The sequence below is a fragment of the Emys orbicularis genome, chromosome 2 (genome assembly GCF_028017835.1).
Source record: "Emys orbicularis isolate rEmyOrb1 chromosome 2, rEmyOrb1.hap1, whole genome shotgun sequence".
Classification (NCBI taxonomy): domain Eukaryota; kingdom Metazoa; phylum Chordata; order Testudines; family Emydidae; genus Emys; species Emys orbicularis.
This window is the reverse complement of record NC_088684.1, coordinates 214,593,886-214,738,064: the sequence shown is the minus strand read 5'-3', so window position 1 is coordinate 214,738,064 and position 144,179 is coordinate 214,593,886. Positions and strand designations below refer to the sequence as shown.

Below are 144,179 nucleotides of genomic sequence, written 5' to 3'. Positions count from 1 at the left end.
GCCAGGAGGAGGAAAACTTGGATGAGGATGTGGAGGGGGAGGGGAACCCAGAGGCAGAGGATGACTTGGAAGTCAGAGATGCATGCAGCCAGGAGCTCTTTTCTACCCCAGAGGAGTCTAGCCAGTCACAGCAATCGGCTCTTGGCAAAGCGCAAACAGGAGAGGAGGCCCCTGGTAAGTGGATCTGATTTTGGGAATTGCTGAAGCGAGTTGTTGGGACCAGGAGGGTTGCAGAAAGCAGGCTTGTCTCCCACCGCATGCCTAGTTGAGCGGTGGAACAGGGTGTTGATTGACTCCCTCACTTCACGGGAATCTCCCTCAGAGATCTCCAGGAAACTCTCATGGAGATACGGGGCAATCCACTGCCACAGGTTCCTCAGCAGAGCTGCTTTGTTTTTTGCCCCATTAACTGTAACTTTCCCGCGCCACTGTGTCATCACAGGGTGGGGGTGGCGGAACCATTGCTGCACACAAGCAAGCCACACAGGGGCTAGGGCAGAAGCTGCAGGCTTGGAGAAGACCCTCCCTTAATTCCCTGCTCACTCTCAGCAGCGAGATATCTTCCATAATGATCACATCCTGTGGAAAGTGTGGGGACAGGAATGATCATCCCAGAGAGCCATGTGCCCAGTGTACAGCAGGGTCTGGGAAGAGTGATTTACCCTGTCCCAGTGGCTACTCACCATTTTGGGTGTCTTGTGGCTCATGTGTGCTTGCCTGGGGTCAGCCAGTTAGTGACAGGTGTGTGAGTACTGGCTGTGTTTTAAAGCAATGAAATAGTGTTGTCTGTGTTGCAAACAATACTGCTTCTGTAAAATGTTCATAGAGATGACCTTGGGAGCCCAGCCTCCTTCTTTGTTATCGGCAGCTGAACAGCTGCGCAGAATTAGAAAGTGGCCAAGAAGAACTAAGGAGGACTTTCTCCTTGAGGTTATGATGCAGTCCGCCGCCAAGAAACAGGAATTGAAGGAGTGTCGGGACAGCGAGAAGAGAGACCGAAAGGAGAATGCGGCACGCCAGAATGAAGCCATGGAGTGGCTCTTTAAAGGTTATGAAGGACCAAGCAGCCACGCTTCAGGCGATACTAGCTCTTTAAACTGAGCAACTCCGCGCCCGCCCTCCCCTGCAGCCGCTGTCACAAAACTCTTTCCCATGCACCCCCCAGACACCGCCAACAGACTCTTATCAACCTCCTGGCTCCAGACTGTACCCAAGGCATTCCACTCCTCCCCACTCACAGTCCAGCACTGTGGAGTTCCAGTACCCACTGCACTCAACACCCATCCCTCTGCATTTTGGCCCTGCTGAAGTACAGTACCCACTGCATTGTACTCCAAAGGAGAAGGTTGGATATGATCCCTGGACATACACAAATCTTTAGCCATTCTGGGACCCCTCCTCCTCCTGGGACCTTCCCTTCCCCCATCCCGCTCCCTGCTGATGGTTTTTTTTGTTTGACTCTCTCCTCTGGTTGTTGTCTTTTAATAAAATAATTGCGTTGGTTTGAAAGCAATCTTTATTCCATTAATTGAAAGCAAAAAGAGCCCTGCAAAGCAACAGACAATTATGTTAAACCCACATATTGCATCACGTGCACCAATCACCCCCTAGCATTACAAGCACTGCACTCCCAACAAATATTAGTGACTTTCAGCTTCAAATTGCTGCTTCAAGGCATCCCTGATCCTTATGGCCCTGCGCTGTGCCCCTCTAATAGCCCTGTTCTCTGGCTGTTCAAACTCAGCCTCCAGACGCTGAGCCTCTGCGGTCCAGCCCTGAGTGAAGCTTTCACACTTCCCTTCACAAATATTATGGAGCTACAGCATGAGGCTATAAGCATATGAATATTGTGATCGGCCAGGTCCAGTTTCCCACAGAGGCAGCGCCAGCAGGCTTTTAAACAGCTAAATGCACACTCCACAGTCATTCTGCACTTGCTCAGCCTGTTGTTGAACCGCTCCTTGCTGCTGTCAAGTATGGCTTCATAAGCCACGGCATTAAGGGGGAAGCGGGGTCTCCCAGGATCACAATGGGCATTTTGTCTTCCCCTATGGTGATCTTCTGGTCCGTGAAGAAAGTCCCTGCTTGCAGCTTCCTGAACAGGCCAGTGTTCCGAAAGATGCGTGCATCATGCACCTTTCCCAACCAGCCCGTGTTAATGTCTGTGAAACACCCACGGTGATCCACAAGCGCCTGGAGAACCACTGAGAAATACCCCTTCTGATTAATGTACTCGGTGGCTAAGTGGTCTGGTGCCAGAATTGGAACGTGCGTGTCATCTATCACCCCTCCGCAGTTAGGGAAGCCCACTTGTGCAAAGCCATCTACAATGTCATGCACGTTGCCCAGAGTCACAGTGTTTCAGAGCAGGATGCAATTAATGGCCCTACACACTTCTGTCAACAGGAGTCCAACGGTAGACTTTCCGACTCCAAACTGATTAGTGACCGATCGGTAGCAGTCTGGAGTAGCCAGCTTCGACAGTGCAATCGCCACTTCTCCAACGGCAGGGCAGCTCTCATTCTCATGTCCTTGCGCCGCAGGGCTGGGGCGAGCTCATCACACAGTCCCATGAATGTGACTTTCCTTATCCAAAAGTTCTGCAGCCACTGCTCGTCATCCCAGACGTGCATGATGATGTGATCCCACCACTCAGTGCTTGTTTCCCGAGCCCAAACGCGGCATTCAACTGTGGTCAACACCTCTGTGAATGCCACAAGCAGCTAGTACGCGTGGCGAGATCAATGTCACACTCCTCTTGCCTTTGTAGTTTAAGGAATAACTCCACTGCCACTCGTGACATGTTGATCAGAGCGAGCAGCATACTGAGGCAGCCCGAAGAGGCAGGGCGCGCAGTACACAAACCGTTGAAAGATGGCGCCAAATGCGGATGGAAGCAGAGGGATTGCTGGGATGCGAAGCAATACATCACGGGTCACTGGGACAGGACCCAGGATGTCCCAATACCCCCTCCGCCTTCCCACAAGTCTTAGAGGCAGAGGAGGAAGAGATGCTCTGTGGGATAGCTGCCCAGAGTGCACCGCTCTGAATACCGCTGCAAGTGCCTCAAGTGTGAACACGCTATTGCGCAGGCAGCTGACAGTGTGAACACACAACAGCGGTTTCCCTTCAGCGCTCTCTGATCGGCACTGTAACTGCCAGCGCTGTAACTCTGCCAGTGTAGACATGCCCTTACAAAATTTTAAATTCCTTGTTTAAAACTTCTCTGCTGATTAATGGTCGTTTAACACCCGCCTGGGTATGGATCACCTCCTTTGTTGTCACTGGAGAACTAGCAATGGGCGACTCCCAAATTTACAACATATTTCAACAATAACATACAGCAAAATCTCATAACTTTATATACACTAATGATATACATAATTTGACAGAACAATGGGTTTCAGCAGACCATGACCTTTCCTATGATATCTTGCATGGCATGCTTTGTATGAAATATCACAACCATCTATGAAGGATGAATAAAGGGGTTACAGGGTGCTACTCTGAGTTATGGTGTGTCACAGCAGTGCTGTCAGATGAAAACTGCCAGATTTCTGTAATGCAATTTGTGAGATCTCTGTAGAACTTCATAGACATTTTGCCAAGGATTTCAGATTCTGCCTGTTTCAGATTTATGAGCTGTGGCCAGATGCTGGGGAGTGTGCAAATGTTCATTCCCTTTATTAATCACCAAGCAGATTTTTAAAACTGGAGAATGACCAAAAAAGCTGCAGAAACTAAGAATCTCCTCCCATTTTTAACAGTTCAATTACAAAAACATTGCTTACCCAATTGTGACTATTTTGCCAGATCTGAGCCTGATATGATTTAAAACAGCAGTTAAAAATCCCTGGAAAAGATATTGGCTTTAAAATGTAAATCCCAAAGACCCTTAGCAAGACTGGCACTGCCGGATGCCAGTATAATGATAGCCTTATGTTTGCATATGGGCTCTAGATGCTTCAGACTTGTAAAAGTCAGTTCGAGCATAAACTGATAATAAGGAAGAGGTTTTGTTATTTCCTGAGAAAGGTACTGTACAAAGGTGGGGATATGAGGCCAAATTCATCCTTAATGTAACTCCACTGAAATCAATGGCATTATATCCAGGATTTATTTGGTTCCCTGAGTTTGTTGCCAGCAGCCCTTAAGCAAATATGTACCATAAATTATTAGAAATAGGCACTTTGTGAAGTGCTGTGTTTAAAAATGACACAAAGCTGGAATTTTCATCTACAGGATGGAAAAATATTCCAATATATCTGATTATATAAATCTTAGTCTCCCTTTAGGGGTTTATCGTCATTCTCACTAATGTTGGGTTGAGCAGGCCAAGGTTTACTTTTCCTCAGATCTTCCTTCCATTTTATCCAAGCCCCCAGAGTTCAGAAGGAGCAGGGTCTAGCCTTGGGCCCTGCAAACCTCAGCGCTCCAGGCCCTGCCTGATGTGGTAGAAGTGGAAACTTGAAGGAGGATCTCACCTAGGGTTGCCATCCCTGAGGTACAAAAAAAAGGGACATCTGGGATGATCCTGAGGCCATAAAACTGGACCGTGCACGCCGTGTAGTGAGCACCCTGACAGATTTCCCAGGACAGCTATCTCAAAAAAGGGATGATCCTGGGAAAACATGGATAGGTAGCGACCCTAATCACATCTTTCTTGAAAACAAATCATACTTGTAAAAAGTTTACAACTCTTTTCTTGGCAAAAATAGCACTACAATTGTAAACCAATATTAACACATCACTAAGGTTCAATGGAACAAAGAGCTGGGATCCACTTCTGAAGCAGGCGGCTTGGGAGAAACTAAAAATACACATGTACACACCCTGCACACACAGACTTTGTCAGTTTAGTGTGTCTCCCAAAGAACCCTGGGCCTTGGTCAAACCCTCTCCAGTCCTAGAGCCAGTGCTCTGCATGGTGGTGTGATCATGGTGTGTGCATTAGTTGGTGAGGAGAGGTAAAAATTTGCTTTGAAGGCCTATCCAAAAATGCTAAGGTTGGGCCGTGTGTGTCATATAAAAGGTTCTGGTCTGGCCCCATCTCTAATCCTCATCAATTCTGCTAAGGTCTAGATTGTGATTTGAACAAACTCACCCAGCCAAGGGAGTAAAACTGCCATTATAGTCCAGCTTGGTTTCCCTGTACCTTATATGGGCATGAACAGGCCTGTACATTCACCTTACCTCCTCACTGGAGCAGGCAGCAGGAAGCGTGGGGGTGGGCTGAACCTTGGTTCCACCCTCCTCCCCCACTCAGTGGCCAGTGCACAGAGTCAGTGTAGCAGGGTGGGGTACTACAGTACATGCTGCTACTGGCCAACGGTAAATCACTATCCTCCCACCCATCTCCCCAGGGTCAAGGAAGGAGCAGGAATGGAATTTGATCTCTGGTTTACGATGCCTTGTGAGGCTTTGTTGGGTGGTGCGATTTATGCACAATCCCTCACTCTGGGTTGTGCCTAAAGTCAGGAATCTAGTCTGAAGTTATTTGCGTTTAAAATATGGTTTACTCCTCCCAGCTCAGCTCTTGTTATTTCATCCTATGATGAAGTCATAGTCATAGTACTTTGTGATAGTGAAACATTTGCATGGAAACAAACTGGGATATGACTTCAGTGCAAGGCCAAGGAGGAGTAGCCAGGCTGTGAGGATCATAGAAATGGAGGGTTAGAATTTAGGGACCTCAAGAGGTCACCTAGATCATGCCCCCACCCTGAGGCAGGATGAAAGCCTTTATTCAAACATGGGTGCTCCCAATACTAAGGGCAACTCAGACAAATACAAGGATATTTATTTCCCTGTTCTTTTTATCCAGATTTGTACTAGTGCACAAGTCCTCCTATTAAACACTTTTTACAAAAGTGTCTGGGACAAATTTAGGTGCTTAAATTTAGGCACCTGAGTTGACTCTTATCCATGGACTTAGATCTTTCACTTTAGGCATCTTTCACTTTCTCTAAGGGCCTGATCTTGCAAACACTGAAATACACGAGTGATTGTAGTCTTTTGCGTAATGTCATTGCGTCAGCTATCGGGCTGTGTTTCAGTCAACAGGACTGCTTGTGTAAGTAAATGTAGGTAGATTTTAAAAGGCTGCTGGTTATATTTTTAAACTAGAGAAGGGGTATTGCTGTTAGAAGAAAATGGGTATTAACATATGCAGCTGGAAGCTGAGTTGCTCTATGATTTGACCACACTGGGCCACTCAGAGTTTCCACAGGGCGGAGGTGAAAGCAGTGGTTTCTCTGAGGGGATTAGCAGAGTAGACTCAAGCATCTGGCCCAGATAGCAGTGTACGCTGTGTTTCCTTTCTTTAAACTTAAACTTGTGAAAGATCTAAAACCAAATTGAAAGGCTCCTTTCTAGCAGGACAGTGCTTGTTCCTGTGGGAAGAAGAGACCAGCAGCATTTGCAGCATGAACAAAGAATCATTTGGTTTGGAACTTTTCACCTCTGCTATGTCATTTAATTCACTGCCTGGATAGGATCACCATTGATTTTGTTTTGCCTAAGGGGGAGGGTCCCAGAGCCCAGGCTCCAGCCCGAGCCTGAACATCTACACTGCAGTTTGCAACCCCAGCCCATCAGCTGGCCTAGGCCAGCCACAGGTGTTTAATTGATGTGTAGACATATCCAGAGCTATGTGTCTAGTCTAGCTTTGAATATCTCCAGTCATGGTAATACCAAAGCCTCTTTCACAACGTGTGGGATCTCAGGAAAACTGGGAGCAAAAGAAAATTCTAAGGGGCCATTTTGGAGTGGACAGTTCTCTTTTGGGACTGGAGTTCTGCTTAAGGTGTTCTCACTGAAGAGATTTATCAAATTCTTGAATGGTCCAGCTACTTCTGCTCTATCCACCTAGTCTATTTAGGGGGAAGGTTTCTTAAGCCTATTAACATGATGAAATTAGTGAAACCCTTGGTTCAGAAACTGTTGCAAGACTCTGTTCCCTTCTCTCAGGCCCTCCTAGCTCCTTTCTGAGCTTTGAGGATTTTTCATCTCTATTCCCCTCGCCTTTTGTTGTGGTGACCATCTTGGCCAAGCAAGCCAGGAGGTTGCTCCAACTGGATCATATTAACACTACTCTTGAACTGGCCAGAAAGTTCACTGCCGGTACAACGTTCACTCCCCTCAGGCAACCTCTATTGGGCTGAGAACTGAACCCAGAATTCCTCTGTGATAGTGAATTCTACTAACCCACAGGGCAGGTCTGGGAGAGTGTATTTAAACAAAATAGAAACTGTTGCAGGGAATATTGTTTGCAGAATTTCACAGCAGCTATCCCTACACAGCTTTGCGAAGTCAGTTCTCTACAAATTGCAGCACTGCTTTCATTCAGCTCCAGAATGGAACTTTCTAATTGTGCTAGGATATTTGGGGATGAGGACAGATGTAGGAGTAAGCTAAAACCATCACAAATTTTTCACCATGTGATTCAACATTCCCTTGATGAAAAGCTACCATAGTGATGAATATAGAATGAGCAGCAGAATAGAAGAGAATAGCTAAGAGGTAAATACTGCTTGCCTTATCACATACCTTGTCCCATTAACTTCAAGTGTATTTGGAAATTAATTTGGCACAGATCTTAAGATGGCATGTACTCAAAACAATCATCAGCAGCAAGATCAGTGTCTTTTGGGGAGTGAAAGTTTTACTTTTGGGATTTAAGATTGAGAGCCAAATAGATTATGAGGAAATACGTAGATGAATGAGCATTAAACAAATTAGTTACATCTTGTAAATTGGGATCAATTTATGTATGTTCTTGCAAACTACTGGAAAGCAGTACACGGTGAAAAGGTAAATACAAAAAAATTAAACATTTGAAAGGAAAAGTAAATACAACAGGTAGGTAAGAATATAGGGCTAAATCTTGCTTGTCTGACTTAAGTGAGTAGTCCTTGTGACTTAAATGCAGCCCATAGTGTAAAACTGTGGAACAAATAGTGCTCAGAAATGAAACTATACACCCCTCACTTAGTTTCTTCCCCTTTCCGCACGAAAGGATCTAAAATTAGAGCAAATGCAAGCTCCTTCCCAGAAAATCAGTGACCAGGCACCTTCAAGAATTAATTACTGTTGTCTTTCTGACACATTGCTACACGGGAATCTTTAGATCTCTTAGATCCGTCCCTCAGGGGGGCAGAAATATTATGGTATAGAAATAGTTACTTTCAGCTTACGACAAACAAAAGATAGAATCTGTCACTTAGCACAAATCATTGCTCTTTCTGTTTCGTTTGGTTTTTAAATTATTGGAGTGATATAGCATTTACTTCCCCAGAAACTTTGGGAAATTTCTTTTTAGCAATGATCTTACATCTGGAGGTTGATTTATAACTGGGCCTGTGAGAACTCCCCACCTCCAAGGAAGCAGTCATCTTACTGTATGTCCTTCTCTGCCACTGCTGACCTTTATCCAGCTATGTTAGACACATTTCCTTCCTATTCCAAAGGATACAATCAGCTGTATGAAGAACAATACATGCTTAGACAACATGGAAGACATCTTAAAAGAACCCAAGACTCTTAGCTGTAAAGCTACAAGGACTGTGTTTATGCTAAATAAGCACAAACATATGCCTTAACTGTAAGCTCCTTGGAGCAGGGACAGAGACCTTATTCTCTCTGTGAGATTTGGTTCTGGGTCACTACTATCTTGCCCCTACTGAACAAATCCTTAACCTCAACCCAGCATCTCCTTCACTTTCACTTGGGAAGGGATATAATTATTTTTATTTGCCATATATTATTCAGTCATTAGATATCTCTCTGGGTTGTAGAGATTTACAGATAGAATGTGGTCCTGATAAACAAGGGAGACAAAGCTGGAACTCAAGCTGCATGGAAGCCTTTGTGTTTTTAGTTTATACATCTCTACCTCGATATAACGCGACCCGATATAACACGAATTCAGATATAACACGGTAAAGCAGTGCTCCGTTGGCGGGGCTGCGCACTCCGGTGGATCAAAGCAAGTTCAATATAACACGGTTTCACCTATAACGCGGTAAGATTTTTTGGCTCCTGAGGACAGCGTTATATCGAGTGTGACAGACCCAGACCAGTGGGGTACAGGAGTCTGGTAGAGGGCAAATATACTGGTCACTGGATGAGTAGTTTTCTGTTCCCTGAGTGACCAGAGCAGGGGCTGCACTAGAATAATCAGGAACCTGCTAGAACCAGTTAAGGCAGGCAGGCTAATTAGGACACCTGGAGCCAATTAAGAAGCTGCTAGAATCAATTAAGGAAGGCTAATCAGGGCACCTGGGTTTTAAAAGGAGCTCACTTCAGTTTGTGGTGCGAGTGTGAGGAGCTGGGAGCAAGAGGCGCAAGGAGCTGAGAGTGAGAGGGTGTGCTGCTGGAGGACTGAGGAGCACAAGCGTTATCAGACACCAGGAGGAAGGTCCTGTGGTGAGAATAAGGAAGGTGTTTGGAGGAGGCCATGGGGAAGTAGCCCAGGGAGTTGTAGCTGTCATGCAGCTGTTACAGGAGGCACTATAGACAGATGCAGTCCACAGGGCCCTGGGCTGGAACCCGGAGTAGAGGGTGGGCCCGGGTTCCCCCCTAACCTCCCAATTGACCTGGACTGTGAGTTCTTCCAGAGGGGAAGGTCTCTGGGCTGTTCCCCAACCCACATGGTGAATCTCTGAGGCAAGAAAATCCGCCAATAAGCGCAGGACCCTCCAAGATAGAGGAAGAACTTTGTCACATGAGGTAGAGGTGTATTTGCTTTCTGTATATCATGACAAGTGATACTGAATATAGGAATGGAAGGCCCCACAGCCATTGTCATAGAAATCAAGACGGGGGACATTTTCTCTTACTCCTCGTGTTATCTTGTCTTGATGTCTCTCTCTAAATATGATCTTTTGAAGAAAATTTTTGCTGACTTAATTTGTGTTTATTTCTGTGGACACCGTTCACCAGCTTCATATACTGGAAAGCATTATGTTCAACTATGGAGCTATAGACAAACGTTTAATAATACAGGGATCATTTCATTCACAGCCAAAATGCAACTATCTGTGGGGTAGAGTGAGGTAGGTCTTTAAGCGAACACAACAACACTATCCAAAATAATGGGACTAGAAATAAACAAGAATTGTGAATTCAATTGAAGCTGCAGAAAGAATTTTAGGTGGGGAAAAAAGTTATTGCCCGAATTGGAATTTTGTTAGGATGCCCTTACTCTTGCAAGAAGTGTCCTAGGGTTTCTCACACATGGTCAGGATGTTAGTTTATAGACGGTAGGTAAAATTTTCAAAGACCTTTCTTCAAAAGTGGCTAAGGCACTTAGGAGCTAAGGCACTTTCAAAAAAGGGACAAAGGCTCCTAAGTCACTTAAGTGACTGTAAAAGTTTTACCCACTGGCTCTACACCAGGGGTAGTCAATTATTTTTTGTGAAGGTCCAAATTTCTTGGTGAAGGTAGAGTCAAGGTCCAGACTCCAGCGAAAACAAAAACCAACAATAATGAAAAGTAGTAAATAAAGATTTTGGGGGCCATTCAAAAGCGTCTGGTGGTCCAGATTTGGCCCGCGGTCCATCTATTGACTACCCCTGTTCTACACACATAACACTGCCTAGTATGGTACTGGGAGCTTAGTTTCACTACTGACTCAGAGGGAAAAGTGCCACCTATTGAATCACCAACAATAATTACTACAGCATCCTGGATCTCCCATCTAGGTATGGACCAGTGGCTCCCACATTTCTTGTGAGATCTGTAGAGAGCATAGCCCAAGATGACATAACTAAAAACACTTTTAAAAAGTCCCCTCTTCCCTTCACGCTTATTGCTTCAAAAGAGCAAGAAATGTTTCCCCATTACCACAGCAACAGCCTGCAACTTGAAATCATTTCCTCACTACAAAGAATTAAACCACTATCACTTAAAGTGCAGTGGAAATCTACACAGGGAAAAAAATAGTACTCCAAAACAGAGAAGGCTTTAGAGTGTTAGGGGAAATGTTACATTTCAACCCTCAGTGAACAAATGTGACCCTTTCCTAATAAGGAATCTGAGGAATTTCCTTGGTTTCCTCAAGGACATCTGAGCCCTCTTTCATAGAAGCAGCAGCTGCCAGCAAGGCAAACTGAAAGGAGTACCTCAGCATAACATGTTCCCCTTTCTCTTAAAAAAAAAAAAAAAAAAAAGGATCAGCAAGTGAGTGTGCATGTTCATAGGAAAAAACCACATATGTGCACACACCCTTTCCAAATGTAATCTGACAAACTCAATCACGTATTTGTAACTGGAAAATAACCCTAATAACTACAACATATACAAGCAAACTACATAACCCTCACTAGTCTTTCACACTACCACTAGTTCTTAGAAAACACAGCAACGTGGATAAGACACAACGAGGTGGCACTCCCAGTGTGGTGGTGTGGCAAATAGGGCTAAGGTGATCCTTGGCTGCATAAACAGGGGAGCAGGAAGGTGATTTTCTCTCTGTATACGGCATTGGGGAGACCGCTACCAAAATGCTGCATACAGTTCTGGTGTCCACGTTTTAAAAAGGAGGGTGAAAAACTGGAGATGGTGAAAAAAAGAGCCACAAAAATAATTTACGGCTGGAGAAAATGTCTTCCCTGGAGAGCCTTAAAGAGCTCAATCTATTTAGCGTATCAAAAAGACTGAGAGGTGACAATTACAGTGTGTGAGTAACTTAAAGGGGAGAAAATACTGAGTACTAAAGGGCTCTTTAATCTAGCGGAAAGAGGCATAACAAGAACCAATGGCTAGAAGCTGAAGCTAGTCAAGTTCAAATTAGGCACACGTGTTTAACACCGAGGATGATTAATTACTGGATCACACTATCAAGGAAAGTGGTGGGTTCTCCATCTCTTGATGTCTCGATATCAAGACTGGATGTCTCTCTGGAAGTTATGGTTTAGCCAGGCAAGTTATTGAGCTCAATACAGGGGTAACTAGTTGAATTTTAATAACCTGTGATATACAGGACAGACTAGATGATGGTCCTTTCTGGTCTTAAATGTTAAGAATTAAACTCTCTGGATGGATACAAGGGCTCATTTTTAGCTTTGACATCAGTACAGCTTTAAGTGCTGCAGGCACAGTTTTGCACCTGCAAATAACTGTGTTACACAGAATTGCAGGTGCGAATAACAGCTAGACATCTAGCTGTGAAGGAGCTTTTCCAAAATGCCTGAGGAATTTAGGAGCACAATTGATTTAGATGCTTTTGCAAATCTCCCTTTATTTGGTTTGTGCACACAAACAGGTCTAATTGCTTGTGTCTGTACCCACAATTCACTACAGCTGCAAGGATTTTTGGTAATTAGCTATGGCCACAATTGTTTGGGCCTGCAAAAAACACCCCACCGAACCAGGCCATCACAGAAAATCAGTCCCCCAAAGTCAATCCTTGTAATAAATAAAAGCCACAAGAATACTTTACACTTACATATCAGCCTTGCACCAAGGGCCATATGCCGCAAGTGCTCTGAAATACCCAGGCACTATGTTTTAGTGGGGAAACAATGAACTACTTTAAATCTAATAATAAACTAAAAATAACACTTTAAAATATATTTCCAGGATCAAAGCTGGGTATGTAGGTTGCAGAAGTGAACAGATCCCTCCAATCTAGAGATAACAGACACTGTCGCTGAGAAAGAAATTGGGGAGAGAGAAAAAACCACACGCCCATGCAAGGAGAATATCTAGGACCCTGTGGCTTTGTAAAGGGCCTTAAATAGGTGTGTAATTTGTGCTAACTTTAAGGCTGCTTTACACTGGCTGGGTGATGTAATGTGGCCTTAGTGTAAATGAAAATCAGGCCCTAAAAGTGTTTGAAGCATTACATTTCCTTAAAGAAACAAGCCTGGCCCTGTTCTGAAGAGGAGGAGGGGAGGGATGCTTTCCCTCTCTTTTCCTCTGACTCCTCAAGGGGCTGGAGCAGCCAGCCACTTTGTTTACAAGGCAAAGCAAGCGGAGGAGGGAGGGAAAGAGCCTTTGAAAGCAGCAGCTCTTGATGCCTTTGCAGAGGAGCAGGAGATGAGCAAGAGGATGGATGGCAGGAAAGAAAGAGAGATTCAAACCAGGCACATTCGGAGATTCTGCTGGGCGCTGGGCCATTTAAAAAGACACTGCCAAGGTTTGGAGGCCACACATTAGACCTACCTTAAATAGGTTCCAAGAATGCATTGAAATGTTTCTAGTTGCCACCCCTCTCTCCCCCCCCCACACCCGGGGCCTCCGCATTCCTCTGGGAGGCCTGACACGTCCTCCCACGTTTGCTCCGGTTTAACCCGCTGAGACACTACAGCAGAGGCTGCTTAGGACTATTCTTTATCCTAGGCCTCGTCTACAGTTGGGGATTTTAGCCACCAGTGTAGCTGCACCAGTGCAAACTCTCTAGAGTTGATGTAGTTGTGCAACTGTGACCAGCTACACAAGGAGAGCTTTCAGCAATAGCTAAAATCCTCACTGCAGACAGGGCTTAGGTTTCCATCAGCTGCCTATCTGAACGCTTCCATCTGGGGAACGGGGCTTTGGCTGGCAAACCCCACAGGTCCTTGGGGATGCACCAGAGGCACAGACACTTCACCCCTGCCTTGGCTTTGAGGCTCTCTCCTCACCTTCAGCTACTGCTGCCCTGGAACTCCCCTTTTAAGAGGTGGGGCTGGCACCACAGCTTGCAAGGGGCACACGACAGGTAATGCAGCCTATAGTCAGCCTTCCATGACAGTGGGGCAGTGCCGTGGAGGGGGCTGACCCCCCTTCCTGAGGAGAGAGGACAAATCTGCACATAGCACTTGTGGGGATTATTCTTTCCCCTCCCCCCACAAACTGCAGACAGAAATGGGTCCTACCAAATGCGGCTTTGTCTTTTCCCTCTGTTTTTGTAGTAAAGTTCACTGAGTGTAACTTAGAGAGAGAAAAAATGTTCCACCAAAGTCCAGCTAAAACCATCACAGCTGGAGAGACATCCCTGCTTTGGAATACAAATCATACAGCCCAATGAAAAGCTTCACTCACACACAGTCTGGTAAAGGTTTGTTTGTTTTTTTTAATTACCTCGCCCTTTATAGTTATAACGCACCACAACAGTGGCTCTCTGGCTCACACAGTGCTATGTAAATAAAGCTCACAGCACCATTCAAGTATTATGTATCAGGGGGGTAGCCGTGTTAGTCTGGATCTGTAAAAAGCAACAAAGAGTCCTGTGGCACCTTATAGACTAACAGATGTATTGGAGCATAAGCTTTCGTGGGTGAATACCCACTTCGTCAGACACATGTGGTGGAAATTTCCAGAGGCAGGTATAAATATGCAGGCAAGAATCAGTCTAGAGATAACGAGGTTAGTTCAATCAGGGAGGATGAGGCCCTCTTCTAGCAGTTGAGATGTGAACACCAAGGGAGGAGAAACTGCTTTTGTAGTTGGCTAGCCATTCACAGTCTTTGTTTAATCCTGAGCTGATGGTGTCAAATTTGCAAATGAACTGAAGCTCAGCAGTTTCTCTTTGAAGTCTGGTCCTGAAGTTTTTTTGCTGTAGGATGGCTACCTTTAAATCTGCTATTGTGTATCCAGGGAGGTTGAAGTGTTCTCCTACAGGTTTTTGTATATTGCCATTCCTAATATCTGGCTTGTGTCCATTTATCCTTTTATGTAGGGACTGTCCAGTTTGGCCGATGTACATAGCAGAGGGGCATTGCTGGCACATGATGGCGTATATAACATTGGTGGACGTGCAGGTGAATGAACCAGTGATGTTGTAGCTGATCTGGTTAGGTCCTGTGATGGGGTCGCTGGTGTAGATATGTGGGCAGAGTTGGCATCGAGGTTTGTTGCATGGATTGGTTCCTGAGTTAGTTACTATGGTGCAGTGTGTGGTTGCTGGTGAGAATATGCTTAAGGTTGGCGGGTTGTCTGTGGGCGAGGACTGGCCTGCCTCCCAAGGTCTGTGAAAGCGAGGGATCATTGTCCAAGATGGGTTGTAGATCACTGACGATGTGTTGGAGAGGTTTAAGCTGAGGACTGTAGGAGATGGCCAGTGGAGTTCTGTTCAGGACTGGCTCCAGGGTTTTTGCTGCCCCAAGCGGCGGAAAAAAAAAAAAAAAAGCCGCGATCGCAATTGCGATCGGCGGCACTCCAGCGGCAGCTCCACCGCGCCACTTTCTTCTTCAGCAGGAATTCGGGGCAGGTGCTTCCCTCCGAGAGGGACCCACCGCCGAATTGCCGCGGAACAGCCCGACATGCTGCCCCTTCCCCTTGGCCGCCCCAAGCACCTGCTTGCTGGGCTGGTGCCTGGAGCCGGCCCTGGTTCTGTTGGTTTCTTTCTTGGGCTTGTCTTGCAGCAGGAGGCTTCTGGGTACACATCTGGCTCTGTTGATTTGTTTCCTTATTTCCTCGTGCGGGTATCGTAGTTTTGAGAATGCTTGGTGAAGATCTTGTAGGTGTATCAAGTATCATGTATCCCTATTACAGAGAGGTAAAGTGAGGCACAGATTGGGTAAGTGGCTTGCCTCAGGCCCCACAGCAAATCAGTGGGGGAGACAGGGCAAGGGAACAATCTCAGGGATCCCAGCCACTAGATCACACAGCTGCTTAATTGTGATATGGGGCAAATTCTGTTGTGTTCAGTAAACTGTAGAGCCTGGTGCTGTGTGCTTCCCCGTGGGAGGCCGGGTGATAAGTGCCAAGCAAGAAGCTTCTCTGGCTTTCCTGCCTTTCCTCAGCAGACACATTGTTTGATTTTCTCTTTCTGGTCTATGTACATACCATCTGTGGCATTTGGCGTGGTTCTGATCTCACATCCATGTAAGTCTAAACTCTTGCTCTCGGTTACTCCAGATGTCCACGAGTGTAACTCAGTTGGTGACAGTTGCATTTTTCTTGATTTACACCAACCTGAATGAATAGTGAATCAGGCTCAATATTTTCTCTTTTCTGTTAAAAAGATCCTGTTTTTCAGGAGAATAAATCTGGAAAATTTGCCAACTCCCCTCCGCCCCCTTTGCATTAATAAATACAGTGTTGTGATCTGCTTAAACTCTGTACATGGCTCTTCGTATTCCTAGTTTGAAAGAACTCTGTAGGTCATGTGACATCCTGTCATTAATCAATGGACTAATTCAACATAGTGGACTTATAGTGGACATGACAGATGTGGCTAACACATCCACCCGTCCTTTCACTGTATGTTCTAGAAGGCTCTTGCTGACCAACAGATGTTTTTTAAATGCTCTTTCACGTGGGAAAGTTGCAAAGCAAACATTTTGATTGCACCCTTGATATTTTATATGACCACATGGCTCTCCAGGGATGACACATACTCAAGAAAAATATTTCTAAAAAGCTTTCTAAGTTTTGACAATACTTGTTGGCTGCTCAACACCAGGAATATAACTACAGTTTCTGAAAAGTACATCTTGCAGCAATCAGTAAGATTCTCTAACGCTGCTGCTGGATATTTTAAGCTAATCACCTTTTTTTTTGTCACAGAAAATTTAATTTCCTGTTGAAGGCCTGTTCTTTTAGCCTTACCCTCAAAACAAACCCAGAATGCCCAATGCCAGTAATGTGTCATATTGCTTTATTACGTTGCTCTCTTTTCTGGCCTCATTATTTGTGCCGTGTGTTTATAGTTGCAGATTCCGGCACTGTCTCGTTTATAGTTGTCATGATTATACAATATGTAACTTTGGGTACTGTTGGCATGAAGCATAATTAGCAGAGATCAGCTGCAATTGCAGGGTCTGATTCCCCATTGCTCTGAACCTCGTGCAGTCATTTACATCAGTGAAAAGTAGGTGTAGAACTCTACTAATACTAACTCAGAATGGCAGCATTTTACACCCATTTTGGACTGGTGTAAATGACTACACCAGATACAGCGAAATGGAGATTCAGGTCCTTAGATCTGGATTTGACCATCCTCCTGCACCAAAGCACAGGGGTGTTTGGATCCAGTGGCTTGGTTGGAGTTTATTTCTAATAATTAATAGCGTGCAAAGCCTGATTTCGAGTAAATGTGTAGATGCACAATTTAGCACGTGCCCTTGCTTTGGATACACACTATTAGATGCATGCATGCAAATGGAAGATTCACACATGGCAAAGTGTCCAACTCACCGTGTGTGCAAAACAGGGACTTGCACACACACACATCTAGTAGTGCATGCACAATAGAGGTAGGCGTTTGGATGTATGTAAATGCCTGCCTGCAAGTGTACTGAAGAGTAGGCCTTTAAAGTAAAAAAAACCTGGAGAATTCTTTGCACCAAGAAAGGCTGAGAATGAGTTTGGGTGATCACAGCTGGAAAGAACATACTGATTAAATTGATTACAGCTAAGCGTTTTCCATTCATGTGCTGTTGTGATGCGCGAGAGATCAAGCTGCCTACAATGGCCTGCAGATCAGTAGAACATGCAAAGGAGTCTCATGGCTGCCCATTACTACAGGCTACTTTTGATGAGGTCATTATGAACGTCTCTATGGCAGATTTAGGCTATATTCAATTTAAAACAAATACAAAAATCCAAGAGATTTTCAAAAACTTCAGCTTTTCACTCCATCCAGTACTTAATTGTCAATGCTAAGGATGTGGAAGAACAATTCTGTCACCGACTTGCTGTGTCTTTTTCCACAAGTCACTTATGCCCACACTGTCAAAAGCATCCACTAAATGGTGCTGAACTTGAGATATACAAGGTCAGATTTTCAGAATCCCTGAAGAAACTCAATTCCAGAGGGAGTGAACGGGTCCTCTGGGTGCTGGGTATCCAAAACTGAGGCACCAAAAATCAGTAGACACTAGAAAATATTGGCCTCAATTTCTCTGCGTCTTAGATTCCATATCTGTAAAATGTTAGCTCACCTCAGAGGAGAATTGCAAGATAAAATTTTTGCATTCCTTTGGGACTCCTTGGACAGAGAGGCTAGTGAAGTGCTTGGTTATACAATACTAGAAAGTCACTTTCCAAAACATTCTAAAAGGAAAAACATCAACATGAAGGTCAGAGGATGAGTCCAACTCTCTCTTTCACATTTGACACACGCAGGCAAAATTCTCTTCTCTGGTCTGCACTGTGGATCATAACTGATATTCTGCTCTCCTTACACATGTGTAATTCCAGTTCTGCTCTCACTGTCGTACACAGCAGAACATGTTTTTTGAGTTCCTCTGCATTTGGTGGATCAACTGGGAGCAGGGGCTGGTCCCCAAGTTTCTTCTGAGGGTGCCTGCCAAACCCGGCTGCCTGACCAAAAAATGTGGTGGTAGGTCCATGGGTATTCCTGTGAAGAGGGATGATCAGACCCTGAGCTAACAAAGGGCCGATGAGCTAATGGGAGGGTGCATCTGCCTTCTATGGGTTCTCGTTTTGTTTCAATACCACCATTGGCCAACACTTCTGCTACAGTACAGACCTTTGATATAAAATTAGGTATGGCCATTAGTTGGAGGCACCAAAGAGAGCAGGAGAAAAAGCATCTATCCTGAAAATCTGCGCGTAAAACTCAAAATAGGTAAAAATAAAATTAAGGGTGTTGACTCCCTTCTATAGGTTACCTAAAATAGACATATAAAATGACATGTGATTTTTTCCAGTCTCCAACCAACTAGAAACAGCCCTAGTGTAAAATACAATGAAGCTTTCACTAAAGCACTATACATTGCAAATCTCTCTACGAATGAACAATTGGCAAAGTGCTACTTAACATTCTTTCCAGTTCATGTTGATTGCAAAAGGTTTAGAGAAAGACCACAGCCTTCTGGGAGGCTTTACACTGAAAAGAGGAGACACAAAGGCTTACACTTTATGAGCTTCATTATGGGCAGAATTCCTCCTATGGGGAGGAACCCCCCTTCCCCAGTTCTTTATAAAGGCAAATAAAAAATGGTGTTAGGCAGGTGTTTTGGTTCTGAGGCATTGTTTAAAAAGCTAATAAACAAGAGTTAACTGCATTTGCTTTTCAATCAGATTTCCTTTTTGGAGTCAGCTGAGGGGCCTGGAAAAATAAGCGCTTTCTCAAGAGTGTTCTAGCATAGATTTTTGTTTGAAGTATGTCTGAGACATGTTTATAGAATAGTGTTAGTGCACGACCTAGGCTGTAACAGCATTCGCTAACATGGTTTTAAAACCATGTTGCCTCATCCACATGTTAAAACCAAGTATTCGAATCCCTTGATCATGCTAGCCAGACAGCCATGTTTAGTAAGTATGCTTAAACATTATTTAATCTATCTATGGGTTTTATACAGCCGCCCATAACTGCAGTATCTGAGCACCTTCCACGTGACATCAACAGCAAAGGCCCTGGTGGACTTAATGGAATCTCTGATACTTCTCCCTTTTTGGGGTAAAAACTCAACTTGGGGTAGGGGTTGGGGGGGCATATTGGGGATTTTAGGTATAAGGAGGTGTCAATGTTTAACTTTTTTTAAACTCAAAAGTTAACTTTAGAAACATAGGAACTGCCCGATGGGATCAGACCATGGTCCATCTTGACCTGTATCAGCTGACAGTGACCAGCTGCAGATACTTCAGAGGAAGGGGCAAGAAACATTGTTACGGATAATTTACCCATAGGGGAAATTTCTTCCTACCCCCTCAGTTAGAAGTTGTCTTATACCTTTAATCATCAGGGATTAGGTGTAGGTATACTTAATCCTGCCTAAGTGCAGGTGAATGGACTAGATGACTTCTTGAGGGCCCTTCCAGCCCTACATTTCTGATTGTATTACTTTCAAACTTTTGTTTTCAATCCTTAGTAAAGTAACTCTTTATCCATATAAATGTCCAGAATTTTTTAATTCCACTTAATTCTTGACCTCAGTGATATTTTGGGGCAATGAGTTCCACTGTCTAATTTTACACTGATAAAAACATTGCATAAAACAGTTTTAAAATTTGCTGTCTTCTAATGTCACTGCATGTCCACTTGTTCTTGTACAGGTTTCTCATTAAGCAGTAGGATACTGAAAATTTTCCTTGCAGTGTCACTTTTCTATTTGATTGTTATGGACTGTACTGGGTGTCTCTCTCACTGGGTACAGCTAGTCTCCCAATAACTTTCTCTTGTTCATCACTTGCATGGAATAATGATAGGGATACCATATCCATTTAAGTATGTATGACTAGCATAATGCCATTCACATGATCCACCACTGAGAAGAATAGATTTCAAAATCTCATACTATTTAAGATTGTAAGCTTTGGGGCAGGGACTGCCTGTTTTGTACAGAGCCTAGACCAATGGGGCTCAGTTGGGGTATCTATTTGCTACTGTAAAACAAATCATTTATAAAGAAATGTAGAAGATGTGGATTAGGAAAGGCTAATAAATAAATAAATACCCACACAGAGTTATTTTAGACAAGTAAGATACCACTTGGCAGTCTGTGTTGTCAATATCAGTCCAGTCTAGGCATATTAATATAGAAACAAACTTGTGATACACAACTGTTATAAGACAAATAAAATGATGGTGGTTAGAAGCATGTTAACTTTATGAAAAGTTTCAACAGCTGTCATAGGCTAAACCCAAAACACCTCAGTTGACAGCCGTACAGCTTTCAAATACACACTCAATATGGGATTAGGCTATGTCAAGCTTTCCACATCTTCATCTCTCCCCCGCTTATTTTTGCAGAACTGTATTCTATCGAGACCACACTAGAAACCAAGTTGTGAGTCACTGTAAACATGCAGCCGTGACTTGACGTATTTCTTGCACAATTGGCTATAATGATTTTTTTTTTTTTAAGATAGAGGAAAAAATTGTTCCTTATTATATGTGTATGCATTGCAACGTGAAATATACAATTCACTTCTTCATCCTGGAAGAGCAAATACACTCCTGTGCTAACAGCAATAAATACTGTTGTCTGCTGCTGAAACTGGCCGTTACTGCAGCCCTCGTTAAAAGGCACACAGATTTGTTGATCTTATTGCATTTTTCTTCCTCCTAGTAAATGAGGAGGGTTTCTATTTACAGAATCATAACACCTCCCACATCCATGAAAAACTCTTCAAAACTGTTGCCTAAGGATTTTGTAAATGTTTACACAGAAAAAGCAAGACAGTGCTGTGAGTTCCAAATGATAGTTTAAAAGACTTCTTTATTAGTCCTTATAGGGGCATCTGAGTTTTAAGAATTTATAACAACATGTATATCAGACAGCCACTGGAATTAAACTGGTTTTAATTTTCAGCTGATGCCTATCTTTGATTGCCTGGCTAGATACATTTCTTTATGGCTAGGATTTTTAAAGAATTACATTACAAAGAGCAGATTTTCATTGTAAATATGCCAACTGTACCAAATTCCCTTGGTGTTTCTCTGTTGAAAAGGACTGTTGAAAGAGAAAGCATAGATCAGTATGGTCCAGTGGGCAGGGCAAGTGGCTGGGAACTAGGAGAGTTAGTTTCTGGAATTTAAAAATCAGAGACCCGAATCCTGTTTGCTAAGGTTGGAACTAGTGTGGGATTCTAACTGGATCTATCTGGGTTCTAGTCGCTTGGGTGACTGACTAGGTAACGAACTTGTTTATGACTACTAAACAGGATGATTTTTCTGGTTTCTTTTCAATTTAGGAGACAGACTGTCTGATTGATGAGTTGGCTCCAGGGTTAACAGACCTTTTTAGATGGCTAGCTGATTTTTTTGGCTGGCTTCCTAGCTGCAAAGAGACCCCCTGCGTGGCTGGTTTAAAAGGCCACTTGATTCACTGCCTGTAAAGAACAAAGGTCATCGTACAGTAAACCCTGTAATTTTCTTTAAGAAAACCATTCCAAATGACTGCAGTGCAGACTTGAGGATTCAAATTCCCTCTCTTCCTTTTGTTAAACAGTGTAAACATTTCCTTGTGCATATAACAGTGACGTATTGTACCAAAAAAATGGCTGCACTGGTGCATGAGAATTACTCTGTATTTTATGAAACAATCTCATTGACTTCAGATTCCCCTACGAACACAATTGTTTATTTGCACATAATGAAATCCACCGAAAAAACAAGAGTTGCCATTTGGGTTCTCATGTGAGAGCTCACCTTGAACCAAGAAAGGATGCTATGTTTGCCTTCACCAGCCCTGCATTACTAGTATCTCAGTAATTCTTTTGTACAATGCGTCTGGCGTGCTCGGAAATGTGCTATCTGGTGAAAACAAATTCTATTCAGAAGAAACTTTCGGTAGTTTGTAAAATCTGAAGAAGATAAATGTAAGGTGATGGAAAGCAAGCAAAAAGGACACAGATTAAACCAGAATGTATGTAAAGTGTTTTTTTATATTCTTAATTTGTCTGTCAAACATGTCTGGAGTGCACTGTCAGAGCTGTGTAAGGAAACATCCATCCTGATGGCCTTCACCAGGGGTTCTCAACCTTTTTCTTTTTGAGGCTCCCCCCAAACATGCTATAAAAACTCCACTGGTTTTCTGCTTATAAAAACCAGGGCCTGCGGTAGGGGGGAGCAAGCAGGGCATTTGCCTGCGGCCCCATGCCAGAGGGCCCCCCCACAAAACTAAGTTGCTGAGGCTTTGGCTTCAGCCCCCGGTGGCGGGGCACAGGGCCCCAGGCTTCAGCCCCACACAGTGGGACTTCAGCTTTCTGCGCTGTGCCCCATTGAGTCTAACACTGGCCCTGCTTGGCAGAACCCCTGAAACCTGTTTGAGGCCCCCTACGGGGCTCTGGACCCCTGGTTGAGAACCACTGGCCTACACTACCTTACCCACAATCCAGTGCTAATTGATTCCTATAAGCACTCAATTGCACCAAAAATGTGAATAAGGAATAATGCTATTTCATATTAGCGAACCCAAATGTGATCTCTATCTAGGAAGCAGAGGTGACTGGTGACATATTATGGTTCTTTGAACGTGTTGTGGAGCAAGTACTCACTACAGTAGTTTGGCTCTTTAATCACATTTACCAAAAACACTGATAGAAACAAAGTCAATTTCCTAGTAAGATACATTCTAGAGATTGGCCCAGATACCCATGAACTTTAGGACACTTGAATACTGATGCAGACATTGTAGGTTGGGCCCATCTCTAATGCCCTCTTAACTACAGTTTCAGATATTTCTCCCAAATATCTTTTTCTTTTGCCCGCTTTTCCTTACACTGTTGCCTCCTGTAGCATCCTTGCTCAGCCTGACAATATGGTGAAGTAGCTTCCTTCACTGATCAAATAGGAAACCCCAATACCTTGGCTTTTCTTTATGTTTAAATGAAGACTGACTTGACAAGGATCAGCAGCAATACAGTTTTAGCCAATAAAGATTTTTCCTTTTTCTTCATTGTGAAATAGATTTAAATAAGCATAATTGGTATTTTTAATGGGCTTCATTTTGAAGCATTCCATCAGCCACACACAGGCTAGCAGCCTTAGACAACACATATTCCCATTATTCTTGCACTAGGAAGTTGATGAGGGCAGTTCTTGGAGACAGAAAGGCCTTTTTGATAGGACGTCCCTGGAGGTGTTTGATTCCCAGCTCACTTTGAAGAATTAGTTCATGGACTTCCTCAGCATTCCGGGCTACTTGGCTAGGCATACTGACTTTGCCACAAGCTTTGTTATTGATCTGGAAAACAGAGACATGACAGCAAGAAAGGACTGAAGTTACTAACTTGACCCAAAGGACTTCATATCTACACTCCAATCCACCCAGTTACACCTGTAGGAAACAATGATATCAAACCTTCTCTCTTTTTCTTTATTGACTAGAAAGAAAAAACAAATAACCCCCTAGGTACCATATAGAAGGAGAGTGACTCTGATTCACAGTATATGCTCATGGAAACTTGAAAGAATGGCAATGTGAAGTTCTCCTTTTTGAAGGCTTCTAGTGTCAGCAGAATATACAACAATATATTAAATGTTTGAGAATTGCACAAACTGAACAAGGAGACAGCAAATCTAACTGTTTGGCAGATGGAAATTTTTGACAGTCTGCTTTAGGCTTTTGCTTTGTCTTTTAAAGTACTTGAATGATAAACCACAGAGATTAAACCACAACATTAGTTTAAAACAAAACTTGTGACAGAGTAGATACCTCCGAAAGAGATTAATCACAAACTATTTTTAAAAAATGACATCCGTTTATTAACAAGATGAGTATCCATAAAGCTAACAGCAACTGCTAGGAACACATCCCCTAAGAAGGTAATGTTTTCATTTGTTTGGCTGCTTTACAAAGCAACTTCTGTACTGGCTTCCTAGCAGCATGGCAAAAATCACACACTACAGCAGAATAACATCTACCTAGAGATTTATTTAAAATTATAAAAGGCACCTCTGGGGATGCCTTTCACCCTTTCATCACTGCAGATCATTTCAGCCAATAAAATAGATAAAGGAAGGAGAGTGGACATCCCTACTGAGCTCCTCCTCCCAATTTAAAACCAAGAGATTCATGACCACAAAAGCTGTCAGATTTGTATGTAACATTTTAATATAATTAATGAAATCAACCCCAATCCTAAATTATATCAAGTAAGGTTTTTAGATATTTTTATTCAGTTTAACCAAATTACTTCCCTGTAGGAATGTGGAAGGCCACTGTAGGTGGTGCAGATCTTTGTCCTTTGGATCAAAAAGTAACATTTTCCATGGAGTTTGGACAGGAGCTTGCGTGAAACCTTCTCTGGCCACTGCATTTTATCAAGGATATTAGTATACAGTACAGATACTACAAACCAGGAGGAGGGGGAGAGGTGGGTCCCAGGTTTTGTAAAAGGAAATGATCTGTGCGATTCTTAATGACAGAAGTGGGGGATACTTACTGTAACTGGAGGTTCTTCGAAATGTGTGGTCTCTATCTGTATTCCACACCTGGGTACGCATGCGCACCATATGCCTGAGTCCAGAAATTCTTCAAAGTAGTATCCGTTGGCCCACACATATGTACAGTAAAAAGCAACAGAGAGTCCTGTGGCACCTTTAAGACTAACAGACGTATTGGAGTATAAGCTTTCGTGGGTGAATGCCCACTTCGTCGACATGCATCTGACGAAGTGGGCATTCACCCACGAAAGCTTATGCTCCAATACATCGGTTAGTCTTAAAGGTACCACAGGACTCTCTGTTGCTTTTTACAGATCCAGACTAACACGGCTACCCCTCTGATACTTGACACATGTACAGTAGTTCTCCTTGTGCTCCTGACTGAGGATATAGGAGGTAGTGTGGGTCAACACCTCTCCAGTTCCTCTTCTCACCGCAAATCCAACAAGATCTAGGGGATGGAGGGCAGGTAGTCGAATACAGATAGGGACCATAAATCTCAAAGAATCTCAACGTTACAGTAAGTAATCTCCACTTTTTCTTTGAGTACTGGTCCCTATGTGTATTCCACATGTGGGTGATTTGCAAGCAGTGTTCAGATTGAAGGTGGGTGTGAGGAAGCGGGTATCAAAGATGCTTGCAATACTGCTGATCATACAACTGCATCCGCAACTGAAACATGAACTACAGCGTAGTGTGTTGCGAACATGTTGACAAAACTTCAGGTGGCCATCCTGCAGAGGTCCTGCAGCAGGACATCAGATAAGGATGCTGTGGAGGCAGCTTGTGCTTGTGTGGCGTGAGCTGTGCCACCCCAGGAGGAAGAAGTTTTGTCATCTTGTAACACTCTAAGATGTATCCCGAAACCCACTTAGAAACCCTCTGGGAGGATATGGCTTGCCCACACAATCTCTCTGCTATGGTGATAAACAGTCTCAGTGATTTCCTAAAGGGTTTGGTTCTTTGCAGGTAGAACACCAGGGCATGCTGAACATCCAGGGAGTGAAGTCTCTTGTCTTCAGAGGAAGCATGGGGTTTTGGAAAAAATATAGTTAAGTGTATCATTTGATTGATATGGAACTCAAACAATCTTGGGAAGAAATATGGGGTATAGATGGAGAAAAACCTTTTCTTTGTGAAACATTGTATAAGGAGGATCTGCCATGATGGCTCTGAACTCGCTGACCCTCCTGGCCGAAGTGATAGTCATTAAGAATGCCACCTTCATGGATAGGTGGGTCATGGCATGCTGCCATAGGATGGATCTGTGAGTGTCAAGAGGACAAGGTTAAGGTCCCGTTGAGGTGTAAGTTTAAGGCCTGGTGCAAAAGAGCAGACCTTTCATAAGTCAGACTGTAGCAGGGTGAGTAAAGATGGAGCATCCTTCCACCAGAGGAGGAAGGCACTTATTGCTGGTAGGTGTACTCGCAGTGAGTGAGACCTGAAGTCTTCAGGGACAGGAGATAGTCTAGGACAATCGGGATGCTTAAGGTGTCTGTAGAGTGTTGGTGGAGTTGTGCCCAGGTTGAAAAGCATCTCCATTTGGCCACATAGTAGGTTCTAGTAAAGTTCTTTCTGCTTTGGTTAAGGAACTTCTGAATGGGGAATGAGCATGAGCGTTCTATTTTCAATGCCCATCCAAACACCAGGCTGTGAGGTGGAGTGAGTCTGGATTAGGATGCTTGATTTCCACCTCCCCATCCTGTGTTAGGAGATCTGGGAATGGGGCGGATCCTGTTTGGTGGGTGGACAGACATTGTTAGAAGTTCTGTGAAAGCAGAACTGCCTGGGCCAGTAGGATGCTAGGAGAAAGATGTTGGCTCTGTCTCGACATATCTTCCCCATGATTTGTGAAAGCAGGAAAATGGGAGGAAAGGCATATCTGAGGCCGTTCGTCCAAGACAGTACAAGAGCCTCACCTGGGGAGCCACGTCCCATGGCTCCTCTGGAACAATACAGCAGGGACTTTCAGTGCATGTGGGACGCAAAGAGGTCCCGTAGCGGAGTACCACACTGTGTGAACATCTTTGGCCGAGGGGGGGAGGAAAAGGGGCGCTCAGGCCTCTGGCTGGCCTGGGGCTCCTCTGGCCAAGGGGGTGCTCGGGACTCCTTCAGGTGGGGATGGGGGGAGGTTGGGGGCTCTGGCCATGGGGGTGGGGGGCACGTGGGACGCGTGGGCAAAAGGGGCGGAGTCGATTCTAGCCACCCCGAAGGGGGGCTCCACTCACTGCCCATGTGCCTCACCTAGACAGTATAGGCACTGTTGATGTTCATCACTGATGGAGACGGAGCGAGGGCAGGAGAAACAATTCTTGAATCCTGGGACTCTGGGCGCATAGTCCCAGAGCTGGGGAGGGGTTGCCCAGCTGGGGAAAAGATATATCCTAGGCTAACTATAACTTTAACTACTAACTACTAAGCTAAAATATATAACTATTTACAAATATTGTCTTTCTTTGCAGGTTATACAACCTACTGAAGGAGGACATGATTCTGACACGGGCCATGTGGCGGTAAGAAGGAACTGGAGAGGCGTCGACCCGCACTGCCTCGTATACCTTTGGTCAGGAGCATGAGGAGAACTACTTCACATGTGCGACCAAGCCAATGAACACTGCTTTGAAGAATTTCCAAACTCAGGTGCATGGTGCACATACTTACCCATCTGCGACATACACATAGGGACCAGCACCCGAAGAATAAGAAGAACAACACACATTCATATCTCTATTTCAGATTTTATGGGTCATAAAAACCTGTCTACACATGCCTACTTTGTTAAATACGTAATCAGAGAATTCACTCCCATTAACAAAATTACTAGAAACGACATACCATGGGTAGTGTAAAGATGCTCATTCTGTAACATAACATCCTTTTAAATAGAGAGATCCAATGATTATATTATTGTATAATGTGCTCTAAACAAAAGCTCACTGTTGTAATGATTATTGTATTGTCTCTTATTTACATGACAAAGATTTATAAACCTGTTGACACTTTCTAAATAAAGACGAAGTTAAAAAGAACACAACCCAACTCCGTCTATACATTAGACCTTACTCTAATTCCTTATATGAAGCACCCCATTAGATTTCAGCCATACGCTACAACATTTTATTGTAGCTTTTATGAAAAAATATGCAAAAGCTGTTCATCAGACTATTTCTTTTTGACAGGGGGCTGCAGAAATGCTCCATTGATGAAACATTCCAAAGAAAAAGTATAATGTCAAAATTAGTAGAGTGCTGAAAAAAACACAGGGAGACTGGATGGCTCATGAGATTCCTAATAAGATATAAAGCCTTTTACCACTAGGTCAACAGTTCAATCTATCCCAGGTTAGCAGTGGCTGATGAGATGGTAACATCTGATGCTGTTCACTGTCCTATGCAAAATGGGTTAGCAAGTCTCAGTGTCATTTCCAGTGGGCAGATGTCCACAGTGCAAAAACTATCACAACCCGCATACTTGGTGCCAGTCTTGGCAGAGAAGCCACAGGACTGAATGAATATGATAAATGGATTATCTTTTCACTCCTACAAGTGGTCCCTCCAGTCAGGGCAGAGAAACATGGGCAAACTTGCACTGCAGCTGCCAACGTTGTCAGTCCTGACCTGCCACATCCTTGCTATTTGTGGCCGGGGCAGAGCTTACAAATTATGCCAAACTGCAGTGTGGTTTTGTGATGTCACCAAATATTTACAAAATGGTTTTCTTCACCACCTGATGTGAAAGGCTTGTGTATTAACTCTGTTATTAAAATACAATCTTCAGAACATCCACCACCTTTACAAGCACTCTAGTCACATTTTAATTTTTTTTTAAAAAAAGTTACATCGGATTGTCAGCCATACCCTTGTCAACTACTATGATTAGTCACCTTTCTCTAGCCTTCAATGGGATAATATAGATTCATAGATTCTAGGACTGGAAGGGACCTCGAGAGGTCATCGAGTCCAGTCCCCTGCCCGCATGGCAGGACCAAATACTGTCTAGACCATCCCTGATAGACATTTATCTAACCTACTCTTAAATATCTCCAGAGATGGAGATTCCACAACCTCCCTAGGCAATTTATTCCAGTGTTTAACCACCCTGACAGTTAGGAACTTTTTCCTAATGTCCAACCTAGACCTCCCTTGCTGCAGTTTAAGCCCATTGCTTCTTGTTCTATCCTTAGAGGCTAAGGTGAACAAGTTTTCTCCCTCCTCCTTATGACACCCTTTTAGATATAGCCCATATCTGCGCCAGGTAGAAGTGTTAGGACCAGAAAGCCAGGGTGCAAATATTCTGTTTGTGCACCAAGTACATCCTGTGTTACTGAAAAATCTACTTCAACGTGACCTTCAGGAGGGGACAAAAACTGTGCTTGTGTCCTTTTTTGCTTCTTTACCATGTACAAAGAAGGAAGCTGTCAATTTCCTTTCTGCTACTTTTTTACATTAGAAACTCTGGATGTCATCTACTTTGGAAGATTCTTCAGGGATTGCAGCCTAGTGAAACAATGCTTCTGCAAAAGATTGAACTGAGCAATTAGAGGGAGAAGACCTTTAAGTCAGACTTCCATATATTTTTTTAACACCTATCTGACTCCAATCCATTAACACCTGCAGTAAAGCAGTACAATAAGCAGCAACAAAAATCATAAACGAGCTTTAAAAAAAACCCTTTGCAGGACTAGAATTCTGAACAATTCTGCAGGCACTGATATGTGAAGAACTCTACTTGTGTGTGTTTGCAGGATCAGATCCTAAGCGTCTAAAGAAATAAATCATTCTGCTTTTCCTTTCTAATTCATTGAGCTGACACACACCACAGTGGGTAGTTCCAGATATTTTTTACAATGCCAAATGGTATGATGTGATGTAACGGTGGGCCAAGTGCAGCTCTACCATAATGCCTGGGCCAGCAGAAATGCACACATACGGTACAGTGTATCTAAGCCTTTCTCCTGCAGGTAATCAAGGTGTAGCAACTATTTTCTTTTGCCCGGCTCTTAAAAGGAACTGCTCTCTGTTTTCTAATTCACCTACTCCCCTTGGCTCAGAGAAGGCTTTAACATAAGAGATATTAAATCAACGTGTGCTGCTTCAGGCACACAGACTATTCCGTCTCTCTAAAAGACCTGAATTCAGGTTAGGCTCAGGGCACATTTTACTGGGCCTACTCTGGGAATTTTTTACACCATCGTTCGTTTTTAAATGGAATATAGAGGGTTCAATAATGCTGACCATTGACAAAAAGACTCACCATACAACATGCTGGAAAACAAAGAATAGCCTGGCATTTTGCTGGATAGCATAAACAACAGAATGAGAAAGGTAAACAAAAGTTCTAATGGTCCCCCGGGTCCCCCCCCTTAGGCTTCTTTTCTAAACCAAACATGGGCGGGTTTTTTTAAACTTTGCCTCATAGGTCAGATTTTCTAAACCATTTAGCATCTTTGTTGCTCTCTTTTGGACTCTCTCCAATTTGTCCACATCTTTCTTAAAGTATGGTGCCCAGAATTGGACACAGCAGTCCAGCTGAGGGTCTCACCAGTGCCAAATACAGCAGGACAATTACCTCCTGTGTCTTAGGTACATCACTCCTCTTAATACACCCAGAATGCTATTAGCCTTTTTCACAGCTGCATCATTGTTGACTCATATTCAATTTGTGATCCACTATCACCCCCAGATCCTTTTCAGCAGTACCATCACCTAGCCAGTTATTCCCCATTTTGTAGTTGTGCATTTGATTTTTTCATCCTAAATCAAGTACTTTGTACTGATCTTGAAGGCGAGGTGTGTATTTGTTTATCTTTTTTGTAATTTTCAGCAAAGTCCTTCTGGTTGTTTTTGAGTTACGGATGAATGAAAAAGTCATACTTTTGCCATTGTAAACCATTTAAATTACTTCTTTTTAAAATAGGACTACAGCAAAAATTGTAGTCTGAAGTTTTTGCCCACTTGGCATTAGGGACTTTCCTTTGCTTGGAGAACAAAAGGAGAAACCATAAGCAACTGAAAGATTCTTCTAAGCCAGGGGCGGGCAAACTTTTTGGGCTGAGGGCTGCATCGGGTTTCCAAAATTGTATGGCGGGCCGGTTAGCGGAGGCTGTGCCTCCCTAAACAGCCAGGCGTGGCCCGGCCCCACCCCCTATCCAACCCCTCCTGCTTCTCGCCCCCTGAAGGCCCCCCTGGGACTCCTGCCCCATCCAACCCACCTGTTCCCTGTCCCCTGACAGCCCCCCAGAACCCCCACCCCTGACTGCCCCCCACCACCCCATCCAAACCCTGCTCTCATTTCCTGACTGCCCCCCCGGGACCCCTGCCCCCATTCAACTCCCCTGTTCCCTGCCCTCTGACTGCCCTACCCCTATCCACACCCTGCCCCCTGACCACCCCCCCGAACTCCCCTGCCCTCTATCCAACCTCCCCGCTCCCTGCCCCCTTACCGCGCTGCCTGGAGCACCGGTGGCTGGTGGCGCTACAGCTGCGCCGCCCAGAGCACTAGGACAGGCAGCCGCGCTGCCTGGCTGGAGCCAGACATGCCACCATGCAGCACAGAGCACTTGGTCAGGCCGGGCTCTCCAGCTGCGCTGCCCCAGGAGCTCGCAGCCCCGCTGCCCAGAGCATTGCACTGGCGGTGGAGCAAGCTGAGGCTGTGGGGGAGGGGCCGAGGGGCTAGCCTCCCGGGGCAGGAGCTCAGGGGCCAGGCAGGAGGGTCCTGCGGCCCGGATGTGGCCCACGGGCCATAGTTTGCCCACCTCTATTCTAAGCATTTGCTAAGGATTTTAGCAGAACTAAAGGCATCATATCACAGTCTGCCCATCTGGATCAACCAGGGGCTCAGGCAAGGATAAGAGATTTTGGTCTCAGTCTGTTAACAGAACAATTTGCATGAGGAAGACTATAACCAAAGTCTTCACTGTCTTTTTTTAATGTGAAGATACAGTTGTCACAATGCAAAATGATGATAAAACTGTTCACAGCTAAACTATAATGGCAAAAACTGAGAAACTCATGCATCCTGTATGCTGGTCACCCAAATGAGGTGAGGATTTAAGCATATTTATGACCACTCACATGCTACCACTACTCTGGCAATTTTCCTCCTTCTCCTTTTTTGAAAATAAACAAGGATTTTTAATCCATCCCCCAAATTAATACCAGTGTAAGGCTGTACAGTTAACAACAGACATAAGTTAAGCTTCCAACAGTAACATTAACTTAGCTGCACTGTAAATATATCTAGTACTTTCTCATTTTGTTGTTCAGGTTAAATGTGTAGTGGAACAAATTATTGTTCATGTTGCAAAATGTATATCATAAAATCTGAAAGATGTGCCACGTGACCAAGTTAATCTTCTTGTTAGAATTTTAACCTGTGCATTTCCTGACTTTTTTGTGAAAATAGTTGTAGAACCTTAATGTCACCTTCATAATGTTTTTCTATTTTACATACATACACCCAAATAAAATCTTTAATTACCTGATCACATACTATTTATTATACAGATCCTGTCTTCTTCAGTGCACAGGATGGACAGAAACACAAGAGAACATTTTTACTTGTAGAATGTGTGTGTGTCATGTAAAAGGATGCTCTCTTTCGTGCACTGAGTGAGGCGGGGGTCCTGTAGACCAAATAGTCTGTGACTATATAATTAACAGTTATCGTAATGCATGTGGACAAATGGCTCTAATTATAGTTACACAGGCACCAGAAGAGCTAAGCCTGGGACTCATGGCATCCCCTCCTCCAGGCTCCTAGCTCTGCAACTGTTCCCCTAAAGGCTAACGAGACGGTTGCTGCTGCTGTGTCGCAATCTGGAGTTAAAGCTTTGTTGGGTCTGGGAGCATGCTGAGTGCAGTCAGGAGGTTCCAGAGATTTTAGTAGCAAGTTATATTGATCATGTGCAAATGGCAACTTCCAGAGGCTCATAACTTGGACAACTCTGGATGGATTTTCATGGGGACAGCAAAAGGCATCTATCTCCCTGACCCTAGGCCTACTTTCTAACCAAATTCCAAGGTCTTGCTGCAAAGCATGAAGGTGCTATAGGTCTGCAAAGCACAACTGGAAAAAAATTGAACATTGGCAGAACTACTTTATTTCCTCATTCCTGAAAACAGTTAATAATATTTTGCTGAGATCTGCCAAAAAATGTCAGCCTTAGGTAGAGACCAAACATGGAAAATTTTAGCCCAGACAAAGTTTGGCTAAGTTACAAGCAACTCAAAACAGGGTCTTACAATGGTAAGTGTTAGGTAACCTTAACGATAGGCAGAGCAGCCAGTTTTGCCTATAAATATACACTTTTGTATAGATACATCATCATCAATGGATTAATAGATTAAAAATATGTAGGGGCCCCTTAGCTGATATGTTCATAATTTCTGCTTCAGACTCACTCAGCTTTGCTCTGCAGTCCCTGTCCTCAACTGTGCATAAGTCAAACCTCTTAGAGTAGTGCTATCCACAATCATACAGGTATCTCTATACTTTTTTATTCTTGGTTTCTCTTGCAAGACCACTTCACTTATTCATCTGAGCAGTCTTCCAAATTAATCAGCACAATTCTAACTTTAGCTTTCATTCTTTCTAACCTAGCATTGAGTCAATCAGCAATGTAAAACCTCAACTGTCATCCTCAAGAACAATACTAGCAGCTAATAATGCATTCATTGACCACTGCTGAAACTCAGCTTGTAAACTCTTACCAGAACAGACATCTCTATGATATCTGGTTGCTGGAGGTATTCTGGGTCCACTTTGGGCCAGGACTGATGCAGCACATCATCATCCCACTTATGATACGTACAAAGTTTATTCTGCACATGTGCCAAACCTACAACATAAAATTGATAAATTGCTGATCATACTTTAACTAGAACATTAAATCTTTTGAGTTTTATAAATATGTCAAAAGACTGCTTAATTTAAATCTTGTCTAAAGCAAATGCACTGGGAGGAAATAATATGGTTTAGTTTAGCATACAGAATATTATAAACAGAAAGATACACAGCATTCAGAGCTTTGAAGGGGATTTTCTTATATAATATACAGGGATTCAAATGTGACTGCTTTTCAGATTATGGTTAGAGCTCCAAAAACCTTTGCTACTTTGCCATAAGGCACAGATATAGAAGGCCAAAACTTACTCTGTTTTAATTTAAATTGATGCTACATTGTTACACACAACAAACTTTAATCTTATAGCTAGGGCCCTACCAATTTCACGGCCATAAAAAGTGCGTCATGGACCATGAAATAAGCCCTTCCCCGTGAAATCCCATCTTCCCCTGCTGCTATGAGCGCGTGAGCCAGGGGGCTCCTAGTAATGCCCATCCCCTGCACAGCCGCTCTCGGGGGAAGCTCAGACCCACCTCCAACTCTGGGAACCTCCTGCGCCTTCAGGAAGCTCCGTGGTTGCTGCTTTCAGAGTCCAGCTCTGCAGGCAGCACAGAAGTGAGGGTGACAATCCCGTGACCCGCCGACAACAGGTTTGCGACCCCCGCACAATCCCATTTTGGGTCGGGACCCCCAGGGTTACAACAACGTGAAATTTCAGATTTAAACATCTGAAAACGTGAAATCTACCAATTTTCAAATCCGGTGGCTGTGAAATTGACCATAATGGACAGTGAATTTGGTAGGGCCCTATTTATAGCCAGTCAACTTTCTGCACTCTTCACAATTGCAACTACTTCTTGTTTAAATCATTGCTTAATCTCAATCTCACAAAATATTCAATACGATACTTTTCACATTTAAATCACTAACCCTCACTGTGGCTCTGTTTCCCCATCTGTAAAATGTTGTATAGCATTATTTGCAAGGCTACATAACAAATTTCTGTAAAGTGTTTTGAGACTCTCAAATGAAAGGCTCTATAGAATTTAAGTATAAACATTATTGCACTCTTTCACACTCCCTGAAATGTGTTATCAGTAGATAGAAGGAAACAGTTCTGGAATCACTCTTTCATGGAATGAACATTTAGTATGGAAATAAAATGATTTAATTTACTCCTGTTGCAGGATGAAATAAAAACACCAATTTCAGTGAACTTGAATATCTACAAAAATATTTGAACATGAAACTGACGCTTCCAGCTGCCATTGTAATTGTGTTTCTTATAAAAATCAAGGAATTTTCAGATTAAAAATACATTGTGTATTTCAATGAGATAACACAATTCTAAATGTTTTCTTAAACTAAAATTCCAATCAGAATTGCAAATTCATAGCAACTGATCAGACGTGTAGTTGAAAATGCGCATATCTTGTCAATACACAGTTACAAACTCAAGGTGAAAAAGAGGTCAAAGACACATATGTGTCTTCAGGTTTCAGAGTAGGAACCGTGTTAGTCTGTATCCGCAAAAAGAACAGGAGTACTTGTGGCACCTTAGAGACTAACAAATTTATTTGAGCATAAGCTTTCGTGGGCTACAGCCTACTTCATCGGATGCATGTAGTGGAAAATACAGTAGGAAGATATATATATATATATATATATACACATACACAGAGAGAACATGAAACAATGGGTGTTACTATACACACTATAAGGAGAGTGATCAGTTAAGGTGAGCTTTTATCGGCAGGAGAGAAAAAACCTGTTTGTAGTGGTAATGAAAATGGCCCATTTCCAGCAACTGACAAGGAGATATGAGGAACTGTAGGGGGGCCGGGTGGGGGGGGGGGGGGAAATACCATTTAAATTTGTTAGTCTCTAAGGTGCCACAAGTACTCCTGTTCTTTATATGTGTCTTCAGTGACTCAAACAATAGAGTAAGGAAAAACAATAGTCTAAGATGCATTGCCCCACGAGATTTGTTCAGAATCAGCTTTATGAAGCAATTAAAAAAAAAAAACTTCACAGAGACAAAGACAGAATCCATGGTATTCCATGCATAACAAACACATTTATCACAGTTTTCAGAGTAGCAGCCGTGTTAGTCTGTATCCGCAAAAATAACAGGAGTACTTGTGGCACCTTAGAGACTAACAAATTTATTAGAGCATAAGCTTTCGTGGGCTACAACCCACTTCTTCGGATGCACTCTATATGCATCCGAAGAAGTGGGTTGTAGCCCACGAAAGCTTATGCTCTAATAAATTTGTTAGTCTCTAAGGTGCCACAAGTACTCCTGTTATTTATCACAGTGGTTAGGTAAGGCAAATGTACTGAATAAGAGCAAATGAAGGGAGAGCGAGAGGTTAACTCTCCGAAAATTAAAGTCTATCAGAAAAAAGTTGTGGACAAGCCACTTCTCTAAGTGACAGAAATACTCTAGCTATTTCCTTATTGACTCAGAAGGGGGGTGGATTGGTGGGAGTTATTTCTGATTGCAATAAGAACATACAAGCATTTCCTAAGTGTGACAATGGAGGCTCCAATCTTGTTAAGTAAATATCTGACAAAATACTTCATTGGGGGCAAAATAAGAATGGATTTTTCTGTAACAGGAGTACCGAAACCAAGAAAGCAAAACTAAAGAAATCAAACAGTAGAAATCTTCATGGTGATGATTCATTTTCTCATTGACTTTAAAGAAGATAGCTGCTACAGATTCATCTCTTTTTGGCTTTTGCATGTAGAGATGAGCTCACTTCTTTCCAAGTGATCACATGCCTTGCAGAAAAACATGCATACAGGTCAGGCCACTCCTTATTTTCCTGTTTAAATGGCTTCTTCATACTATTGCAGAAATACCTTCAAAAGATCTGAGACAAGACCTAAAGAGGCAGAAACTGGGTCACCTATAATCCCTGCGGAGGCTGCTAGTCCTCATAAAATAAGCAAAAGGAAAAGATTCTTCAGCAGATACAGAATATTAATACCGCAAAAGAAACGTCACTCTTTTTAAATAGATCCTTTCACTACAAGACATGTCACCATTTAGAAAGATTGAGCTCGTCTATATTTTAAAAAATGTGAAAAAAATCAACAGGGCTGGTTTCCGAAAATGCAGTTAGACAGGAAACCAAAATGAAGGTTTCACTTACCTTGCCTGGTTGGTTTCCTCTCTTAATTCACATTCTATAAGCTCCAGAATGCAAGAATCATATTTTGTTACATAATTTCAGAACAAAACAAATAAGAATGGAGCTTTCGTTGTCACAATCTGGAATTGCTTGTACATTTTTAAAAACTAGCCATCAAAAATAGAAATACAGAATCATAGGTTTAGGAGGGACCGCAAGGGTCATCTAGTGTAACCCCTTGCCATGATGCAGGATTTGTTGTGTCTAAACCACCCAAGACAGATGGCTATCCAGCCTCCTTTTGAAATAACTCATTCTGCTGTACTATATTAAAAAATATGATTTGAACCAATAATTTGGCATTTCTACCAGACTTTATCTTTTGAAATTATGAATTTTAACACTTATCTTTGGTCTTGCTTATGTTGGGTTCTCATAGGTGGAGAAGTTACCTGATGAAATACACATTACAAAGAAACATGTATTTTGCTTATATTTTCATAGCCTGTCTTGTTGTGTTGGCTATGCAGTCTACTGCAGGAGTAGTTCCTAAATCCCAACTGATCTATTTAGTAATTATTTATGTCGGGCCATAAATGTGCATAGATCTTTATAGGCTGATAAAAGGCAACATCCCTGCTAAGGGATGCCCACGGCCCTGATCCTGCCTCTGGATCCGCCTGGGTGGTATGCACTCTTACCTCATACAGAGCCACGCAGGTCCAAGGGTCCAGCCCTGCAGCTCGAATTACAGGATCAGGGTTCAAGTTAAAACACAACATTGTAAAAGGCGGAAACAAACACTGGTGAGTGTGAAAGAGTGGGTTTATGGGGAATGGAGGACATGGTTTAAAACAACAAGATCATGTGAATGCTTTGATTAGTAGTGTGAAAGTCATGAGAATTTCATAAGAATAATAGTTCCCATAAAATACTGGTTTTGGTGGAGAAAAATACAGATTATTGGCCACATGGAAAATTTGTTTTGAGGAAGGGCTAAAAAGAGAGGGGGAAGCAAGGCAGGTCACAGATCACATTAGCACGATGCTCCCAAGCTTACAGGGCCACATGAAAGAAGGCACAGAGACAAGCCTGAAATGAAATGAAGAATGAAACAATGGATGCAACTACACTAGAAAAAATTGTACCTGTACTTTTCCAGCGGTACTACAGCTGCACTGGTGCTGGAATAGGAGTACAAATGTTTCTAGTGTACATAAGGGCAAAGAGGCATGTAGCCTGGGATGCGGGAGAAGGAAAAGTCAAAAGAAGTTTGCACAGACAGGTAGGCAGATGGTAGCGCTGTGAAGGCAAGGAAGAGGGGTGACTGAATGTGACGAGGGAGGTGAGAGGAAGCCAGTGGAGGGATCTGAAGTGGCTGTGATCAGAGTTTAAGGCAAGGGTTTTAGGCAGAGATATGGAAATATTAGAAAGGGGCAGCACAGAATGATCATATATGAATGTGATGCAAGTATTTGTTATTCAAAGGGTATTTTAGCAATCTCTGGGTTTGGCAGAGACAAAACAATGAGAGTCTGCATTGAGTAAAAATACCATCACACAGACAAATGAAGTGTTCTCAAGCAGCTCTGTACAGCCATTTACAATATTTAGCAGATTTTCATGTTTGATTAGTATTCTATTTGCCTCTGCAATCAATTCCAAGTATATTGTCATCACTCTACTTTGCTCTTGGTATATTTCTGTACTGGGGTTTTAAATGGACCTTCCCATTAAATAAAATCAAACCAGAGGAATATCAGGATGCACATTTGGCAGTACAGGAGGTACATGTCTGCAGAGCACATGTGCTATGCTTTGCAACAGCAGAGCAATTAAGTCAATACAGTACTACCATAGCTGTTTCCAAACAACTGGGAGGAAAGTTGTGCAATGTTACTAGTACCACACAAGTGGGTATCCAAAGCTAAACTTAAACTTAGCTGAATACAATCCCATGGGGGACCATTTTGTATGTCTCACAGCAGGAATCCATAAACATCAAACAACTTTATGGGATGCAGGCCTAGATTTCTAGAGCCAGAGTTTTGGAATGTTCTCCCATTTAGCTTACTCCAACTGCATCCTTCTGAACAAGGCTCACCATGGTTTTTCCTTCTCAGTTCATACAGATGTATTATTCTTGATCTGACAAGAAACTGGTGGCAAGTTTTTATATTGGATCAGGGTTCTTTTGATATTTGGTCATGTTGCTTATTGAGATTTCTGCTTTTAGATTTTTGTGGGGACTTTGATAATGCACTCAAAGGCCTTTGGGTTTTGTGAGCCATGAAAATACAAGTGTATCGCTAAACAAAAAACATTTCACATACTGCACTTAAACTAGCTTTGCACAGTTACTATTATTGACCTAGCTTGTAAGGTACATTGTCCTAGGCCATCCTGAGTCATTCTTTCCTCCACAGGATAAATGACTCAGGAATCCTCTGCTCCAGCACTACAACTCCACTCCACTCTCTCTGTGTGGGGTGGAACGGTGTCCTGTACTTCTCTGAGACTCTTCCAGGGCATTTATAAACGGTCAAAATCTAGTGAGAAAGCTCTGAAAGGAGCATAGTTCAGATGATGAAGACCAAATATATCAATGGTAAATATGTGGTTTGTGCAAGGACAAAGCAAAATTACCCATCCTTTTAGTAACTTTAACGGAATTTTTATTTAGCCCTTATTCTTCAGATAAAACTCTGACAGCAGCCAGTGGAGGTTTTCCCTGAGCAAGGACTGAGTTAAAACTGAATCAGGATTTCAGGAATGAGACCATTGTAATGACTGTTAATTTGTTGCCAAGACAATTATGGCATCATAAATACCAGTAATTATGCTAAATTTCAATAAATCATGAAAAGTGGATGAAGTGACCATGCTTGTTTAACACATATCACATGGCACTTTCACCTTTTCATGACAGAAGTAGGTCTAACACAAATGAAACTTCTCAAAACAAGCAGCTACACATACTTGCCTGGATGAGAAAATACTGGGTAAGCACAAACACACAAAAAAGAGTCTCAAATTTAGCAGTGGTGCATGTATATTCCTCAGATACAAGGTTTCAGGAAGGAAATAGATTTCCTCATCCTGTTAGTGTTCACAGACTGCCAAAATGTATGTCAGCCTGATGAACTCTTCACACACTGAGGGGCTATATTAACTGTTGTTGGTTTGGGGGGTTTTTTGGTTAAACTATAGCGTAGTGTATACTGTGTAACAGAATTAAGCTGACACAAAGACACTGGAAACAGTTCCTGCCCTAAGCTGGAGAAAGGGTCACTTCCCAAAAAAGTAAGATTTTTGCCCCAGATCCCTGAATGGCCCCCTCAAGGATTTAACTCACAACCCTGGGGTTATTAGCAGGCCCATGCTCAAACAACTGAGCTATAAATAGATTAAAAATAGAAAAAAATCCTTAAAAATAATCAATATCTGTTGAAATTATATATAAAAAAGGATTTTGCCAAGCTTACCCATAGTCAGTGACGAGAAGCAGCTGAAAAGATTAATGAGATTATACTACTAAAATGTAATACAGTCTAGAAGGCAGCTTAATTATACTGCAAAGTACTATGCAAAACACTCAAACTGTGCTCTCTCTCTTTTTTAAAGGCTGTAATGCATTAAATGCTAGGTATATTTAATTACCCAATAAACACTCCCTAGTTGCAAAATACTATTAACACAGCAAAATCCTCTCTTTTCAAGGATAGTTCAAATAAAGGAGTGTAACATGATGCAGGGTAAACAGAAGAATCTGTTTTCCTGTTCAATGTTGTTCTTAGCCAACAGGAAAAATATCTATTTAATTATTAAGACTTGTCTGATTCTATCTTTAGAAAGAAAATTCTTCTTAAATTAATTACTGAAAGAAACAAAAAGTAAATTAAAGGGACTGTATCAGATTAAATTTTAGGGCCAAAATTTAGATAGCAAATATATAGCTTTATTACTATTTGTATTACTGTAGCACCTCCAACTAAGATTGGGGCTCAACTGTGGTAGGTACTGTACAAACACAAAGTAAAAGACACAGACCATGCCTTGTAGAAAATACAAGCAAAATACAGGAGACAGAAAGAGTGGAGAAAGGAAATACTATCATCCCTATTTTATAGCTGTGAAACCAAGGCACAGAGATAATTACCCCTATTTTGCAGATGGAGAACTGAAGCACAAACAGAGATTAAGTGGAGGATTTAAAAATCTTAATATTAATGTTTTCTATCTTTTTAAAAACAGTGAAAAGATTGTTTAACTGTCAAGTCCAAAATCTTATTAAACACTTCTTTTCTAGTAGGTATGATTATAACTGTAATGATAAGGTGTACAAATATCAGGTAAAAGGTACAGTCAACACAAATCGCTTATAACTTTACAAATTATGCTCATATACGTGTGAATGTCTTTAAAATCTTAAAGCTATAGTTCTTGAAATAATCCAAGAATTTACCTCTGTATACAATGGGATTGAAGAAAATGCCTAAATTGCTGATTATCAAGGGTTAGAAGATCAGGAATGCAGACTCATATGTTTGAGAACATTAACCTGCTTCCCTGTTATTGAATAACTTGGCTCTAGATGGATACTTTTCACAGATGTCTTGATTGAATAATGACAAATGTTGGATCCTCTCCAAGTAACACGATTTATATACTATATAAAGCAGACAATAGTAACACACACTTGATCTCTCTTGTGATAAAATAGCTTAACTATAGCATGTAATGATGATCAGGATGATACAGAAAGCTTCTCATATTCAATCCATACGATTCTGAGTTTAGCAATCTAAACAAACTATTTTTGTAGTTGTAGGCTAACCTCATTTGTGCATGAGGTGGAGTCTCTGGACAACACAACTGCATCTTCAAATATATGTAGCAAGAGAAAAGAGCACAAGTCCATTAATTAGTGTTCTTGCTCTGTATTCTCATATCATATATAGATCCTGAAAAATGCTGAGCATCCACAACTCCCAAAGACTTTAAATGAGAACTGAGGGCATTCCGTATTTTGCAGGCTCAGGTCCTATGTTTGACCAGAGAGAGATCTGAGCCAAGACATGTTGGTAGTTTTTGTCATTTTACCAAACCTATTTCATAATTCTCTATTCATTAATATTATTTGTATTTCAGCAGTGCCTAGAGGCCTCAGTTAGTGTTCCCACCCCCATTATGCTTGGCACTGTATGCAGATGTAATAAAAACTCCAAACAGTTGGAAGATCAGATTGTGGCAATTATAGTAATTTCTGTGCAAACAAAGAGAAAAATGAACTTTGGTTGATGGTTTACAGGCAAGAGAAAATTTCCACATAAACAAATATTCCAATATCTATTACCTGTAAACCATCAACTAAAATTAATATTTCTCCTCAAGAATCCTTTTCTCTGGCAGTTAGTATTACAATGCTATATGTGGCTCTGAAAAATAAGCTATTTACAGTAGCACCTCAGAGTTGTGAACACCAGAGTTACAGACTGACCAGTCAACCACACACCTCATTTGGAACCGGAAGTACGTAATCAGGCAGCAGCAGAGACCAAAAAAAAAAAAAAAGCGAATACAGCACAGTACTGTGTTAAATGTAAACTACTAAAAATATAAAGAGAGTTTAAAAAAAAGATTTGACAAGGTAAGGAGATAGTTTCTGTGCTTGTTTCATTTACATTAAGATGGTTAAAAGCAGCATTTTTTTTCTGCATAGCAAAGTTTCAAAACTGTATTAAGTCAATGTTCAGTTGTAAACTTTTGAAAGAACAACCATAACGTTTTGTTCAGTTACGAACATTTCAGAGTTATGAACAACCTCCATTCCTGAGTTGTTCTTAACTCTTGAGGATCTATTGTAGTAGCTCTGCTGAGTCAAACAACTACAGCATGAAGATCTTTGCTTCTGAATGTTGCTTCATAAAATGCAATGCCCAAGGTAACACAGTCCATCGTGGCCAACTTTAAAAGGGAATATATTCCCATTTTCTCACATATATCTTGGCATTTCTATCAACAAATCATTAATATGATTGCTGCTGACTTCTGAATTCTGGTATGTACCTCCCTCACCCTACTGATGGCAACCCTAGCAGGGTTGTAAGGTTTGGCCAACTTAGGGGTTCAGATATTAAGGTACGCAGCTGATGTAAGTCTTAAGCAAGGTTTTATCTCAAGTCCCCTAAAGGAGTTAACATCAGCATGTCCCTAGTTGTCCAGGGAATGCTACAATAGTGTAGTACTATGAATCCACAACCCTTCATGCTGCTTGGCACATAGCCCTGTAGACAGGGGTCCTCTTAGCCCAAACTCATCACAGAGATGAGTACAAACCCTTCTTTTAAAAGGTCTGTTTCCTTCCCCAGGCCCAGCTGTCAGCTTTTCCCTCCATGACAGCCTGTACCAGCCCTTCTGGGTATGGCAGGTCCTTTTTCCTCTCACCCAAAGAAACGTAACCTTTTCCTCACCCATCACATCACCCCCACAGAAAAACTACAATGTGACCATATATATAAATCATGAAAGCAGAAAGTGCAGAGTGATCAATCTGTAAGACTCAGGTTACTGTAGGAATTATATGGGTGAGGGGGAATGACAGGCATGAGGACATTACTAAACCCGACTCCCTGGGTGGGAAAGTTGTGTGTTTGGGGGTTATGGTGACTGACTGAGGAGAGGACAGGTCTTGATCTGTGGGCTATCAAGTGCCTAGGAGGTGCATCGTTTTTAAGATGCTTCTTGCAAACTTATCTAGTTATTATGATGTAACTTCCTTGGAAATTATTTCCCCAATCTTATTTTTTCTGCAGGAGTAATAAAAAGCATTTTATGCAAATACCTTTCCATAGCTCTGAGGCTATGTGCGGGGCCATAGGTGCAACCATAATACAAAGAGTAGCCAAAGCATCTTCAAATTCTGCACTGTGGAGAATGAGAGGTTGAGAGGCTTGCTATGGAAAAGGGGAAGAAAAAGAAACAGAAATGGTAAGTATAAATATTCCTATAAAAAGGCAGTTTGTAATGGAGAGAATGAAATAATAAAAACATAAATCAATGCCTAAGTCCAGAAAAAGTCCCATTTTACAATGAATAAGAAGCTTAAAAAAGGCATGGAGGATGAAAATGGAAACCATTCCAAATTCTTGCTCCCAAAGTGCACCACTGGAAAGAGCTGCGCACAGAGGACCCTTACACAGAGCTCAGGCCCCAGCACTCTTATAAAATGGCTACAAACTTGGACTCCGAAAAAGGATCAGTGTGACTGGACCCCTGGAGGTGTCGGGGGTCTGCTCATATGGAAGCCTTTGTATGATTGGGGCCTTGAAGAGAATTCTGGGTACTGGAATGTGTTTTCCCACACACCTCCAGAAGTGCAGTGCCCAGCAAGTTCACAATTCATTTAAAAAAACCATGTCAGAATATTAAGCCAGACCAGGAATGTAACCATGGCATGTGTTTTACTGAGATAGGGCTCATTAGAATAGGATCCTGGCCTGGTCTAGATAAAGCTGGTATAGAGTTAAAGAGATCTAAAAAAAATGTGGGAGTGAAAAACATAGGAAAATCTTTTGTGGTTCAAGTCTTTGTTATTTTTGTAGTGGTTCTTTATAAGTTCTTGTGAAAGGTGCCGGACCGACAGCATATGAAATTGAATTCCCCTGTTTATCATTTATCTCTAGAAAAGGTAGAACCATAGGTGGAAGCTATGCAAGCTTTCCCCTATTCTGCCCTGCCAGCATGCTTCCACTCTGAGCTGGAGGAACCATCTCCAATGATGAGGATGGTTCAGTTTCTATGTATATTCAATTCTTCATCTTTGTCTAGGGCTTGACTAAGTTTAGTACTTTGTTTTTTCCTCAAATTTTAATTTTCACACATCTCCACACTTCCTGGTTTCAGCTGGGATTGAAAGAGGAAGTACTGAAATGTTACAAGGAAACTTGTGCTTGAAAGATACCCACCCTTATTTCTTGACCACAGAATTTAGAGTGGTGTTAAAGTATTCGGATGTTTGTCTGAAGTGATATGAATCTCTCATCTGGAGAAAAAACCTCACATTTTCAATCCCATGAATTATGTAGTCTCTAGGATTTTTGCTATTTCAATACAGTATTTGCATATGTCTTAGGGGGACTTGTTTTAAGTGTTGTAATTTAACCAACAACTGGCTTAGAATCACAAGTTAAAGTCTAATTACAATTAATTGCAATCAAAGATGAAAAATATCAATGTTTAATTTGACCTCTAATTTTGGTCACTGTAAAATTAAACAGAATTAATTCCTCAATCAAGTATAGCACAATAATAAAGGCAACAGTTATTATATTTGACCTATCACCACTTGGCTAATCTGCAGTATGATGGTTCAAATTAAGAGTGCCAAATTAAAGTTATTTTATAAAAAAAAAAGAGATTTTCCAGGTTTTCTTAATGTCAAAAAGCTCTAGTGCTGAAAGTGATCTCAGAGGAATGCAAGGGATTTGTGATTTTGCCCATCAGTAGTAACAATATTTCTTTTTTATTTATTGGAATGATTATAGTAACTAATTTCTTTAAAAAGACTAACCTCTAATTTAAAACAAAACTGAATCAAGAACTCAAAGGGGCTTCCCTTGAAATTATTGGACACAGATGTAAACAACAAAACAATCAGGTGGTTTAGATCCTTTCTATATATGTGTGTATGTATCTCTGCATAGGTCCACAAATGGAATGGAAGATATTAAAATTAAATAACCCACTTAGTTAAAAAGTTTTAATGTTAGTCAGATTCCTCTTTAAGCTATTCATGGCAATATATAGTACACCTGATACTAGTGTGCACTTCATTTGAATTGATGTACGACGCAAGTTTATGGGGCCATAAAAGCAATAGTTGTAGTAATGGTAGTAATTATTTATAATATGATATAAGATAGACAAAGGCTATGCTCCTATTTTGGCTGTACAGTTGTATGTCCAGAGATTGAAAAAGAGGTTATTGCATAAGCTCTTTTAGATGTCATACTTACTGAGAGTACGTTAGTGAGGCCCATCAGTCGAGAGATTGCAGCATTAAACAAGTAATCTTTTGTGAAGTAACTTGTTACCTAGTTATACAAAAAATGTTCACTTTCATTAGTTACTTACAATTTCCATATACTGAGCATTTTGCTTTTTAGAAAAAAAACAACATTAACAATCAGCTGCAAATTGCAATGTGCATACACATAGAATCATAGAACTGGAAGGGACCTCGAGAGGTCATCTAGTCCAGTCCCCTGCACTTGTGACAGGACTAAGTATTACCTTTCTCTCAAAACAATATCACACACCTTTCTCTCAAAACAATATCACACACACACACACACACACACACACACACACACACACACACACACACACACACACACACACACACACACTCACACACTCCGTATGCAATCTGCGGAGGTGATATTCCTGTGATAAATTAAATTATGAAAAACCGTGCTTATCCAGACCTCACTTTCCCCAGGTTTACGCAGAGAAAGTTTCCCAATTAAAATAGTTTATGATGGAATAATCTGAAGACACAGTTTTTGATCTGCTAACACAAGAAGTCAGGCACACTGCTGGTGCATGATATAACAACACTAGTAATCTATCTAGTCATTTTCAAAATAGTTAAGAGTTCCTTTTAACCTCAGAGACCGCAAGGTTCTTCCGCTCCCAGATCTTTTTGGCTTCAGCCTTCTCCTTCTCGTTCAACAGCTGAGGATTGGGCACAGTGCTGGAAGTCCTGGCTTCTATAAATTTGGTTGCTAGGGTCCAAAGGCGTGACTGCCATCTTCGTACACCAGGGACAGCATCAGCTGAGTTTAATGACAGATTTCAGAAAGAGGGAGACTTGAGTTGTAATGAATGAAGCCAACACATCAAAAAGAAACAGAAAGAAAATTGTACCACAGAGTTCCATACCATTGAACGTTGAAGGGGAAATTACATGTTGGAAGAAAAACCTCAGTGTAATTGAAAATACATTTAAAAAATTGTTAGGTTGCTTTAATGAAGACAAATGAACACTACTGGAAATCAAGAATATTTTCTAAGTAGCATTTCAATGTATTATCCTAACTGTATAATACAATCCACTATCAAGCTAATGTAAGAATAACCTCAGTTGACCTGTCAACTACTCAGGAAAAGAGTCTTTTTTTATATGCTTTTATCTGCAAGAAAGATGGGACAAACTCCTGAATGGAGATGTTTCTTTTAAACTTTCTTCTATAGTGATGACAGAAATTACATATAGATACTGACATATCAATATAGAGTGTCTGCCATGGTAATGAAAGACAAAGGGCCAGATTACTTGGGATCATCTATTTAGCACCCAGCTCAGTTTGGGGAGCAGGGACTGCAAAGGATGGCTATAAGCCACCTTTATGTCCTCCCTAATCCTTGGGGTCACCAGTCCAGACTCTTAAGTTGTCCCAGCCTCTGAGGCTGCTCCTCTAGCTGGGGACAGTTTGAGTACAACAGTGCTCAGGCCACACGTCTATACTTGAGAGCAGTGGAGGGGAGGAGTGAAGTGGTGAGGGATGAGTGGGTGGCATAAGAGCTGCTACACCACCTGGGAATTCCCCATCCTGAGATGATCCCCAAATGTCTGGTTACAATAGATTTAAGGCTGTTTTACATCACTGGAAAAGTGTAAAGCAGCTTTAATGAGGCCAAGTATCTGACCCAGTGTTATTACATAATATTGCAGTTTCTTGCCAAAAATAAGCCAATGCTATGTTTACCAGTGTGGCTCCTTCAGGATGAATGTACATTATTTTGTTACTGTAAGGAGAAGACAGGCCTTAGGCAGTGTTTACAGAAGGCTTATTACACTGTTTTCATTATCTTTCCTTCCCATTTTCTTTTTGAAAATTTGTTAACTGTTTCTTTACTGTTTTTCCAATATTCCCTTAACAAGAGGTGACTCTCAAAAAATATCTTTCTTTACACTGCTCTGTGTTTGACAAGAGACTTGTCTGAATGGCAAAATGCTTTTCTCCTAGCATTGTATAAGATATATGTGCTTGTACGTATGAAAGAATGTGTGTATAATATAACCATCAAACTGTAATAATACTTTGCAAAATAACACCTTTTATCCAAGGATTGCATAGCACTTACAAAAAGGGGATAAAGTTTCATTATTCTCATTTTCAAGAAGGGGAAACAACAGCAAAAAGGCTGTGTAACACTGGATGACTCACTTAGAGCCTGATTTCAATAAGATTACTCACAGAGTAAGGCACTACTAAATGTTAGCAAGGGCAGGAGAATCCACGAGAGGCGAGAATAGAACCTACTGTCTCTCAGTCTTGTGCTTTCAGGAAAGGATGGTGATAGGAATCTAACACAAAAAATGTTATCAACTCTACCCCCAAAAGTTTGTTGTTAGAAATGTGGTAGTTTGGTACATAGTGAATAAAAAAGGTAATGATACAGACTAGCCTGAACTGTAGTTGGTATAGGCTGCACTATAAGATGCTGATCAAACAAAGAACGAAGAGGTAGAACAAATCATTTAAAAACATTTATTTTTTAAAACAATGTAGTTAGATGTTTTATTGAAGTCCTGTGTGACAAGAAATGCATGCATTTTCCTGTGCACACCAAATATTATGAAGGCAGACAGAAAACAGAAATTAAGATGGCATTGGAGCTGCACATTCATTTAGAAAAGGCAGAGCCCCATAAGCAAGTCACATTTAAGGGGTGAAACTAGACAGACACTTGTACATGTTTTGTGTGTTTGTAGGATCCATTATTTACCCTAGTTTCATCAATTATGTAACTCAACAGCATACAATCTAAGTGTCTTTATCAGCATCTTTCAAATGGTATTCAGAGCCCATTTGACAAGCTGTGTTGCATAAATGTCTACAATAAATTAAAGCAGCTTAAAGCTCCAAATGGATTCTCCCATCATGAAAACATGAGAGACTGTATTAAAAAGGAGGAGGTGATCTAATCTTAAAATAGTTGCTTTCTAAGTCATTGGTAAGAAGAGAGATTCAGAGACTGGGGTAAGAAATTATTACCAAAGGAGCTATTTTTTACACACACCTGATCTTAGCTTTTAAGAGGTTTATAACGGAAGAAGGGGGAGAGGTGCTTCCTAAACAAGTCTGTAGCCTAATTAACACTGTGTTGCAAAATTAGCTTCTTAAAGATAATTTTCTCAATTTACAAAGTGGACATGTAGTCCAGTTCTGTGGCATCACTTTTCATAAACTACAAAGATCATAGTTCAAATAAGCTAAAACAGAAGGAAAAGACTTATAAAAGGTTGCTTAGGTTTTTTTCTCTCTGCTTCCATTTCCCCCAGTGTACAGGATGTCTTCATAATAATGGAACATTTCTGCAGGCTTTTTTCTGCCTAAGACTAATATTCTAGTGTGCAGCGAAGATGCCATATTGTTGTAGATCCTTGCTTTCAACAGCCTTACAGAGATATATGTATGCAGTGGTGTTGCAGCTGTGTCTGTCAGAGGATATTAGAGACACATCATCCTTAATATTGCATCAGATCCTATGCAGTAGCCTCATGTTGGAACACCCTTTATAGAAAAGATTCTTCAGTTCTGTAGAAACCTTCCCAATGTAAAACATTCTTTTCAATATGAAGCCAGGAACAGAATGACCTAATCTAATTTTTGATTATATGTGAAAGTCTGAAGAACCCATTATCAGAAATTAATGACTCCTAGAAAGGTCAATCAGATGGTCATATCTACCTGCTCCCATAACAGAAGAACAATTCGTGAAACTGAAGGCAACATATGTAAAGATGATTAAAAGGAATACTTTTTCAAAACATGACAAATAAGGTGCCAAAGGACTCTGTCGCTTTTTACAGATCCAGACAAACACGGCTACCCCTCTGATACTTTTCAAAACATGGCATCATTAACTTGTGGAACTCACTGCTACCAGATATTGAAGCCAATAGCTTACTGGAATTCAGAAAAGGATTAGACATTTCTATAGATATTGAGAACATCTATAATTATATGAGGTAGGATAATATTTTTGAGAAGTAATATAAACCCTCATGCTTTAGGAATTAAGCCAACCACTAACCAAGGGAAGACTGCAATGTCCTCTGAAGCATCTGGTACTGGTCACTCTCAGAGAGAGGAATGTGACCCAGCATATGAGACCAGAGGTCCACCTTTGTTCCTATTATTAATGTTAAATACATACATAACTAACAAAAGTATCTTTGATCCCAACAAAGGTCCCGTTTTAGAAAGACAGCCAGTGTAATCTTCTCATTACATCAGTTGTTCACATTCAATTCTCCAAATCACAAACAACTGTATTTCAAACAGAAATAAACCAAGAGAAGGAAAGAATCAAAACAACTTGACTTACTTTTTGCATCCCATAAGATGTCTTGTTCTGGAGGCGCGGCAAACAGGATGTACAGTCGCATAGTGTCTATGCCATACTGCTCTACTAATTCCTCAGGATCTATCCCATTATGCTTGGATTTACTCATTTTTTCCCATGTAACCTGCAGCTTCTCTTTGGTTTTTATGTGAACTGGTTCAGTCCCTAAATATATAGAACATATACAATAATAACTAATTTGGTTCTACAAACATCTGGAGCAGCAGAACTTAATACTAGGTTATTTCTAATCCCTTCTCTGATAGCCTCATATAATTGAAAGAGAAAAAAACAATTATGAGAATAAGACAAAAAACTTTTTTACTTTCATATCTTTACTGAAGTAACATTATAATGTTTCCATCACGCAGGGGAGAAAATGTCTTTCTTCCGTTTTATAAAGCTAAATCCAGTGCTCGTGGAAGCTAAATCTATTGCATTAGGATTTTTGCATTAGTGTAGCTATCTCAATGCAAACCTCCTGCGTAGATGTGCTGTACTGGTGTGTACTTGCACTGGAGCAAATTTACCTTGATTCCATCTTTGGATGTTTATAGACAGCAAGTTTGCAGGTTTCAGCTAGAGTAAATCACATCGGTGCAAGCACCGCTTTACAATGTATCCATCTACATGGGGAGTTTGCACTGGTGTAGAGCTACACCAGTGCAGATTTCCCTACTGCACACAAACTCTGCCTTTTATACAAGGTACAAGTATAGCACAGGCAGTAGCAAACGTATGTTTTCTTAAACTGCTCTGCAAGGATCGCATGTAAGCATTGGAAAGAAGTTCATTCTATGCCCATTCTATCATGATCTTATCTGTTCAGATTGCCAACAATGGTGTTGACTGTGCTAATGGTTTTGTAATGTGGACATCAGTCTACTAGGAATGGAATTGAGACCACCAACTCCTTTCACATGGGCTAGTGAATGGCCTCCATAAGATACTCACTTTTAGTCATTTTTGGACATAGACTAGGCTTAAGTAAAAACAAATATAGCAGAAATATTGTGTTTGGTAATGGTTACAGGCAATTGGAGTAGTATTTTCTCTGTATGTGGATTCAGCATTAAGCATATGAGTCCAGAACACACACAAAAGTCAATCTCCGGTTTAATGATTACAAGAATTCACTCCTCACTGATGAATTTTCCATGCACTATGACTTGTACATCCTTTTTCACTGAACTAGCCCTTGACTTTTCTGGATGCACCTGTGCTGGTCATCCCATACGGTCTCTTACCAGTGAGATCAATTTCCTCTCTCTTCAGATATTGGCTTGTTGTTGTTAGTTTATATGTCTGACTCTTGATAAGACCTTGAACCAAGAGTTTATAAAAAGGCTCCCTGAGGATGAAAGGAAAAGGAAACCCGTCTGTTGAAAATAGCTGTCAAAAGCACATTTTACAGTAAGCTTTAGAGGCTGAACTCAATTAGACAATTATTTAATGAAAGAAGAATGTCACACTGACAACTGAAATAGCTGTCACCTGCAAAAATCAAAGGATATTTTAAAGAGAAACTTTAATGGGGGAGAAAAATATTTATGAAAAAAGCAATCTGACCAGTCACTTTCTGCATCCGTCTTTCTGTCACTCAAATATTCATGTTTGAACAAATGCCTTTTCTTTTACAAACCTAGGTCCTCCTTCTGAGTGTTCCCACAGCACAGGAACACTGGAGTCGCAATAGTGGATCAGAGTCCAGTGTCCTATTTCTGGCAGTCGCCAGCACCAGTCAACTCAGAGGAAGGTACAAGAATCCCACAGTAGGCAGATGTGGGATAAGGGTAAACTTAGGGTATGTCTACACCCAGCCGCTAGTTCGGCGGCTGGGAATCGAAGTTCTGGGTTCGACTTATCGCGTCTTGTCTGGACGCGATAAGTCGAACCAGGAAGTGATCGCCGTCGACTGCGGTACTCCAGCTAGACGAGAGGAGTACCGCGGAGTCGATGGGGGAGCCTGCCTGCCGCGTGTGGACCGAGGTAAGTTCGAACTAAGGTACTTCGAACTTCAGCTACGTTATTCACGTAGCTGAAGTTGCGTACCTTAGTTCGATTTGGGGGTTTAGTGTAGACCAAGCCTTAGAAACGTCTACACGTTAGTTACATAACCCCTACTATTAACCTTGGTTTTGACAACTACCTAATTTAACAGAGGAACACTTGGAGTGTCTTTATGAGCACCTTCCAAATGGTACTTCATAACCTACCTGACAAACTCAATTGCTTAATTGCCTACAATAAATTAAAGGCACTTAAAGATGCAAAAGCTGCAACTGGATCATAAGAACAAGAGAACATCTTAAAAAAGAAGTGATCCAATCCTAAAATAATTGTTTTCCAAGGTAATCATAAGATGAGAGTTCATAAATTGAGTCTTTGCTCCTTATTTCAGGAGAGCAAGCCCTCCCAGACCATTAATTAAAACAGTTAAAAAAATTACAAAAAGGTGAAAAATAAAACAATTAATTTTCTCCCCCAATACATATGCCTTTCTCTTGAATTTAAAATAGACATTTAAATAACTACCATATTTTACCAAATATGGGAACGTTAACTAAATAATCAGAGCATCAAAAACTGGGTAAATGTCCCAACTGAAGGTAATTTTTTAGGGAACGCTTGTCTTTTCATGACACAGCGTTAGTTCAGGTCAGATGCCATGTTGATAAAAGTTAAATGTAGGAATGTGCATTTCCAATTTCTGTTTACAGGGAGAGAGGCTCAAAGATGCAGTACAAAATACTTTACCATATACGGGGAAAAAGAAAAAAGGAAACATATTTGATTCAAGTGGGAGAGTACAGAAGGATGGAGACATGCCCAAAATCAGAAATGCTCAGCCTGTGAAAAGATCTGGGGGAGAAGGCAGTGCTTAGAAACAAATGCAAATCAGTACTGAATTTCTTCTGTTGCTCAAAAGGGTTTCACCCTAGGAACAATGTTGGGATGACTCCATCTGCTGGTTAAAGGAAATACAATTTAAAATTGCTATCAGGTAAAAATAGTTCCTTTGATTTTTTAAAAAAACATTTCTAAAGGATTTAGGCAGAATACTACATTATCAGGAACTATTTTATACATTTAGCCCCAATCCTAAGACTTATGCAAGTGCTTAACTCTCCACAATGAATAGTTACATTTAAATTAATGAGACTACTCACAGTGCATAAAGTTAAGCATGGTCAAATTAATGGCTCTACTCACAGTGCATAAAGTTCAACGTGTGTAATTCTCTGCACGATGAGGGCCTAAGGCAAAATTTTACTACTAGTGCCCCGAGCCAGTAAATATTCACAAGACATATATGTACACAAACAACAAATGCAATACAGACTGTAAGAAACTGATCATTTAGCTAAACTTGACGAGGAAGAAAATTCAGGCTCAGAGAATGAAATGTAAAATATACCACTGAAAATAATATTGGTACCTCTGCTTCTTCTAGCTCTATAAAATTTCATTCATGCCTGTGGATGCCAGATGCAGTCTGAGACTGATGCTTGAATTATTTTTCATAAAAATCTAATAATACTTACTTGTGTTTGGTCATCTTTTGATCATAGCAAAAATGGCTCAAGAATCTAGCATAGTATAAATGCATAACTGCATGCTCCTTTCCCCCAATGTACAAATCCACAGGCATCCAGTAGTCGGCCAAGGCTTTATTAAAAGGCCTAAAACACAAAGTAACACAAAGCATACATTAAGTATAAAGCAAAAGGAAAAAACAGCTTTACTGGAACACCTCCAATAAGACTTGTCTGGAAATAGATGTTCACAGTGAGCTGCATGTGCATCTTAAACTACATTCTATTAATTTTGCTAATGACTTAATTCCTTATTTTTAAAAAGCAATGTTTGACATGGTTAAATTACAAAAATCTGTGTGAGAATTTTTAAAAGCTATAGAGAAAGATCCACTGGAATATAATTTACATATAATATCTTAGATGTATGACTATCAGTTCACATGTACCACCTAAAAACTAAAAAAAATGCCATGAAAATATTTGCCCGATTTCTATGGAACTTTCATAACTGGGTTGTGGTTATCTGTTCTAGCCTTTTGTGGTTACAAATTGATATTTTGTGGGGGGAAATATATAAAATGTATATATATGGCTATATATTATTCTCCAAAATATACAACAATAAACCAATTTTAAAAATATTGGAATTATTTCATTTATTTATTTAAAATTGAAGGTTTGTGTTGCCACCATTAGAGGGCAGCATGACATTTATTATAGTGTTTAAAAAGCATATTCGGAATAGTCATTTGGGGCATCGTAAACAAACTTTAAAGATACTGTTTTGGTTTACACCACTTCAAGTAACTATGGGTATGTCTACACTACGAGAGTAGTTCGATTTTAGTTAAATCGAATATGTGGAATCGATATTACAAAGTCGAACGTGTGTGTCCACACTAAGGACAGTAATTCGACTTTGTCAGTCCACACTAACGGGGCAAGCGTCGACATTGGAAGCGGTGCACTGTGGGCAGCTATCCCACAGTTCCCGCAGTCCCCGCTGCCCATTGGAATTCTGGGTCGAGCCGCCATTGCCTTCTGGGTAAAAAAATGTGTCAAGGGTGCTTTTGGGTAACTGTCGTCATCCAACCGTCACTCCCGCCCTCCCTCCCTGAAAGCGCCGGCGGGAAATCAGTTCGCGCACTTTTCTGGTCAGTGACAGCGCGGACGCCACAGCACTGCGAGCATGGATCCCGCTGTGACCATCGCTGCAGTTGTGGCCGTTGTCAACGCATCGCAGCTCATCATCGACCTTTCACTGAGGCAGATAGAGAGAAATCAGGCGAGGAGGCTACGGCACCGGGGTCAGGACCTGAACTCCGAGAGTAGCACACGCCTGTCTGAAACCACGACACCCAGTGCCGAGGACATCACGGTGGCAATGGGTCTTGTGGATACTGTGGAACGGCGATTCTGGGCCCGTGAAACAAGCACGGACTGGTGGGACCGCATAGTGCTTCAGGTCTGGGATGAATCCCAGTGGCTGCGAAACTTTCGCATGCGGAAGGGGACTTTCCTCGAACTTTGTGAGTTGCTGTCCCCTGCCCTGAAGCGCAAGGACACCCGGATGCGAGCAGCCCTGACTGTCCAGAAGCGAGTGGCCATAGCCCTCTGGAAGCTCGCAACGCCGGACAGCTACCGGTCAGTCGCGAACCAGTTTGGCGTGGGCAAGTCTACCGTGGGGGTTGTTGTCATGCAAGTAGCCAAGGCAATCGTGAAGGTACTGCTGTCAAAGGTAGTGACCCTGGGAAACGCGCAGGCCATCATAGATGGCTTCGCCGCGATGGGATTCCCAAACTGCGGTGGGGCTATAGATGGGACTCACATCCCTATCCTGGGACCGGACCACCAGGCCAGCCAGTACATCAACCGAAAGGGCTACTTTTCAATGGTGCTGCAAGCACTGGTGGACCATAAGGGACGTTTTACTAACATCAACGTCGGATGGCCGGGCAAGGTTCATGACGCTCGCGTGTTCAGGAACTCTGGTCTGTTTAGAAGGCTGCAGGAAGGTATTTACTTCCCGGACCACAAAATAACTCTTGGGGATGTGGAGATGCCTACAGTGATCCTCGGGGACCCAGCATACCCGCTAATGCCCTGGCTCATGAAGCCCTATACTGGCGCCCTGGACACAGAAAAAGAACTGTTCAACTACCGGCTCAGCAAGTGCAGAATGGTGGTGGAGTGTGCTTTTGGCCGTCTCAAGGGGAGATGGAGAAGCTTACTGACTCGCTGTGATCTCAGCGAAACCAATATCCCCATTGTTATTGCAGCTTGCTGTGTGCTCCACAATCTGTGTGAGAGCAAGGGGGAGACCTTTATGGCGGGGTGGGAGGTTGAGGCAAATCGCCTGGCTGCTGATTACTCCCAGCCAGACAGCCGGGAGATTAGAAGAGCCCAGCGGGACGCACTGTGCATCCGGGAGGCTTTGAAAGACAGTTTCCAGACTGAGCAGGGTCACCAGTGAATTTTAAGTTTGTGGACTCAGAACCTGAACTTGCCACCGTTTCTTTACCCAGTTACCGTTGACTATCCTCTCCAGTTACATACCCCCTTCACCCCCTTCCCAAAAAATAAAATCTGTTCTGTTTTGTTAATGAACACCGTTGTCTTTATTACTGTTTTCGCGGGAATGTTTTAAACCTGGGACGCAGACTGTGGCGGGGTGCGGGTTTACTGTTGTGATGCAAATGATGCTTCTAAACTCCAGGAATGACGGGTTCCGCAGTGGTGGACTGGTTGTTTCAACAGAGCCTGCCAGCCCTCCTGGGCGGGACAGCGTGTATGTGTCGGCTATGTGACTGTCTGGCAGGGGGAGGAGGGTTACAGCTCCCCTGCTGCGGGGCTCTGTGATGCATTAGATCTGTAACTGCCCTCCCCCGCCACAAAGTCACAGAGCAACACCCCCCCCCCCCCACAGAACATGAAAACCACCTCCCAGATTGAACAGGGTCACTAGTCACTGCACTGGGTATGTGTCCTGATCCTGGACCTGACCCCGCCTCTGTACCCTGGTAAAGGTGACTGTCCTGTCCAATTACCATGCCCCTTCCCCTCGTTCAGACAGACTCTCCTCCAAAATAAAATCATGGAAACAGTAATTAACAGAAACGAATATTTTATTATGAACCAGACATGAAACGTGGGGGTTGAAACTTGCACGGGGGCTTCTGTGAGGTGTGTAGGAAAGGACTTTTAAAATTTTGGGGAATGAGAGCCTTCTAGTGCTAGAGCAGTCTGCAGGGGTTGACTGAAAGTTTTAACGGCCCTTGCCGCCCCTCCTTCTTTGTACTTTGGGTGAGGGGGGTGTGGGACTTGGTGGCGGGGGAGGGCGGTTAGAGATAGACTGCAGCGGGGCTCTGTCCTCCTGCCTCCGGTCTTGCAGAACATCCACAAGGCGCCGGAGCGTGTCCGTTTGCTCCCTCAGAAGTCCAAGCAGCTTTTCAGTAGCCTGCTGGTCCTCCTGACGCCACCTCTCCTCCCGTTCCATGACTGCTCGGTGCATTTGGGACAAGTTCTCCCTCCACTGTGTCTGCTGGGCTGCCTGGGCTCGGGAACAGCTCATTAGTTCTGAGAACATGTCCTCCCGCGTCTTCTTCTTCCTCCTCCTAATCTGCGCTAGCCTCTGGGACTGTGCTGACAGGCTGGGTTGGGAGACAGTCGCAGATGTGTCTGTGTGAATGGGAAAAATGGAGTGAATTCCTGAGACAGATAAATGAAGTTGTGTACAAAGAACCTAGTCTTTCTCTGTGAACAAGACCATGCACTGCACCTCTCACATGCGCACTCAGGACAAGGTCGAATTTTCGGCCATCGCCTTCAGTGCCTGGGGTCCTGCAGTGGTCTTGCAGTTATCTGAGAAGCGTGGCAGGACACCTGAACTTCTGTAGCGTGCAATCATGGTAAGCCGTAGACTTCTGGCTGCTTAAAACTGTACTAGTAGCACTGGCCTCCTTTCACATTGAAAGCAATGCCAGTCTCTGCTGCCAGCAATCAGGACAGCATGAACTATGCCCCTGTCCCACCCCCTCGCGGCTGTTCCAGGGAAAGATCCCTGTATGCTGCCCCTCTCCCTCCACCGCGTGGCTGTAAAGCAGTCCCAATACTAACATTCCCCTCCCTAATTCAAAGCAGGGCGTAATGAGCGACATCACCCTGCTGAGGATCTCGGAGTCCCAGAGGGAAAGGATGTTTCGAGAAAGCCTTCAGAAACCAGGGCCGTTTGCCGCTATGCTCTGCAGGGCGATGATACCAGAGTATCTGATGGTGTCGTGGCGCGGTAACGTGTCCTACCACGGAGGGCCCACTAAGATCGCCCTACCCAGGAACCTGATGAACAGGCTGGAAATTTACCTTCATGAGACCTACGAGGAGTTCTCCTATGAGGATTTCGCCTCCATCCCCAGCCATATTGACCGGATTTTCGCGTAGGTGCACTGGGACTAAAGAGTGGAGCGTCTTGGGCAGCATAATCATGACTTACCGGACATTGTAAAAAAAATTTTAAATACTTGGGACTAAATTGTGAAGAGCCTAAGGCAGACAAATCATGAAAAACCCTTTGTTACTATTGTAAATATTCCAGTTTTTTTGCAGATAATTGTTTACATGTTTAAGCACTTTAATAAACAGCCATTGTTAATATTATAAATATTCCAGTTCTTGTAAAAATAAATGTTTAGATATTTAAAGCACTCACTGCTTGATCCTTCCCCTGATTCTGTCTCCGGGGTAAGGGATGGGGACGGTTGGTAGGGGATCTCGGTAAGGGTGATGAAGAGCTCCTGGCTGTCGGGGAAATCAGCGGTGCCAGCGCTGTCGACTGCCTCGTCCTCCTCATCTCCTTCTTCATCTTCCCCGTCCGCTAACATGTCCGACGAGGAACCTGCCGCGGACAATATCCCATCCTCAGAGTCCACGGTCAGTGGTGGGGTAGTGGTGGCGGCCGCACCTAGGATGGAATGCAGTGCCTCGTAGAAACGGGATGTGTGGGGATGGGATCCGGAGCGTCCGTTTGCCTCTTTGGTTTTTTGGTAGCCTTGTCTCAGCTCCTTGATTTTCACGCGGCACTGCGTTGCATCCCGGCTGTATCCTCTCTCTGCCATGGCTTTAGAGATCTTCTCGTAGATCTTTGCATTCCGTCTTTTGGAGCGCAGCTCTGAAAGCACGGACTCATCGCCCCACACAGCGATGAGATCCAAGACTTCCCGATCAGTCCATGCTGGGGCCCTCCTTCTATTAGATTGCACGGCCATCTCTGCTGGAGAGCTCTGCATCGTTGCCAGTGCTGCTGAGCTCGCCACGCTGTCCAAACAGGGAATGAGATTCAAACTGCTCAGACAGGAAAAGGAATTCAAATTTTCCCGGGGCTTTTCCTGTGTGGCTGATCAGAGCATCCGAGCTCGGACTGCTGTCCAGAGCGTCAACAGAGTGGTGCACTGTGGGATAGCTCCCGGAGCTATTACCGTCGATTTCCATCCACACCTAGCCTAATTCGATATGGCCATTTCGAATTTAGCGCTACTCCTCTCGTTTTGGAGGAGTACAGAAGTCGAATTTAAGAGAGCTCTATGTCGAACTAAATAGCTTCGTGGTGTGGACGGGTGCAGGGTTAATTCGATGTAACGGCGCTAAATTCGACATAAAAGCCTAGTGTAGACCAGGCCTATGTCTCTTCAAGGCATGTTTTATAGCCCCACTCTTTAGCAAATGTATCTATTGGACTACCTCAGCTTGTATCAGAACTGTGATTTTATTTTGTTATACATTAGTTATGCTTCCTTAATTAGAGATGAGCCTGGAATAAAACCCTGGATCAGGACTTCACATGTCCATAATATAGAGGAAGGGATAGCTCAGTGGTTTGAGCATTGGCCTGCTAAACCCAGGGTTTGAGTTCAATCCTTGAGGGGGCCACTTAGGGATCTGGGGCAAAATCAGTACTTGGTCCTGCTAGTGAAGGCAGGGGGCTGGACTCGATGACCTTTCAGGGTCCCTTCCAGTTCTAGGAGATAGGTATATCTCCATAATCTATTCTATCTATAACTAGTCACAAACCCAAATCTCAACACTGTTGTACATAAAGTTTCGAAATGCAGATCTGAGCTTTTCTTAAGTTCATTGTGTCCAGATTTGGTGTTTGGAGTTTGACCCATAAAAATAAGGGCTTGTCTATATGTTGTTTAACTAAGGCCTTATCTAAACTACAAATGTGTTGGGTGTACAGTTATATCAGCATAGCCCTCTGATGCAGCAGATGCCGACAGAAGGAGGTTTTCCGTTGGCATAGTAACACCACCTCCCGGAATGATATTAGCTCTGCTGACAGAAACACTCTACGGTTGGCACAGCTGCATCTACACTGGGGTTTTTGTCACATCATAGCTACATTGGCTAGGGTGCTATTTTTTTCACACCTCTGACTGACACAGCTATGCTGATAAAACTTTGTATAGCACAGACCTGGCCTAAAGGTATGATTTTAACTGATTTAGTTAAACCTGTGCAAAATGATATGTGGGCACTCTTATTTCAGTAGAAATCAAGCTTATTTCGATTTAATTCACGTCCATTAAGAACATGCTTAAGCTGAAGAGAAATGAGTGTGTCTACACAGGGGTTTGCACTGGTTTAACTAAACCAGTAAAAGTTCATGTGTAGTCAAGGCCTTAGTTTGAGCTATGAATCCTGTTCAGAATGTTGTTTTGGGTCCAGTTCTATTTAAAATATGTTATTTCTATAATTTAATTAATTTATTCCAAAGATGTTACTTAATGGTATATCAATACACATCCAGACTGTGCTCAGGGCACAAGCACCACCTGTACCAGAAAGACAACTAGGACCAATAAATGGAATCCTCTCCATATCCCCCAAGTCTTTATAACCAAAACTCTTCATCAACTCCTTTTCCTCCCCACCAAGAGAAGCAAGTGGATGTCTTAGTATCTCATGTCAGATAAAAAGCAGCTAACCAAAACAAACATGTAAATAGTTTTTATGACTGAGTTTGTCTTAAAAAAAGACCCACTGACCAGGATCTTTTTTTTTTTTTTTTTTAAATAAAGTAGACAAGAATTTTCAACAAAAATCTCTCTCTCCCCCACCCCATGGAGGTCAGATTCTAAATCAGAAACCTTGGCATGTAAAACAAGACAGATCCCAACAGCCGGGTTTGCCTATCATAGAATCATCACATACTACAATTCGCTGGACACACTGAAGCCATTCTATCAGACACTTTCCCTATATATCTGTGTGAAGACTTAGTAACCCAGACAGTGATACTTCTTATCTAATTTATGGCTAGCCTTTTGCCTACAGAACGGCTCATAAAATATTCAAGAGACAGTAATCATAGGCTGGCTGTCCAGCAACTGCAGACAGCAATCTAATCTGGACAGTGTATAGAAAATACATTTTGGACTGCTGAGTCAGCCTTTGTTCAGCCTGCTTTAATGCTGGGTTTGACAGAACCTCCAGGGCACAATCAGCTTTGCTAGTACGATAGAAGATGGAGTAAGTAAACTGATAAATAACTTTGTCTATCTCTCACACTGCCCTATTTTATAGTAACTAATGCATAGCATATCTAGAGTTTCCTTTTGTAATACTGTATTTAACTGAAGTAGTAAGATGGCAATAGGCCACTATGATGATACTTTATTTTAGCTCTGGACCTAAATTAGCACGACTCTGGCTAGCATAGATTGGTGGTTTTCTTAATTTCGGTCTCTGGGGGAAATTGCTTGATTTCTCACTTCTTTCCTTCTCCGTCAGCTCTTGCCAGCTGGATGTGTTGCTATAAATCCCAGAAGAAGCCAGTTAGCTATATTCTTAGATAGTGGCAGAATGTAAGCACACCAGCAACAACAAAGAGAAAATTAAAGGCTTTGTCCACATTACAGAAGTTACACTGGCTGTTTCTGCCTTAGTTGACGGAAAAGCACCTGACGTCCACACACATAAGAGACTTGGTCTACTGCTGGAGAGGAAGTAATCAGCTTAAGGAGTAAAAGCTGTGGATCACCAGCTGAGTGTGTAGTCTCAGCCCTTTCATGTCCCATTAGGGGCTGATAGCCTTATTCCATAGTACAGAACAGTTCCCAAGGCTACTCTAACTTGAGTAGGGCCAGTCAGCATGCAGAGAATCAGGAACTCATAAGGGGGTTCCCAGACAACCTCCCATCCTGCTGCACCCAGCAGACAGTAGAACTACCAGAGTATCTGGCTGCTTGTTTTTTCTTTTCTTTCTACTCCTGCTATGTAAAACAGGTCCAGGTTACATGAACACCCATATGACCATGGGCCTGCCTGCAAGCTGCCTGGATGCCTTACCTATCAGAGTTATGAGGATCAGTGTATCTCAGGTAATACCAAGATGAATCAACAAATGTATCCATGGTGTCTGTTTCCCTCTTTGCAGGTCCTTTGCACCTGGGGAATAGAAAAATTTTCAGCACTCCTAGATGAAAAAAAAAAATCACATGCTGATTTTTTTTCACATCTTGAAGATAATAAAACAAATGCTATGAAAGCCCAAGAGAAAGGAAAAAGTATTTTGCCATTAAATAGAAGGATAGAAAGATACTCAAAAACCAGTACATTCTTCTGGTACTATCAGATAAATCATTTATGACCACTTCCAGTAGAAAGAGTAGGGTAGGCTGCATTTCACTGGTTCTGGTTTTATAAAATGGTCTGTTTTTCCTGATTAGTTGGGATTCCACTTATTCGCAGGAAAAACAAATTTAGTTTAATTCCAGTTTTCACTGAGAAGGATCAAATCTTTCCCAGTCATTGTAATATTTTAATTCATGATTACTGCTAGAACAAATCAATATTTGCTAGGTATTATATTGAAGGTACAGACTAAAACAGATTCAAAATGAGAAGTTAAAAGCTGGAATAGTTTTTCCTTCCCCCATGAATAGAAATAATTTGCTCATGGAAACAAACAGCAGGAGGAAACTTTTTTAAAACTAGGTTTGCATTTATTGCAACTACTCAGTATTTAAGTATGTATCTGCTAAAATAATGATAAATTTATAATACAAATGAAATTTTGCAACCTGCTGCAAACCTGTGTGCACTATATATAACACAAAGAATGTCAACTGGCTGTTTAACACCTACAAAATTGTAACTCTAATCTGTTACTGTGCTTGGCAGCTTCAGCTAGCACACCACGAGACTGCCTGCTTGATAGTGTAAACCATAGAGAGCATATTAAACAAGCTCTTCAACAGCAACATTGGCTTCCTAGTCACTGCTGGGTGTGGTGAGTCTTTGGTCTATAAAGCCTTTATATGACTTGGGTCCTGACTACCTAAGACACCACCTCTCTCTCTGCGTATTTGCTACAGAATTTCCGGTCGTCTGAGGCATGTGAGATGCATGTATTTAGTGGTAAGTATCAGAGGACTTATGTCTGAGTGTGATTTGTAGAAAGCCTTTCCTTTCTTTTCTCAGATGACTTAAACCAAGTTTGCTACCCTGAAATGCATGGTGCAAGGCAGGGGGTTGGACTGCTGTGGTGATGTCAGGTTAGCAGCCCAGAATTTTTACTTGGTAACTGCTATCTCATGCTCCAGAATCTAAACTTCCATTAAAAAAAGTCTCTAGCCTTTACAACTGTGGAGTTAACCTTCAAAATGTGAACCAAATGTGAGTTAATACAGTCACATCTGCCTGAGTTTGCAAACAGTCTGAAATATTCATCTCAATAGGATGCTAATTCTGAAACCAATGATAATTCAGTGTCTTAACTGAGCAAAACAAATAAGACAGGAGAGAGGCAATTACATTAATATCTGCATAATTCACCCTGAATGGTGCCTCATTCTGGCAACATGAGTAGATGAGCTTGGGTTGCAGGCACAGCTTAGGGAAGTACCACCACTTATTTTCTCTACAGTCTGATCTATGTGCAAGGCCCATCTCTTTTAACAAGCTTTTACTTGCAGCTGGATAACTGCAGTGGAGGCATCTTGTTTCTAGTTGACTTTTTAGTTTAAAGAGTCAATTATATTAAATATTGTACATGTGCCCAGAGACTAGGATAATATGTTTATTACAAAATAAATAAATACTGTATTATACTATAACAGAATTGTCTCAGCCTATCAACTTCTGGGATACTTTACATAGCAGTTATGCAATTCCCTGCATCCTAGTTGGCTATGGCTCATTAACTAGGTAAATTCATGGACAGGTCACCCAATGGTTATTAGCCAAGATGGTCAGGGACACAACCCCATGCTCTGGGTGTCCCTAAACCTCTGGTGTCCAGAAGCTGGGACTGGATGACAGGAGATGGATCACTTGGTAAGTTACCCTGTTCTAGTCATTCCTCTGAAGCATTTGGCTATCAGAAGACAGGATACTGGGCTAGATGGACCATTGGTCTGACCCAGTTTGGCCTTCTTATGTTTTTAACATAGTGACAGCATGCAAGCCACTATACTCCGGCTACTGATAGCCTACAGCTAGCCATGCAGACGGCAGACATTTGCCTATGCACTGAATGATTTTTAACTACTGTGAAGTCATTATGCACATCCTTCCACTCATGACTGGTTACAGTTTCAGAACTCCACATCTGTATGTCCGCAACCACAGTCACCTCAGCTTCCCATCTCTATTCATCCTGTTAATCCACCTAATCCCAGCTATTAAATACTGCACGTAGATGGAGTATATAGTCTAGAGGAGATCAGAACTAGTGTTCCCTCTTCACAACAAAGGCATTTCAACATTTATATCAGTGGGAAGCCTGGAGTGCGGGCAACAAAGATTTCAGTAGGAGTCAAGGATTTCAGACTAAAAGACATTGCTGAGAGCATTACTTCAATATTACAATTCATTTAGTCAGACTGCCTTGAAATATCCGTACTCCTTAACAAGTTACTGTGCAGTGTTTAAAAAAGCCTACCTGAAATGACATTTTCTTTGCAGAAATATGCAGATGTATAAAGAACAGGAGTACTTGTGGCACCTTAGAGACTAACAAATTTATTAGAGCATAAGCTTTCGTGGGCTACAGCCCACTTCTTCGGATGCATATGTATGTCTTTCCTTTACTTAAAATGTATATCATCATCAAGTCAAACACGTTTCCAGTGAGCCACAGAACTGCCCTGTGTAAGCCACCTAATTACAAATGAGAATCACGCTAATATGCTAACCTTCCAAAGTAACAGATTTACAGTTTCTGTGTTATGAAGAGTGAGAGCCTTAAGGTCACTTTATGTCCCTGGTTCTCCTGCATGGCAGCCTGACAATGCCCTGCTCGCTGGGTCAGCTCTGCTGACAGCAGGGTTTCACTATATGCCTGGAAAGGAAAGAGTTTCTATCAGGGATTCCTCGGGTTCTCTTCCCTCCACCTGCAGAAGGTGAGCACAAACTCCAATGTACCCAACACTCAACCAGCTCTGGAGACATCTTGTTTTCTCTAATGAATTTGTATCTTTCTAAATCTGAACTACATGCTTCTTCTTAAAGAGCTGGGAAACAAACTGTATGATCAAAATCTGAATCATACACCTATTAACTCCTTCAACCTGAATTATTTGCTGCCATGTAAAATGCACCAGGCATGTAAATCTTTATAAAAGATTCTACTGCAGTAGCACCATCTTATCTCTGTTGTTGGACTTATTAATTAATTGATCAATATGTTAGTTTCCTTAACAAAAGCAAATGAAACAACTCAATATACACTCCAACCTTTGCTTTAACTCTGCTGTTGAAAGAGAAAAAAAATCTTGCAATAGATGAAGTAAGCAGTACTATAAAGAACTGGAGAAAAAAACTATTTTATTTTTCTTATTTTCTTTCCTCTAACTTAAAAACACTGAGCTTTTCCTCCACTAGGTATTTATCAAGAAAAAGAGCTTGTATTAAGAAACAGTAAGAGGCCATATTATAGCAAGAAGAATTATAGCAAGTGGACAGTATATAATATTTGCTCACCTTGGACATGAACAGGTTATCCACTCTGGGACAGTTTCTAGAGGGGAGGCTCCCTTTCCTGTAAAGGTGGTTATATTGGGCAACTCCACAGGTAAGTCCTCATAAGGCACAGGGACTGTGCCACAGGTCTGGCAGTGGATTATGGGAATAGGTGTTCCCCAGTACCGCTGTCGAGATATTAACCAATCTCTTAACTTGTCACTTGTTAGGTTTCCACCTACTCCTTTATTTTTGGCCTGCTGAGTTAGGGCTTTTAAAGCTTCCTGCCTAGTCATGCCTGTGAACTGATAAAAAGAAAGACAGACATTTGATATATGCTACTATTGACAATGCTGTAGTAGCCCCATTATGTTGTTTTTCATATGCATAGTACACAAACTCAACATTCAAACTCTGATGGGACAGAGGTTCCAAGCATTTTTGAGGTTCCCCATTTTTTTTTTTCTGGTTTACGCCCATCCATCTTCCAGGCTTCCACATGTCAATCACCAACCTTCTGGTCACCCTTGAAAGCCTATCAAGGTCACTCCCTTGATGGGCTGAATGGGTCATTGCTGAGGAAGGGCCTGTTCAGCACTCCTGGCCTCTGTTGGCCAGATATCTGCAGTTAAGGTGGATTCTCCTTACTGCAAGGCATCCAGTATATTAGTACTCCAAGGCAGACATTGCAAGAGTATGGGTGGTAAATCAGACTTTCCCTCACATATTCATTCTGGGTGGTTTTATACTTCACTTCTTCATATATTTTAAACATTCAATATCCCTCCCAAGTTAGACAGACACAAAACCTGTCTCCTATTCAACAACAATCCCCCCTTCCTCAGATTAGTATGTGCAGACTCTCAAGAACTCTTCAGTGTTAGTTTAGGGTTACATCCTTACACAGCCATGAAGCTATCAAATGGCCTGTAATAACATTTCCAGTGAATACAACCAAGGGGACTAATATATTAACATTTAACCTGAAAGAAGAACAAATGTGTAAATGAAGAACAGGAAAAAACATCAAGCCATTTTCATGATGGAATTTATTATTCCTTCTCTATTGTAAAATTTAGACTATTATAGCATTTTTCTTCTTTCAGGTATGTTAAATTTTGAAGACTAAGCCTTGAAAACAAAATATTTGGCATTTTCCAGGAAGTGGGTTTTAGTATGCACTATCACTGTACTTTAGAAAGAAACGCAGTACAAGTGCACCAACCTCTCCAGAGTTGACGAGGGTCTCCAAACCATCTGGTAGTGTTTCAATGACTTCAGAGAAAGAGAGACCCAGATTCTGAGCAACAGCAGCATCTTCTGGATTAGTACTAGGAATTCCTAGCCATGGAAGGGGAAAAAAGTCAGTTCCATAATTGGCTAGCATGGCTGCTCCTCATCATTTTTTTGAGGAAAATATTTTCATCTATTGGCACTTACTTACTTCTTTCCAATGGCTTTAAAAAAATATTGGCAAGTAAAATTTTGCCAAAATTTCACAAAATTGATAAAAACAAGCTTGTGAAATTTCAGTGACAACCGTTCTAAACAAAACATTCTCTTATGGTGTTTACAACCCAAAAATCATTATTACTGTGCTAGCTCAGGAGAACCTGAAAATGATTGGGTCTGAAATTGACTAAAAATAAAACTGAAATTGACTAATCTGTTTTCATTTACCAAATTGAGAGAAATGCAAAAGCTAAGCAAGTAGCATAAATACATAGTAAGTTGTTTTAAAATAACTGAAGGTGTTATTAAAAACAAAGGTAAGGTTTTTTAAAAAAGAAAATGACTTAACTTGACAATGTCCTTCAACACTGCTGCCCCTTCTTTTTAAAATCTCATCCTTTGCTATCAGAAAGTCATCTCCAGTACTTCCAATTCAAAGTTATGTCAACCTTACATTCAGAATAAAGCTAGAGAAAGCATTTCTTACTGCTGCCAGAATAAGCCATGCTGTCAGAATATTTAAGGCCACCGATGACACCTTTTCCCACTGTGCCTTATTACCTGGGACATTCACACATTTTGAATACAAGTCTCTTCTAACCCACATAGAATTCTTTTTATTGCTGCAACTTACCAATATCAAAAAGTGATGTATTATTTTAAAATAACCCTTGTTCACAATGTTACTGCCTGACAGCTGCAATCTGTTCAGCAGCTGTTGTGTTTCACCTACAAGGACTGCATTCTGGTCGTTAGCTAAGAAATCCCCATTTTTATTATACATATTTATATTAAAATATTAATTATATGTTGTTTGACATACTATATAACATGGTGATGTATATCCTTCTACATTAGTTTGTTTTCATTTTGGGGGGGTCAATTGTTCTATTTTTTAAATAAGTCTGCATTACTAGGTTGGCCTCCATCAGCCAGAACAGCAGATATATTGACCAACCCAAATGTCAGGTTAGCTTTTTTCCTTCCTATTCTTGGAAACAACTGTTGATATTACAGATCTAGAGGCTCTCAAAAAATGATCTAAAAAAACCAACCACCTTAGAATTATCGCAATACAAACTTGAATTCAAAAATAACATACACCCTTACTCAGCCACGGAACTGCCCATTATGTTAAATATTTCAACTGTGTCGATATATGGAAATACATAAGCAGATAACTAATGCAAAACAAAAGAACAAACAAAAAAGAAACCAAAATGTGGAATCACTATAAAACTCCACAGCAGAAGCTCCCTATTGCCATTCTTAAACCCCTATTAAAGCATGGTATATCGGTATCTTACTAAGTCAAAGAACCCCCTGCAATCCACCACAGGTGGTTTTACCATATGCTGCACAAATAGAGGAAAGCAGCTCCCACATTTTAGTCTATTTTTCTTTAGAGAAGATGATGATGCCACTGTCCTATATCAAAACTCAAGAGTTGGCATCCAGCATTTCCTGGGAAGATCTGGGAGGTATCCAGCATACATAAGACCAAAGTACATGCCAGTGAACAAAATAAAGGCTTGTCATGAAAAGTAATATTAGGGAAACTCAATTATTTGGCCTCTCCTATTCCAGAAATTGTTTTGATATTCTTTGGCTCCCAAAAATACAATGGCGTATTAGTTATTTACTCCTTGGAGATTAAAGTGGAAGTATGTGACAAAAATGTTGAACAGAACTGTATTATATCAAATCATCACTAGGAGTCAATAAAGAATATGACACATGGAAGTCATATTAATAATGATGGTATATCACACCCAAACTAAAAAAGATGCAGTAAAATATCCTATCAATACTCATACAATATTTTAAAATTATTTTTTAATTGAATTTAGTTCTTATCAAAAGTTCCAGATTAACAGCCTGGAGCTTGACTTTCTTTATCTAAAGAAAATTTCAAGATAACCTATTCATTCAAAAATGTATGTTTGAAGCAATTTGTGTGTACAAACCTACTCAATACATACACAAACAAGTATGTGCTAAAATTCTGAACGTGCAAATTTGGAGACTTGAAAATCTGGATTCCTCCTAATAAAACAGCCAAGTTTGTTTAACATCTTGAAGAAGATGAATACCTTTAAAAAGTTACAAGGCTTTGTAACCCTGGCTGGCTTTGCAAAGGCTGAGAGGGGGACACCGAAAAGGAAGACATTGATTGACTGAGTGAGAAAGACAGGGAAAACACAGGAGAAAGACAATACATGGAATCTTTAAGATTTTAAAAAACACTTTTTTGGACTAAGCCGAGTTAGGTTGTTGGGTTTTTTTTTTTTTTTAATCTCTAAAAGAAATTGAAAAGATCCAAAACACACTTTGTTTTGTTCCCTTCTGTCTTCCCTCCTCAATGCCTCAATGTCCTCCCCCACACTTGTTCATATGCATCTTCCTAACATGTATTAAGCTTTTACAGCTCTTTAAGACTATCTAAAAAAAATTTTTGTGAAGGAAAATAGACAAATAAGATGAAGATAGAAACAACATAAAAAATCTCTCACTTTAACAGTTCACATCACTCACCTACATTTTACTGATTCTAAACGGGGCATAATAATACGGTCTATTATATGATTGGGCTAACGAGTTCCAACCCATGCTGTGAAACTCATAATATCACAGCTAGTAGGCTAGTCACATCACTTGATTTATTCAATCCATTTTTTCTAATAACTGTTAATAAAGAATTTATAAGAAAATTCAGCAGCTTATGAGAACATAATGAACTTAAAAACTGATTAAACAAGAACCCACCAAGAGGAACTCTGTATTTTATTATTGATTTTTTGTTCAATCAGACCTCTGAAGTGGCCTCTGTTTTCCAGAAAGCTGCACATTTGGGCTAATATTCCACATTTGCCACCCAGCCTGGTCCTGCCCTGTAGGGTAGCATACATAGGCTAATACTCCCCAGGACGTAAAACCAGCAAGGTGCAAAGAAAGAAGCAGAAGAGAGTCTAGAAGAAGTAGCAAGGCAAGACAGGGCTGAGAGCCCTGGGGATGGTACATTCAGGTTCCCAGCTTTGAGATCATTGACCATGATCAAACACAATTATTGTACATTCTGTATTATTTTATTGATATCAAAACAAATACAACTAGATAAAGCCAAATTTGGATTGATAGTTTGATACATTTATTGAAGTAAGGCAATTTTTAAGTTATCTCGTTTGAGGAGTTCTATTGTGTGTAGGCATAGCAAAACTATACTGCTATGAGTTTGATCTTTGGCAAATATTTTTTACGTCAAGCATTGATGCTGTTCTGTTTTGGTATGTGTGAGAAAGAGACACACTCATATTCACATGTCTCGTATTATAATTCTTAAGAGAAAATGTGGAGGTCTTCAACCTTGGGGTCTCACTACAGTCAGCTTTTAATTTTATTAATTTTTTATAATATTTTTCTCTTTCATTACAATATATTACCCTGTCTCTTTGTATTCAGACCTGTAACAAATTCTGCGTAGCTACCTTTCCTTTCCTTTTCCCTTAATTAAGAAGAATATTGCCTCTAAAGGCCCTAAGACAGCCATTATCTTCAAAGGTTTACAGCAGCAGTTCCGGTGCTCCAAAATGGTAACTGAAAAACTTCAATGTTGCTCTTGTATTTTAAATGTCACTTACCTATTTTAGTATCAATATAGTTCTCAAAAGCTGATTTTGCAGAGATGACTATAGGAACCTCCTGTTTGGTAAGTAAGTTCATTGCTGTCACTGACGTAAGACAGTCTGCAAATACATGTAAAGATCACAATAATTAAAATATGACACCAACAGTGCTAAGAATCTCACTTATTAATATGAAAATTTCTGTGCTTTGCATCCTAATTTCTTATGAGGTAACCCACTGAATCAAAGTACTTTCTTTGTTTAAAGGGAGAGACTCAATTTAGAATCTAGTCAATTTCAAAATATGAATTTAAAGCTGTTAAAAGCTTCTGTAAGTCCCACTGCCAAATTTTGTGATTTAAAAAGCTGTTTTTCTGTTCCCTGATGGCATGTGAAAGATCCCCACAAATAAGAGAAACTAACTCACTATATAGTAGAAACCGAGGAACAGACAATGTGCAAAGAACTGATAAATGTACAAAGTAAACCAAGTGAACCATTATTGTTCTCCAATTTCTTTCAGGGTTACTCATTTTAAAAATTACTTGAAACAACAGCTGGTACAACAATTTCAGACCAAAGCATTATTTTGGCTGACAATGCCCCTTTAAAATAGTAAATTCTAGGGCTGTCAATTAATCGCAGTTAACTCATGCTATTAACTCAAAAAAAAAAATTGCAATTAATTGCACTTATAACAATAGAATACCAATTGAAATTTATTAAATATTTTTGAATGTTTTTCTACATTTTCAATATTGATTTCAATTACAACACAGAATACAAAGTGCACAGTGTTCACTTTATATTATTATTTTTGATAATGGGGGAGATGGATAGCTCAGTGGTTTGAGCATTGGCCTGCTAAACCCAGGGTTGTGAGTTCAATCCTTGAGGGGACCACTTAGGGATCTAGGGCAAAAATCTGTCTGCAGATTGGTCCTGCTTTGAGCAGCGTGTTAGACTAGATGACCTCCTGAGGTCCCTTCCAACCCTGATATTCTATGATTACAAATATATGCACTGTAAAAATGATGAACCAAAAAAATAGTATTTTTTAATTCACCTTAGACAAGTACTGAAGTGCAATCTCTTTATCGTGAAAGTGTAACTTACAAATGCAGATTTTTTTGGTTACATAACTGCACTCAAAAACAAAATAGTGTAAAACTTTAAAGCCTACAGGGGGTCAAGAGGTTATTACATGGGGGGATCGCAAGCTGTCAGCCTCCACCCCATATCCTGCTTCACCTCCAGCATTTATAACAGTGTTAAATTTTTTTTAAAGTGTTTTTAATTTATAAGGGGGGGGGGTCACACTCATAGGTTTGCTGTGTGAAAGGGGTCACCAATACAAAAGTTTGATAACCACTGCTCTAATGGAAGTGTGTGCCAGGCCCTGGTTCCTCAAATGGAGCAGGTAGTCCAGGACAGCCGGTATGGAAGAATGTGAGGGAGAGATGCCACATTCGGACCCCCAGCGGGAAAACCTCGTCCATTTGGCCAGCTAAGTCAGTCTAGTTGAGGGTTTCCTACTCTCCAGAAGGACCTGTTGGACTCCTTCGGAACAGGCCCGCTCCTCTGGGTTCAGCCACACAGCATCCACGCTGAGAGGTGGAGGGACTCGAGGTTGGGGTGTAGGAGCCAACTGTGCTCCCGTGACAGCAGGTCCGGTCGGTTGGGCAGGGGCCAGGGAGGGGCCGCTAACAAGTTCATGAGTGTGCCGAACCAATGCTGGCGAGGCCACGCTGGGGTGATCACGAAAACCTGCACTTTGTCTCTCTTGATCTTTGCCAGGACCCGGCTGATGAGTGGAATCGGAGGGAACACGTACATCAGGCTCCCTGACCATGACAGGAGGAAGGCATCGGACAGGGATCCCCTGCTCAGACCTTGCCAAGAACAGAACGGATGGCACTTCCTGTTCTGTCTAGTGGTGAATAGGTCCACTTGGGGAGCTCCCCACCTCTGGAAGATCATGCAGGCTACCTCCGGGTGGAGCGACCACTTGTGGTGAGAGGAGAAATCCGCCAGCATATTCTTGACACCAGGAAGGTGACAAGCTTCCAGGTGGATTTCGTGGCTGATGCAGAAATGTCATAGACAGAGTGCCTCTTGACATAGGGCTGACAAGCGTGCTCTCCCTTGCCTGTTGATGTAGACCATCGAGGCTGTGCTGTCCATCAGGACTCATACCACCTTGCCCAACAGGTGGGGCAGGAAGACTCTGCACACCAGCCAGACTGCTTGGAGCTCTTTGATGTTTATGTGCAACTTCGCCTCCTCCGGGGACCACATCACTATGTCTGGAGGTCGCCGAGATGCGCACCCCAGCCCAGGTCCGAGGCATCCAACACCAACTCGATGGAGTGAAGGGGGTTGTCGAACGGAACCCCCTCCAGGACTGTCCTGAGGTCAGTCCACCATCACAGCGAGGTAAGTAACGCCTGAGGAAGGGTAACGATCTTTTCCAGCGGGGTCTCAGAACTGGAAATAGATCATCCCCAGCCATTGTTGCAGGGGCTGCATCCTGAACCTGGCATGGCAGACCACATAAGTGCACACTGCCACGTGACCCAGCAGGCACAGACAGACCCTGGTTGTAGTCAGAGGGAACGCGGAGACTTTCACAATGAGGTTCACCAACACGTGGAACCTTTCCAGCGGCAGGAATGCTCTGGAGCAGGTCGAGTCGAGGACTGCTCCGATGAACTCTATCCTTTGCACCGGCACTAACGTTGACTGTTTGTCGTTTACCAGTAGGCCCAGGGATCGGCACGTGGCTTGAAGCACTGCGACATCCCTTTGACTTCAATGGGGCCAGGATGTTCCTCTATGTATAGATATACACAAATATATAAGTAAATGGCACGAGTGCGTAGCTATACTATAGTAGAGGTGTGTGGCACTCTACCTCAAAATAGCACCCTGGAACCCACATATTGACCACTGTGATATGATTAGGATAGGTTTTGTACACAGTATGCCTTGTGAGGTATCATTTAAAAAGTCTCAATCCGCTGAACATTACTATCCTGTTGGATTGTATGTACTATCATTGTATGTGAAGTGATGAAGTATTGCTATGTGTTTGTTACTGAAATATGGGGTAAGTAGAAAAAGCCCACAATTAGCTTTTCAGTGACAACAAAGAACAACTGACATGACAGATTTACATCAGGACCAGCCAGATATGTGTTGATGACCCATCAATAAGAATCCACTTCCCAGAGACTCCTCAGAGAGGCATGTACCGAATGGGGGTTACCTAGCCCCCCACGTCACAAAGGCTGGTGCATGTCCACTTTCCTTTGACAAAGTGGTGAACTAATTGATGAGCTTGCACTGTTCAAGAGGAGGTCTTGAGCTGTGTAAAATGGTACATTTCTGGGGTGCAAGTCTGGGGAAATTGGCTGGGGCCTCTCTCTGTATAATTCATGAGTGGCTTACAGAGCATTCATGCAACTTAGCTTGGTGTGTCCCTGTATGTTGTTGACTGAGTGAGCACAGCACCTGGAGGGGTTTTGCTGCTTGTCACTAGCACATTGTAAGAGAGACAGCCCAGGGAGGAGAATTAATGGGATACAGCGGTCCCACAGTCCAGATTGTACCCCAAGGGTGTGTCACAAGGTGTGTAACTGTTTCCATTTTAAAGGTTCTTTTCAATTGCTTATAACTTTCTCAAACTTTCATCATTCTGGCTGAAATTTTCTAGATTTGGTCTCACAGGAGGGTGAATTCCTATAGGCAACTTGAAGCAACAATGGTTCAACTATTTTTGTGTAGGAAATGTGTAAAAAATACACTTTTGCCATTATCAAAAATAACACGTGATCTTTACTGCACAGCTTTTGCGCTCCAGTCGTCTGGCATAGGAATATAAAAGTCGGCAAGGATGTAATCCCTAGGACGCAGCTGTGCCTTTCTCTGGGCCAATGAAAATCTGTTTTGATTTAGCTGAGTTATAAGAGCTTAACATGCATTTCTCACAGGCATAGTGGTTTTTAATCATACAACAGAATCCCTCTGATATCCCAGCTCCAGTTTCTCCTGGCTCCCATGGAAGAGGCTCGGGATAACCAATACCTTCCAGCCCCAGTTTCTTCTGATTCCATATGAAAAATATCAAGGTTGTAAAAATGAACCATTCAAGTCAGGAAGTACTTAACTCTGCTCCCTGCGCATTTACATTATGGCACTGTCTTTAATTACATGTTCACTTTTTTTTTTCCTGTAGGATTATTTCCTCATTCCCTGCAGAAGTTGGAGAGTATGAAGTTAATGAGGCAGTGGGCCACACATTGAGCAGCAAAGATAAAAATAATTCTTGAACAGCTGCCTCATTCTCTGAGCCATGTATTCTGTCACTGAATGAGGTGGAAAAAGTAGTATGCAGTTATGATATTAAAGGCACTGAGCAAGATTCTCTGGTCAGCTCTGTCCCTGTGCACAGTGCTGCAAAGGGGATGGAATCAGGCTCATCTTTCTGTTGGGGATATCCCCCATGTGGGCAAGTCTCCAACAGCTGTAAACCTGGCATAGCCAGTTCCTATATCACCCTCCCTACAGCTCTCAGTGCAGCGAGCATGTCACAGGTGGGGAAGAGTAGCTGAAATGCGCTGTGCTCCAACTACCCACAGCAGGCAGATGGCCCCTTAGGGACTATTGTGAGCTGTGGCAATTTAGAGTAGCCCTAAATCTATGCCCAGGCCAGACACTGGGAAGAGAGTCAGGGAGATACAACTGGTTCTCTGATGGTTTCCCTTATCTGTTCCACTGAGCGTGAGAGGAGCAAAGCAGAGGATTTGACCTTATATTATAAACACATGTGCACAAGGTAGTTAATATTTTTTCAACTTAATAAAAATACAAGTATTAGCAGAATGAAGTAGAAATAAAATATGTATATTTTGTACTTAATCTGCTTTAAGGCATCCTGTTACTCTTATCATTGTGAGTTTCCAAATGTAACAAAATAACAGGCCATACCTCTACTTAGCCCAGGTGAGTGCGGTGTCTCTTAGGAAGTCAGTTACAACTCTCTTACCCTGGAGGACAGTCTGTGCCAGCTCCAGAATAAGTCAAGGCCAGCCATGGGGCTGCTCTAACTTACACCATTGGGACATTATGCCAGCTGAGGATCAATGTGACAAAGCATATCTTAGCCATGCTCCCTTCACACTCCCATCTTTTCCCACATGCCCCCTACACCCCAGGGATGGGGTAGGGCAGAACGGGGAGGTATTTGTGGCTGACTCTGCCAGCTTTATGCCAATGAGGAGGCAACACTCCACCAGGACAATTTTCCACTAGGCAACTATAACCAGAATCTGGACCTTTCTACCATTCATGGTAGAAAGGTCCCAGAACAGAAACAGGAATCTGGCCCACTACTTTCATGCAACCAATTGACTTCTTTAAAGGTTTATCCACCATTATAATACTAAGACTGACATTCCAGCTATTGTCATCCCACCATCCTTGAAGTCAGGATGAGGTAAAGTGATACTACTTGACGTGTACAAAGAATCAAAAGGAATTGTTCCTCCTCAACAGGAATTTTCATGCTCATGCTTCCTTTTTTTTTTTTTTTTTTAAACTTTAGTCTCTAAAACTATCACAATTCCAGAATAAAATAAAAATAAAAACTCACCTTTGCCTGGGATGAACTCACTCTGCAACACTTCCTTCAGACTACTATTTCCATGCAGTAGTCTATGATCAGGTAAAACATATAAGTGGGAAGCTCCATAAATGGCTTCAGGTGTATAGGTATAGGCAGCTAGCTTCTCTCCTGTTTCTTTGCCATTAACCTGATAAAGAGCAGAAAGTATTCCAGAGCAGTTTTATTGCTAATTTTCTCCATTAAAATGCCATTTTTTATATTTCCTTCTGCTGTGACAATTGGTCTATAACTTTTGCCTGCTTAGGAATATACCATGGAAAGTAGGTCAAATTGTTTTCAATAAAGAATGTTATAAACAGGTGCAAGAGAAACAGACAGACGGACTAAATTAGTCCAAACAGAAAGTCACACACACATTGATATAATCCAAGGACTGTTCAAATTATGTTTGTTAAAAGCATATGACATGGAGCTGGAAGTTAGTGCACCAAAACTGCTGCATCAGATATTAGGCCTAATGGTATGCAAAATGATGTGGGATTGGGCTATTCCATCGATCACTCCTTGCTAAAAGAAACAGACTTTGGGGGGAAAGAAAATAGAGAAAGAACTGACAATATGAAATAACAGAAATGGTGGCTACTGAAGCAAACTTCACCTTCATGGCTTCCATCCCCACGATCTCTTGGGACCCCGGGGCCTTTATTACCCTAATCCTGAGATGTCCTGACCAGACTGGGCTAGAGAAAGGGACCCAGATAACATCGCCACCTCTACTGGCTCCAGATGATTCCCAAACACCACTTGGGATGAAAGGGATTGGACTTTAACAGTAGCAGCAGCAGAAGCAACAACTCCAGCCCATCACAACTAACTTCTGTTTTACCCAAAAGGATAGTTATTAACACCACCTAAGACATTGTCAAACAAGGGGTTTTTTCCTTCTAAAAACTCTCTCTAGCTAAAGGGAATAAGGGATATTGTTAAAATGAAAGCCTTACATAATACTTCAGATTTCAAATGCTTTAGCTATTTTTCCTTCTTTTCTGTATCATTAATAAAAGGTTACAAGGATTTTTAATGGTTGCTCTGGTACTAAGCTGGCCGAGGTCTCTGTGTACCAAACCTTGTTTAACACTGTTTATTGTTGGACAGGGACTGGGGTTATGTTAACACCTTTGGCCTATATAGTCTATCTAACTTAATACAATACCACATCTTCCTTCCTATTCACATTAAAGGCCCAATTAATCCATCAGATACACAAGGATAACTCCCAATATCCCAGGCAGAAGCTAACTCTCCAGAGCTCTAATCCTGACTCAGACACCATCTCTCTCTGTGGCTCTGGAAAAGAGAATCTTCTTGCCTCTGTTTCCCCATCTATAAAATAGGGATAATCATACTTAAGAACCTCTTTGGGTATTTAGCCTTATCCAATGCTACACAAGTCACTGGGAGCCTTTCCATTCACTACAACAAGCACTGTATCAGACCCATTGTGAGAATATCACAGTTAATGTTTGCAAATCACTTTGATGTATTATAAGTAAATGACTAATGACTTTATGCACAGTAAGCATTATTCAGGGACTGCTGTATTCTGTGGCTACAGAATTTACCATGAAAATCTATCCCTTGCCACAGATTTGTGATCCAGAATCTAAACTTTCATTTAAAAAAAATTATGGCTATGGCCCTAGTGGTAGTGAAAATAATCTTGTTTTTCTGAGTTTGCAGGCATCCTGCGACAATAGTTCTGACAGAAATTGCCCCATTATTCATCTAAATGAGGTGCTGAATCTGAAATCTAAACAGAATTTTAAACTGTTTCCATCTCCAGCCTCCCCACTGACATTTCTACAATGAAGTTAAATGCTGCAGATTTTTGTACTTACAACACATAATGAAAACTGGAAAAGATGGCACAATATGAAATAAATTAAGTGTAATATATGACTAACACTATGGACACTGTACACTGATATTTATTTTCATATTTTATTAATTAAAAATCTATTTTTTAAATTTAAATTAAGCTACTGCAGAATTGCTACAGAATTTTGGTCCCGTTAAATGCTTTAGCACATGGAGCCCTCAAAGGAGATTTTCAAGTGCACATCGAGGCATATATTTACAGAAGCCTCTAACTAAGGTGGCCGGTTTTTCAGATGTGCAGAGCCCCTTTAAGGTATTTCAATTTGGGCTCCCAGAAATTAAAACACCTAAAGTCATTAGTCATTTATGAAATGTTAGGCCAAAGCAATTAGGCACCTAACTCTCACTGAAAGTGATTGGGAGCTAGGTGCCTAACACCATTGGTACCTTTGAAAATCTCTCACTTGATCGTCATCCAGAGTCATTTCACTTTTGCATCTTTCCAAAAGGATGTCAAATATTCTCTTTGTTCTGTGGACAGAGCACAGGGCAAAGTGTACCTGCACTTTTCTTAAGTTCTCCTTATCAACCTACCTCTTTTATCCAGCACTTTTCTTTAGGTTCCTCAGTGTCTAGTTTTCTAGTTTGCATTAAACGTACTACTTACAATAAATAGTACTATCAATATAAAGAGGCTCAATTTAGCATAGATTTCCCAAGAGGGGAGTTCTTCCATTGCCAGTGGAGGAAAAGAAAAAAAACAAACAAATCTCTTACCCCTGTTGCTCTACACTGATATCTATGGGTTTGAGAGGTATATGTGTGCCTCCTCAACAACCCCTGTTGCTTTAAAAAGTTTCTGTGGTCATGCATGTTGGCAGGACTCAATGTTAGGAAGGAAAACAAATATTGAGCAAAGAAAGCTTCTGTACCCAAAGCATTTAACCAAAAATAGTTTTAAAGACTCAACTGCTAAAGAAAAGCCAGTAGTATTTTGTCCTACTAAGAATTAATAATAGTTTCATGTGATTTTTGTCCCAAGAGCTAATAACCACAGTAGCAAAAATACTTATACTTGATGCAGCTGGCTTTTCTTGGGAATGGTTGGAGATGAAAGAACTACTACGTTAGATCTGTATAACTTCTCAGCACTCGTCAGTGCACTTTGTGGACCCAAGGACACACAGACAGAACTGAACAGCTACAGGGTTCCAAACTGCTGAACTCACACAACAAATTTTGGTGGATGATTTCAGTTTCTTGCTTTTTATTCTAATGAGAAGCTACTAAAATTTTACTACTTTTCTCCCATGAATAAATTCCAGTACAATGAAGAACTGGAGCTTTTAAATGTGACTCATGAAGCTGATATGATCATTATGAGAACACTCAGAAACACAGCTCACCATACCTGTCCTCTTTGTTTTATCTTAAGCCTACATATCTGTTTTTTACTCCGTCCAGTGATTAAATGTAGTCTCATGACAATAGCTTCCCACTAAACCTGATATATTTAAGTAATCTCGCATCTTAATTTGCTTTGGGTTAGAATTGTGAATTTTGATCAGCCATAGATTTGGGTTATTAAGTAAAAGTTCACTTACAAAAATACTAAGGTCTGCCACAATTTTTCTGCAGGAAATCTTCAATGAGCTTTGAATGTTATAGTGCAGTAAGAATAAAAATAATGCAAAGTGTTACATTTAATAAACATATATATATATATATATATATATATATTTGTAAAACAATATGTAATAGTATCCTTAACTTTCAAAAGTCTTCTAGATATTAAGAGAAATCCCATTATGCATTTCAGTCATTTTGCATAATCCACACAAAGAAAGGGATGGTCAAATTTCTGACTCACCTTTAACACGAAGTCAAGATAACATCCAACACAATCACCTATCCAGTTTGCTTGCATTTCCTTTATACCATACCACTCAGGGAGATCAGACAAAGAATCAAGCATGGCCTGGCACAATATAAACGAGGTGTTAGCAACTCTAGCATATATATAAAACCACATACATTAACACTTTCAAATTTAGTTATATAAAGGGGCACAGCAGTAGAGCTGCAGGAGTAAAAACATGAACAAGGTATTCTTCTACTACAGCTCCCACAATTTCATATCTTTCAAGAACTAGTGGAACATGGCAAAGGCCAGAAATGTGGTGCATCCAATTGTTTGAGACATAGCTTCCTTATGGGCACAGTCTTAAACAGTGAACACAGAAAGACTAGGAAGAAAAAGTAAACAAGGAAAGATACCATTTTAAATCTGTGTTAATTGAAGACCCGATCCTGAAAACGTGCATGTGATTGGTCCTGTTGAGCACAACAGGACTGTTTATATGCATATGTTTTTCAGGACTGAATGCTATTTTTGGACTAGTTCTCTGGCTAATAGCCTGGAAATTGTATACAGATAGGTCACATTTATTTATCCTAAATTTTTCAAACTCAACTAATTGTCATACTATAACAATGAGGCTGATGCTGTCCATCAGTTTTACGTACGTTATGAGATTTTTATAATTTTATTTATATTTTACCCAGCACAATAGGCCCAATTCTGAATGGGACCTCTGGTTGCTATTGTAATACAAATAATATTAATTGACAATAATAGTGTATATTAAATATAAAATGTTATGTTAATACAATATTACGGATAAGACTCTACCCACACAACAAAGAAGAAATTCACAGCGATGGTTCCCACATTATTTTCTTCCCATCCATAATGTAGCAGTTTGCATTACTGTAACTTGTATGCAGTTTGTGTACATTTATATAGAGAGTTATAGACATATTGCTTTCTTAGTGTTCATGCTCAGGCACACATAAACAGCATGGAGCATTATGATTGCTGTTGGAAGCATTGCTTTAAATCTGCTAATTTTGTTTACATAATTTGAAAAGTTTTTTTTATAAATTAAAGAAACACAAAGAATTTAAACAAAGAATTTTAGAGGAGGGTATAATGGAAACCCCATCTCAATCTATACTTCATAAGATTTGACATTTTTGCTAGGAGTATTCCAGCACTGTCCAAAACTTTTACCTTGGCAGAAATACAGCTGGAGGCATGAGTCAGACAGAAAGATAGTTGATACAATGTTCAGTAGTTAATTTCTAAGTAGAGGAAGTCAATATGCTGTATCACTTGTCCTTAAGTTGCACAGCTCCAACATGAAACATGAAAGCCTTTTATTATTTTGTTAATTTACAATTACCAGGGAGCATGGATCATTCATACTATACGTCACTAATTAGGCTCCACTTCATAGAATATAATTACTGAACACACAATTTGCTCTTTTCAATTATTATATTTTAATTATACTAAAAATGTCCAAAATTATATACTTAAAACATGTTACAAATGCTAGTTGCTGGCTACTGATGTTTTTACTATGATTCACTCTATGATTCACAATATAATACATTTTTGTCATCCACACCCCATAGCTACATACTGTTTTGGATTATTATTCCTTATTAACCTTCTTTTACATCCTCAACTAACTACTTCCTTTTCTGCTGATTTATAGATATAAGAATGCCAAGCTGCTGCCGCTGCTTTTTAAAACAATAATGTAATGACTTTAGTGGAATATAAACCAACAATTCCCTATATTGTTCCATGTTCTGTTCTAATGTTCATGTTAAGACTATTTACCTTGCTTGGTGTCCTGTTCCATAGAGTACTGGGCTCTATCTACAGTGAATACTGAGTGCTTACATATAATAACCCAATGCAAGAAATGCAGAGGACAAACCAATGAGTGGATACTTTCTTTTAAAATAATTATTTATATTTTATATAAATACATTTTAAGAGTGTGCAAGTAGGTCAATAGACACCTGACTGGCTAGTCAGATACTGTTCTCTTCAAAATCCACTGTGCGACTATTAGGATTTTTTTTATAATTCGAGTGTTGCCCCTAACTGACGTCCATTCCACACACACACACACACAGTCAACTTGAGTGTGGTAGTGCTTTTAACTCGAGTTGGCTGGCCCATCAGAAAATATAACCTACAGATCAGGTTAGCACAATTCCTCAGCTGATAATCACTTTGTGTAGCTCAAACCCTGGGTCCCGCATTGACTTGGGGGCTTAGACCCTCCACTCTTGCAAGGTCCTAGGACCCTGAGTTTGAGCCAGAGTCTGAGATATTTGTGTGTAGACCGAAGGGGGATTAGGGTTTGAGCATAAGTCTGAGCTCTGGCTTGCACTGCAGTAGAGACATACCCTCTCACTCAATCTAGACTACCTTGAGTTTAAACAACTAGAGTTAACTCTGCAGTGAATACATAACCTTATACACTTTGTAAGCACAGAAACTTTTTCACATAAGTGTGTGCCTGCACAGTACACAGTGAAAAGACAAAATAAATGCCGTCAAAATTTCGGAACAGATAATCCTCAATCCCAGTTCTTTGCATTTAAGGCATTGCCCTAATAACTTGAGAGGCCTACACTGGGAAATTTAGTAAAAACCAACAATAGTTAAAACATTTTAAACAGTATTACAAAGGGAAAAATGTGCATTGGAGATATATTACTAACATGTTAATAAATGTTACTCGATATTTAATAGATAACCTTACAACAATCTCAAACTGGATACTCATCAGTTCTCACTCATTTAATATGCTCACTTTTAAAAAATCATTTGAGTAAATGAAGACATTTTTGTAAAATGTTCAAAGAAAAATGTTTTCTGAAATGTTCATCACTGAATAAAATTAAGATGGACTAGATGCTGAAAAAAGTGTCAGTAACAGGGGTAATACTAGTTTTTTCACTCTCCTGATTAAGTAAATGAGAGTGCTCAGCACCACTGAAAATCAAGACACTTATTTGGGTGCCTGAAATACGGATTTAGGAGTCTAACTTCAGGCACCCAAGTTTGAAAATTCTGGTCCCTCACTTTGTTTTCAAACAGAGAAGATACAATTTGGAACCATAGAGAAAATATAAATAAATGTGGCCAAAAGCTAGTTCTGTAATTAGATTAGACACCAGAAATAGCAGGGAAAATAAAGGCATCCACTGGCAGAGCAAAGTCTGAAACAAAGAATTGAATAAAATCAAATGCGATAAAGTGACAAAGAGAATGGACGCAAGGAGAAAGGTTAAGTGACCTAAGACAAATAAGGGAGTAACAAAAGTTTAAACTGCGCTCTGGCAATACACACACTAACAAAATGAACAAAGAAATACAAATCAAGAGTCAGGCCATGTCTACACTAGAAATGCTGCCGGTGGTCCAGCCAGCGAGGTAAGGGGGCAGGGAGCAGAGGGGGTTGGATAGAGGGCAGGGGAGTTCGGGGTCACAGGCGCCAACTTCTCCTGGTGCCGGTGGGTGCTCGACCCCCGCCCCGCCCCCACTCCACCCCTGCCCCGCCCCCATTCCAACCCCTTCCCCAAAGTCCCCACCCCAAGTCCGCCCCCTCCCTGCCCCTATTGGACTCCCTCCCCAAATCCCCGCCCCGCCTCCTCCCCTGAGTGCGCCACGAACCCACTCCTCCCCACTCCCTCCCAGAGCTTGTTATGCTGCGAAACAGCTGTTTTGTGGTGGCAAGCGCTGGGAGGAGAAGCAGGGACGGGCATGCTCAGGGGAGGAGGCAGAGGCGGAGTTGAGGTGAGCTGGGGCGGGGCGGGGAGCTTGGCTGCCGTTGGGTGCAGAGCACCCACCAATTTTTCCCCATGGGTGCTCCAGCCCCGGAGCACCCACAGAGTCGGTGCCTATGTTCGGGGTGGTGGTCAGGGGGCAGGGGTGTGGATAGGGGTCGGGGCAGTCAGAGGGCGGGGAACAGGGGGGTTGAATGGGGGCAGGGGTTCCTAGGGGGCAGTAAGGAAGGAGGGGGGTTGGATGGGGTGGCAGGGGGCAGTCAGGGGCAGGGGTTTGGGGGCGGTTGGATGGGGCAGGGTTCCTGGGGGTGGGCAGTCAGGAATGAGAGGAGAGGTTGGATGGGGCGACGGGGGGGGGGGGGGCAATCAGGGGCGGAGGGTCCGGGGGCAGTCAGGGGACAGTGAGGGAGGGATAGATGGGGCAACGGGGGGCAATCGGGGCGGGGAGTCCGGGGGCAGTCAGGGGACAGGGAGGGAGGGATAGATGGGGCAGGAGTCCCGGGGGCGAGAAGCAGGGCGGGTCGGATGGGGGCGGGGGCCGGGCCACGCCACGCCTGGCTGTTTGGGGAGGCACAGCCTCCCCAACCAGCCCTCCATACAATTTCAGAAACTCGATGTGGCCCTCAGGGCAAAAAGTTTGCCCGCCCCTGTCTAGAAGGAACTCTCCTCCCTTTGGTTGGCCTAGAAGGAAGGAAATTTACAATACAGATACAGCACCACAAGAAAAATAATTCTCTAACACCAGGAAGGAGGAGTACAGTAAATGAGATGTGAATAAAACGGAATGAGATCAAAAAGTTAGAATAGTGCAAGTGCAAGGAAGGTTATGGAAATCAGAAGGGCAGATTTAAAGCCAGTGAGAATATCATCAACTTGAGATGGCCCCACTTTCAAGTAAGAGAGTAGCACCATTCTGTGACTTTCTGAAGGTTTAAAAGTACCAATTTTAAGCAGATCTAAAAGAAGGAATTGTAATAATTGAAAGGGGAAATGTAAGGCATGAATAACAATCTTCAATAGAAACAAAGTCAAAGTAAAGCCAGGTCAAATTTTGGTAGTCTAGCCAAGAATTATACGGTAATAGAGCCTATACATAGCGATCTAATCAAATAAATTCAGGAGACAGAGGACTTAAAACTAAGGTTTTCCCAATAGTTTCCCAACAAAGAGGAGATCCCTCCTCTGTTGCACTAAAAGGGATGGGCTGGAGTGGGGTGACAGATTTTAAAATAAAGAAAACTGAATCTCTATCTTACTTTAGGGAAATATGAATTTTATGACAGATGGATGCCTGATATCATATCCTTACTGATACGAAAAGAGTTTCAATACTTCAATGATAGTAAATGAAGTAAACAGAAACTTCTACCCTATGAGGAAATCAAAACTTAACAAGTAAGATGTAAAACCAAAACTTTTTATTCTACTTACAGCTGACACTTATGAAATTGGCTGATTGAACTGCTCCACTAATATAAGAGAGGATAACACAAAGAAGTGGGCAAATGATTTTATTTCAAAAGTACTCAATTTATTAATAAACAAAAATGTCTTACACTTAAACACAAAATAGTGGGGGAAAGTGCTGGGTTTGAAATCACATTAGCAGGAAGCCATGGGTATACTCAAGATCTGTTAAATTTAAGCTGGCAAATTTAAGTTCTTACCTATATTTACCCATACTCCCAATAGAGTAACTGAATATAATTCAAGTATTATGATGCTACAGAAAGTCATTTGCTAAAATTTAACATATAACAATATAGTGGCAAATAAAGGTAATATTACATACATCTCATCTATTCAGTGCTCTACTGAAGTATTTCCAACTCATGTATTTTTTTTTCTTACAGAACTGGATTTTTAATCCCCCCCCCCCAATTTCTTATTATTTTATTCCTCTACCTTCAATTGCCTCTTTCTACACTACAATAGGTCACACTTAAATCTTATTTCCCAAGTGTGAAGTATCCTGAAAAAAAATATATATACACAAGGAGCAATAACATTGGTACTGTACCTGCTTCCAACTCTCACTAGCAAGAGCCTCAATTCTCAGCAGTTTTTGCCTCTTTCTATATTCTGTAACTCATTGTCAATAAACACTGCTGCCTAACCAGATACAACTGAGATAAATAACTGAGTTACAAAAGACAGGATAATTGAGTTCCTAAAATATTCAGCTTTCTCTCTGTTTATGTCACTGAAGAGAATTTTTCCCCATATTCTTTAGTCACAAACATACTAAAATGTATCACTTGGAGAAAACTGAAAAACAGTCATATTCATTCTGCAAATCTGACTCCAAGAACTGCAATAGATTAGTTGTTTCTATTTAAAAAAATTACCCCTGAAAGTCCATTGCTTTAGTTGCTATTGTTACAATAGGAATTTAGATCTATAGTATTGTAGCATTTAATGCTATACTTTATTTATAGTAAGCCTGAAAGTACAGCCTGGTCTGGATGCCTACAAGTAATTCCTGTGTTGCCATGTGGGGGATATGGGTTCACTCCTTGCATTAACAAGTGCCAAGAGAGCTGTGGAGACAGTGCTCTGGGCCCCTGTACAGGAGACAGTGCTTTACATGACTCAAGAGTAAGGGCTCCAAAGGGATTTGTATCAGCCCCATTCAGCCAGAGGGATGGTAAGTCTGACATAGAACTTTGAGTGCGGGAAGCATAAAATCCCAGAGTCTGAAAAATTAAAGATTAAAAGGCAACATCTTTATTCTCCTCACGACTAAGCCTTTACCTTACATTATGCACTTTAACTGAGATACTGTCAAGATCCCTTCTCCACTAAAAGGCGGTATTTGGTTTTATTTTGTTGTGGAGTAAGGAGGCAGCCATTCTGCGCAGTACCACAGAAATAAAACAAGAAAAATATTCAAGAAACATGAAATCAGGACACACAAGCCTAGTTATATTTGGACCTATATTTCCATTCTTGATGTCACCACTACTGCTGACAAATAAATTACTGCAATACTTTTCTATGGCATAACCAACCATTAATACAAGTTAATCAGAATTTGCTTTTAATCTGAGCATTCTCTCTTTGCAAGGATTTTATTATTCCACTTGTGCTCATCACACACAAATTTCACTTTTTTCAGCATGAAATGCTGTTCTAAATACTGGCAGATAAAATCATACAGTAGGAAATAAGCATTCAATTTTCTAAAAAAAATCTGTGATATTTTTCAAGATTTCTTTTGTCCTTGGTATTAACAGCACAATCACAGGTTTGCCATGGAGCACAGAATTCTAATTCTAAAGGCAAATCAATCTGGGATTTAATAACATTGAAATATTTCCTTCTGTTGCCTCACTCAAATTAGACAGTTCCTCAGTTGTCTTTTTCTTCATAGCTGAGGTTTAATTTATGCACTTTAACAAACCATATGCATCCATGAATACATTCACAGTGACACCCACTTAGCTCTCTACCTCAAAAAGTGACAAATGGAGGGACAGCAGTGGAACTCCCTTGATTCCACAGTTTGTGGATATTGGTAGGGCTGAATGCCTAACCCCTGTCCAGGAGGTACAAACTCCTGTGTGCTGGAATCCTTCTTTGAGGGGTTTTCCTACACAATGCTGAGAAAGTGACTGTTAGGTGTAAGGGCAAGTCAAGGGAAAAGTTGCAACCGAGCTGGTAGGTCCCTTCACTGACCATTTCTCCATCCAGGGGCTGGGTAGGAAACTATGCCTAAAACTTCATAATGTACTATCCAGCTACTCAACCTGTGTACCATGGGAAGGATGTGCCTCTAAATATCTGTTTAAAAAAACATGCACTCAGAGAGAGCAATTCTCAGAGTTGGCTATAAACTAACTACGGCAGGATTTTGTGGTTCCTGCCAATTTCCACATTTTTAAAATGAAGTATAAATATACTACCCAAGAGTTGGACAAAAAACAGGGATATGAATTCATGAAAAAAAATTAAATTTAGAAGTTTTCTGTTTTGCAACATTTGAAATTTATCTATTTTCTGCTCTTTAGTGATGAGTTTTTAAAACCAAATATCAAAATGTTATTGAAATTTTCAGAGCACCCCTTCAGGAGAGGGCAGGGCTAACAAAGGCCAACCTTACGTATCATTATTTGAAGACTTAGCTGGCTGTGCATAAAAAATAACTATACCATTTTACACTTGTATACAGAAATAACTAACAGATGAATCTGCATACAGTCCTTGCTGAGTAACCATAGTAACTAAATATTTCAGAATAAGATTCTAAAATGCACAGATAACAGTTTGAATAATAATGCCATCAGTTAAGCCCATTATACTTTTACCAAAGAAATTTGTCAAAACAAAAAAGCTAATTAAAATTTACTTTTTTAAAAAAAAGAATCTATAAAAGTTACTTGACAGTATCTTAAGTTTACTGATAAGTTTTGAAAAACGAGACAACATGGTCATGATTACTTAAAATAGTATCTGCATAGTCACTCTTTCTACCCTTGAAAATGTGTCATCATTGGTGAAGTGCCATATGAGCAAACAGCATTTTTGTTCAATTTTTGTTTTCTTTATTTTAAGAAATGAATGAATATAGGTGCAGTAACAATAACCAATTCTAAAAACAAACCAAAAAAATCTCTCCTGACATACTGGAAGCCTAAAAAATGTTATGTGCATAAACAAGGTACACTTGATTAATGCAACAGCCAAGATGACTGCATAACACATTATTGACCCCTTGTGCATGATTGCTATTTGGTGGGTTACTTAAGCACATACTTGGAGGTTACGCAAAAGTAGTAGCCAGGAGAAAAAAAGGGAGAAACATAGTAAAGCAGAGAAGGAAAGTGGATATAAAAGAGGAATGTAGATAAACAGAAAGATGATCTACCTACAGTATGTGCCTTGGTTGTTAATATTCATGGGTAATGATCAAACATTTTGTAGAAGCTTCAAGGAGGAAAAAGAATTAAAAAAAAAAAATTAATGATTATTCAGTCCCTGTTAGCTGAAGATTCACATGACAAGTGAAGGGAGAAGAGACTCTGACAGGGTTACTCAACTCAAATATATTTTAAAACACTGATACTTACCTATAAGAAGCACATGTGAAAGGCAAACCTAATCTTCCTGATTGGCCATATATGAGAAAAAAATAAAAACAGGATATAAACAAATAGTACCTATTGGTGAGAACAAACCGTTCCCATTTTTGACTTCTCCACTGCTGAATCCTAAAGCAGTTATTTAGATCTCTTACTTTAGAGGAGGAGAAAGGCAAATAGGAATAATAGTGTGTGCACGAACGCATGCATAACACATTCTCCTGCTAGCCTGATGAAGACCTGAAGAGAGATTTTATGGGGTGATGTCCAAAAACCTCATACTCACACCTTTGCATAAACAGTAGTTTTGATAAACCACTGTCTGAGGTACTTCTGTTCCACTTTTGCTCCTGAACGCCATGAACAGCCATTTTCATCCACCTGTTCGTTTGCTAGAACAGTCTGATCCACTGGGTCCCAATTAACCATGGCCTAAAAATGTTTCAGGAAACAAAGTACTAGTTTTAGTATGTGTGTCACAAAAAGGGGATCTAACTTTTCTGATATTGACAGTACTCATACAAAGATAGTTTCCAAGGCTCCCATGATCTCTGCATAAAAATGTCCATTAGAGTCATCTCCATGAATTGAGATTCAACTGGGGATCTATTGGACCCTGTGCTCTTCAGAACTCAAAGGCCAACAACGAAGCCTGCTACCTTTCTACAGAGTTAAGACACGCATACTTGGATTGATTGTACTAACAGGGGTATACTGACCCAAGGACAATGAAGTAAAAACATTACTGAACATCATTCTCATTGGCTTTACAGAGCAAGAATATAGTCTGAAGTTAAATAGGCTGGTACTGATCCAAAAGCTCTGGAGGTAAGTATGAGGATAATTTATAGCTAAAGAGCTCTAAGGATGAGGAATCACATATAAAAATGTTCAAGTAATACTGGTCAGCTGTAAATATAAGTAAGTTAAACAGAGTTAACATTTCCTGCACTGAATTTGACCACTCAATATATGTTATTTTAGATATCACTCTCTCCTATTTATATCAATCCAAGTAAACTAGAAAGTACAAAATGGTATAGTGTAGAAAATATCTGTGTTCAAGTTCAGCCCTAATCACATGTATGCAATTTGTGTTTCGGCCTAAATCACAAATACTGCACATTACACACAGCAGAAAAAGACATGCATAATTTTGAAAGATTAGAACCTCTACTGTTTATAATAAGAGATTGAAGGAATCTCATGGCATGGTAAATGAAAGAGATATGCTAACAGGTGTTTATTTAAAAAAACATGAACGGAAATTTAAATATCAAGAAAAGACTAATAGCAACTGTGAAAATCAATCCACCATATAGAGCATCATTTAGTAACTTCGGCTGAGCTATTCAAAGTGACTTACGGTCAAATTGAAAAATAGCTCTGCTCCACAATGTTTTACACATTAACACATTATCTGAAATAAATTAAATAAACCTATTATGTAGGGGGAAGACTTAAAATCTCAGAATTTAAATAAATAAGTATTTTCTTTCTCATGTTACTACATTTTGTGTATTTATCATCATTCTCCTTTCAAAATATCCCAATTTCCAAACTTTTTTTCTTCTTCTTAGGGCTGGTCCACACTGGGGCGGGGGATCGATCTAGGAAACGCAACTACAGCTACGAGAATAGCGTAGCTGAAGTCGACGTTTCCTAGATCGAACTAAGTTTACTTACTGCGGGTCCACGCGGCGCAGGCAAGCTCCCCCGTCGACAGTGCTTCCTCCTCTCGGCGAGCAGGAGTTCCGAAATCGAAAGGGGAAATCGATCTCTACCCGCCGAATCGGGCGGGTAGTGTGGACCTAGCCTAAAACACAATGCCCGTGCTTGGGAAGAAGCAAAAACCACTTCACAAATTGTGTGAAGGGAAATACTGTAGTATGTAGCTGCTTGATTCCCTTCCCTTTAGGAATACAATTGTTATTAACAGTGACTTTTTATGCATCATCTGATTGCCTGCATTGATTTATACAATATAAATGATAGAATGAATTAAATATAGATATTTTTGATGAAAAATTTAAATTCCTATCTACAAATCAAGCTCACATGAATACAAGTATTCCATGGGAATTCATGCTTAATGTGATTCAGCTACCTTTTATCTCTAACCTACTAATAATGTCAAACTTTTTTGAAATTAAAAAGATACTTAATATCATACCATGCGAGATTAATTTATTACAATCCATTTTCAAAGCCAATCAAAATACGTATCTTCAATAATGGTATAGCACATTGTAAAAGTGGCTCTAAAAACAGCGACCATTTTATTTATAAAGCACTCCCTAACAAGATGACTAGACCACTGCAAAGTTAAAACAAAACATTGATGAACACAAAACAGACAATATTAAAAAAATAATAAAATGCTAAAAAGCCAAAATGAAGCAGTATCATTATGAACTCGTTTTCTTTTGTTAAATAACTACGATCCAAAGCTGGGAAGAAATGGGATGATTTTAGTTTGCAGATATTGAGGAGAAGCATATATGTTGAAATCTTGGATTATGATTAAACTAGCCATGAGACAGTGGTGTTAATCAGCACTACTACACAATCCTGAACTTTTCAAATAGACAACTCCATCACAATCAATGAAGAGAAAAATAGAGCAATAAATCAGTAGTTGAAAGTCATAATCAGGGATTTAAAGCTGTGTTTTGTCCCTTCTGTCTCACTACTGCATCCTCTCCACTAGTGTTCAGAACTCATGCAGTCTCTCACTTTACAGAAGAGACAGGAGTCTGTTGTGATGAATATAAACTGGGTTCTTTACTGAGGCTGAAAGACAGAGACAGACTCTGTTAATTTTCACTGACTCCAGTTCCCAGACGAATTAAACAATGTGTAAACTGGTAATTACTGGCCTGGCATTCACAGTCATGGAATGGAGCTCTACATCCATCTTCGCTCAAGGCTACCCTTATAGCCTTAGCAAAGCCACTGTTGCTCCTCTAGTACTCCATTTATAACTGCAATAAATGATACTTCAGACTGTTTAAGGCATATCTCAAGAGTGCTGGAGGCAGAGATGAAGATGTGCATTAACTGGTGTCAGCACAGATTGAAGAGTCTTACTGCTGATGAGATCAATCCTGATCCCATTTAAGTCAATGGCAAATCTTCCAATGATTTTGCTAGGAGGAGGATAGCACCCTAAGGGTACGTCTACAGTACGAAATTAATTCGAAGTTATTTTATTCGAATTTCCAGAATCGAGTTCATACATTCGATGTTATGTGTCCCCACTAAAGCGCGTGAATTCGGCAGAGTGCGTCCACAGTACAGAGGCTAGCATCGAATGTCGGAGCAGTGCACTGTGGTAGCTATCCCACAGTTACCGCAGTCTCTGCCGCCCATTGGAATTGTGAGTTAAGCTCCCAGTGCATGATGGGGCAAAAACATTTTCGCGGGTTTTTCTGGGTGTGTGCCGTCACTCGCTCCTCCCTCCGTGAAAGCTACGGCAGACGCCATGCTGCCAGCAGACGGTGCAATGCCTATCTCCTGGTATGTTGAATCCACTTCGAATGTCCTCGGCCATCGTGAACAGAGCCGCACAGCTTCTGTGCTGCGCTCCCATGGAAGCTACAGAAGGCAACAATTCCCCGCCGTTTCTCGGCTATCGTGAACAGAGCCACGCAGCTCTTGCCGCTTTTTCCATGTTGTCGGTCCTGGGCTCCCGTGGAAGCTATAGAAGGCAACAATTCCCTGCTGTTTCTCGCCCATCATGAACAGAGCCGCACAGCTTCCGCCACAAACTCTGCTCACGTTTCCGCCGCAAACTGTGCTCACGTTTCCGCCGCAAACTGTGCTCTCGCCGCTTTTTCCATGTTGTCGGTCCTGGGCTCCCATGGAAGCTACAGAAGGCAATAATTCCCTGTTGTTTCTCGCCCATCGTGAACAGAGCCGCACAGACAATCTGGAGAAAGCGGCGGAAGCTGTCCTGGGCTCCCGTGGAAGCTACAGAAGACAACCATTTACCGCCTTTTATCGGCCATCTTGAAACGAACAGCTCATTTCGCGCCCTTTTTCAAGGATTACCCGTGCAGGCGCCATTGCGCGGCAAACATGGAGCCCGCTCAGATCTCTGCTGCAGTTTTGACCATTGTAAATACCTCGCGCATTATGCAGCAGTATGTTCAGTACCTGCAAAACCGGGTGAGGAAGCGACGACAGTGCGATTACTATACTGATGAGGACATGGACACAGACATTCCTAGATGCACGGCATGTGGCGATTGGGAGATCATGGTGGCATTGGGTCAGGTTCATGCTGTGGAACGCCGATTTTGGGCCCGGGAAACAAGCACAGACTGGTGGTATCACATAGTGTTGCAGGTCTGGGATGATTCCCAGTGGCTGCGAAACTTTCGTATGCGTAGGGCCACTTTCATGGAACTTTGTGACTTGCTGTCCCCTGCCCTGACGCGCAAAGACACCAAAACGAGAGCAGCCCCCACCGTTGACAAGCGAGTGGCCATAGCACTGTGGAAGCTTGCAACGCTCAACAGCTACCGGTCAGTCGGGAATCAGCTTGGAGTGGGCAAATCTACTGTAGGGGTGCTGTGCTGCAAGTAGTCAATTTAATCATTGACCAGCTGCTATCAAGGGTAGTGACTTTGGGAAATGTACAGACCACTGTGGATGGCTTCAATGAGCTGGGGTTCCCTAACTGCGGCGGGGTGATAGACGGAACACATATCCCCATCTTGGCCCCAGCACACCATGGTGGCCAGTACATAAACCTCAAGGGGTACTTTTCCATGGTGCTGCAAGCAGTGGCGGATCACAAGGGACGTTTCACCAACATCAACGTGGGATGGCCGGGAAAGGTGCATCTTCAGGAACTCTGGTCTGTTTGAACAGCTGCAGGAAGGGACTTACTTCCCAGACCAGAAAATTACTGTTGGGGATGTTGAAATGCCTATAGTTATCCTCTGGGACCCAGCCTACCCCTTAATGCCATGGCTTATGAAGCCGTACACAGGCACCCTGGACAGTAGTAAGGAGCAGTTCAACTATAGGCTGAGCAAGTGCAGAATGGTGGTGGAGTGTGCTTTTGGACGTTTAAAAGGGCGCTGGCGCAGTTTACTGACTCGGTTAGATCTCAGCACAACCAATATTCCAATTTTAATTGCTGCTTGTTGTGTGCTCCACAATATCTGAGAGAGTAAGGGGGAGACTTTTATGGCGGGATGGGAGGTTGAGGCAACTCGCCTGGCTGCCAATTTCGCACAGCCAGACAACAGGGTGATTAGAAGAGCGCAGCAGGGTGCGCTGCGCATCAGAGAAGCTTTGAAAGCCAGTTTCATGACTGGCCAGGGTACGGTGTGACAGTTGTGTTTGTTTCTCTTGAAGTTGCCCGCACCCTATATATATGAAAGGAAATAAAGTCAAAATTGTTTAAAAACTGTTCTTTATTATTTGATGCACAACGCATTGAGATAAATTAGAAGTAGACTGGGGGGGGGGGTTGGGTTAGGGGGGTGGAGGAGGAGGGAAGGACAAGTCCAGAAACCAAATCAAAAGTTCGCATATACCAGCTTTCTGGTGCTTGGGCGATCCTCTGGGGTTGAGTGTGTGGGTCCCAGTAGCCTCCCCCTCGTGTTCTTGGGCTTCTGGGTGAGGAGGCTATGGAACTTGGGGAGGAGGGAGTTTGATTATACAGGGGCTGCAGCGGAAGTCTGTGATCTTGCTGCCTTTCCCGCATTAGATCCACCATACAGCGGAGCATGTCAGTTTGCTCCCCCATGAGCTTGACCATAGCGTCCTGCCTGCTCTGATCGCGCGCCTCCCATCTCTCTGGGAGGAGAAAAAGGGAGGGTACTATTTTAAAAAATACATTGCAGAGAACAAAGGGGGCACTTTGGTATGAGTAAGCCATCACACACGGCCGGGCAACAGAATTCATCTTGCAGGCAGCCCCTAGGGGCACGCGGGGTTCTGCTTCTTCTACATTCATTTCAATGCTTTCAAACTGCTGGGCCCCCTTCCCACAGCAAGCAGTGCCTGGTGGGTTTGCCATATAAAAGGAGAGCCTGTGGGCTCTCTGGGATGATCACTGCACACAACAACCCCCCCCCCCCCCCACCGCGTGACTCCGATCAGGCTCAGAGCAGGGATGAGCTGAGCCATTTACTCTAAACGCGAACAACCCAGCGCGGCTGGGTTCCCCCCACTCCCCGCCCCCCCACCGCGTGGCTCCGATCAGGCTCTCACTCACCAGAGTCAGGGTCGTGGAACAGGAGCCCGCCTTGGGAGTGAGGGGAGGCTATTGGATCCAGCATTAAGATTAGTTCCTGGCTAGGGGGGAAAACGGATTCCCCACTTGCCGCCAGTGCACTGTCCTCCTCCTCCTCCTCTTCGTCCTCCAATGTCTCTTCCTCCTCGCTCCGTGCAACTCCCCCCTTGCAGGTTTCCACGGAGAGTGGTGGGGTAGTGGTGGCATCACCCCCCATAATTGCATGGAGCTCACGGTAAAAGCGGAATGTATGGGGCTGTGACCCAGAGCGCCCGTTTGCCTCCCTGGCTTTTTGGTATGCTTGCCTGAGCTCCTTGATTTTTGTATGACACTGCTCTGTGTCCCTGGAGTAGCCTCTTTCCGTCATGGCCCTGGAGACTTTAGCGTAGGTATTTGCGTTCCTTTTTTTGGAACGCAGTCCTGCCATAACAGACTTGTCTCCCCAGCATGCGATGAGATCCAGTACCTCCCGTTCGGACCATGCTGGAGCTCGTCTGTGAATCCGGGACTGCGTGATCTCCTGTGATGGTGGACTCTGCATGGTCGCCTGTGATGATGGACTGTGCTGATGGTCACCTGTGCTGCTGGTGACCAAACAGGAAATGAAATTTAAAAGTTTCCAGGGCTTTTCCTGCCCACCTGGCTAGTGCATTGGAGTTGAGAGTGTTGACCAGAGCGGTCACAAGGGAGCATCCTGGGATAGCTCCTGGAGGCCAATAACGTCGAATTGCGTCCACAATACTTTTAACCCGGGATTGCGAACTCGATTTAAGCGCTACTCCACTTGCCGAGGTGGAGTACAGAAATCGAATTAAAGAGCCCTTTAAATCGAAAAAAACCGTTTGGTCATGTGGACGGAATCATTTTTCCCCCGAAATAACTCGGCTAATTCCGAAATAACAGGCTAGTGTAGACCAGGCCTAAGTAAGCAGGAGTTGTTTTATGACATCAAGAGCCAAGAAATAAACAAATTCAATCTACATCATTCATTTGGCATGCCAATATTGCACATACGGCCACTGTTTACCAGTTTGATAATAAAGATCATTGATTTGCCTTGCCATTATACGTAGCAGTGGAAGATAGTTACCTATTAACATTTCGTTATCTTTTACAGTGATATACAAAAGCACAAACACAGTAATGCAGATATCTGTCCCCTTAATGAATGTGAAATGAAGAGCCTGAAAGATGTTATCTATAGTATGAGTGACTCAGGACATTAAGTTTAAGGTATATGCATAATTGTATAGATCAATGTTTGCACTTACCTCCTTTTGATAGGCTAACCCAGCTTCAAATAACTTAATAAAGAGGTACTGTGTCCATTTATAGTACTCTGGCAAACAAGTGGTTATTTCCTGTAAAGAGAAGGGGGAAAAAAACATTCTATTATCTTCCTGCTACATCATAACTCAAGTGATTTACTTAATAGTCCATATGAATAATTGCAACCTGTAGGGAAAATATGTACTGTATTAAATTAATTTAGAAAATGTGCACTATGACTGAAAAGCGCACATATGCAAAGTCAGAGAAATCATGGTTTGTGGGGAAATGTCCTTCAGTGCACTCAAACCACAGCCAACCCAGGGAGCTGCAACACAGTTTACACAATGCTGCTATTCCAGCCCATGGGGTGGGACGGGAGGGATCTGGTTGATTTTCCTTGAAGAAGTTGGCAGCAAGAGGGGGAAAACCAGTTTCTCAAAGACAAAGGACAAGCCGACACCTCTAGCCAGGTGTCATCAATGTGGATTGGCAATCATCCATCAAGTGGCTGTTCTTGGGTGGGCAGGAACAGATCAATCTGCATTTTAGCAAACAATAACATGGAACCTCTTTCACCACAAGACTCCATATCTCCATCCTCACAGCAAGAAGGAAATTTATCTAGGGGTAACCCTCAGGAAAATGCATTTCAAAGGGTGACTGGACTATAAAAGTGAGGAGCAAAACCACCTCAGGTTATCTCTCTCTCTTTCTCCTAAGATGACACAGGAACCAGCCACTGACTTTGGAGGAGTTCCTGTTCTGGGAATTTGGTCAGCAACGGTGCTGGGAACCTGTGGTAAGGATTTTACCTTGAACCAAGTCAAGTCTGTTAAGTTTTAGCTACTAGAAAATGTTTTATATTTATTTCTCTTGTAACCATTTGTCTTTAATACATTATACTTGTACTCATTTAATCTCTCACTTTATAGTTAAATAAACTTATTTTATAAATCTAAACTAATGCATTGTTGTGGTTAAACTCAACTGTTTGGTAACTCCAGTTAGAGTAGCAAACTGTTGCACACTGACCCCCTACAGGGGCAACAGACCTATAATATCTGAACTGTCCAGGAGAGGGCTGGACAGTGCAGAACACACATTTTGGGGAAAATTGGGGATGGGGAGTGTGTTGGGGTCACCCTGCAAGTATTAACCAAGGCTGCTGGAAGCCAGAGGGTGGCTTGCGTTTGCTAACCAGGACAGCAACCAGAGTTGCTGGACCAGGACTGCAACTATACACAGACACTCAGGGGATGACCTGCATGCTATTTGGCTATTTGTGAGTAGCCCAAGTTGGGAGCTACAACAACAAAGCAATGTGAGACACCCAAGGTTGCATGGCAGGTGGTGGCAACCATTCATTGGTCTGGATTGCACCCTGGAAGGAGACAGGTGGACTTTACTTTTGAAGAGAAGGGCAAAAGTTGAGGTAGAGGAGAAAGTGGACTGAAGGGAACCACAGAAGTGAGGGAAAGAGAACAGGAAAGGGCTGAGAAGTTGTGCATGTTGACAGACTGGAAGAATATGGCGGAGAGGTGGTAAAAGGGGATGAGCATGCAACGTTCGTTGAAGGAGATAGGATAGTTGCTGAGGAGACCTCATATTTAGAAATCAAAGAAGGAGCAATGCTTAGTGAAGATAAGGTCAAATAAGTGGCCATTTTGGTTAGTGGGCAAAGTGATCTAAGATTGAAAGTTGTGTAAGACGGTGACAGCAAGGAGAAGTGAGACAAAGGGGTCAGATAGGAAATCACAGTGCTGGGGATTGTGAGGAAAGAGAGATTGAGAGCCACGTGTCATAAAAAGATAGGGGAGGGGCAGAAGTTAAGAGGAGGGCAGATGACTATATCACGGACAGCATTTTTTTTCACCTAAGACAATTTTCAGAAACTTTTTGCACTCCACTGAATAAAAACAGTCTACTTTTAAATAGCCACAAATTTGCCTCATTCAGGATTAGTGCCTTTGAAACATTGGAAGAAATATGGTTTAAAATTAACAGAAATGTTAGGAAAAGCACACTGTACTTTTAATATATGTTATACAAACACATACCTTGATATGTGTGCAACTCAGACCTCAATGTTTGTGCTACGAAGCAAGACTAATAGAGCTATAAATCTTTCTCCTGCTGGAATATGGTGTTGGAAAATAAAAGTTTAAAATGTAAACTTAAAAATATTTATGCAAGAACTCTTTAGTCAGTAGAACCAAACGCTTTATAGTGTCCAATATTTTGTAAAACACTAGTTCTAAAAAAACTTCAAAGACAAAAAAGTGTTCCAGTAACATGGACTAATAGCCCAAATTGTTGTTGGAAAAAGATTAAAGTGGGCCGAAGGGCTATATTTTCTAAAGCTGTGCATGCAAATCCCCGTTTTCTGTGCAATGGATTATGGGTGCAATGGATACAAGCACATTTTCATTGGCATGGCCAGTTTTTCAAGTTTGGACCAAAATGAAAATAGCAAAAGAACTCTGTCAAACTCTGAATCAGGGTCAGAAAAGTGTAACTATATACAAAGGGCACCTTCTTGCACAACAGATCCACTGCCTGGGTGCTTTTAGATTCATGTGCAGGGCCGGCTCCAGGCACCAGCCGAGCAAGCTGGTGCTTGGGGCGGCAGCTTGTAGGAGGCGGCATTCCGCCCAATCCTAGGGCGGCACGGCCACCTTTTGTTGTTGTTACGCTCCAGCTGCCCTGTAGGGGGCAGCGGCGTGGAGGACGGGAGCGCCCTGCAGCAAGCCTGGCAGGGCAGCCCGCGTCCTTCCCTCCCAGCCGACCGGAGTGGTGCGGAGCCCTCCCGGCAGGGGTACCGGCGGGAGGGGCCGCGTGGCAGCGCCCCGCTGAAGCCCTGCCCCCCTCCCTCGCCCCCCACTAGCTGAGGCACATCTGCAGAGCAGGGAGTCCCCCTGCACCCTGGCTCCAGCCGCGCCGCAGGTTTTTTTTTTGTTGCTTTGCTGTTCTGGCCGCCGCGGTTTTTTTTGCTTGGGGCGGCCAGAAAGCCAGAGCCGGCCCTGTTCATGTGTGCTTGCTTAAGGGACACAAATACATTTCTACTACTTTTCTTTCTGTTAGCCTTGCAAAAACAGTACAACAATGGAAGTGTGAGCTGGATTCTATTCAGGCTCACTAAGCCAAAAAGAACATATTTTGACTTATCAGATTCCAAGGTTGGCAATTAGAAAAACACTAGCAACTTTTCACTTCTAAAGTGAGCAAATGTGATCAAGAAACTCTTAAAAATGTCAACAAGCATGGACCACATAATGCCTTTTTTCTCCCTGTTATATTTGTTGCGGCACGACGTGTGTAACATCACCTGACATTCAAAGGCCTTTGAAATACCTCTGCCTAATAATTTCATTCATTTGCTACAATTTTAACATTACAGTATTGACATGCAGCTATGAACAATTAATACATTTTGTGCAAATATGTCTCAGCACCAAAAATAAGGCTTTGAAGACCAAAGAGAAACATTTAATGGTAAGTTTTCAGCAGTGTGTGAAGATTTAACACCACATTAACTCTGTGCTGAAAATGGACCACTTGATGAAAAGCCTGACTTCCGTGTCTCAGACAATTCAGTACACATTTGGTATTATTTTCATATTCAATTAATTTAGCCTGGTTCTCCACTCTGTGATGTCAGTTTTATACTGGCATAGCTCCAGTGAAGCGAATGTAGTTATGTCCGTGTAAATATCAGTGAAGTAAGAGAGTGGAGAATCAGTCCCAATTGAACTTTTTTTTTATACATCAGGATAGGATAGTAGCCTCACACCCATAAACCAACTGAAACAAGCTATCAAAAAAGGTCAAGATAAAAGTAATAAAATGGACAGAGGCTCATCTCTGATCCTGATGGGCAGGTTATCATTTGAAACTATAGGCGATGACATTCTCAATTTAAAATGGTATAGTTAGCATACTTAGAACTACACAATACAACTCAACTGGTGCAAACAGAATCTCATTTGTACTCTCTCCTGTAGGTGGTGACCTGGCTTGCCATTCACGAGGAGATGAAAGAGAATACATCACTGAAAATGATGTGCTCTCAAATCACCAAACAGCAAAGAGATCAGTCAAACCCATAATTTATTTAACATTATAACCATGAAGGACTGAAGTTACATGTCACGAATAAAAAAGGTAGAGCAACAATATCATTACAGAGTCAAGCATTAAGAGAATTTCTAAAAAATGAACAAGGTTTGAGATCAGCAAGAATTTGTGTCACTGCAGATGATGACAAGCCAAGAACCACCCCCAAAGACAATGTGAAAATATGATCCTTCTGCCTTTAGTTTAGCACACTAAGACTTATAGAGAAAAATAAAATTCTCATATTTCCCAGTTATAAAACTCTAAAATTATCTTTGGAAATATCCCTTTGTTAGCTTGTTAACATTTTTAATTAAAGACAGATGTGTATTAAAGGTTTTATCTGTGCTGCCTCAAATGATCCCAACACAGATTTGAAAGTCTTCAGCTGTTCTGATACAAAAAAGCCAGAAAAGCTTTCATAAAATGAGTCTGAAAAACTACAAGACAGGATTCTTCCTGCAGTCTATCAAATTTAGCTCCTTTGCTTGTGAGCACAGTCCTCCAGTATATAGTACATACACACAATCATCTGTTGGGGGTGGGGGTAGGGCAAAAAAAATTCCATAACACAAAGCAGTTCAGGTGAATGTGTTTTGACCTATTTACTAGCATTTTTGCTTCTGAGATAGAATACATGTTAAAAACACCACCATATTTACAACAATGAAATATTATTTTCATTTGCCTACTGCATGTGTTCCTCCGTGTCTGTAACAGATTTAGAGACAAATAGCCACCAGGTTGTTTGATGAGTTTTTTGAGGGGAGAGATCCCCCCTCTTCTTACTGCCTCGCTCTCAGTTTTCCGTTCCTCCTTTTGTCCACTGGTTAGTCACAAATATATCTGTTACTTTCACCAAAAAGTATCTTTATCATTGTTTATAGTTAATGTTACTGTACTATCTCAGGGATGACACTCAAAGCTACAAACATACCACTGTTAAGACTGCTGGACATGGAAAGGAAAAATGTATTCTTATCCAGGAATTTCCTTTCTTAGGCCCTTCATGCCCAGTACCTTCTCCCACCCAGGGAGAATTATGCTGGAGGAGTTATTACAATCAGTTAATTGGCACCTTACCACTATTGTCTGAAGTTCAGTTAAAGGTTCTGTTGCAAACAAATTCTCAATTTAAATGAATAAACAGCATTGCTAATTTAAAGTTGAGTGGGGTGCAGCTTTGGAAGCTATTGACTCTAGTTAGGGTTTCCAAGAGGAGACTTAGGGTTTGTCTATACAGGAATAAAAGACCTGTGGCATCGCCACAGCTGGCCCAGGTCAGCCTACTCAGTCTGGCAAAGCTCAAAATTGCTGTGTAGACATTTGAACTTGGGCTGGAGCCCAAGCTCTGGGATCCTATGAGGGATCCTGAAGCCCTAACATTTACACAGCAATTTTTATCCCCACAGGCTTAGCCAGTTGACCTAAGCCTGCCGGGGGTCTTTTATCCTTGTGTAGACATACCCTTAAAGTCCCGCCCAGGTCAAAATTCTGGCCTGCTTCCAGGTATTGCGGGAAGAAGAGGAAATCCACATTTAAGGTTGCTGTATATGCAAGGATCTGAAGAATTCTGATGCAAGATTCAGTTCATAAGTAAAGGACGAACTGATTTTCAAGTGCCTTGTTTTATAATGTAATCATCTGTCACTTTAAAGTCTGCTATACACATACTATTTTCTATTACTGAACCATGAACTTAACCAGTTTGCATTAAAAAAAAAAAAAGAGAACATTTTTGAAGTTTACCTTTAAGCTATTTCCATGGGTATTATTTTTTAATATCAGCAATATATGGAGCCTGAGAGAGAGAGAACTGTTCCTGCTGTGAGCCCAGCTAGGTTTTGTGAATAATACATAACTCGACTAGAGTGAACCCATTTCTTAATTTATTAGTAATCACTCTTTTCTAGCACATCCAAATATCAAGACAGTTGCACTGCACTTGCACTTCCTCTTATTAAGGGGAAACAAACAAACAAAAAAAATCTGGATGCATGTCTCCAAAACATTTTAAAAAAATAAACAGTTTTTAATACATTACCTGTCCATTTGGGCATCATATGGCTTTTCTGACACCCAAGTAGAAACCAGATTGCTGGAAGTAAAATAATTTCTTGGTTTTCACAGATCTTTAGAGATGGACCAAACTACATTTCCTACCTAGCAGTTAAATATTTGTTATTGAAGGACTTGCAACCTACTTTTTCATGTGTCGTTTACATCATATGCAAAGTTCATGAAGAATGCAACTCTCTGAGCTATTTTACTCCCATACTAAAAGCTGTGGAATGTCAATTTTCCTTTTCTATTCAACCATATCTGGCATGATTGTTATCAAACCAACATTTCTACAGCAGCATTTCATCCACTTTCCAAAATGATTTACAACCTCATAAAATTATATTTACATTACAAACCCAATAGCTGTAGGTAGCCCAGTTTGAGTAATAAAGGCCAGATCCTCAGCTGAAATCAAAGGAATTGTGCTGACTTAGCTGAAGATGTGACTCTAAATCTTTAACATGGATATAAGGACACAAGTAATGATCATGATGGAGAAGAAAATTAGTAGGTACTGCACATACTGTTAAACTCTTAAATGTTCTTCAGGCAGTAAACAAGAAGTCATTTTAAAATGACCAAACTACAGAAAAATATCAGTCAAAGAATTACTATCTTTTAAAAATTACTATGAGGAAAGGATTATTATCTTTACATGTAAATTATATGAAAATTCAGCATGAACAGACTGAAATGGTTCACAAATAAGTTTGCGTGGAGACTGTACTCTAGGATAAAGAGAGTTACAATTCAATAATTTGTCTAGTTGTGAATTGGTGGCTTGATGAGAATGTGCATTCATTCTGATGGAACCCAAGATGGAAAGAGAGGGAGTTATGGCATAAAGTCTGTATCTTTTGTTGTTGGTGATGTGTTTCTCTGTGAAAATTTTATTGACTAGTTCTTAAAAAGAAAATTTAAAAAAAGCCAGTTTATACAGTGGCAGGAAGTTGTCTATACAGTGGGAGGTAGTTGTCTAGTATAATGGTATTTTGGAAGAATCCTATTGCCAGGAATCCCCAAATTCTGGTTACCATGACAACAACAGGTAAAGCATCACTACAATGCTTTTGACTCTTTAAATCTCTTTAAAGTCTCTTAGAGAGTGTTTTTCAAACATGCAGCTTTTGAACACTTGGTACTCTGACAGACTGAAAAATGTAATGCTCTGCATAGGTTTTCAAGGTATTCTCTCTCATCATTGCCCAGCTCTGAAGGCAGTGCCCTTACCAGCAGCAGGGCAGAAGTAACCCCTCCCCCCCTCCCCCCCCGCAACAGTCTTGAGATCCTCCCACCCTGACCGCCTTTTGGGTTGGGACTAGGGTGACCAGATGTCCAATTTTATAGGGACAGTCCCGATATTTGGGGCTTTGTCTTATATAGGTGCCTATTACCCCCCACCCCGTCCCGATTTTTCACACTTGCTGTCTGGTCACCCTAGTTGGGACCCACATGGTTACAACATCGTGAAATTTCAGATGTAAACATCTGAAAATAATGAAATTGACTAATTTAAAAAAACCCTGGCCATGAAATTGACCAAAATTTCCTGAATTTGGTAGGTCCCTACCTATGACAATGCAACTAACAACTATTGTTTCATATCCATTAAATTCATTAGAGCAACGCTTGAATGAAGAACACAGGTTCACCAGACTTATTATGAAAAGGATATTTTGTATTCTAAAAATGCATTTTAGGCACTCTAGATCTAAAATTCTAATATCCAAATATCTTCTAAAATTTTGAGCTTTAAAGTACCATCAACTTTATATAATGACCTATATTTCCAAAATGTCTAGTGATTTTGGTGCCCTGCTTGCAACATCTTAAAGGAGCTTGATTTTCAGAGGGCAGGTGCTCAACATCTCTGAAAATCAGGGCTCTAAGTGTCTCAAATTGGACATCTAATAATTGAGGCATTTAAAAAGCACTAGAAACTTTTGAAAAATTTAGACCATTACTAGTATTTCACTAATTCCATTAATTATTTTGTTTAAAATACAGGTAATATACTAAGAGATCTGAGTTACTGGCTCTCTGAAATAATGTTGCTAAATTTTGATAATGTTATAATGCTTGCGATGAGATCCTTCTGTATTCTATCTGTGCAATTTTGCTGACTACAACATGCAAACCAAAACATCAAAAGGTATCTTTCAGGTTGTGACAGAAACTAATAAAAACAAGGATACAAGAGCCTGACCTCAGGCAGCTAGTCACAATAGGAAATCCCCTTATCTACTTCATAGCTCAGTTCAGTAATAAAACCACATCTGGGTTCCACTAGTCTTGGACAGGAGTTTGCAGCAAAGCCAAAGATAATTTTATATTTAGTCAGCTTCTTAAGCACAGCCGTGCATATTAAGTATTAAAATTCCATTTTTATTAACTTTTTTACCATGCTCTTCTAGTGTGTATTTGTTATGTGTCATGCTCCACTGAAATTAAATAGGTACATATTTAAGCAAAATCAATAAATTTCTACTAAAAAATGAAAACTCCTGTTTTGTCAAAGAGCCATGGGTAGCTTGATCAACCCATGATAAAGACTCTTTCCCCATCATTTTCAGGAGATGAGTCTCTGGCAATGTCAGCTGATTTTTCCATTAAATAAGTATGTATCTTCATTTCTAAGCAGCTGTTCAGGCCATTAACATCCTAGTTAAATATTTGAAAAGGACCAGCCATCTGAAATTAAGTAAAACAAAATACTGAACTCACCAGCTTGCTTTCTTCTATGTAACTACTTCTCCCTGAATTTCAAACAATTCTTTTTAGCCTGTTTCAGAAAATGTTCCATAAAAACCAATAAACTAAAATGTCCCTAAAACATTTTAAATCACCCCATCAATGCAAGGGTTAAAATAGACTCTATGCAAGTGTCACAGACCCTGCCACAAATATTTAGAGACTTCAGAAGCATCAGCAATTAACAAGGGGGCATATATTTAAATAAGCTGTCCTAGGAAGGTGAGGGCAAAGCTCACAAACTGGCCACAACAGGAAAATTCGATGGGACTCACTTTACTCAGTCTGACAACCCTATCTCACAACAGCAATACACCCTTCCCATTTCAGTATCCAACATCCCAGAAATAGCCAGTTTTATCTATTAGCCAATGTCTTAAAGTTATGTAAAAGATCTAAATAATAGATGAACTTTCTTACCTCTCCTGAAAGACTATCTGCAATAGTATACTTAACTCTTTAGGATACACTACAGTAAACACACAAAGGTTTAATGATTTGAAAAGTTTCCTCATTACATGTATAGAAAATCTCTCTCGGACATCAAAAAGCTTACAAATACATGGAAACATTTAGATGTGAACCATGTGTTGGGTGAACTTTCCTCTCTTCGCCTGTTCTTCCCAAAGCAACTTCTTGGCTATGCGGGGGAACTGTAATCTCACTAAAACAGCAACAATGATCTCATTGCCACATGTGGTGGCACGATTCTGAGACTTTATCCATATAACTAAGCATCCTTACCTCTAAGGCTAACGAAAATAGAGGGCAGGTCTTATACTGAAAACAAATCCTTTCTCTTTTCCGAGCTATAGTCCTGCCATAAAAAGATTAACATCTCTGCCTTTCTATGCAGATTTCAGAGTAGCAGCCGTGTTAGTCTGTATCCGCAAAAAGAACAGGAGTACTTGTGGCACCTTAGAGACTAACAAATTTATTAGAGCATAAGCTTTCGTGGGCTACAACCCACTTCTTTGGATGCATATAGAGTGAAACATATATTGAGGAGATATATATACACACACATACAGAGAGCATGAACAGGTGGGAGTTGTCTTACCAACTCTGAGGGGCCAATTAAGTAAGAGAAAAAAAACTTTTGAAGTGATAATCAAGATGGCTCAGTACAGACAGTTTGATAAGAAGCAAGTGTGAAAATACTTACAAGGGGAGATAGATTCAATGTTTGTAATGGCTCAGCCATTCCCAGTCTTTATTTAATCCTGTGTTGATTGTGTCTAGTTTGCATATCAATTCCAGCTCAGCAGTCTCTCGTTGGAGTCTGTTTTTGAAGTTTTTCTGTTTTAAGATAGCCACCCGCAGGTCTGTCATAGAATGGCCAGACAGGTTAAAGTGTTCTCCCACTGGTTTTTGAGTATTATGATTCCTGATGTCAGATTTGTGTCCATTAATTCTTTTGCTTAGAGACTGTCCAGTTTGGCCAATGTACATGGCAGAGGGGCATTGCTGGCACATGATGGCATATATCACATTGGTAGATGTGCAGGTGAACGAGCCCCTGATGGTATGGCTGATGTGATTAGGCCCTATGATGATGTCACTTGAATAGATATGTGGACAGAGTTGGCATCGGGCTTTGTTACAAGGATAGGTTCCTGGGTCAGTGTTTTTGTTCAGTGATGTGTGGTTGCTGGTATTTGCTTTAGGTTGGGGGGTTGTCTGTAAGCGAGGACAGGTCTGTCTCCCAAGATCTGTGAGAGTAAAGGATCATCTTTCAGGATAGGTTGTAGATCTCTGATGATGCGCTGGAGAGGTTTTAGTTGGGGGCTGAAGGTGACAGCTAGTGGTGTTCTGTTATTTTCTTTGTTGGCCCTGTCTTGTAGGAGGTGACTTCTGGGTACTCGTCTGGCTCTGTCAATCTGTTTTTTCACTTCAGCAGGTGGGTATTGTAGTTTTAAGAATGCTTGATAGAGATCTTGTAGGTGCTTGTCTCTATCTGAGGGATTGGAGCAAATGCGGTTATATCTTAGAGCTTGGCTGTAGACAATGGATCGTGTGGTGTGTCCTGGATGGAAGCTAGAGGCATGTAGGTAAGTGTAGCGGTCAGTAGGTTTCTGGTATAGGGTGGTATTTATGTGACCATCGCTTATTAGCACAGTAGTGTCCAGGAAATGGACCGCTTGTGTGGATTGATCTAGGCTGAGGTTGATGGTGGGATGGAAATTATTGAAATCATGGTGGAATTCCTCAAGGGCTTCTTTTCCATGGGTCCAGATGATGAAGATGTCATCATTGACAGAGCCAGACGAGTACCCAGAAGTCACCTCCTACAAGACAGGGCCAACAAAGAAAATAACAGAACACCACTAGCTGTCACCTTCAGCCCCCAACTAAAACCTCTCCAGCGCACCATCAGAGATCTACAACCTATCCTGAAAGATGATCCTTTACTCTCAAAGATCTTGGGAGACAGACCTGTCCTCGCTTACAGACAACCCCCCAACCTAAAGCAAATACTCACCAGCAACCACACATCACTGAACAAAAACACTGACCCAGGAACCTATCCTTGTAACAAAGCCCGATGCCAACTCTGTCCACATATCTATTCAAGTGACATCATCATAGGGCCTAATCACATCAGCCATACCATCAGGGGCTCGTTCATCTGCACATCTACCAATGTGATATATGCCATCATGTGCCAGCAATGCCCCTCTGCCATGTACATTGGCCAAACCGGACAGTCTCTACGCAAAAGAATTAATGGACACAAATCTGACATCAGGAATCATAATACTCAAAAACCAGTGGGAGAACACTTTAACCTGTCTGGCCATTCTATGACAGACCTGCGGGTGGCTATCTTAAAACAGAAAAACTTCAAAAACAGACTCCAACGAGAGACTGCTGAGCTGGAATTGATATGCAAACTAGACACAATCAACACAGGATTAAATAAAGACTGGGAATGGCTGAGCCATTACAAACATTGAATCTATCTCCCCTTGTAAGTATTTTCACACTTGCTTCTTATCAAACTGTCTGTACTGAGCCATCTTGATTATCACTTCAAAAGTTTTTTTTCTCTTACTTAATTGGCCTCTCAGAGTTGGTAAGACAACTCCCACCTGTTCATGCTCTCTGTATGTGTGTGTATATATATCTCCTCAATATATGTTTCACTCTATATGCATCCGAAGAAGTGGGTTGTAGCCCACGAAAGCTTATGCTCTAATAAATTTGTTAGTCTCTAAGGTACCACAAGTACTCCTGTTCTTTCTATGCAGAATCATACTAAAGTAATAATCAAAGTTTACCACTGAGAATTCAAAGGTAGTGAATAACTTCAATCTATTGGTAAATGCAATAACCCTGCAATGTACGGTGCTTCAGAAATAAATAAATTTTCATTCTTATCTCCATAATTGCACAGTCTTTTGTCTGATTTTCTTTACCTTAAAAGCCTTGGTAACAGCTGCTTCTCAAGCACTTCTGTTTTAAATAGATCTTCAGCTTCCAATGTGCTTTCCTCCTACCTTCGCTCCCGTGGTGATACAGACAACTATGACAATACAGGCTAGTGCTTTACAGTCTCTTAAACAGAATAATCCAGCATTTAAAAAAAACTGTTTTTGAACTGTTTCTTCACTCCCTGCACATGATAAATATGTGCATATTAAAAAAGCACACCTGAAAATATACATCTTATAATGCACAGGAGCCCTGCCTCATTCAATGCACACTTTATGAAGCGTGCATTGGGCCATACACAACTCTGTGAACTGAACTGATATATTTTTTATATTGTGGAAGGCCATACATACATCCTATAGTGTACATTTCCAATGCACACACCTAAGACAAGAGAGAAGAGGCAGGGTTAATAAGGAAAAATTTCTTTCTAATTTTTCCTTTCCGTCTCTGATCTATCATATTTTTACATACTTTTAAAAATTAAAAACACATTAATTCCTATAAGGAATTTCATACCACAAAACTACCACATAAATCAATATTTGAAAAATATTTAAATGGAAAACCATTTATCCAACAAACAGAAAAGGTTTTTAAGAGCACTTAGGTTTATTATTTAGACTAATTTTAACACATTTACTGATAGATGTAGTACAAGTCCTTGGCCTGGTCTACACTACGAGTTTAGGTTGAATTTAGCAGCGTTAAATTGAATTAACCCTGCACCCATCCACACAACGAAGCCATTTACTTCGACATAAAGGGCTCTTAAAATCGACTTCTGTACTCCTCCCCGACGAGGGGAGTAGCGCTGAAATCGACATTGCCGGTTTGAATTAGGGTTAGTGTGGATGCAATTCGACGGTATTGGTCTCCGGGAGCTATCCCACAGTGCACCATTGTGACCGCTCTGGACAGCGATCTGAACTCAGATGCACTGGCCAGGTAGACAGGAAAAGCCCCGCGAACGTTTGAATTTTATTTCCTGTTTGCCCAGCATGCAGAGCTCATCAGCACAGGTAACCATGCAGTCCGAGAATCGAAAAAGAGCACCAGCATGGACCATACGGGAGGTACTGGATCTGATCGCTATATGGGGAGACGATTCTGTGCTAGCAGAACTACGTTCCAAAAGACGAAATGCCAAAACATTTGAAAAAATCTCCAAGGGCATGATGGAGAGAGGCCACAATAGGGACTCACTACAGTGCCGCGTGAAAGTTAAGGAGCTCAGACAAGCGTACCAGAAAACCAAAGAAGCAAACGGACGCTCCGGGGCAGAGCCGCAGACATGCCGCTTCTACGCTGAACTGCATGCAATTCTAGGGGGGGCTGCCACCCCTACCCCATCCCTGACCGTGGATTCCGATGAGGGGTTACTCTGAGCCATGCCTGAGGATTTTGTGGACGGGGAAGATGAGGAGGAGGAGGACGAGCTTGCGGAGAGCACACAGCACACCATTCTCCCCAACAGCCAGGATCTTTTTCTCAGCCTGACTGAAATAGCCTCCCAACCCTCTCAAGGCGGTATCCCGGACCATGAAGCCGTAGAAGGGACCTCTGGTGAGTGTACCTTTGTAAATATAAAACATGGTTTAAAAGCAAGCGTTTTTTAATGATTAATTTGCCCTGAGGACTTGGGATGCATTTGCGGCCAGTACAGCTACTGGAAAAGTCTGTTAACGTGTCTGGGGATGGAGCGGAAATCCTCCAGGGACATCTCCATGAAGCTCTCCTGGAGGTACTCCAAAAGCCTTTGCAGAAGATTTCTGGGGAGGGCAGCCTTATTCCGTCCTCCATGGTAGGACAATTTACCACACCATGCTAGTAGCAAGTAATCTGGTATCATTGCATGACAAAGCCTGGCAGCGTATGGTCCCGGTGTTTGCTGGCATTCAAGCAACATCTGTTCTTTATCTTGCTGTGTTATCCTCAGGAGCGTGATATCGTTCATGGTAACCTGGTTGAAATACGGGAATTTAATTAAGGGGACATTCTGAGGTGGGCGTTCCTACTGGGCTGTTTGCCTGTGGCTGAAAAGAAATCCTCCCCGCAGTTAGCCAAGTGGGTGGGGGGGCGGGGGGCATTGGCGCTGAGCTGTTCGCGTTTGGCTAGCAAGGATCTTCCCTGATACCAGCCACGCGGTGGGGAAGGGGTAAAGCGATCATCCCAGAGAATTGGATGGGGGCGGGGATTTAGTTTGGTTTCTGCTGCTGCACGTTAACACGAAAACCGCAGCACTCAACAGGCTTTGCTTGGTATGGGAAAGGAGGGCGCTGCTTTTATGAAGGCTGCAGAAGCCAAAAGACAATGGCTTACCATGGCCGCATGCAAGCCGAATTCTGTTGCCCGGCCCTGCGTCTGCGATCTCTAACACCAAAGCCGCAGGCACTCAATATTAAGATGTAAAATGCGACCTTGTACTGAAATCACATGTGCTATGTAATGTGAATAGTGTTGTTCACCGTGAAAGATTATACCCATTGTTCTGTAAAATGTATCTTTTAAAATACTTCTCTCCCTTTTTTCCCTCCCGCAACTGCAAATTTTTCAGATAAGGCGGCAAAAAAAAACACACGCGAGATGAAATGTTCTCTGAGATCATGCAGTCGACCCGCAATGAAAGAGCTCATCTGAATGAGTGGAAGGACACAGTATCACAGTACAGGAAAGCGGCCAATGAACGTGAGGACAGGAGGGATGAACGTGAGGACAGGAGGGACGAACGTGAGGACAGGAGGGACGAACGTGAGGACAGGAGGGACAGTCGAGATGAGAGATGGCGGCAGGAAGATCAGAGGAGCCAGGATGCAACGCTGGGGCGACTGCGGGATCAAACGGACATGCTCCGGCGTCTGGAGGAGCTTCAGGAACGGCAGCAGGATCACAGAGTGCCGCTGCAGCCCCTGTTTAACCGCCCTCCCGCCTCCCCAAGTTCCATAGCCTTCTCACCCAGACGCCCAAGAACGCGGGGGAGGAGGCTCCGTGCACCCTGCCACTCCACCCTAGTGGACAGCCCAAGCAACAGAAGGCTGTCATTCAACAAGTTTTGAAGTGGCCTTTTCCTTCCCTCCTCCCCTCCTCCCACACCCCACCCGGGCTACCTTGTCAGTTCTCTCCCTATTTTTATAATCAATTAATAAAGAATACATGGTTTTTAAATGATAGTGACTTTATTTCCTTTGCAAGCAAGCTATGATCGAAGGGGGAGGGTGGGTGGCTTACAGGGAATGAGTCAAACAAGGGGGCGGGTTTTCATCAAGGAGAAACAAACAGAACTGTCACATCGTAGCCGGGCCAGTCATGAAACTGGTTTTCAAAGCTTCTCTCATGTGCAGCGCTTCCTGGTGTGCTCTTCTAATCGCCCTCGTGTCTGGCTGCGTATAATCAGCGGCCAGGCGATTGGCCTCAACCTCCCACCCCGCCATAAACATCTCCCCCTTACTCTCACAGAGATTATGGACCACACAGCAAGCAGCAATAACAATGGGAATATTGGTTGCGCTGAGGTCTGAGCGAGTCAGTAAAGTGCGCCAGCGACCCTTTAAACGTCCAAATGCACATTCTGCCAACATTCTGCACTTGCTCAGCCTATAGTTGAACAGCTCCTGACTACTGTCCAGGCTGCCTATGTATGGCTTCGTGAGCCATAGCATTAAGGGGTAGGCTGGGTCCCCAAGGATAACTATAGGCATCTCAACATCCCCAACAGTTATTTTCTGGTCTGGGAAGTAAATCCTTTGCTGCAGCCGTTTAAACAGATTAGTGTTCCTGAAGACGAGAGCGTCATGAACCCTTCCTGGCCAGCCCACGTTGATGTTGGTGAAACGTCCCTTGTGATCCACCAGTGCTTGCAGCACCATTGAAAAGTACCCCTTACAGTTTATGTACTGGCTGCCCTGGTGCTCCGGTGCCAAGATAGGGATATGGGTTCCATCTATCGCCCCACCACAGTTAGGGAATCCCATTGCAGCAAAGCCATCTACTATGACCTGCACATTTCCCAGAGTCACTACCTTTGGTAGCAGCAGCTCAGCGATTGCTTTGGCTACTTGCATCACAGCAGCCCCCACAGTAGATTTGCCCACTCCAAATTGATTCCCGACTGACCAGTAGCTGTCTGGCGTTGCAAGCTTCCACAGGGCTATCGCCACTCGCTTCTCAACTGTGAGGGCTGCTCTCATCTTGGTATTCTGGCGCTTCAGGGCAGGGGAAAGCAAGTCACAAAGTTCCATGAAAGTGCCCTTATGCATGCGAAAGTTTCGCAACCACTGGGAATCGTCCCAGACCTGCAACACTATGCGGTCCCACCAGTCTGTGCTTGTTTCCCAGGCCCAGAATCGGCGTTCCATGGCATGAACCTGCCCCATTAACACCATGATCTCCAAAGCGCCGGCGCCCGCGCTTTGAGAGAATTCTGTGTCCATGTCCTCATCACTCTCGTCACCGCGCTGCCGTCGCCGCCTCCTCCTCGCCTGGTTTTGCAGGTTCTGGTTCAGCATAAACTGCATGATAATGCGCGAGGTGTTTACAATGTTCATGACTGCTGCATTGAGCTGAGCGGGCTCCATGCTTGCCGTGGTATGGCGTCTGCACAGGTAACCCAGGAAAAAAGGCGTGAAATGGTTGTCTGCCATTGCTTTCACGGAGGGAGGAAGGAAGGGAGGGAGGGAGGAAGGAAGGGAGGGAGGGAGGGAGGGAGAGGGGGGCCTGACAACATGTACCCAGAACCACCCGCAACAATGTTTTTTGCCCCATCAGGCATTGGGATCTCAACCCAGAATTCCAATGGGCGGGGGAGACTGCGGGAACTATGGGATAGCTACCCACAGTGCAACACTCCGGAAGTTGACGCTAGCCTCTGTACTATGGACGCATACCGCCGAATTAATGTGCTTAGTGTGGGCACATGTACTCGACTTTATACAATCTGTTGCCAAAAATCGAATTCTGTAAAATAGGAGTAATCCTGTAGTGTAGACATACCCCTTATAACAATTTCTTACCATACATGGACTTACAACCAATTTAGGTATTAGCTATTTTATCCTTCTCTTCCACGGTGCCATATCATAGTAGGGACTTCACTTAGCACTCTTTACTTTATAAACCAAAGACATCATTTAAAAAATTTAGACAGCAGTCTCTTTTTAAAAAGTTTAACTTTTTTGTTTACTTTCTGATAACCACAACCACAGAAAAGGGAGGCGGGGGGGAACAGAGGGAGTGCAAATATGACAAATTTCTGCTTACAGGTAATATTTTAGGGCACACAAACATTGGGCTTATAAAAACTATTGATACAATGCCTTAATTATGGCATTGTGAAGTTCTACTGTAGATAGGCAAAAAAGCAAAGGGAAAAATTATTCTAATGCAAAACTGAGATGAATGCTAAAAGAAAAGGAGTGTTTCCTTCATCCCCCACATTATGTGGAAAACAGTGGTGTCAGTGAGTATCTCAAAAGTGGGGAAAGTTTGGCAACTAAGTTTTCCAAATTTGTTTCAAGTATAATTATGCTGTGTAACAGTTTGAAGCAGTGACCATCCCAGATTACGTATTACAGTTTCTATTTTACCTAAAATGAAACAGATTCCATTTTGTATAATTTTCATACATAAATAAAACAGACTCTTAAAGAGAAAAAAGCTTACCCGTTCCCAGCTGAAAGACAGACCTAGTGCATCAAGCTGCTCCCTCATGTGTTTAATATTACTGCAAAAAAGAAAAATATGAAACAATTAAGAGTATTAAAGAATATTCCTAACTATTGTTGATTATGTAATACATTTCTTATCAGATGCCTGTAAAGCTCTTTGACCCTCAAAGGCACTACAGAACTGCTAAATATCATTATCCTACATATGCAGTCCAACTGAAGTAGTTGTCTAATAGGCAAATCCTTCTTATGTGACCACTTTAAAGGCTTCCTGTGCATTTTGGTTCAACCTTCAATGACCATCTATACTACACACTGATTTTTGCCATTACCTTGAGTGTAATTGAAGAGAAGAGGACAACTTTTAGTTTTGGAGAACATGCTTTCCCATTATTATTTTGTATATGTATTGCAGTAGAACTAGAGACTCCAGCTTCACAGTGCTACAGACTGTACACATACCTTACAATAAGATAGTCCCTACCCCAAATTTCTTAATCAAAATATAAGACAGGACCTATCAGGAGAATACAAGAAACAGACAGAGGGCAGCACCAGGTAACAATGAGATGACAGTGATAAGTGTAATGTGTTGTGACATCTTCTTAACAACTGCCTTACCACTGCTGAGTGATTTGTAGGCATCATGGCAGTCACATTTTAAGGAGAGATTTGAAGGTGGATAATGCAGTGGCATTGTGGATATTTACAGGCAGCTCCTCCCATTTACTAGGAGTAGCAAGCAAGAAACTGCAAAGGAATTTCTTCAAAAATTTAACTAATATTGGCATCATTTGCTCTCAAATCTCTTCACTGAAGAAAATTACCACAATATCTTCCCTTTGATGGTGGTCAGTACACTCCTCCCAATGCATGGAGGCCTGCACACCAGCTCTCCACCAATCCTGGCAGAGGGAAGTGATGGAGGATTCCCAAATATGCACCTCCTACATGGCATAACAATGTGGAACATAATAGGATAGTCATAAATGTTTACATTTCTATGGAAATTAAAGGTAAGAATTAACATTCTGGAAATGTTTAACTTTTTATTTTGGTTAGGAAATACTCCGGTTTAGTTAGAGAGAAAGGATGGTCCAGTGGCTAGGGTACATACCTAGGACTTGGGAGACATCCACTGCATCCATACCAGGGCATTTGCTGGTATAAAAATGTCATTAAAAAAATTACACCACAACCGACCTATATACAAAAGTTTCCAGTGTAGATCTGGCCTTAGTTTGTTGTGTTTTTTAAAAGAGGAAAAGAGACACACAGTAGACAACTTAACAGGTTCATTTTTAATTATTTACATTTAGTAGTTTTATGATGTAGTACAAATAAAAACAATAGGAAATGCAAATGTGGTTTTAGTTTCAGTGTATTACTGTAAGCAGTTTCAACAATGAATTGTTAATTTGTTTTAAAACAGTTCTAATAGTCTTAGAGTGTTTAAATATTAAACAAGTTAATAGCACACATTTTTCAGTATTAAAGAGATTTACAGGATTGACTACTTTGTCAACAGAAACTATTAGCACATCAAGGGGGAAGGGGAAATAAACGAGGAAATGCTAAATATAAGGCTTCCATAACAACACTAGGGCTCTCACATTAAACTAATAAATGCAAATATGTGCAGTTATTTTAAATGTATAGACAGATAGTATACACAGTGTGGGCAAATTAATGTTATTATGAGAGGCTTAACTGTATTTTTTTCTGAGATTTATGGACTCAACTACATAAATATAAAATGCTTCATTAGCAGTTTACTCTTAAAGGAAAAGAGAAACAGGCTGAGTAATCAGGGAAGAGGGACATCTAAAAATAATAGGGCAACAAAAATAGAAGGTTCAATTCTCTGATTCACCATAGACTTCCTGTGTGATGTTGGGCAAATTACTTAGCCTCTTTGTGCCTCAGTCCCCCATCTGTAAAATGGGGATAATAATAACTTCCCTACCTCAACAGGGGTGTTGTACATTAAAGATTGCGGGTACTCAGATACTAACATGATGGATGCCATATAAGTACAGTAGACAGACTTGTTTTGTATTCAGGCTACAGTAGGTTTAGTGGAGGGGGTGGGAAGAAGATGGTGATCACCAATTTACTGCCCAGCTTCCTCAGAGATAACACAATAAGTAATCTATGGTAATAATAGATATGCATTTGCCCAGAGGTGACACACTGGGCAGATGTAGTAAAGCCAAGTATATGTGCAATGGTTCTATGAGTTCAGCAGTCTATAACTTCCTCTGAACTATCTTTATGTAGTACATAATTGACTGTCTGCCATGCATTACGTATAAGGCCTTCTTTTGTTCCATCTCTGGAGAGTAAAAAGAACAAAAGCCAGTTCCTAGTGTTTTGCTAGATGGTAATTTTTTTCTTCTATATTCTCCTCTAGACAATGTAGAAAGAAAATGCAAGCAATAAATATAATGCAAATAGCATAAATTACCAATGCATAGTATTAGTTATTTCTAACAAAATCAATTAGACTTCACTGCCTCCTCTAATAGTTTAGTGGGTAAGGAATCAAACAATCTCAGTATCTGTCCAAGGAATGTGAAAAGGTACGGGCAGAGGACGCTTTCAGAGAAGGGAATAGGTCAAAGTAGAAAATGAAAACATAGCCAAGTCCACCACACCCTCTAGGTCAGGGGTGGGCAAACTACAGCCCACGGGTCGAATCCGGCCCATTAGGGCTTTGGATCCGGCCCGCAGGACTGCCACATCCACGCTGCTGTGGGCCCCGCACTGCTCGCGGAAGTGGCCGGCACTACGTCCCTGCAGCCCCTGGGGAGGGGGCGGGGACAGAGGGCTCCATGCGCTGCCCTCGCCTGTAGCACCTCCCCCTGCAGCTTTCATTGGCCGGGAACGGGGAACTGTGGCCAATAGGAGCTTTGGGGGAGGTACCCGCAGGCGAGGGCAGAGCGCTCCGCGCTCTGCCCTCCTCTCCCCCAGGGGCCTCAGAGACATGGTGTCGGATGCTTCCGGGAGCGGCGCAGGGCCAAGGCAGGCAGGGAGCCTGCCCTGGCCCCACTGCACACTGCTGCCACCCCAGAGCCATTCCAGGTAAGCGGTGCCGGGCTGGAGCCCGCACCCCGAATCCCTCCTGCACCCCTACCCCCTCCCCATAGCCCCCTGCAGCACCCTGAACCCCTTCTGCACCTCAACCCCCTGCCCTGAGCCCTGTCCCACACTCTGCACCCCAACCCCCTGCTCTGAGCCCCGCCCCGAACGCCGCACCCCTCCTGCACCCCAACCCCCTGCCCTGAGCCCCCTGCCGCACTCCTCCTGCACCCCAACCCCCTTGCCCTGAGCCCCTTCCTGCACACTGCATCCCCTCCCACACCCCACCCTCCCTCCCGCACCCCAACCTCCAGCCCCAGCCCTACATTCATGGCCCTGCATACAATTTCCCCACCCAGATGTGGCCCTCGGGCCAAAAAGTTTGCCCACCCCTGCTCTAGGTGGTAAACAAAATAATTGCAGATAAGAGATTTTTAGACATATCATCACAATAAAATTAATGTTTATTTAGTCAGAGAAAGTTCCACTCAGTATTATTAAAACAAACAAACAATAAGTAATAGGAGAAGGAGAGCCCAATTTTGAGAGGTTCTGAACATTCATAACTCCCATTGAACTTAGTAGAAAATATAGGTGCTTGTTACTTCCCAGGGTCAGGCCCAAACGAAGGACCAATCATCTTCCAACCCCAATTTAATAGTGAAAATGTCAGCAAATCCAGCCAGAGAAGTCATCTCCCTCAGTTATGTACTCTACATTAACAGTTTTCTCCAGCATAAACAGGTTTGTATTTATTCTTATCTCTGATTTCAGAGTTTGGGAAATGTCACATTTATAGTTAGGGCCCTACCAAATTCACGGCCATGAAAAAGGCGTCACTGACTGTGAAATCTGGTCTCCCTCTGTGAAATTTGGTCTTTTGTGTGCTTTTACCCTATAATATACAGATTTCAGGGGGGAGACCAGCGCTTCTCAAATTGGGGGTCCTGACCCAAAAGGGAGTTGCAGGGGGGTTGTGGTTTTGTCACCCTTACTTCTACACTGCCTTCAGGCTTGGTGGCTGGAGAGCGGCAGCTGCTGGTTGTGTGCCCAGTTTTGAAGGCAACGCCACTGCCAGCAGCACTGCAGAAGTAAGGGTGGCAATACCATACCATGCCACCCTTATTTCTATGCTGCTGCTGGTGCCGATGCTGCCTTCAGAGCTAGGCGACTGGAGAGCGGCAGTTGCTGGCCAGGGACCCAGCTATGAAGGCAGCGCCCCATGAGCAGCTGCGCAGAAGTAAGGGAGGCAGTACCATACCATGACACCCTTACTCCTGCGTTGCTGCCTTCAGAGCTGGGTGGCTGGAGAGCGGCAGCTGCTTACTAAGGACTCAGCCCTGTAGACGGCAATGCAGAAGCAAGGGTATCAATATCATACCATACCATCCTTGCTTCTTCGCTGCTGCTGGCGGTGACTCTGCCTTCAGAGCTGGGCTCCTGGCCAGCAGCCACCGCTCTCCAGCTGCCCAGCTCCGAAGGCAGACGCGCAGAAGTAAGGGTAGCAGTACTGCAATCCCCGCTACAGTAACCTTGCAATACCCCCGCACGCGCACGCACACACACACACACACACACACCTCCTTTTTTGAGTCAGGACCCCTACAATTACACCACCATGAAATTTCAGATTTAAATAAGTGAAATCATGAAATTTACTATTTTTAAAATCCCATGACTGTGAAATTGACCAAAATGGACTGTGAATTTGGTAGGGCCCTATTATTAATATGCAGCTAATATGTCTTCTACAACTTGCTATTTGGAGTAGATCACATCTTGAGTTTATAAAATCACAGTGATATACTTTAGCTTTTAAAACTTAACCAACTGTACAGTTCATTATTTATACTGTGAATTTGATAAGTACCTAAGTAGATAAAAAATACCTTTGTGTCCAGTTTGCTGGGTGCAGCCCATTTTCAATTGCAGCATTTTCTGCAGGTAACCCAAATGCATCCCATCCCATTGGATTTATCACCTGTAACAAAAATGAAAAATGTTATCCTTTGTCACTTTCTGGAATGGAGTTAGTAACACCTTCAGGGTTCAAAATAATGAACTATTTCACACTTCAGCATTTGCTTTCCCTGATTTGAGTCACTCCAAAAAGTGCCCACTGGGACTAGTTCAGCTTTAATGGAAATGTGAGATATGTCTGCCTGCTGTAGTTTGGTGACATACGGAGCATGAATGCAGTAGGAGTAGTTGATCTATAGATCACTCACATAGTGCATCACAGTCACTATTTCAATAATGGGTTAACAATGACAATATCAACCCTCTGTAATTTGTCTAATGTTCTAACTATGCCAAAACACAAAGCAACTGACATTATGAGTTGGAAGAAGCTGTTGTATTACAAATCTTTGTGCTAGAAAAGGGTGAAAAGATGAACAAGGATGTTTGGACACAAATTCCCATATCTGAGAACCTGTTGCATAGCTCCAGGTCAGATCCAAACTGGAGCATGCCTGTTTATCCAATTTTTTTATTTTGGTTTAAGTGAGAAAAGGGGGAAGGAAAAGAGTTTCCAATAGTCCCAAATAATAGAGGCAAAACAAAACATACACAGAGACCCTAAAAAGTTTTTAGTAAATTTTGTGAAAACAATCTTGGGAATTTTGGCTGAAGACTTTTATACACATTATTTTAGAAAGATGACAATTAAATGACAACTGAAAAAAATAAGTTTACTATAGAAACAAAAATATTGATTTAAAGTGGTGCAATCTGTACATAGCTTTCCTACTGATAACTAATTGATTAGTTAGACAGCAGCACAGTATATTCAAAAAGCTTTTTTCTTTTCCTGAATGTATGGTAATAGTGTAAAAATGGTTTAACTTAACACTTCAGTAACGTTGCCGTTAAATGTGCCTGGATGGTACAGTGATAGGTGCTTTGTAAAAGAGACAGAGTTTCTTACCATTTTAAATATGTTACCAAATTCAGTAATTTGTAAATATGTTACAAATAAAAGATTAGCAGCAGCAGGTGATATAACAGCGATCGGCAACCTTTGGCCCGCGGCCCGCCAGAGTAACCAGATTTGTTTACCTGCTGCATCTGCAGATTCAGCCGATCGCAGCTCCGATTGGCCGCAGTTCACCGCTCCAGGCCAATGGGGGCGGCGGGAAGCAGCGGCCAGCTCATCCCTCGGACCATGCTGCTTCCCGCAGACCCCATCGGCCTGGAGCGGCGAACCGCGGCCAGTGGGAGCTGCGATCGGCCGAACCTGCAAATGCGGCAGGTAAACAAACCAGCCCGGCCTGCCAGGGTGCTTACCCTCGTGGGCCGCGGGCCAAAGGTTGCCGATCCCTGTGATACAAGAATAGTATTTAAAAGGTTTACAAGACATAAAATTTGAGCTCCCACCTAAATAATCATTATGTAAAAATTTCCCTGTGTTATTTTAGAACTCTGTAAAAAAAAAAGAGGAACAGTTAGACAAACAAGCAATAGTAATATCGGAAGTTGAATATGAAGACAAATGCTAATACCTCCATCTGGAAAAATGAACTAATTTCTTAGGTGCAAGCACTCCTTTTCTTATTATTTTGTTATTTTTACTCTTAATTTGACATAATCCACCAAACATGTGAACAAAAAATGATCCCCTGACTTCAACTGTGGTTCTTTCCCATTTGAAACACAAAACAAACAAAAACAAAAAGCACCCCCCTTAGATATTTACATGGTGCCTGCAGCACCACCTCAGAATATAAGCATCAGCATCTAACAAGATATTGTCTCCCCAACATCCTGTGTTTTAAACACTGATTAAAAACTAATATTGCTCTATTTTATTCCTCTGTTGGTGCACCAGCTCCATCAATGACATTAAAAGCAATGTGCTCAGCTCTGGGAAGAATATTTGTTGATTAACTGTGACTCAAGACAGCATAGGGAGTTCCAGAGCATAGATTTACACAAAATCAATGCACTAACAAAGAAAGAGATATTGTATTTTTGTGGTAGCCTTTTCCAGTTACCAAGCAGATTTTTAAACATATCTAGAAACAAAAATACATTCTCCACTTCCCTGAGATTACAACTATTTGATGTCAAGACACGTTTTGGGCTGACACCACATGACAACAACCCTTTAAGCATGCTGGGGCCATTCAAAAAATAAAAATGGCTAGTATAAAATAAATTAAATGAAAATTTTGCTTAACTAAAAATTCTGTTAAATGATTTTTAATGGGGTTTCTTTTTTTAAATGGATCACTTTAAGATAAGCATCCTCTCATCAATTCTTCCTGACTGTTGTTTAAATGTTGAGGGATTTGCAATGGAAAAAGCTGTTACATTTGGTGAAATAGCCTTTTATTCTACAATTCTCCCACACCCACCATTATAATCTCCATCATTCTATACAACTAGAAATGTGCCTACCGTACACTTCTGAATAACTGCTCTGGGTTCATTTTTGTAAACATTAAGGGCCAATCTGTATCTGGCCCTGTAAGGGTGTGGAAGGGCAGCTGAGCGGGAACAATGAACCTTCCACTCTTTGCTCAGCTGAGCAGCCCATAGCCTCAGTCCTCATGATCCCCAAGTGCAAGAACTAGGAAAATTTAGCTCCTCTGTTGGCTAGACTCTCCAGAGCGGCTGGGTGATGTTCCTGACCAGTGCAGGAAGAGGGAGCACATGCTACATTCTATTAAAGGGGGTCACAGCCATTGTTCTTTCATGTGTTTTTCCCAGTGACCCCAGAAACAGTTTGCCCAGCATGGAGCCCCCTCCTTATATATCTTGCTTAACAGCCACAGCATAACCCTACATTTCCATTACAATAATATACCAACATCCCTCATCAGGACAGCATCACTGTCTGTCTCAAATATCAACAAGACAATGGACAGCACTCAGATATCCACCCCATACATCGCCAAACTCATCCATTTCATCCTCACCCATAACAACTTAACATTTCACAATAAACACTTTGTCCAAACCATGAGAACAGCCACGAGCAGTAGGATGGCTCCCAAATACGCTAACCTCCTTAAGGGAAGAATTTCTGGAAAAATGTGTCAGGAAACCAATGATATACCTGAGATACATCAATGACATTTTTATCCTCTGGACAAACAATTTAAACTCTCTCATATATTTCCACTACAACTTCAACAGCCACCGCCCATCCATCAAACTCTCTCTAGAATACCCCCACACCAGCATCAACTTCCTGGACAGCATGATCAGCTTCCAACAATGGAACCCTACATACAACTATATACAAGAAACCCACAGATCACCACACTCACCTCCACAGATCAAGTAACCACCCCAGACACACCAAGAAACCTGTTGTCTAAAGCCCAGCACTCAGATCCCACAGAATATGCTCCAAGGAGAAAGTCTGGTATATATAACTTAGCACGCTTAAAACACAGAAAACAAAACAAAACCAAACCACTGACCACACACACCTAGTCCTCACCTACCACCCCACACTGGAACCCATATGGGGTATCATTGAACAATTACAAGCCGTACTTGATGGGGACCACATCCTGAAAGAAATCTTTCCCGAACCCCCTTTTTTGGCCTTCAAACAAACTCTCAGCCTTGCCAGCTCATCATCAGAAGTAAGCTCCCAACAGGAGACCAACTCAAAGCAGCATCAGACCTTGCAATAACAGCAGATGCAAAACCTCCAGATATATCTCTACTGCTACAATGATCAATACCACTCCCAACACACCTTTCAAGATCCATGGGTCCTATACATGCCTATCACAACATGTGATATGCCTCATCAAATGCCTCAACAACTATGTGCATGAAACTAGACAATCACTACATTCTCAAATGAACTCACAGAAGAATGATAAAAGACAAAAACATGCTATTACCCATGGGCGAACTCTTTTCACAAAGCAGTCATTCTATATCTGACCTATCAGTCCTCATCCTCAAAGGAAATCTGCACAACACCTTCAAAAGATGAGCCTAGGAACTTAAATTCACAACTCAGCTAGACTCTAAAAATCCGGGAATCAAAGATACTGTTGTTATGACTCATTACAACAATCTGTAACCAACTAACCCTTCCTTGTTCTATGCTTGTCCTAATTGCCCCCGGCACCTTAAATGGTCTCTTGCAACATGCGTTTACTCCTAATGCTTAACAATCTGCCCCGCCTCGTATTTAGCTGAGACATTCCAATTACCTTTTTCAGACTGAAGAACTCTGTGTAGTTTGAAAGCTTGTCTTTTTCACCAACAGCAGTTGGTCCAATAAGAGATATTACCTCACTCACCTTGTCTCTCTCATTACAATAACAAACATTCAATCACTGTACTTGGTGTCTTCCTATTAAGTCTACCAACTTTGGGGGGAGTTTAATATTTACTTTTCTGAAGAAGGTACAGTATTGCTATCTCCTCACACATGTTTTTTTAAATCAACCTCTGGAATGTCTATTCATTAGGAAATCAATTTAAGAATTTCACCAACAAAAGATATTTTGCTCTAACAGCTATCTAAGGTGATCCTAAAATTAAAGCATGAAGAAATATTTACATTTGAGGTTTCCTACTGGAACCTTAGTTTAAAGAGACATTAAAAATATCCACAAGTGAAACTCCAGAATAGATGTATCTATGTAGTTACCATAGAGACTAATGTAGCGCACACAATATATTAGAGAAAATCATTTCAAGTTCACTGTCTCTTTTACCTCTATAGTGAGAATGGATTTGAAAGGTTTGTGAAATGCAATTGTCTAAATGGTAATATGTCTGTTTCTTCTGACCATACTCAGGGATATGAATCTACAGATAAAATGCAATAGTCCCCACACAGCTCTCCATACTATACTTAAGGTCTACTCAGTTACCATGGACAAAGCACAATCGAAAGATGCCTATTCAGCTGAGTATGATTTCTATAGTAGTGAAATACAGGGTAGAAATCAGGGAAGAATGCATGAAATACACACATTACTTGTGTGACGTTGTGCAGTCTATATGGTTTTATAAAAACATGATAATAAGTCAATATAATGTAACTGGGATAGTTTTAGAAAAATATGGTAATAAGTGAATATAACATAACTGGGATATGCTTCATGCAAAAGGTCTCTTGTAAGGTATCATTACAAAGCTTATAATCTACTGAGTGTGATCATCTGATTTGTATAAATGTACCACTCTTGTATCTAAAACTAGAAATATAAAATATAACTCTGAGGGCCTATTGTAATTATGTAAAGTGTGGGCCATTAATGATGGTTTGGAATCTTGATGACTCCCATTAACAAGGACCATTATCCGCAGATGGTTGTGTTTACCTGTGAGTCTTCCTGTATATGTGTGTGCTGGCAAGTGAGCAATGAAGTCTTGCAGTGACATGTGATCATGTCACCTGAACTGGAACCCATCTTTAACCTGGTGCTTTTCCAGTGAGGGGGGGTGGAAACCCAGAGGGACAAAGGGTTCCCGCCTTATGCAAAAGAGATATAAAGGGGTGGACGAGAACAGAGGAGAGTGGAGCCATCATGAAGAATCCCCTAGCTATCACCTGAGCTGGAACAAGAGCTGTACCAGGGGAAAGAATTGTGCCCAGGCCTGGAAGGTGTCCAGTCTGAGAAAAACTTACTGAAGCATCTCTGAGGGTGAGATTATCTGTATTTAGTTTGATTAGACATAGATTTGCGCATTTTATTTTATTTTACTTGGTGACTTACTTTGTTCTGTCTGTTACTACTTGGAACCACTTAAATCCTACTGTCTGTATTTAATAAAATCACTTTTTATTTAGTAATTTACTCAGAGTATGTATTAATACCTGGGGGAGCAAACAACTGTGCATATCTCTCTATCAGTGTTATAGAGGGCGAACAATTTATGAGTTTGCCCTGCATAAGCTTTATGCAGGGTAAAACGGATTTATCTGGGTTTAGACCCCATTGGGAGTTGGGCATCTGAGTGCTAAAGACAAGCACATTTCTGGGAGCTGTTTTCAGGTAAACTTGCAGCTTTGGGGCAAGTGATTCAGACCCTGGGTCTGTGTTGGAGCCAGACGGGAGTGTCTGGCTCAGCAAGACAGGGTGCTGGAGTCCTGAGCTGGCAGGGAAAACAGGAGCAGAGGTAGTCTTTGCACATCAGGTGGCAGCTCCCAAGGGGGTTTCTGTGATCCAACCTGTCACAACTTGTATATCAGAAGATACATCAAATTCAAATAATACTGAAAAGAATATAAGGACCTGTCATTTTATAAAAAGAAGGAAAAACAAACAAACCAGGACAGGAAGAAAACAGTTTATAAGACATATGTGTATGCACATCAGTTCCTTAGCCACGGACAGTGATTCAGGCACCATTAGAAAATACACTATTTATGAACAAATGAAATGCAAGAAAGTCAATCACTTTCTTATATTTTGACTTGACGTTGACTTAAGACAAAGGTTACTACTTCTTGTGGTTATACAACCAACAGACCAACTCTGCTCACTTGGAGATCACTCAGCACAGCAACAGCCCCTTCCTAACAAGGCTTCTCAGCACAGTTGATAGTTGTTCCCTACCCACAAGGTAAAGAGAAAACAAATAATGGACCCCTCTTCTAGCTCAGGCTCTTCTCTGTAAGTCTCAGGATGCCTAACACTTATTAATCCGATGGTGAGAGAGTCGTATTATTAGGAAGCAACAGCTATTCAGAGACTGGTATATTGTAATCTGCATTTGATATTTTATATGAGGCCCATGAAGTTACAACAATAAAATGGTTATTTCATATTATGTTCTTGACTATTACCCCACACAGTCTGTAGCCTCTTCTTTCTAGAAAAGATCCCTGAGAAGGGTGCAGTTGGGCCAACTCCAAGAGAAAGCGATATCTTGAAATATTTTAGATTCCAAAGAATCAAGCTTAACATTAGGTCATGGCACAGCAACTGTGCTAGTCTCATGATGTGGTCCATGTTCTCAGGACAATGGACAGAAGTCAGATGCTCAGGTTCATACTACCACTTCTGTCAGTGACTTGTCACTGTTAACCAGGAGGCCCTTTTAACATGACTACAGAACTGGAAAAGGAAGATTTAAGATATTCCCTCCATTCCTCTCAGAGAGATCTCAGACCCCTTCTCTCAGAAGGTTTTCAATTGTGCAATCTCTTTATGTTCTGTCTTGTCAAGAAGTGCTTCATGATACAAGATTAACAATATTCTGATAATATTCAACTTTATGTCTCTATCAATCTGACTAGAGAAGGCATGAAAAGCTATTGAAAGACCTTTGCTTAATTGCTAAAAGGAAACAAAGAGCTTGTTTGCATTATTAGAGTCTTTGGTATATAAGGAATAGTGTGTCACAGCACTGTAATATCTCTTTCCTGGTGTGCTGCATTCCATTATGAAGACTGAAATTTCTTAAAGTGCTCAGACTCTACAATGAGTGCCAAAAAATACATCCATTTAATAAACTTTATATATTGGTTTTATTTATTTTAAAGCTGGCAGGAGAAGACAATATCAGGCAAAAACAAAGGGTCTTGTTTAAGTGATAAAGAATTTGAAGGACCAATGGTCTGGTAGGTTACGACAAATCCTAAATTCCTCTATTTGCCTACACATTAGGGAGAGAATGAAATTTTAAAAACAAGCTTTCCTTCTGAGCATGTCTCCAAATTGCCCTTTAAATTTACCAGCTAACAGAAACAGATACGTAACAGCTAAAAATCAGGCAGGCAAGGAACAACTGGTAACATTAAAACTGTGAATATTTGACTACTATATATGATCTAGCAAGCAGCACTATTTCAATAATTCTCTGCAACAGTGTTGCCTATTAATATTCTGCTAATCTACTGCCCAATTAAAAAAAAAAACCCACAGACTTCTATCATCATAATAACTCTGCTTATGTAATGCTCTCATTTATTTCTATTCTTGTTCTCAAAAGAAATAAAAAATGCAAAATTATTCTATGTCTTATGCTATGTCCACACACTACCAAAATTGCTTAGACAACACAATGAGGTCTCACATCCTTAATCTTTTACATTCTTATCATGTTTAACTGCATCTCCAACGATTTCTTTTTTTTTAACGTGAAAGAGTCAGTCAGCTAATTAACATCTTAGTTATCTTCCTTTGGAAAACTGGATTCAAATTTGACTCAGTTCACATGAGATATACATGGTGCTATTCACTTAATCTGAAACACAGGAACCATCTAACAATTTAACAAAATGGACAACATTTCCTCAGGAGAAGCTAGAAGAAGTAAAAGCTAATGAAGATCAGAACTGAAGTGCACTGGTATAACATGTCATGGTGACAAGTGCATTATAAGACTTAGACAGATATGCTTATCCCTCTTCAATACCATCAACTACCTACATTTCCAAAAGCACTAGCATAAGGAAAACAAGAAACTCAAGTCATTTCAAAAGGAGGAAGTTGTGATGTGGTTAAGAGAAAAAAATCTTTTCAAATTCCCTTGAGATGTTGTGGAAGTGATACTAGAAATGTCCAGTTTGAATCCCATCTATTAGGACCTGTTTTAAGTATAAATAAAATAAATCCAGCCACAACACAGAGGAATGGATTAGAAGTCACTTCCAAACTAAACAATCTTATAATAATTTTCAGACTATCCCTACAGTATGATTTCCAGTTTTCCTGTAAATGACTGAATCTCACTTGTATTAATTTCAGTCTATGATTCTATTAAAATAACACCATGGGAACAAATAAACTGGATCTCTCTCTGTTTACTGATTCTTAAGGGAATTATTCTCAGGCCCGGGAAGGACAAAAATGATCAATCTGTGTAAGAATTTGTTAGAAACACTGTAGATAGAAATCATTGATTTCTTGGGGAAAAAATTAAAAAACATTTTTATTTAAATCAGAATTTTTAATTTATTTAAATTATAAATTCTTCTTTTTAAAAATAAACATGTTGAAAATGAAATCTGAATTTATACAAAATATGTTAAAGCCATAACTTTTTATAAACTCTTAAAACATTTCAATAAAAATAAATATGCTTAATCCATGAGCCTTTCTCAAAAAAAAAAAAAAAAAAGTTAGAGTTAGGGCTCTTTTCTATATAAAGAGAGAATCAGAGGAAAAAAACCTTACTTTTGAGGTCAAGCTAGGGCTTTAAAACATGGCACAATAGGTCAGCCTATGTAAATTAGGAGAATGAAACATTTTCAAGAGACTTAGACAAGTAAAAACTTAAGCTCCAGTCACTTTCACTTAGGCATATTTGAAAATTTTCCCAGACTGACCAGAATTAATCAATTTAATTCATTTACTACAGTTAATCCCTCTGTTTAATAAATCATTTGGTTGCAAATGTGAAACATATTTCGATACGAGAAGTTTATGTATCCAAAACATTTAAGGTTGTTTTGAGTAATAAAAACAAATGTTATATACTGTTTTGTGTATTTAAAGTCCAGTTATCATCCTAATATAGCTTGAGACAAATTATGAACACAAAGTTAATTATCTAGTAAATAAGCAATACATCATTCACATCTTTTAACATACTAAAATTGTACAATAAATAAGAATCTGAAAATATTAAGATATATAATTGCTTAAATAAATCTATGTAGTTACAGTGTACCCCCCTACGTAGCAAAAAAACTACAGTGTAAAGACTTTATTTAGTTGTAAATAAACATGTTTTAATGGCTATATCAACCAATGAGAATGCACCTTTCTTTAGAAAATAAAAGTAGTACATATGGAAAAGTGGATTAAAATCAATTATTTATTCACTTGGTGAATTAAATCATGATTTAAATTGCCTTGATAACAATAGCATGGTGCAATAGAATTTTTTTCCTCAAATGGAGGCAGGTTGGATGACTTTGAAAAAATGTCAGGAGTATTTCTAAGGTTTGTAAAGGACACAACACCCTCAAAATAAAGAAAACAATATTTTAAAAAATATAGAAAGGAAAATGTCATAGGTTGCCACAAAGCTTTTCTCTTTGAACTTACAAGATAAAGCAGTAACTTAACATTTATTTTGGTTTGAAGTTAGTTTATTTAGGGAGTGCTTTTCTTGTAAGTTTAAAGCTACAAATTGATTTTCCATAGCATATTTTTAAATTAAGTTTTGTAACAAGATTTGTAATTAACACTACATATCTGAAGATCTGTTTTAACTGTACTTCTACCTGGGAAACAGCAATATTACCCTATTACTTTGAGCACACATTTTTAGAAATAGTACAGTTTGTGCTAAGACTTTTGTCTTCAAATTTTGTCTTCGATAATTAAAAAGTAAACAACTTGTCCTATAAACAGATATGTTACACCAGAAGGCATTTATTCAACAACCTATTCCAGGTGCATGGCAGGGCTTTAGGTTTACATACAGTCCAGTGAGAGAACTGTGGATAAGTGGAGCCATTCTCAAGGATCGTGGGTCAGAAGCTCAGGGGACATAAAATGGACAACAATAGGGCGATGCCAGTTTACACAAGTTGAGGACTTGTCTATGCAGGTCTCACAAATGACTCCCCATACATTACAAAAATACTTTTTGATAAGTAATATAATGAAACCTTGTTATTACATCATTCATCCATATGTTCAAATGTGACTATATATTCATATGACATTACACTTACACTTGGAAAAAACACATGGAAGTAAAGTTGCTAGTGTTACTGTACTGCAATTAGACAAAGATTCTTGCTAGTGAAGCCCTCCTGCCTGCTTGTTCATATTAAGTGCGACATGGCATTTGCATCACCTGGTGCTCTATCATAAAGTGAAATCCCAAAGCAACAGAGAAAGAAAGAGAGCAGCAAATACACGTTCCCATCCCAATACCCTCTTTCCCCTCCCCTAACAAAAAAACACCTTTGTTAAAATGAAATTAAGGTTTCAGGCAAATATTACTGGTTTACATTAGTGTTTAAATTAAAAAAATCAAACTTTGGAAATCTGGAAAGATGAAAAACTAAAGTTGCACTTATCCAAAATAGTACCCAAACTGCTTAACTCTGTCCCCATAGAGTTATCAGCCTACCACCTAACTGAGCAAATTATACAGATGTATTTACATCAATTGGTTTAGAAACTAATTTAGTTAAATATGTGTAATTCCCTTGTGTAGACACTCATTCTTATTTAAGCATCATATTGAACTAACTTAAGTCAACTCCTCGCCAATTTAAGCTAAGTCAATATAAGACCAATTTATTTAAATTAGTAAAACTTTCTCCTATAGATAATGCCTATATAAGCAAGCAGCATTCCCACTCTGCTCCTAACTCAATATAATGTCCAAACTAACTGTCATTTTTTGAGTTTTCCTTTATTGAGAAGTTAAACAACAACATAAATATCAGCCTCAGCTTCCCCCAAGCATGGCCATGCCTAGGATTTCTCACTGTAAACCACACTGGCACTCCCCCAAGTCCCCTTTTTATCTAAGAAAGAGACTCATCTCGTTTATATTCTGAGTTAGAGCTAGTGGGACCTATCTGGCTTGTCTGACAGCATCAGACAGACGAATAGTTCTACAAGTCCATGGGGCCGGATGCACTGCATCCGAGGGTGCTAAAAGAGTTGGCGGGTGTGATTGCAGAATCATTGGCCATTATCTTTGAAAACTCATGGCGAGCAGGGGAGGTCCCGGATGACTGGAAAAAGACTAATGTAGTGCCCATCTTTAAAAAAGGGAAGAAGGAGGTTCCGAGGAACTACAGACCAGTCAGCCTCACCTCAGTCCTTGAAAAAATCATGGAGCAGGTCCTCAAGGAATCAATTTTTAAGCACTTTGAGGAGAGGAAAGTGATCAGGAACAGTCAGCATGGATTCACCAAGGGCAAGTCATGCCTGACTAAACTAATTGCCTTCGATGATGAGATAACTGGCACTGTGGATGAGGGGAAAGCAGTGGATGTGTTATTCCTTGACTTTAGCAAAGCTTTTGATACAGTCTCCCACAGTATTCTTGCCAGCAAGTTAAAGAAGTATGGCCTGGATGAATGGACTATAAGGTGGATAGAAAGCTGGCTAGATCATCGGACTCAGTGGGTAGTGATCAATGGCTCCATGTCTAGTTGGCAGCTGGTATCAAGCGGAGTGCCTCAAGGGTCGGTCCTGGGGCCGGTTTTGTTCAATATCTTCATTAATGATCTGGAGGATGGTGTGGATTGCACCCTCAGCAAGTTTGCAGATGACACTAAACTGGGAGGAGTGGTAGATACGCTGGAGGGTAGGGATAGGATACAGAGGGACCTAGACAAATTAGAGGATTGGGCCAAAAGAAATCTGATGAGGTTCAACAAGGACAAGTGCAGAGTCCTGCACTTAGGACGGAAGAATCCCATGCACTGCTACAGACTAGGGACTGAGTGGCTAGGCAGCAGTTCTGCAGAAAAGGACCTAGGGGTTACAGTGGACAAGAAGCTGGATATGAGTCGACAGTGTGCCCTTGTTGCTAAGAAGGCTAACGGCATTTTGGGCTGTATAAGTAGGAGCATTGCCAGCAGATCGAGGGACATGATCATTCCCCTCTATTCGGCATTGGTGAGGCCTCATCTGGAGTACTGTGTCCAGTTTTTGGCCCCACACTACAAGGATGTGAAAAAATTGGAAAGAGTCCAGCAGAGGGCAACAAAAATGATTAGGGGGCTGGAGCACATGATTTATGAGGAGAGCCTAAGGGAACTGGGATTATTTAGTCTGCAGAAGAGAAGAATGAGGCGGGATTTGATAGCTGCTTTCAACTACCTGAAAGGGGGTTCCAAAGAGGATGGATCTAGACTGTTCACAGTGGTAGCAGATGACAGAACAAGGAGTAATGGTCTCAAGTTGCAGTGGGAGAGGTTTAGGTTGGATATTAGGAAAAACTTTTATACTAGGAGGGTGGTGAAGCACTGGAATGGGTTACCTAGGGAGGTGGTGGAATCTCCTTCCTTAGAGGTTAATGTCAGGCTTGACAAAGCCCTGGCTGGGATGATTTAGTTGGGGACTGATCCTGCTTTGAGCAGGGGGTTGGACTAGGTGACCTCCTGAGGTCCCTTCCAACCCTGATATTCTATGATCTTTATGCATAGTCCTTAAATGTGACATTGTTTCAAAGATTCGCCTTTCTACTGTAACCATTTCTTAAAGAAAGCAACCAAGTATAAATGGCATTGCTCTCTAACTTTAAAATTTGCACCAAGAAAAACATTTCAAAATAAGACTTGCTTTGAATATCAAATATTTCTATCTGGAAAATAAGAGATTTAAGAATGTATAGCCCTGCAAAACCCAAACTTGCTTCTTCACTGTATAAACTACAAAAAAATCTTTCCAATTCATACATTCAAAGATATATTTTGGTTTGTTATTTTTAAAAAATTGTCATTCATTTAATGCATATTCAGTAAAATCCAGTCAGGTAAGGAAATGAAGCTATTTTTCTTGTGGTTTTCAAATTCCACATATAATAAAACCTCCAACCCCTTGTCTGTTGTAATCATCACACAGAGTAAATCTGTAGAAGTTTAGAAGCTGAGACAGCCTCTTGAAAAAACAGACAAGAAATTAATCTGAAAGAGAAATTCAAGAGTAAAGACATTGATTCCTACATCGTAGGAATTAGCAAGGCTGGTAACTTCAAAAAGACTTCAGAACTTTTCTTTTCATGTAAACGTTCATCATGACACAACAGCTCTGAGTTTGACACACAATGAAAATCATTTGAGAGACCTTTTATGTCTGTTATGGTATGTGAAGGTTGAATTCTTTGGCTGCCCATCATTAGTCATAAATAGATGTTCAAGCAGATTAACAGAAAGGAAAAGATATGCCTATTTATAGATCCATAGGAAATTCAGAGTGTTCTGCAACCACTGCTTCTAATACACTTCACATAGTCTTTTCTCACATAAAAGGTAAAAAGAAGTTGAAATGAAAGATCTGAAACTTTATCTCATATAAAAACTGGTTGGGAGGAAAGCCTTTCAGACCTCCTCAGATAATGAAAGCGAGGCAACCTCAGAAATAAAGACCGACTTTTGTAATGCAAATGAGGTAGCCTCACGCCATGTCTACACTACAAACTTTGGTTGATGCAAGTTACTTCATCTTTTACCACCAAAGTTTGTATATTGCTCAGGCATATGCATACTTGGCTGCTTGCATCAGTCTGTGTACAATCACATGGAGTACTCGTGTCAATGCAAAGTGCAGTATACCATAAGTAAATATTCCAAGTGCCACCTGCCACTGTCCAGTGCAATGCCTTGGGGGAAATTTTCACCTCTTGTGGAGTAGAAATGACTCATCCAGGATTTCTGAGACCCTAGGTGGTCAAGTGCACAGCACGCAACTTTCTCCATCCCATAACGCCATCTATATGCCATAATTTTCATGCTTTTAAAAAAAATCCCACAAACTCGTGTGGCACTTGTCGCTGTCCACCATCTCTGACAGACACATGGAGCCTGCAGAGCTCTGCACTATTCTCATGAACAGTGCACATACAGGACACATGATTATTCTGTACTGGCAGACCCACAGGAAGTACCACAACAATGGGGAACTTGATGGTTTCTTCTAGGACAGTTTGTTAAAGGACATAACAAAAAATAATTCAAAGTTGTTGGTAATGTTCATGGAGCAGCTGCAAGTGATGGAACACTGCTTCTGGGCCTGAGAAACAAGCACTGACTGCTAGGATCACATCATAATGCAGGTTTGGGATGATGAGCAGTGGCTGCAGAACTTTCAGATGCGAAAGGCCACATTCCTGGATCTGTGTGATGAGCCTGCCCCAGCTCTCCAGCACAAGGACACCAGAATGAGAGTTGCATTGACAGTGGAGAAGAGACTGGTGATCACACTGTGGAAACTTGCAATTCCAGACTGCTACTGGTCAGTGGGAAATCTACAGTGGGGACTGTTGTCAAGAAAGTGTGTAGAGCCATGAATCATTTCCTGCTACAAACAACTGTGACTCTCGGCAATGTGCAGGACATAGTGGATGGTTTTGCAGCAATGGGGTTCCCAAACTGCTGTGGGGCATTAAACAGCATGCATATTCCTATTTTGACGCCAGCCCACCTTGACACAGAGTACAGAAAAAGGCTATTTTTCTATGGTTATGCAAGCACTGGTGGATCAATGAGGACACTTCACTGCTATCAATGTGGACTGGTCAGAGAAGATGCATGACACTCACATTTTTAAGAACTCAGGACTGTTCAGAGAGCTACAAGCAGGGACATTCTTTCCCAACTGGTGGATTACCATTGGTGATACTGAAATACCAATAGTGACCGAGCCTACCCCTTGCTCCCCTGGCTGATGAAGCCATACACCAGCCACTAGATAGCTCCGAAATTCAACTACAAGCTCAGCAAGTGCAGAATGACTGTTGAATGTGCTTTTGGTAGATTGAAGAGATGGTGGTGGTGTTTACTCACTAGACTGGATCTCAGTGAGAAAAATATTGTTATGGTTATAGCTCCCTGTTGCATCCTGCACAATATCTGAGAGGCAAAATAGTACAAGCTGCCACAAGGATGAAGGGCGAAGGTGGAAAGCTGTCTGCTGAGTTTGAACAGCCAGACACGAGGGCCATTACTAGAGCCCAGTGTGGAGCTATGCAGTTGACAGAGGCTTTGAAAGAGCACTTTAACAGTCAGCAACAGTAGTGTTCTCTATTGGTGTGTTCTCTGGGCCTGAAATTTTGGGTGCTGCTAAGAACTGTACAGCACTTGCCATACATTTATAAATATGACTGGGTTTGCTCCTGAGCCTATGAATTACAGTAGAACCTCAGAGTTACGAACCAACCGGTCAACTATACACCTCATTTGGAACCAGAAGTACGCAATCAGGCAGCCGACAACAAAAAAACAGCAATTACAGTACAGTACTGTGTTAAACATAAATGACTTAAAAAAATAAAGGGAAAGTTTAGAAAAAGGTTTGACAAGGTAAGGAAACTGTTTCTGTGCTGGTTTCATTTAAATTAAGATGTTAAAAAACAGCATTTTTCTTCTGCATAGTAAAGCTTCAAAGCTGTATTAAGTCAATGTTCAGTTGTAAACTTTTGAAAGAACAACCATAAAGTTTTGTTCAGCGTTACGAACAACCTTCATTCCCAAGCTGTTCGTATCTCTGAGGTTCTACCGTATTGCAAATCTTTCCTTACCTGCATCCCTCTCATTTTCTGGAACCGTGCTATTGTGTCACTGATGGTATAGACACGAACATGGCCCATGTGCAGATTTCCGGAAGGGTATGGGAACATTGAAAGCACATAAAACTTTTGTCTTGATTTCTAGGAAGAATAAAAAAAAGTTAAACCCAAGTAGGTTAGCATTTAATTTTGAAAAAATAAATCAATAAGCAGTCTATAGGCTACACAATCTCTAAAACTCCTATTAAACAAAACAAAGTCATGTTACAGCAGGGCAAAAATAGGGTTTCAATCAAAAATATCCAAGTTAAGTTTGCTGGGGGTATAAACTGGCAGGGCTCCAAACTTCAATTGGGTTGTACCAATTTATATTAACAGAGAATTTGGAACCTAGTGTTTTATCTCAAAAGTTAACTGCAAACATTCATGGGGTTTTTGCATATACCTGTTTTTACAAAAGATTCTTTTACAAGATAACAAAAGAGGGGGGGGGGAAAGATATGACTGTTCATTTAAAACTGTAATTTATGCTATATTTTTAAACAGTGAGGTCAGAATTGCCCCAGATTTTAAGTTTCATAAAAATCCAAACCCAGAGTAACAGAAGTGTTTTAATTATTTTTTTTAAAAACGGTTTTAAAAAGCAAATGAACATGCCTCTAGAGTGTCTACAACCCAATTACTAAAGCACTGAGCTACTGCATGAGAATGTGAAAAGTTAAGGTGACTAAAAACTGACTACAAACTAAAGTGAAATTGATCACTATATTCCTATTGCAAAAACTAAAAATACAAAAAGGCAGCCTAAAGAGTGAACAGTAAGTGAAAATACTTAAATTCTAATTTTTTAAAATAAAGTAATATTTGTAACATTAGGATTTTTTTTATTTGCAACTTTAATCTTCCCTATAAATTGTTCACAATCTAATTTTGGTCACTATATAGATGATTATATCCATTGTTCAACAATTTACATGCTGGTCCATTATTCTTTACATGCTGGTGTTACAAAAATACTATGATCGCTTTTAAAAAAATACAGTAGAACCTCGGAGTTACAAACACCTCGGGAATGGAAGTTGTTCATAAGTCTGAAATATTCGTAACTCTGAACAAAATGTTATGGTTGTTCTTTCTAAAGTTTACAACTAAACAGTGACTTAATACAGCTTTGAAACTTTACTATGCAGAAGAAAAATGTTGCTTTCCCTTTTTTTATTTTAGTAGTTTATGTTTAACTCAGTACTGTACTATATTTGACTCTTTTTTTTTTTTTTGGGGTGTCTGCTGCTGTCTAATTCCATACTTCCAGTTCCAAATGAGGTGTGTAGTTGACTGGTCAGTTTGTAACTCTGGTGTTCATAACTCTGAGGTTCTATTGTACTATGAATATTACTCTGCATTCCTATTTAACAAACACTCTCTTCCAAATATATTTTCCCCTACAGATTTTCCTTTTTGTTTCCCCAGCAAACAGCAAAACTAAAGAGAATCAAAATGGTTTACTGGGGTAGTAGAGACAACTAGCACCTTAACAGTGGATTTTATTAAATGACACATTAACACCAGGAATGGAACAAAAATATTAAAAATAATTCTATGAGTTTTGCATATTTATGAATGCTTTCTAGATTGTTGTCTCATACTAAAAAGGCATGTATTTAAACCAATTCTTTCCCTGGCACGCACACACAATTCTCATCTTATTTTCCTTCTCCATGCAAGTCAGGTCACCTCTCTATCTTTGTGACAATATAATGACTTCTATTTTCTGCCTGAAGAAAGACAGGTAGGGGGAGAAGAGAAGCAAATGAGAAGGAAGAATGAGAGTTTATAGGTATGTGACTGAACATAGATAAGCGTGAAAAAGAAACATGGAATTGTATTAGAGACAGAGTATAGTAAAATTGTTTTTCAAAGATCTTCACAGTGTGGGGAGGATTTTTTTTTAAGACATTCATTGTTTCTGGGATGCTTTCAATTATAGAAAACTCTGAGAAACAAGCTTCCCTAAATATAAATTTAACATGCCACATTAGTGGGTCAACAGATTTAGCAGTTGGTCAGTGAAGCCAAACTGCTCTTTGAAAACTGATTCCTTACAAAGTTTATAATCTCAAAGGGTTTTTTTCCATATTTTTAAGTATTCTGGGAAAGTGATTCACTTTAAAAATGGGTCTCACCCATGAGGGAGCATCAGGTATTTCCCAATCACACAGCTATGGAAAATACGGTCTTAGCTTCCTAAACCATTCTGCTCACAATCTAGGATTGGTTCTTACCAGTATTTTTTAAGTGCTTTGTCCAAGCCAGTTTAAAAAAAAAAATCTCAAACAATGGATGTTTCCGCCCTTTCCTTTGGGTGATTATTTCACAGCAGAATAGATAGCGCTTTTAAGAAAACCTCTCTTATAGTCAGCCTAAAATATACTCATTTGATTTTACTTTGTACTAGTACCACCCTAAGCAATTCCTCTCTCTGTTTAGGGCTGTTCTACACTGAAAACTTACATTGACATAGCTACATCTCTCAGTGTTGCGAAAAAGCCCCACCCCTGAGACGCACAACTATGCCGACCTAATCCCCGCTGTAGACAGCACTAGATCGACAATTCTTCTGTCGACCTAGCTACTGCCACTCAGGGAGGTGGATTAACTACAGCGACATCAGAATTGCTCCCTTCACTGTAGGGAGTGTCTACACTGAAGCACTACTGTGGCATTTTAAGCATAGACATAGCCTCAGTGTTTGCAATCTTCTAACTGTTGCATTCAGTTACCAAAGTCACCTTTCAGCCCCAATCCAGCAACACTTACATACACACATGCACCCACCTTTATATATGTGAGTAGTCCCAGCGAAATTAACAGAACTACTTGTGTATATAAAATTAAGCACATGCTGTAGGAATTACAAGAATCAGGGCCTTAGTCATCGTTTTACCAATGTGTACACATTTAAGTCCTAACCTAGAAATCCGATCACCATGGGTGAACCCCTGTTCCTGAGTAGAGTCCCTCTAAAGTCAATGCAAGTCCCTTTTGCGTGGGAGAACTCCTGCACTCATGTTCTCGGATTATAGAATCGAGCCTTAGTTTTTAAATCTTTCCTCATACGAATTCTGCAAGCCCTGAAATTACTTGTGTTGTTTTTCTCAGATTTCCCTCCAATTTATTGGCATCTTTATGGTACTGAGAAGTTTCCCCTCAAAAAAAAAAAAAAAAATTCCAAAGGGGCTTTTTTGGTGATTGTGTGACATGACTCTCTGCCCACAATCACCTCTTATTCTCATTATCTTTACTACTTTACAAATATTACTCGCCCCTCCTCTGTAAAACTAATCCTAGAAGTGATGAAAAACTAACTTCATAAAGCCTAGAATGACATCTGTATATATTTAAATAAATCTGAACATGAATAGTTTGAATACACATATTTAGACTTATAAAATGAGTAACTATTTATTAAGAAGTTGGGGAAAGAGATTTGTTGTATGAATCACCACATTTATTGCTTTTTCTTGTCCATAACCAGGAAAGCTGTGTTCTCAATGTCCTTCTAATTGCTGGTCATTTTAAGACATCCATTTTCCTTTCTGATAGCTTTCTTTCAAGAGTGATTTATTTGTATTTATCTGTTGGTATCCTATTGCTTCCACTACACCGCACCACAGGAAGTTTTTATTGCGACTAGCATGAAAGAAATATTTTAAAAAACCCAAACAAATATTTTTGGTTTTACTGCCAGTGAATATCTTATTTAGAAGAAAGCTACTAAATGGGAGCCATACGTTTATAAATTCTTTTGTCTGTTGTGAACCATATTGTGTCCTTATTCACTTTTCTTATTATAACTTTTTCAAATAGTCTATTACAGGATATATTTTTGCTAAGTAAGGGATAATATAGATGTTTTAAACAGTGTTAAGTACTCCAGACTGATGCTTTCAAAAATATTTTACCTTGAGAAAAAAAATCAAATATGAATTTTTCAAGTTTCTCAAAACGCTTACATCTGTTTCTGAAGTTTTGCAAAACTGTTCCTTCATTCTTGGAAGCCACCACTTCTCAACTTTCTTTCTTGTTTCCAATCCATAGTCTCTTTCCCACTTCCCCGTCTCACTGTAAATAGATCTGATCCATCCTGGAATCAATCTCCTTTGCCATTTAATTAAGCCATTTAGCTGCCTTTTCAGACATGAGGAACAAACTCCAAATCTCTGCCAAGCAGACTGCATGTTTTAGGATACAATGGCTGTTCTGAAAAATACAAAAACATAACTTTTAATCTAAGGTCAAGCAATGAATACTACAGTAGAAATCTGTATGACAATTCTGTTGTAATGAAACATCCATTAAGCACAGTTTAAACAATATTTGTTTATTTCAGATTGTACTTGCATTCTATTTCTAGTGTGGGTTGTTAAAGCACTCAATTTTAAAGAACTGGCTCAGGCCCTGGGAGGGGCACCAACATGAAACTAGTTTGGCAGTATTAGACTATTTCCTAAAGGGATGAAAGCTTTCTACAATCTCCCAGAAAAGTCAGTATCAACCCCCTTGAGATTACAGACATTTGAACTAACAGAATTTGGAAAAGGCTATTAAAATTTTTTAATAGTTATTTGGAATGAGGACAGGGAAAGGTGGGAGTTGCAAAACAATCTCAAATATTAGTCAATTAGTTTGTAACTGCTGAAAAGCCAGGGGGGTGGACTATGGTTACTAGATTTCAGATTGACAATCGCCTCTGGTTACTCCCCTGCATAGGATTAGATGGAAAACTCACTACTAAACTCTTCAGTTTCAGATGTGGTTCAACAAGTCAAAACAAAGATAATAATGATGAGCTCCAATCCTCTCAGACAATGGGCAAATTATGGAAACTTCTCTTCACACACTTTTGCAGGTCTCAATCCAGTTATCACAAAAATAAGTCAGAGATGGTAAAGACCTATTAGTCCATCTCTCTGACAATGTAGGATTGTTCCCAATAGCATTGTTGCTATTGTCTCACTGGTAGGAAGATTTTCCTGAGATTCATCCTAAATTTCCCTTTTTAATCTCATCCCATTACTCCTGCTGATATCCCTTGCACCATGCTAATTCTTCTCCATCCTTAGGCCTAGTCTGCCCTTGAAAGTTGTAGTGGTATAACATTTCAGCTGGAGGTGTAATTTTTGTATATAGAAAATGGCTAGGGAGCACTGGACTCAAGAGATCTGGGTTCTCCTGACCTTCTGGATGACTTTGGACATATCATTTCACCTTATTATGCCTGTTTCCCCATCTTTAAAATGGGTATAATGATACTGACTTCTTTTGTAAAGCACTATATAAAAGCCAGGTGGTATATTACCACCACCTCATTCCACAATGTGATATCTCTATCTATGCAGCTCAAAACTACATTGGCCATTTTTGCTGCTCTGTTGCACTGCAAACTATTTTCTCCTCTCATCCCCAAGAGTGGTCTTCTTCAGCATTACTGCTTCACAAGTTTCTTCCTTCCACTGAACCTATTGCAGTTGAATCCTTCACTCAGAAGAGACAAAACCATTTGTGTGGAATGAATGGAATCAAGACCCTAAAAGATTTAATTTACAGTGGGGTCTCTAAATCTTTCATTGGGCTAAAAACAGAAGTTCCCCCCAACTGAATAACTTTATTTCAGTGTAATACAAATAATAACGATTAATAAATCATTGAAACAGTCATTTTCTCTTTATTCAATTCTGTACAAAAAAGGATAAAACCTTGTGAAGCCACTCTCAGGTGGTGCACTGATGTGGGAGAGCACATTGTATTGAGTGGGCAACTTGGGAGAGAGGAGTTAGCTACACACCAGTGCTTGTCACCAGTGTGGTGATGGAAGGGGATGTGGGATGCTTCAGAGAGGAAGTAGTTATAGGTGGTTCTACGTTAGGATGGGGGCTTGGGCATGCTTTTGGTGGTAGTTAAGGGGGCTCTAAGGTAGGATTGGGGGTTATAGGTGGAAGGTTCTAGAATGGGGATGCTTTGTGGAGGAGTAGTTATGGGGATTCTAGGTTGGGGTAGGAGTTCTGGGAGGAGGACACTCTGCAAGGTAGTTATGGGAGTTCTAGGCTAGGAGATGCTTTATAGAGAAATAGTTATGGGGGGGGTTAGTTTAGGGGAGGAATAGTTATGGGGGTCCTAGGTTAGAGTGGCAGTGCTGGGGTTAGATGCTTTGGGGAAGGGGTACTTATCGGGGGGTCTAGGTTATGGTGGGGGTGCTTTGGGCAGAGGGTGCTTGGTGGGGGAGGGGTACTCGCTGCACAGTGCTGGATAGGGAGTTGCTACAGGCTGGGGGATGGTTTGGGCCGGGAGCCATTATGGGGGGGGAGCTGGGTGCTCAGGGACGGTTGGGCCCGTTACGGGGAAGGTCGCGTGGGGGCGGTATGGACTCGGGGCCGTTATGCCGATGCCGAATGAGGGGGTCGTCGCGAGCCACGTCTGTGCGCGGGGGCGAGAGGGAGGAGGGAAGGATCGTGTTACCTGCGCGCGAGCCCCGGCTGCTAGCGTCCGCCCCCCTCACGCACTCCAGCTGGCTTCCGCTTTCGCGCTGGTCGCCGCCATGTCGTTACCGCCTCCAACGCAGCTCGCCCCGCCCCCCGGGAGGAGGCGGGCCGAAGGGAGGGGCCATGGGGAAGGGGCGGGGTTCTGGGGTCTCTGGCGGCACGGGCGGGTGGTTGGATTCCCACGTGGCCTCTCCAGCCACAGCATCCTGCGGCAGGGCCCCGCCTGGCGCCGCCTCGCGCCAAGCCGTGGGGAAGGCGCTCAGGAGTCAGGACTCGGAGCCCCCTGCTGTGCGCCGGCCGCCTCCCCCCCCCCACGTGCCCGGATCCCCTGATTCCGTTGGCGCGCCGGCCGGGGCCCTGCCCAGGCTGTGCCCGGGGGGGTGAGGTGCTGCCGGGCCCCAGGTGCCTCACTCGCTGGCAGCCGCGCCGCGCCCCACCCCAGCTAGTGCCGAGTATGAACCTGCAGCCTAACCCGCGGCACCGTCCCACGGGCTGCTCCGGGCTTGCCTGGGCGGGAAGCTCAGTGCCCGCAGGTAGCTCCGGAGGTGTAAAGTCTAGAGACACTGAGCCCTCGCAGAACAAGGCTTGCATCCGTTCGACTGGAGCGTGGGGTGTTTGTTCTCACCCCCAGTGCAAATCCCCCTCGTCTCGCATCACTGGGGAGGGGTGTGGGACTGGAGCAAAAAAATCTTACAAGACAGGCCCTCAGCCAAGTGCGTTTGGTGTTTAATGGTCAAACCCAACTACTAAAAAAAACCCTGATCCTTATTTTGTACTTGAATTTATTTTCTAAAAATAAATGCTGGGGCCTCATAGTGCCCGGGTGGAACGTGGAGCAAGCACAGCACTTAAAAGCCATGCGCCAAGCCTCTTACCCATGCAAGGGCAGAATGCTTAAATAAAGTAAGATCCAGCCTCAGCCTTCACCCAAAACTTTACCCACAAAGTTGGCTAGAGGTTTTGAATCCAAAATCTAGTTGTGAGAGAGATTGCAGGAAATGGCCCTATCTTTGGGAGCTCTTACTGAATGAAGTTTGAATAACTGTGGAGTCCATTGTCTCATAAATGCAAATTTTGTGTATTAATGTGGAATTGTACATAACTTCTCTCAAGGAGCTATGTGGCCAAACTAAATCCTGGGAAGTGTTATGAGCATCAAACAAGCATCAAACTATTTTAAACAATGTGCCAGACAAGAAGGAATTTTTGAGACAATGAAGCTGGTTTCCTATGAAATAGCTGGGGTGAGGTAAATGCAAATTTCCACTTCTAGACCCAGCCTTCTGAAGGAGAGAACCATTGTCTGACTGATTATCTATTCAGTCTCTGGGTATCAAAAACCCTAGCTGTATAATGGAAAGGTTAACATATGCATATAACTTCTTGTTCTGAGCAAAAGCTGTTATGAACTTGTGACCACAGAAAAACCCCTTGGTAGGGTTTGAAGGACTGAATCCTACCAGAGCCCAAGACTGGAGCTGGGGTGATCTCTAATAAGCTTATTAGTATGTGTGTATGTTCTTTTATTGTTTTTAATATGTTGTTGCCATAATACTTTTTACCTTAGGAATAAATGTGCTTGCTTAGAAAGGGTTGTGTGGTAACTTATGGCTGTGGACAATTATGTTGTTACTTTGAATTGTAAGCAAAGTACAGATGCTGGCCTACTTAGGCTGGCTTGCTTGGGAACTCGTGTAGGAAGATGTGACACAGAGGCCCATTGGTGCCAACTGGCAAAGGGTTTACTGTTCTTACAAGCAACTCCTACACCCAATATACCACTTTCATGGTATTTATCCATAAAGGATAGCATGTGAGATCTCTGCTGAAAGCTTGTAACTTATTGTGAGATGTGTGTACA

The 144,179-nt window shown here is 41.5% G+C and overlaps 1 protein-coding gene across 1 annotated transcript; it reads right to left on the bottom strand.

The window, feature by feature from the left end:
* Positions 1-23,281: 23,281 nt before the first annotated feature.
* LARS2 (leucyl-tRNA synthetase 2, mitochondrial) lies at positions 23,282-142,385 on the bottom strand. The gene is made up of 21 exons (XM_065399470.1): positions 142,296-142,385; positions 139,793-140,039; positions 135,792-135,920; positions 119,525-119,616; positions 114,550-114,610; positions 96,528-96,617; positions 89,292-89,435; positions 80,138-80,245; positions 76,417-76,576; positions 70,779-70,883; positions 66,914-67,029; positions 65,710-65,993; positions 62,074-62,172; positions 53,737-53,874; positions 51,439-51,542; positions 50,174-50,356; positions 46,442-46,611; positions 45,790-45,867; positions 43,617-43,728; positions 33,499-33,626; positions 23,282-23,585 (listed from the first exon to the last, which is right to left on the bottom strand). Exons 2-21 carry the CDS (start codon positions 140,015-140,017, stop codon positions 23,406-23,408), a joined length of 2,706 nt encoding a protein of 901 aa, XP_065255542.1. The 5' UTR covers positions 140,018-140,039; positions 142,296-142,385; the 3' UTR covers positions 23,282-23,405.
* Positions 142,386-144,179: the final 1,794 nt, after the last annotated feature.

What these genes read in the sequence shown, in the direction of transcription:
- LARS2 (XM_065399470.1), bottom strand. Translation starts at nt 140,017, where the DNA reads ATGCAGTCTGCTTGGCAGAGATTTGGAGTTTGTTCCTCATGTCTGAAA. An exon ending in ATCTTGACTTCGTGTTAAAG is followed by an intron (nt 76,577 to 80,137) that starts GTGAGTCAGAAA and finishes GCTCTTTATCAG; the next exon opens with GTTAATGGCAAAGAAACAGG. An exon ending in GCCTCACTAACGTACTCTCA is followed by an intron (nt 43,729 to 45,789) that starts GTAAGTATGACA and finishes CCTTTTCCATAG; the next exon opens with CAAGCCTCTCAACCTCTCAT.